This window comes from Drosophila subobscura, chromosome O (assembly GCF_008121235.1).
Source record: "Drosophila subobscura isolate 14011-0131.10 chromosome O, UCBerk_Dsub_1.0, whole genome shotgun sequence".
Classification (NCBI taxonomy): Eukaryota; Metazoa; Arthropoda; class Insecta; order Diptera; family Drosophilidae; genus Drosophila; species Drosophila subobscura.
Window position 1 is genome coordinate 7,285,196 of NC_048533.1, and position 139,474 is coordinate 7,424,669.

At 43.1% G+C, this 139,474-nt stretch overlaps 13 protein-coding genes across 27 annotated transcripts in view; 5 read left to right on the top strand and 8 right to left on the bottom strand.

The window, feature by feature from the left end:
• Positions 1-793: 793 nt before the first annotated feature.
• LOC117899430 (histone-lysine N-methyltransferase, H3 lysine-79 specific) lies at positions 794-48,588 on the bottom strand. 3 transcript variants are annotated; one of them, XM_034809429.1, is made up of 9 exons: positions 48,326-48,588; positions 47,333-47,866; positions 11,125-12,311; positions 10,465-11,048; positions 10,223-10,401; positions 5,716-9,612; positions 5,382-5,651; positions 4,774-5,304; positions 794-2,606 (listed from the first exon to the last, which is right to left on the bottom strand). In XM_034809429.1, the coding sequence occupies exons 3-9, from the start codon at positions 11,401-11,403 to the stop codon at positions 1,480-1,482; spliced, it is 6,867 nt and encodes a 2,288-aa protein (XP_034665320.1). In that variant the 5' UTR covers positions 11,404-12,311; positions 47,333-47,866; positions 48,326-48,588; the 3' UTR covers positions 794-1,479. The 3 variants fall into 3 exon arrangements, with proteins under 3 accessions (XP_034665320.1, XP_034665321.1, XP_034665323.1); XM_034809430.1 differs by having other exon boundaries at positions 48,482-48,586; XM_034809432.1 differs by lacking the exon at positions 794-2,606 and adding an exon at positions 3,220-3,469.
• A 3,622-nt stretch (positions 48,589-52,210) lies between these two features.
• Positions 52,211-74,328, top strand: LOC117897422 (transmembrane and coiled-coil domains protein 2). Of its 2 annotated transcripts, XM_034806257.1 has the most exons (10): positions 52,211-52,734; positions 69,131-69,327; positions 71,610-72,278; positions 72,344-72,408; positions 72,466-72,980; positions 73,042-73,162; positions 73,237-73,341; positions 73,428-73,541; positions 73,622-73,797; positions 73,865-74,328. In XM_034806257.1, exons 2-10 carry the CDS (start codon positions 69,183-69,185, stop codon positions 73,989-73,991), a joined length of 2,037 nt encoding a protein of 678 aa, XP_034662148.1. In that variant the 5' UTR covers positions 52,211-52,734; positions 69,131-69,182; the 3' UTR covers positions 73,992-74,328. The 2 variants fall into 2 exon arrangements, with proteins under 2 accessions (XP_034662148.1, XP_034662149.1); XM_034806258.1 differs by lacking the exon at positions 52,211-52,734 and having other exon boundaries at positions 69,189-69,327; positions 71,317-72,278.
• A 1,268-nt stretch (positions 74,329-75,596) lies between these two features.
• LOC117897425 (E3 ubiquitin-protein ligase RNF13) lies at positions 75,597-80,751 on the bottom strand. 2 transcript variants are annotated; one of them, XM_034806262.1, is made up of 8 exons: positions 80,424-80,751; positions 78,393-78,735; positions 78,062-78,329; positions 77,810-78,003; positions 77,548-77,743; positions 77,120-77,482; positions 76,910-77,060; positions 75,597-76,844 (listed from the first exon to the last, which is right to left on the bottom strand). In XM_034806262.1, exons 2-8 carry the CDS (start codon positions 78,504-78,506, stop codon positions 76,496-76,498), a joined length of 1,635 nt encoding a protein of 544 aa, XP_034662153.1. In that variant the 5' UTR covers positions 78,507-78,735; positions 80,424-80,751; the 3' UTR covers positions 75,597-76,495. The 2 variants fall into 2 exon arrangements, with proteins under 2 accessions (XP_034662153.1, XP_034662154.1); XM_034806263.1 differs by having other exon boundaries at positions 80,405-80,751.
• A 442-nt stretch (positions 80,752-81,193) lies between these two features.
• On the bottom strand, positions 81,194-83,362 carry LOC117897424 (general transcription factor IIF subunit 1). Its single transcript, XM_034806261.1, has 4 exons — positions 83,197-83,362; positions 82,212-83,131; positions 81,546-82,136; positions 81,194-81,482 (listed from the first exon to the last, which is right to left on the bottom strand). The coding sequence occupies exons 1-4, from the start codon at positions 83,218-83,220 to the stop codon at positions 81,281-81,283; spliced, it is 1,737 nt and encodes a 578-aa protein (XP_034662152.1). The 5' UTR covers positions 83,221-83,362; the 3' UTR covers positions 81,194-81,280.
• Positions 83,363-83,405: 43 nt separating this feature from the next.
• LOC117897426 lies at positions 83,406-85,134 on the top strand. Its single transcript, XM_034806264.1, has 2 exons — positions 83,406-83,601; positions 83,657-85,134. Exons 1-2 carry the CDS (start codon positions 83,467-83,469, stop codon positions 85,097-85,099), a joined length of 1,578 nt encoding a protein of 525 aa, XP_034662155.1. The 5' UTR covers positions 83,406-83,466; the 3' UTR covers positions 85,100-85,134.
• A 22-nt stretch (positions 85,135-85,156) lies between these two features.
• Positions 85,157-88,298, bottom strand: LOC117897419 (collagen alpha-2(I) chain). 3 transcript variants are annotated; one of them, XM_034806253.1, is made up of 4 exons: positions 88,123-88,298; positions 87,655-88,049; positions 87,153-87,586; positions 85,157-86,975 (listed from the first exon to the last, which is right to left on the bottom strand). In XM_034806253.1, exons 1-4 carry the CDS (start codon positions 88,294-88,296, stop codon positions 85,246-85,248), a joined length of 2,733 nt encoding a protein of 910 aa, XP_034662144.1. In that variant the 5' UTR covers positions 88,297-88,298; the 3' UTR covers positions 85,157-85,245. The 3 variants fall into 3 exon arrangements, with proteins under 3 accessions (XP_034662144.1, XP_034662143.1, XP_034662142.1); XM_034806252.1 differs by having other exon boundaries at positions 85,157-86,686; positions 86,795-87,586; XM_034806251.1 differs by having other exon boundaries at positions 85,157-87,586.
• A 65-nt stretch (positions 88,299-88,363) lies between these two features.
• On the bottom strand, positions 88,364-90,335 carry LOC117897423 (HEAT repeat-containing protein 3). Its single transcript, XM_034806260.1, has one exon. The coding sequence runs from the start codon at positions 90,262-90,264 to the stop codon at positions 88,381-88,383; it is 1,884 nt and encodes a 627-aa protein (XP_034662151.1). The 5' UTR covers positions 90,265-90,335; the 3' UTR covers positions 88,364-88,380.
• Positions 90,336-90,600: 265 nt separating this feature from the next.
• On the top strand, positions 90,601-96,530 carry LOC117897418 (transcription elongation regulator 1). Of its 5 annotated transcripts, none has more exons than XM_034806246.1 (8): positions 90,605-90,894; positions 90,965-92,511; positions 92,574-92,907; positions 92,973-93,123; positions 94,937-95,341; positions 95,410-95,774; positions 95,826-96,155; positions 96,214-96,530. In XM_034806246.1, exons 1-8 carry the CDS (start codon positions 90,710-90,712, stop codon positions 96,338-96,340), a joined length of 3,444 nt encoding a protein of 1,147 aa, XP_034662137.1. In that variant the 5' UTR covers positions 90,605-90,709; the 3' UTR covers positions 96,341-96,530. The 5 variants fall into 5 exon arrangements, with proteins under 5 accessions (XP_034662141.1, XP_034662140.1, XP_034662139.1 ...); XM_034806247.1 differs by having other exon boundaries at positions 90,965-92,502; XM_034806249.1 differs by lacking the exons at positions 94,937-95,341; positions 95,410-95,774; positions 95,826-96,155; positions 96,214-96,530 and adding exons at positions 93,461-93,642; positions 93,739-94,114 and having other exon boundaries at positions 90,602-90,894.
• Positions 96,531-98,573: 2,043 nt separating this feature from the next.
• On the bottom strand, positions 98,574-107,174 carry LOC117897420 (serine/threonine-protein kinase PAK 1). 3 transcript variants are annotated; one of them, XM_034806256.1, is made up of 8 exons: positions 107,119-107,174; positions 103,266-103,552; positions 103,032-103,186; positions 101,935-102,100; positions 101,258-101,872; positions 99,596-100,350; positions 99,311-99,529; positions 98,574-99,249 (listed from the first exon to the last, which is right to left on the bottom strand). In XM_034806256.1, exons 2-8 carry the CDS (start codon positions 103,423-103,425, stop codon positions 99,166-99,168), a joined length of 2,154 nt encoding a protein of 717 aa, XP_034662147.1. In that variant the 5' UTR covers positions 103,426-103,552; positions 107,119-107,174; the 3' UTR covers positions 98,574-99,165. The 3 variants fall into 3 exon arrangements, with proteins under 3 accessions (XP_034662147.1, XP_034662145.1, XP_034662146.1); XM_034806254.1 differs by lacking the exon at positions 107,119-107,174 and adding an exon at positions 106,747-107,077; XM_034806255.1 differs by lacking the exon at positions 107,119-107,174 and adding an exon at positions 104,026-104,146.
• An 870-nt stretch (positions 107,175-108,044) lies between these two features.
• Positions 108,045-108,938, top strand: LOC117897594 (nuclear receptor subfamily 2 group E member 1). Its single transcript, XM_034806549.1, has 2 exons — positions 108,045-108,669; positions 108,727-108,938. The coding sequence occupies exons 1-2, from the start codon at positions 108,045-108,047 to the stop codon at positions 108,936-108,938; spliced, it is 837 nt and encodes a 278-aa protein (XP_034662440.1).
• A 162-nt stretch (positions 108,939-109,100) lies between these two features.
• Positions 109,101-111,504, top strand: LOC117896478 (pre-mRNA 3'-end-processing factor FIP1). The gene is made up of 3 exons (XM_034804818.1): positions 109,101-110,559; positions 110,625-110,851; positions 110,912-111,504. The coding sequence occupies exons 1-3, from the start codon at positions 109,218-109,220 to the stop codon at positions 111,416-111,418; spliced, it is 2,076 nt and encodes a 691-aa protein (XP_034660709.1). The 5' UTR covers positions 109,101-109,217; the 3' UTR covers positions 111,419-111,504.
• A 637-nt stretch (positions 111,505-112,141) lies between these two features.
• Positions 112,142-139,474, bottom strand: part of LOC117896477 — a 57,711-nt gene continuing 30,378 nt past the window's right edge. Inside the window, exons 5-16 of one of the 3 annotated variants that reach the window (XM_034804817.1) lie at positions 133,985-134,084; positions 124,697-124,807; positions 123,723-124,590; positions 116,914-117,004; positions 115,845-116,857; positions 115,611-115,787; positions 115,354-115,546; positions 115,030-115,294; positions 114,794-114,971; positions 114,703-114,714; positions 114,345-114,631; positions 112,142-114,272 (exon numbers count right to left, since the gene is read on the bottom strand). In XM_034804817.1, coding sequence (XP_034660708.1) covers positions 113,518-114,272; positions 114,345-114,631; positions 114,703-114,714; positions 114,794-114,971; positions 115,030-115,294; positions 115,354-115,546; positions 115,611-115,787; positions 115,845-116,857; positions 116,914-117,004; positions 123,723-124,590; positions 124,697-124,807; positions 133,985-134,084 — 4,050 coding nt within the window. In that variant the 3' untranslated portion in view covers positions 112,142-113,517. Of the gene's footprint in view, positions 114,632-114,702; positions 114,715-114,793; positions 114,972-115,029; positions 115,295-115,353; positions 115,547-115,610; positions 115,788-115,844; positions 116,858-116,913; positions 117,005-123,722; positions 124,591-124,696; positions 124,808-133,984; positions 134,085-139,474 lie in introns of all 3 variants that reach the window. The other 2 variants (XM_034804815.1, XM_034804816.1) reach the window with 2 other exon arrangements.
• Positions 125,175-127,064, bottom strand: LOC117896479 (trichohyalin). The gene has a single exon (XM_034804819.1). The coding sequence runs from the start codon at positions 126,971-126,973 to the stop codon at positions 125,372-125,374; it is 1,602 nt and encodes a 533-aa protein (XP_034660710.1). The 5' UTR covers positions 126,974-127,064; the 3' UTR covers positions 125,175-125,371.

Consider the following 139,474-nt stretch of genomic DNA (forward strand, 5'->3'; position numbering starts at 1 on the left):
AATGCTTTTTGTAAATCATTTTTTAATTATTGGTTTCCTGATATTTTTTGTTGAGTTTCTTCTCCGATTTCTATATTTTATATTTATAATATATGTATGTATATATGTTGTATATGCCTGCTATAATATATATATATATAAAATTGTTGTTATCTCGCTGAGGTGGAAAATTCATTAATTAATAAGGTTACTTGTTGTTCTGTTTGCTGCTGTTGCTGTTGCTGCTGTGGCTGCTGCTACTGCATATTGCATGTTGCTTGTATACATTATCTAATTTCCTCTACCGTTCAGTTTTGTTTAGATTTATTGTTTTTGCGATTAATCATCTGTTAAAGTACACATCATTCTTGTTGCGGCTGTCTGTTTTTATTTTTTGAGCACTCCTATAGCACCCCGTATTTCCCATATTTCTATTTCCATATTTGCATTATTAAAAAAACCTTAGAAAATAAAAGAAATATATGAAAAGGTACCAAAAGAATGTGAAATTGTCTTGTGCCATATAAATATGTATATTATATATCGTTACAAAGTGCTGCTCAATTATTGAAATATTATTGCTGCCCAAGTCTCTTAATGCAAAGAAAAACCTCTTGCTACTTTTATTTTTTACCCTTTAAATATCATATTTCTCATATTTCGTTTTCGATTTGGTTGGAAGCAACGTTCATTTGGGTCAAAACGGGTTAGGGATTCAAATTTTCTTTGGAGGGTTGGTCCCAATTCATCTTTCGGTTGAATAACAAACCATAAAAAGAAACCATAAGAACAGAAGAGAAACAAAGTTCTTTAATTAGTTGACAATTTGTTTTATTTCAAAATTAATAATAAAGGCAAAAACTTTCAACTTAGGGACAAAAAACGTAATTAAACAATAAAAGAGACAAATAATTAAATACATAATAGTAATAATTGGTAATCGGTAATATAGAAAGTCAGTAACATTGTTCAATCAGCAAAGTGTGTGGGGTTCTCATTCTCGGGGGGCTCATTGTCATCCTCAAACTCTTCTCTTACAAAACTAATACGAAAAAACGCGTCTAGCCTAATTTAAAATGTTTGCAATTTTCAAATAAAAACACTCTAGTTTTAGTTGTAGTAGTAGTAATAGTAGTAGCAGTAGGGGGCGGGGCAGGACAATAACTATATATAATAGAAAGGGCCGGGCTGGGCAGAACTGAAAAACAAATGTGAGGTTGGGTTGGGGGTCTATACAAAAAGGTAACCCTGCGGATAAAACACAATTCATTTAGTTAAAATTATAAAAAACTCTCCTTTTTTTAATTACATACAACATGTTCCACCATATCATGTGTGCACTGTACAACTCCTCTCCACTCTGTTCATAAAATAATCTGGCTAAAAAGAGCATGAAGCATTGCATACTTTTGTGGCGCATGGGGGGATTGATTTTTCATGGGTTTTTGGATTTCATTTCCTTTTTCCATTCAGCAAATTGAACTAAATTAGTTTACTAAATTAATTACTCGTTGTGGTGGTGGTGTTATTATTATTATTGTTGTTCGCTCCATTCGGGGGGCATGTGGGTGGCAGCAGCCCATCGCCGGTCTGACTGCGGCTGTCCAGAGACCAGTCCCAGTCCTTGCCCTTCGGCCGGAACTTGGATGATTTGTGATGGTATCCCGCATTATGGTTGGCACTGTGATGTGGCGATGATTTTTCTTTTGGGGATTTTCCCGATTTACCACCCATCATGTTGGCGACAACTCCTCCAACTACGCTCGGCGTTTCCAGCAGTGCGGGCGGTCCATTGCCAGCCGCATCGGCTGCTGTGGGCGGCGCACTGGAATTGGAGTAGGCCAACAGCTCGTCGCAGTCGTACTCCCAATTCCGCTCGCAGAACTTCTTCTTGTAGTGCTTCTCCGAACCGCTCTTTGACTTGCGCTGGTACTTCAGTGGGATTCCCATCTCGTTGCCCAGCCCCAGCGGAGCATTTGCCAGCGGAGGGGTCGCCACACTGGCGGCACTCGGACTCGGGGTCCTTGGCAGGCCCACATCCGACAAGGGCGGAGAGTCAATGGCACTGGGATCCACCGGAGAGACGGTCTTCAGGGAGCTACCAGCCGTGGACTTCATGCTGCTGTCGCTCAGATGATCTGTCATTTGATGATGATGATGCTGCTGCTGGTGCTGGTGCTGCTGTGACTGCAACTGCTGCAGCGGCTGCTGTTGTTGTTGGTGATGATGCACCATGTTGTTGGCACTGCTGTTGCTGCCGCCACTGCTGCTGCTGCCACTACCGCTGGAGTTGTGCTGCTGCAAGTTATTGCTCAGATTGTGCACCTGGCTGCTGCCGTACAGACTATGGCTGCTGCTGCCGCTGCCACCGCTACCAATCGGCAGCTCCAACTGCGAGGAGCTGGACGACGTAGACAGAAACGTGCGCACTGCATCCGAATTGCTGCTGCTGTGCGTGATCCCTGAATCCGGTGATGTGTTGCAACTGATGGAAGCCGGCACTGTGTCTCCATCAATGCTGCGCCGAGTCTTGTCCAATTCGGTGCTGGCAAAGGCCACCAATCGATCGAAACCAGAGCTCACGCGATGCTGCCAATGGGACTCATCATCTGCGGCAATGACATCATCTGTGGAATATGAAAAAATTAGTTTTAGAAATTGTGTACATCTTGTATTCTTAGCAGATCTTTCAGATCTTGGATTGTGAGGTGATTTTGGGTTCATTTTTGTTTAGGATTCGTCGTGTGTGTGTGTGTGGTGGTGCGTGGCCCTAAGCATTGTGTTTATTTGTGGTACAGTTGCGTTGCGTTTTGCGTGCAGCGGGGGAAATGTTTTTTGGGTGTGTGTGAGTGGTTGGACATGGGGGATTTCTGTGGTGTGTGGTGTGTGTGAGTGGGTTAATGATTAAACGAAAGAGAGTGTTACAAAAAATGATAATTGAAATAAATTAAAAGAAAATCATAAGTAAAATCATAATCATTAAAAAGGAAAACCAATTAGCGGCAACAGAACTTACCTCATGCTCGTTAAAATTTTTATAAAAATTTTGGTTTTATAAATAACGGATTTTTTTTGTTTTTCTGATTTTTTGGCATATAAATTCTGTACTTTTCGATTTTGTTTTTTAGTAGGTAAATTATTAAACGCAAAAATTAAATATTTGTTTGTCTTTTTTTCTGTAGGTATTTTCTTTTCGAATTTTTCGTGTTATTTGGGTTTATCATTTTCCAACAACAAACATGTTTTTATATTTTTGGAGGTTGTTCGAATTTCGAAATTCAATCGGTTCGATTCAATGGTTATTTGGGGGATATACTGTGGGAGCAACTACTACTACTATCGGCCAGGACATATCCATTCAAGTTCTGATTGTAATTCTGATTACTACTCGTATATGAAGCCGATAGTCTGGTTGCGCCCGACAGAGTCGTGCGAAGGCGACGTCTGGGATCGTAATTAGTTATAGTACGTTGCGTTGCCAAATCGTTAACTGTATGGAGTAGAGCATAATAGAATAGGGATCATAAGGAGGGCTGGATAAGATGGTTTAGGGTTTATTTTTGTTCTTCGGTATAACCAATTAACTTTGTATTTTTGTTTTGTTCGTTTAGTATAATTGAAAATTAATTATGCATATTATTCGTAATAACATTCCAGAAGAATTTTAGTTTGTTTTTTCCTTTTTTTTTTTGGTGTTAATTTTGAAATGTGTGATTGGTTTTTTTTACAAAAATGTTTTGTGTTTGTGTGTAGATTGAGGTGTGTGTTGGGGTGTATATGGCTCTCGGATAACATGTTATATATGCAAATATATAGATGATTGATTTGGCATGACGCTTAGGATAAGAAGGGAGGAGGCGTAGGTGGATTATAGTACTTTCCAAAGATTATAGAACACACTCTATAGGGCAGTAAAAAGTTCATTTTCTCTTCAATGTGTTCTATGTGTTCTATAATCTTTTGGATAGTACATTTTAGCATGTTCAGATGTTGTTGGCTTTTGGTTATATTTGTTTCTTGTCGGTTTTTTTTATATGATACAAAAAATGTCGGATTTTGTTTGGATATTTTGATGTGTGTGGAAATAGTATGACAAACCCGTTTAATAATCGTATAATTTATTCGAAATGCTTATTATTGATGCTAACTATTAACTAACAAGAATAAAGTGAGGAAAATTATAAATTTGGAATCATTTTTGACTTTAGTTTCAACTTGTACAGATTTTCTGCTCTCAGCTCTGTTACAAAGCATTAATAAATCAAAAGAAGGCTATATAAAATAATAATAATAATAGTAAAAAAAGCCACTCCCAAAATAAAAATCATAAAAAATGCAATCAAAAATACAGTGTTCTACGAATAAATGGGGGGACCAAGCTACTAAACAATACACGCAACATTTAAAATTTGTCATTTTTTTTTCATTTTAATTTGTATATTTACACATAAAAAAGTAAGATTTGTATAATTTTGAGTGCATAAAAATGTGTGGTGTGTTGGTGGGTGGAGTTCAAAAATCAAGATGAATCAGATTTGGAGTCGGAACTCGAGGAGGAACTCGAAGAGGCCTCATCCGAGACCGACTCCTTTTCCGGTTCGACCTTCTTAATGGTTAAATCTTCTGCCACCCGCTGGGCGGAGGAGAATCGTGTGGAATATTGGTGCTGATGGTAGAGGCGATTGTGTAATTTTTTTTGCGCTTTGTTATTGAATACTTGTGCAAGCGGTGGTCGTGGCTGATATTGATGTGCTTTTGGCCCTATCTTTTGGGATTGGCCCACATATAGCTTACCATCATCGGCGGCATTATTGGCATTGGCATTGCGTTGCATGACCCCCAATGTGGGGGTGGTGCTGTGGCTGTGGCTGTGACTATGACTGTGACCGTGGCCATGGCCGTGGCTGGGGTTGTGGCCATGACTGTGGCCATGGGAATGCCCCAAATGTGCAGCGACTCTCAGGTGATGCTGCTGCTGCTGCTGGTGGTGGTGCTGCTGCATCAGATGATGTGGATTCGTGGACAGCTGCAGCGGTCGCTCATCGCCCATCAGGGAATTGATCTCCGGACTCATCAGCAGCGGTGGCTCCACATGCATTTTCCCATTGTTATTGTTGCTGCGTCGACCACACGACGAGGACGAGGATGAAGGCGTTGGCGAGGGCGTCGTGGCATCGTGTGCCGGTGGCGGTGGCAACACCTGTCCCCCATTGGCATACAAATGTGAATGGGCATGGACATGCGGCGGCTGCTCATAGTGTGGTATCTTTGGGGGACGTGGCGGCTGTTGATGCGGCGCCAAAGGTGACGTTCGCTTGACCCCAACTATAAAGAAGGTACAAAAAGATCACAGATGAGTATCGGTTTCTAATGTAGATTGTGGCAATGATTCGACAGCTTACGCTCCACTTTGTGCGGTGTACTGCCGCTGCTGCTGCTGTTGTTGCTGCCATTCAAATTCGTAGCTCCATGATGGATCGGATGATGCAGATAGCTATGGGCTGGTGGTGCCTGTCCATAATGCTGCTGCAGATCTGCAACTACAGCCGAAGGTGTCGCTGTGGAGGAGGATGACGTGGAAGAGGCAGCTGCTGCTGCACGTCGCTGTCGCTCTTCTGTTTCCTCTTTGTATTTCCTGGCACGCACATGATCCTGGAGCGAGGCAGCGAGACCTAAAAAAAGGAACAAGAGTTTAGTGAAAAGTGATCTCTGTAAAGCATTCTATGGAACACTTACCCTCCAATGGTGGATTGGCGCCATTCAAGCGGGGTCCTCTCAATGCCGCCGCTCCTCCTGCCGCTGCTCCTGCACCTCCCCCTCCCACATTCTTTGTCTTTTGCTCCTCATGGAAGTACGCCTCAATGCAGCCCTTCATCTCTGCTCGTGGCAGCGCCACCGTTTGATACGAATCCCTGCCAGAACGTGCGGGCGTGGGTGTGGCTGGTGCCGCCGTTCGACCGCCACTCTGCGGTGCGCTCTTCTGAACATACGCCACATGTGCGAGTGTCGCAAGATTGCTGTTGTTGCTGCCCTGTCCAGCAGCTGCTGCTTGTGCTGCTGCTGCCCCACCGCTGGACACATAATTTGTGGGATGCGCCTCTTGGGACTCCTCCGACAGGGGTCTCACATGCACTCGCTCTGGCCGCTGGGCGTTCAGATTGATGAGCAGCCGTTCATTGGATGTAGCCCGCTCGTTGAAGGCTCTCTCCATGAATTGTGTTCCACTGGTGCTCATGTTGACGGCCGCATTGATGATCGTCTGATGGGAGATCTCCAGCGTGCGTTCGATCTCTCCATTCACCAGATCCCCAATGGTCTTGCCCGTGGGTGGCGGCTGGGGCAACGGACCCTGCGGTGGCGGTGTCGGCTGTGGCGTCACATGTTGATTGAGTTTCTCCTGCGACAAATGGCGACGCAGCGCCATCTTGGCTGGCGACACTTGCGTGTAGTCCGGCTGCGAGGAGTTCGAGCTCGGTCGGCTGGGCGGCCGCACGCGGTATGCCCCGTAGTCCGAGTTGGCAGAACTTGCTCTTGGCAGCAACTCCATGTGCTGCTGCTGCTGGGGCGGTTCCACCAACTGATCGCGACTGCTAGAACGCTGCAGCAGATTGTCCGATGGTGGGGCCTTGAACTCTTGCGGATGCGAATGCGAATGCGGATGATGTTGATGGTGATGATGATGCAGATGCTGCTGCTGCTGCTGCTGTTGCTGTTGGTGTTGCTGCTGCTGCTGTTGCAATCGATGTTGCTGCTGCTGCTGTTGCTGGTGATGCTCCTCAACTCTCTGTCGCTGTGCCACATGTGCGGCAGCGGCCAGCATCAGTGCATGCTGCTGTTGCTGCTGCTGCTGTTGCACAATGAAATGCTCATAGCTGCTGGCACTCATCGAACTGCGTCGTCGCTGGTAGCCCAAGTCCGCCGGAGTCGGTGCCGTAGGCTGTCCGGCCGCATACAGCGCTGCCATGTGGGAGGAGACCGGCACCTGTGGCGGTGGCGGCGGCGGCACTGAGGCAGCACCCGAGGATGGTGTATGCTGCCTGGCAGGGGAGTACTTGTTGAACTGCTCCTTTGATGCCTGATATTTGCCCGAGGGCGTGCTCTTGCCGCCATATGCACCGTAGGGCAGATTTGGCGGCGGTGGTGGTGCCGTCGAGGCCGTCGCACCCGCTCCGGGTCCGGGCAGAGGTGGCGTAATGGGGGAAATGGTTGTATTCGCATTCAGATGCATCAATCCCTGGGTGGACACCGTAATAATGTTGTGTAGATTCGAAGGCGGCAGCTGCTGCTGCTGCTGTTGCTGGTGATGCTGCTTGCTTCGCTTCGTTACGGGACTCTGCAGCGGCGATGGAGATGGCTGTGGCGGCATTTCGGCTGGTATGGCCTTGCTCCTTTGCTCTTGATCCTCGTTCAGCGCGGTCGTAATGATGCTCTTCAAACGATCCTCAAAGTTGGCCACCTTCGGGGATTCCTGCTTGCGGCATGCCGCCGAAATGGCAGCGGAGGAGAGTCCGCCCATGCCCAAGCCCAAACCCATTCCCATTCCCATGCCAGGAAGTTCGCATTTGGGCAGCATCGAAGGTGCCACCTGCAACTGCTGCACTTGCAATTGCTGTTGCTGCTGCTGCTGTTGCTGTTGCTTTGGTGCTGGCATCAAAGTGCTATCCTTGTAATGATGTCCAACTGCTGCTCCTCCTGGTGCGGATTTAGTGCTCGCCGAAGCGGCACCAACTGGCATTTGCGGCATTTGTGGCTCCTTATTTTTGCCATTCAATTGATACGGCGGCAAGCTAGTCTTTGCCTGGAAGGTTCCTGCCTCGATCTGCCGGCAAGTTTCGACAATTTTCAGAGCCAAAACTTCCGGATTTTCCTCCTGGATCTTCCCTACTTCGGGCACCTCGGGCCACTCCTGCGACCGCACGCGATGTTCGCGACTGCGTCGGGAACTCTTCACGCTGTTGGCTTTGGGTGGGGTAGGATTCAATGCAGAACTAGCGGCGGTTGAAGACGCTGAAACAGCGGAACTGCCGTTGCTGCTGCTGCTGCTGCTGGTGGCCAAACTAATATTAGTGCCTTGGGCCAGCAGTGAGGCCGCTGTGCTCCTGTCCTCGGCGCTCTTCTGCAGCACGGTCGTCTCCTGCTCAATGGTGGACACTTGAGCGTACAGTTTCTTCCTTTGGCTTAAGGTATTTGCGATTTCCTTGAGGACCAACTCATGCGCTGTCGTCTCCGAGAACTCAGATGGCAGTTCCAGCTTCACTTTGCCATTGATGGGACCATTGGCGCACATTTTCTGATACTCCGGCAGGTTCTTCAGCTGTTTGCTCAGCAACATCTTCTGTTCGCCCTCGTAAAAGGTGACTTCATTGCGCATTTTGCTCACCGTGTGCTGCAGATCCTTGTGCCTGCCCACAATCTCCTTGGCCTGGGCAATCAAATCGTTGGGCGAATTCACATTGATGCCCAGCTCGTTCATTCGCACTTTGAGCAGCGCCACACTGTCATCAATGAGGACTTTGATCTGTTTATCCAGCTGACTCGCTCGGTTCTTCAGCCGCGACATGCGCTCCTGCTCCTGGGCAATGTTCTTTTGGATTTGCGGCAGATAGGCGCTCGATTTCATCACATCCATGAAGGACATGTACTGCGAACGCAGGCACTCGAGCAGGATCTGCAGGCCGTAGGGTGTGTCCTGCGGTGCCGCTGGTATGTCCAGCTCTCGATGGGACATTGTCTCTGTCAGCAGCGATGTCAACTGCTGATCGACGGTGCCCGGTGCCGCTGGCAACTTCTTGGCCGCGGTGTCCTGTGTCGTGCTCAGAACCGTCTGCTTGTGGAGTGCATCCAAGCCCACTATCTTCAGCGACTTCCTGCCTCTGCCACCGGCTCCCTTCTTCATGCGTCCCTTGCGTCCGGGCCCTACGCTTGCGGCACGTGGCGCATCCTCCTTGGAGGACGACTCCTTGCTGGCCAAAGCCGCAGCAGCTGCGGCCTCCGCTTCCCTCTGGGCAGCCGCCGCGGACTTGCTGGCAATGGCCGCCTTTCGGGTGAGCTTTTTCCGCTTTTTCTGCGTTGCAGCACGCGCCTGCCGCAAACCCGTGACACTTGTGTTGCCCCCATTGCTGTTGCTGTTGTTGTTCTCTTCATCATCGGACTGCGAGCTCTTTCCTTTCGAGCTGGAAAAGTCATACCACGGGCGTCGAGTCATCGGTCCACTGCTGCCACCGCCGCCACCATTCGAGACGGATGTGGCCGTTGTGGCAGTGGTGGTGTTGCCACCATTACCATTCGTTGCCTCGCCATCGCTTTCCGTGCTGCTCTCCATGTCGAGACTCCTCTGCTGCTGTTGCTGCTGCTGTTGTTGCTGCTGCAACTGCTGGCGTGTCTTGGAGGCAGCTGCTGTGGCAGCTGCTCCTCCTCCTACTCCGCCGCCGCTAACATTCGCTGGGGATTGCGATTGATGGCGCTGATTGTTGCTCGCTCCGGTCGGTCCGTTCGACTGCTCTCTTTCCCGCTGTTGATTGTTGTTGTTGTTTTGGTTGTTGTTGTGATTATTATTATGATGATGATGATTGTTGTGCTGCTGTCCAATGTTTGCCTCACGCTTGGCTCGATCACGTGTGGTGCGAACGGTACCTGAAGACAGAAAGAGATCAAGAGGTTAGTACATCATGATTGAACGTTAAAATTTGGTTTCTAATAAAAGCGAAATAAATGATTTTTAATTGATTGTGAAAGGATTTATCTAGGATTTACACACATTTCCATGATTGATCTTAACAAACATTAAAATTTAGAGTGTTTGAACAAATAGACAATTAAAACGATTTTTGTGATTGAAGCTTTTGATTGATTGATTATGATTGAATCCAAACTGAAACGTTGAACTGGATTGATTGAAATAAAAAACTGATCCGTGATTGAGAAATGACTACAATGTTAATTTGTTTGATTGATTGATAGCCAGACCTATGCAACATTCACGCTTCTTCGTGAATAACTGAAAACCCTAAGCGATTGATACGATTTTTGTGCTAAAAAATAATTTGATAAAAGTACGTGATTGATAGATTGACACGATTTTGATTGTGATTGATTGGTTGAACAAAATAAAAAACAACTAAACAAAACTCAAAATACTGTGATTGTGATTGTTTTGGTGGTTAATCGACTCTGATTCTAAATTGTTGTGTGTTTCCGCAATCCTTTGTTAATCCTTCTGCACCCGCTCCTTCTGTCAACTTACCAACATGCTCGTGATGATCATTACCGCCTTTGGTTTTCAGCCGCTGAAAGTATCGCTCCAATATGGTGCGATCAATCACATGCAAATAATACGAAACGGGCTTGCAGGTCCATGAAACAGAACCCTTCAGTGGCGGTATTTCGCTCACATGCATTATGGTGCCAATATCCGAAAGGTTTCTACAAAAGAAAAACAGATACAAATTAGTATAAAGGTACATTGAGCCCAGGTGAATTACTCACCTATCGGTGATCCGAAAATTCAAAGGACAAAACGATTTGGAGGACACAACCCTGGCACCATCGCGCAGATCCGCAAAGCGCTCCTTCAGCTGATGATCGACCGTCGGGCCAAAGGCAAAATTATTCACAAAAACCAGCGTCGAAGAGGTGATATTCTCGCGATGTTCATCCACCAGGAAGTCCCCCTTGATCAGCTTGTACTCGCAATAGCGTTTGCCGAACCAACCCATATGCTGGCGAAAGAACAAATCCATTCGCTCGGCATAGCGTGCGGGTGTATCGGCCTTTTCGATGCCAATGCATGTCTTCAGTGGGAAGGATCCGGCCATTTGGAGTACGACTTGTCCCACACCGGAACCGAGATCAATGAACGTATCCTCCCTGCCGACGGTGACATGCTTGAGCATCTGTTGTACCAGCTCGTATGATGTCTCGCCATAGACCTCCGGGGAGAAGGGCTCGTACTGGTTGAGTTTATCCGGGTCGAGAACGGCAGCATTGTAAACTAATTGCAAAATGTGTCTTAGAAGGCTAGGGTGAGCGAACTTATTCAATCGCTCGGCGGGCAGTGACGTTCCTTTTTCCTATAGAAAAGAACGGGAAGGAAAACCATATAATAGGGATCTTAAGCACAGCTATATCCACGGGATGGATACTTACCAATGCAACAATACTGTCGACAGCCTTGTTAAAGCGATCGACAAGATTTGTCATAGTCTTATAGCAGGCAGTGTCAATTTGATTGAGATTGATCTCCTCGAAGGCCGATTGTATCGATGGCAGATCATCGCAAACGAACTTAATGGTATCAATGATATCGATGCCATTGTCATGCTTGTCCTGTCCATGGCCAATCTGCAACGGCCAGGCATAGGCAATCGTTTCCGAGGAGCCAGAGGGCGAACGCAACACCAAGTCCTTGACTTGCGGTGTTGCCATATTCTTCGTTTGCGTCGCCTCCCTTGTTTGCCACAGCCGTTTTGTGGCAAGGGAGGTTTGATGATCGCAGGTGTGGTGGGCGGTAGTGTTGGTAAACACTAGTCAGTGTTGTATTCTTGATGATTAATGATTTTTGATGATGATCAAAAAATTGGCGTAGGATTTAGATAGGATTCTGGTGTCGAGTGTCGTGTGTGGAGGCGTTTGCGTTTACTTTTACGTTTACGTTTATGGGTTACGTTTAAGGACTACGGCTACGTTTTATGGTTTATGTTTCTTCTGGTTTTTTGTGGTTGGTTTTTTTGTTTGTCTTAGGAACAGTGGCAGCGTTGGGTTTATTAATGTATATATTGGGCTAATAATAGTTATTATTTATACTCTTCTCTCCGTTTATCTTCCTCGTCACGTAAAGTTACGTTGCGTTACGTTTATTGTTACGTTATGTATCTGCTTTTAAGATGCTGCTTCTCCTGCTGCTGTTTCCTTCCAGCTCTTCTTGCTCCTTCTGCTATCCTTCCTCTTCGACTTCCTCTTCCCGTTCTCTTCTTCGTTCCTCCTCCTCCAGCAGCAGTGGCAGCCAGTGTTGGTAATGCCCCAAAATACAAAAGTAACTGATGATAGTTGCGTAATTTAATATTTTGCTGAATGCTAAGAAAACGATGCATTTTCCTCAATGTTCAGCAACATTTTCATCAATAGGTTTTCTTGGGGAAATTCCTCCACCTTATTCGCATTTACAAATCGCTGCTGGCATTCCAACTGTTCCTAGATTTTATTCCACTGCGTTCCAGAGCACGCATGGTTTGAAATTTACCGTTGTTAGGCATGTTGCAAAAGCGCCTTCGTCTTTAGTGTTGGTAAACTTTTGTTGTTTTATTTTGTATGTACAGTATGTATTATTCTCGAGTCTATACATAAGAGAAAAATGGAAGAAAAGACAGAGAATAATGGTAAATAATAAGTAAAGAAGGTTCGGTGATAATCAAAAATTAATAAATAAAACTATAAAATGGAGTTGACATTTTATGGATGGTATGAGAAATGTTACAAAAATACTAGAGAAAATGTATCCTACATATCTAGAAATGGATTTACTCAGATGATATTATTTTCTATTTAAACGAGTACATGGTATATAAATATATGATGTGTAGAGCGATCATAAGTAAGGATATATCAATATGGTATATTTTTTAATGATAAATCATTTTGCGAGAGCTTATAAGTTTTTGAAGCAATATTGAAAATTAAAGAACGAGCTTAAATTATAGTACTGATTGGTTTATTTCTCCAACAAAGACAATTTCGTTGTTTATCACATAATCCCAATGATGTATAATTCTAAACAAGACTAGATCCATGACTAGAAGAATTCCCTCGCTGGATACGCTATTCAATAACTCTCTGAGTATTCCCTCAACGCAGACAGTTATTCAACACTAGCAAGGCTTTCAATTCATTTTCTTAAACATTTTTACTGAGAAACGTATCTTGAAAGTATTCCCACACTCTCGAGATTTTGCTACCCGAGACATATTCCTACTACATTAATATGCAACACCTCTTCTATCCCTCTATATTTTTTTCAACAGGAGGGTGACTTTCATGATGCTTTTTAATATTTTTAGCCGTTTAATATGCTAATTAGTCATTCGAGGCACGTTTCAGCGCATTGCCTTTGCCTTCTTCTTTTAAATATTTATTTATTTTTTTCGTACTGTATTTCAATGTGATTCCATTATTTTCCAGGCTACATTTTTTTTGGTGGGCGTGTAGACGACGGCGACGACACCGACGACACACAATGTGACTTCATTAGCATAAAACAACGTTGACGACAGCTTTCATTCATTTGAAACCCTCTATGAGGCGGTTAGGGAATAGAGGGTGGCGGCAAGTCACAGAAAAATCAATATCCACCCCTGCTGGTTGCGTTAACATTAAAGAAATTTCAATGGGAAATGAGACGCAGGCCATTTTCTAATTAAAGCTTATTGAAAAATAGGACTTAAAATGGAAAGAGCTTTAAAGCTTCAATAAATATTGAGGGTAGCAATGTGTATTGAGTGCGAGTGAGAGCTAAGTCTAGCATTACAATTTTTGGCTAGACACAGGCGCCGCATTAAATTCAATGGGTTTTCAACACACAAAACCCCAATTCAGTCCGCTCTCGCTTCCTTCCTCTCTATCACGGTCTCTCTTCCTTTCATCTGAATGTTGTCTGGCAACACTACAACAAAACTGCAGTGGCAGTAGCCTAGCATGCACATAATATGCTTTAAAGCACATGCTCTTCCACACTCTCCTCTCCCACTCCATCTCCATATTCCTCTTCTCTTGCTCTCGCTCCCCTCTCTCACATGTACAGTACACATGACGCATATTGGTGTATGTACCGTTATGTGCCCTATCATTCTTGTTTATGCATGCACGTGCGCGCATCAAATCTCCCCCGAACTTCGTCTGTCCTGTGTCGTGTGTCTGCCTGTGTCCTCTCTCTCTCTTACACTTTGACGCAACCCACTCTCGACATTTGGATATCTGTATCCTGTGTGTGTGTGTGTATCCTGTCCTATGTAAAGCGTTATGACAGCAGACAAAAGCTATGCATGTACATATACCCCACCAGGAGGTTGTCATAGCTGCTGCTGCCACACCACCATTACATACATATGTATGCATGTATTTATGTACAGTATACATACATATGTATGTACTTACATAGGACGCATATGTAAACACATTTCGCCGGTCAACGGGACCACAAGCACAACATCATCCACATCCACACAACATTTATTGTTAATCAATATTCCGGGCAATGAATGAATTTTATTTTAAGCATTTAAGAACGACGCATGTTCTTGGTCATTTCGCAATTTAAGAGTTATGCTCGTACATGCGTCGTGTGGCACTGAAAGGGGAGGCAATGTGTCTGTCTGGGGCATAGAATATGTGGAAGGATTTTACAGTACAGGGAAAGTGATTAAAGCCAAAGGTTTTCCCAGAGGCAAGACAAAGTTGTATTGAATGTAGGAGGTTCTTCAAGAGGTGGAAACATTTCAAATGCTTCTGAGATTGTAATAAATAAAAACAAAGTTTTCTCAAATGAAGTTTACAGCAGTTTTGCAGCGCCGTTCCTCGGCCTTTTAATATTTACACTTAATCCTTGTGTTCTTATGCTTTTATATTCCTGTGGAGACCCATTACTTAAAAACCTAAATGTTACCCTCCACTCGAAGGCCCACAAGGCCTCCCGAATGCGAATATTGTCCCTCCCACTTCTATAAAACATCCTGTGAGCCATGTACAATGTGTCATGGCTAATTGGCGGCAGCCAGACATCGCCTCTGGGCATACCGTACACATTCGACAACACCACATTCCATAAAGGGCCAGAGGCCAGGGCCATGGCCAAACCCATTTATCAGACATTGAACCCCACAACAGCGGCAACAACATTAGTCGACGAATATTTTGGCAATAATTTGTGGTCATAACCGTAAATTGTCGAGTGCTCGTAACGAGCCGAAAATCAAAAAGTCAAAGTCATGTTCCATTAAGGCACAGAACCCCCAGACAACAGACGACAAAGGTCCTGCGTCGTCCTGGCGCTCATTCTATTCCCAAAAATATATCCTTTTGGCATCAGGCTGCTGTCTAGCCAGAGGGGGGATCCCATACCAATTTCCTGCCATTTGTGTGTGTGTGTCTATCTCTCGAATATTTCTAACGAAAAATCCATTGAAAATCATCAGGCAGCGGCGGAGGCAGCTCCACACACAAAACATGTCTACGACAACAAACGACTTTTGTTGTGTCTGTACTTGGTAGAAATTACGCATACGCAGGAAAAGGGAATGGGATACAGGAGATGGATAAAGATGAGAGATGGGATAGGAGTTGGCAGAGATAGAGATAGGCCATGCCCAGCTAATATAAGCAATAAATCAGTGTTTTGAGGATGTTGAAATCAATTATAATTTTAAATTTTGCATGAGATGTGGATGCCCCTATCTATCATTCAGCTGTGATCACTCAACGTTTACGCGTGACTGGCAACAGTCAGTGGAAAATGCAACAACCATTGCAAATTGTGGCAGTAAAATGTTTGCACCAATAAATAATCAAATGAGGACAAATTCGTCATGCAATAGGATTGCTAGTGATGAGTTTCATTAAACCAATCAAAGTATCGACTTTCAATATCCTTTTCCGTTATCTCTTCTACATCCAACACCATAAGGGGGATTCTTCTATCATTTTAAAACAGCTTACTAATTAGACAAACGCTTTGCTCCACTTTTATCTATTCGGTATCATTTCGATATTGTTTTCTCGATATTGTTTTCCCCTTGGAGGCTTGACACACATTTCACCCTCTCTCATTGTCTCTACCTCACCCTCTTTTACACACACTTGCACCAGAGTTGCCATCAAGTGACACAATTATGGCGGAGCAGTGGGGTGAGGGCGCAATGGCAGAGGAAGATGCGAGCGAGGGATGCATTGCCATCGGCAGAATGCGATTTTAATCAACTTAAAAAGGCCTACACACACATGTCGTGGCTGCTCTGCTCTCCTCTCTTGTCATTCCGCAGCCTTCCTCATTTCCTTTTGCTTTGCTCTCCTCGTTCTCGTCTCCTCCTTCTCCACCCCTTCCTTATATCACCTACACGCGACTCTAGGCAGTGAGAAGGCAACGCCCACGCAAAACCGCTATTTATTTGTGCTATTCTTTTGGAATACCCTTTGCAGAAAGGGTATGACAGTTTGAGAAAGGCCCATGCAGAGTAGTATCCCGAATTCAGTTTCTCTATATGTATGCTAGATTTATGATCAGCGTCAACAAATTTATTTCTGTGTATTTATTATCCAAACCTTTATCCAAGTCGTTTGACAGGTATATCTTGAAGCCGCCTCAGACACATTAGATCTGCTAGGGTATTAGAATCTTCGACCCATAAAGGTTATTTTCTATATTGTTCTTTTGTTTTTTGTTTTCCTTTTTATTTTTATGACTGTTGCCTGTGCCACGCTGTCTGCCTCGGTTTTGCTGCTGCTGCTCGCTCACTCTCTTTCTCTTTATTTTGATATCCACAAAACTGAAATAATAAAAATAAATTGCCCATAAAAATGCGAGCATAACCGTTCTAAATGTACACATACTCAGATGATGGGGCAGTGTGGGAGTGGTAGAATGAGAGAGAACTAGTTTTAATATTATTTTGATATGTTTTTATTTGCAGCTCTCTCATCTACTCTACGTTCTCTCTCTCTTTTCACTGATGTGCTTTTTGCATAGTGTGTCAAGGTCAGCAAATTGTGACGGCAATTAAGAAATTAGTCAATTATGCGGTTTAACAGGGAACCCGTCCACTGCTCTCTCTCTGCAATACTCTCTCTGTTAGCTAACGGCAGCCCTCTACCCGTCTCTCTACCACTGTGTTTGCTCTGGTTCGCTCCCTTACGCCGCCCATTACCTAGTTTTTCTCTTTCATAATCTGTTTAATGTTATTCGAATTTTTTCCCTCTCGTTCCCTCGCACTAACTTTTAAAATTATTTCTATATTTAACTTCAAATTCATTTACTTGGCATTTTATTTGTTTTTCATTTGTTTTTTTTTCCTTTGCTTTTGCATTTGCATTTAGTACAATATTTTCTCTGCTTTCAGGGTCACGTGTGAACGTGTCATTGTTTTTGTTAGCTTTTTGTTGTTGCTTTTGTTTGATATTGTTGTTGCCTGACCGAAGGTTACTTTAGTTTACGCTTTGATTTCTCGTTAATTATTATCGTTGTGAGTGCTAGATTGCTCAATGAATTTTCGAAACGCTACAGTGATCGTTCGGAGTGATTTCAGTACTTTAGCGTTTTCGATATTGGAGATACTTAATAGCTGTTTTTTTTTCTAGTTCAAAGTTTTCTAACATTTTTTTTCCGAGATCCCACTGTATTTGAAATTCTGTTTATTTTGCAATTTGGCGCGAAGGTTTTTCCACCCCTTCCTAAAATTTATGTTCTAAAATTCAACAATCATCGTGTTTATTTCCGGGTGTGAAAATATCTATACAGTTTCATGTAAACTGTGTGATCGCAACAGTTTTTGGAGAATATCGACAGTTGGGAAGCCCCTGCTTATTCATAAAAATACAGTTTAAACAGCTGCCTGTGTGGAATTTCTAGATATTTTTGTGCAAAAATGTCTGGGAATATGTACCCCATAAATATTTCTGAAATATTTTATCCACATAATTAAGTGTTTAAATAAAATTAGTCCTTTTTTATATTATTATGCAGCTGTTAAATGCGGAATGGAGACTTTAAAATAATTGTAGTCCTTCAAAATCAACCATACAAGGCATTTATTCAACCTTTCCTCCAATAAAATCAACTTTAAGCAAGCGCTTTCATTTCAAAGGTTTCACATTTTCGACAAACGTTCCAAAAACACACAGAAATACGAGCTACACCCATGGAGTGCGAGTTGTATTATCGATGTGCTGCGATGCCTCTGCTCTCTAGCATTCAGGGGTCAAAGTTTTCTTCTATTTCTATGGCGTTGTTGTTGTTGTTCTGATGTGTCTCCTCATTAAGCATTGAGGTCAGTGATTATCAATTTATATAAACACATACATATGTACATACATATATACATATGTACATATGTATGCATACATGCAGGCTAGTATACCGAGTATTTCAAATGAAACATTCTGATGCTATATTTTTCATAAAAACACGACCACATACATAAATCGTTTGAATGCGAAGCTTTGATTGGATTTTTCACTTCAAGCAGATAAGGGTGGGGTTCTCTCTTTTTCTCCCGCTCTATCTCTCTAGACTTTATACACACATATGTGTAAATACATACATACATATGTATGTATGCATGAACATACATATACATATAGCGCCACCTGTGTGGCGTTGTCATTAAATGTTTGCTCCACAAAAGCCAAATGCAAACACAACACAAAAATCACACCGATAAGATAGGAATAAACATTTGACCTACTTACAAATGAATTCTTTTTTGTTCACCAGTAGAGCCAAACATGTGACATTCAGAAACCACAAATTCAGGAAAGACTTTTCTGTATAGTTCTTCGATCAAACAGGCGGCGGCTGCAAGTCAAACACCTGCCATGCCACAACAGGAAGGAGAGTCCAGTTCACAAAAAGAAAGACAAAGAACAAGAGTATATGCTCCCTTGGTGTCTGTATTGTGGTACGTGCCACTGATCAAGCTACGAAGAAGCTCCCCTTTCTGGGGATCCCGTGAACGAACGGAAGGTCATCCATCAATCGTCCTGCGGTTTTGTGAAGAAACAGCTGCTGCCAGCTGAAAGACGGAGCCCGGGATCCGCCGATGAGGGATGTTGTGTTTTGAGTATGTACAAAAAACATGTGCAAGACATTTGCCTCATGCCACATGCCTCTGTGGCAGACCAAAACATTGTAATTAAATTCATAAGACATTAAGATAAAAAGCCATCGATGATTTTTATGTCATGTAGGTGAAGTTGTTGAAATTGAACTGATGGCTTGGGCACTTTATAGAGAGTAATAAAGGAGTGCACCGAATGACACTCGAGGTTCCGTCACGCTATCGATTGCTCTTTATAGAAATTTTACTTACATTTAGTTTGGGCAAGAATTTAAGACAAAGCTAAAGCAGAGAGAGATAAGCTTAAAGGAAATATGTATGTACATACTCAATGCAATTAAATATCATTCAAATCGTAAGGAATATTTGACCAAAAGAATCGACTGCTAAGACAATTTAAAGACTGCTTTTTAAGAGGAAATTTATTTCTTATTTAATTTAAACAAAATAAACTTCAGGAAACCATAACCTTTCATTGCATTGTTGCCAAAATTCACCACAAACACACAGACACAAAACACTTTTCACGCATTTAAAGGCACACATTGCCACACCCAAACAAAAACCCTACAAATTTAAAATGTAAAAAACAATCAGCAGATAAAGCTCCACAAAGAAGTTTCCCAAAAAAAGAAATCCTCACAAAAAGGAGCTTCTGTTGAAGAAGGTCCCAACCCCAAAGAAAAGTTTGTTTGCCGAAAAGGTGAAGTAAAACCCAAAAGTTCAAAAGAAAAGCACAAATTAGAGGAGAAATCCAGGAGCCAGAGAGATGCCAAAAAAAACGTGTAATCGATTTTAAATTATCGCAAAAGAACGATAAAAAAGACTTTTCACTTCAAAGCAGGGCACAGAAAAAGCAGTTGAGAAAAATGCTTTAAAGGTTAAACGTTTTTAAAGCTTAAAAACAGGAAGTGTGGGAGGATGTGTGCTACCTCTGCCTCTGTCAGCAATTGGAACGACAGCTCAGTCGGTGGCTGTTTCTGCCTCTGCTGCCACGTCAAGGAAAGTCACTTTGAGGAGAGTTTTTCCTTTGTTTAACATGGGAGGCATCTGCAGGAGTGTGTACATGCATACAATCCCCCTTAATGCGAACGTTTGGAGAAATGTGCAGAAAATGGCAAATCAAAGACAGTGAACGAATAAATAGGCAGAAACAGAGGCTGCAGAAGCACAGAAGAGAAGCAGAATCCGAAAAGCCTCCACTTATAAAGCAGTCCACAAGCAGTGCACAAGCAGTGCAAGCATAGAAGAACTGAGAAGAGAGTAAAACAGTATAAGAGCTAAAACAGTAAAAACAGAAGCAGGAGGTGCCAAAGCAGTAGCAGAGCAGCACCGCCAGATGATGATGATGATGATGACGAATTATAACTATGTAAAAAGCAAAAACTATGTTGGAAGGCAGAGCAAAGGGAGGAGGGAAAGTGGTGGTGGCACTGCCAGAGGACACTGACTGTGGCGGCCGAAGGGAAAGTAATGGCTGTGGGGGGCTGCCACATAAACTGCGACGCAGAGACCAACGACAGGCCTGGTGCAAAAGTGGGGTCTCCGTATGAGCGACGCCTGTGGCCTGCCTCACCCCACTCTACAAAAACTTATCAAATATACAGTAATGTGGGCGGAACCCGTTAAAAAAGGGGGTTCTGCGGGCGGTCGGGCGAAGCCTCTGTTGGGGCCTGAAATATGCAAAAAGTTGTTGAAAAGTTGGCAAAAGGCATAAAAACGGGGAGACGTTGACAGAGACGTTGACGCCGGCTGCGACGCGAGCTGCTCTGCTGCTGCGAAGGTGGCGTAGTGGGAGGTGGAAAGATGATGTTGATGATTGCTTTTAGGGGGGGAATCGGGTAGGTAGGAAGGCATGTAGGGGCAAAGAGGGGAGGTACGTAGAGGGTGTGGTGTTTGGGTCTGGTGCCAGGTTTTTGACTGACTTTTGTTGCGCACATGCACACACACATGTGTAGAGTAGGGAGGAAGTTGTATTATACAGGAGCGAGTAGAAATTGCTGGCTATTTCTTTTTGAAACGCCATCTCTATATCTTCCTTTCTGTACACCTCTTCTTTACCCGTTTTTACATTATTAAGTTTCCTATGCACGCGTCGTGCAACAGCGTCCCACAGTTGGTAAGCTGCGTTTCCCCTTTAATTTAAATAGCAAAGAACGCTAAAATATTACTTCGAACGCTAGCTGTTTCCTTGAAAGAGCTTTCACTGTAGTTGCCTCTTCCTTTTGACCTTTTGCTTTTCATTTGGCCCCACATCAGCCCCCCATTTTTGGTAGCCAGAAGCTTGAAGTTTGAATAATTCCACAACACAGAAAAGAGCGACAGAGAGTGGAGAGACGGTGGAGGGGGATTGAGAAAACTTCCGACAGTTCAGGGATTTTGTTGTTAAATAACGGCATCCGCCTAATCAATATTCTTCTGACAGGACGACAGCAAACAACAAAAGGGAATGCAAGATAAGCTTCGAGTATCTTCGAGGATATTTTCGTTTATAAATATTTTCAGCTTCCTTTAGGAAAAGGACAGCAAAGGAATTTACGCCTGGAGGCGGCCTCTGGCAGATATTCGGGAATGAGGGTTTGTTGTGTTGGGTTTTGTTGCCAAAAACTTTTGGAAATATTTTCCAATAATAGTTGAGAGAAAAGTCGAAAAATATATGCAAATATTTCGTATTTTGTGGTGCCCAAAGTGAGCTTAAAGGATCTGCCTTAGTCAGAAGATAATGAAATTTCTTGAGCTTAAAATATGGATAGATGTAAGAGGTTGGGAAATCTCTCGAGCCTAAACAAGAAAAACAGAAAACTCATGAGAACTGAAAGTAATCTAAGGAGTCTCAAAAGTTGAAGAATTTCCACCGCATTTCAAAAGCGAATGTCTAACAAGCTCTACATTAAATCTTAAATCATCAATTCATAAAACTTCCAATTAAATTAATAAATGTTCCCATTTAAATCATAAATTACCCCATTTTCCATAAAGATTTTCCCTAATAAATTTTCATAATTAATTTAACATAAATTGAAATTTGTTCGCGTCTGTTTCTGAATGCGGTTCTGCCCCTCAATCGAAGAGTGGAAGTGCCAGTGGCATGCCATGCGCCAAGAAAAAAAGTCAAGTGAAAAAATGAATTAAAATATATTAAAGTCAAGCGCAGACATGCGCTCCGATTTCTCCCTCTCTCTCTCTCTCTCTCCAAATTAAAGCTCTTCGCTCTTTAATGGTACGCAGGAGGAATAAATATGCCGCATAGCAACACGAGGGTTGCAATAACAATAAGAACAGGCAATAGAAGCAGCAGAAGAAGCAGTAACCAAAAGCAATAAAAACACGAGAGACCAAAGTAATAAAACACACTGGGAAAAAATATTCACAAATATTCCTATTGAGCGAGGCTTTAAATACCCTTGGAGGTCGATGATTTACTTTGAAAACTGCGGGATGAACGAGTTTGTTGAGGCACAAATACATATACTGCTTTACCGATCTACTGCTTGCTTTCAGTTTACATAGCGTGCAACCAATCTGATTCATGATTTCAGTTTATCTTGCTACTGACTTATGCTTGCTTTTATTTTAGCTAGCTTCACTTTATTAGTGCTTAGAATCACATAAAATACTCTGTATAGGATAACCTGTCCATCTTTCTTTGATTAGCAAACTTCCAGTCAAAATTAAAGCACCCTTTCTCTCTTCAAGGGTAAGGGTATAGAAAAAAACCCAACAGAGACGTTGAGTTTGTGTGTGTGTGTGTGTGTGTACCCAAGTGGCGGGTGTCGGGTGGGTTTTTTTTTTGCTTGCTGCGAACAGCCTCGCCTTTCTCTGTGGGTGGGGTGGAGCAGGAGGTTGAGCGGGTGGTTCTACTGCTACTTGTGCTGCTGCTGCTGCTCTGCTTCTGCTGTTGATGAGAATGTTTGTCGGTGGTGGTTGGGTTGGGGGGGAGATTTCAACACAGACGACTAGTCGTTGCCGCTTCTGTTTCTGCTTCTGTTTCTTCGTCATCAACAACGTCATCATCTTGTTTATTTTTATACACATATTCCACAGGGTTGCTGTTTCCACTTCTCCTCCTGCTGGTCGGGGGTGGTGGTGCCTGCCACTCTTTTTTTGCATTAATTGCTTTATCGATTTTTTCCAAGCATTTCCAAGCCTTCAAGCACTCATCATTCTGCCCCGCACCCACCCCTTTTGATTGTTGTTGTTTTTAGCACAAGGACGTGGAAAAAGGCAACATGAAAAATGTGGAAACAAAAACTAGAGAACAAATAATGCCGCCCCCTTCTGTTGCCCCTTCTTTTTCTGTCTACCTTTTGTTAGTGTGAATGAAATGCTGAGATGAAAGCAGCAAAAATGGAAAAATAATGCTTCAAAGGAAGAGCGTATCGAATCTCAAGCAAGCACTTACGGTAGACAGAGAATTCTAACATGTAGAAGTGCAGAAGTGTAGAAAGAAAAGCCATGGGCAGAAGAATGCTATTGAAAGACACAGGAGACGGGACAGAAAATAGGAATAAATACGCAGAAGGCACACGACAGAAGAAATCTACAAAACAAGAGAATAAACAAGACTCCCTCGCTTCAAATGGGAATCCAGAGAGAAAGTGCTGAATGAATGGAAATGAGTGGCAGGTGGGGGCTGGTTGGAGCCTGTCAAGAAAATGCATTTACTGAATGACGGCTGTTATTTTTGCCTCTCTCTCGCTTTCTGTCTCTCTCTCTCTCTCTTTGTGAAATGCAATGGGTGGAAAATAGCAATGAAAAGTGCTTTTCCACCTGCCGCAATTTTGCACAAAAGGCGAAAAACAAAACAAAATAAAAGCCGGTGAAAGAGAGAGACCAAGAGAGTGCGACTGCAAGGGAAAACCGAAAGTAGGGCAACCCATGTCCCGCCCACTTGCCAAACCAAAACAGCGACAGAGTTGCCAGGCCACAGAAAAAAATCATAATAAAAGCCAACAGAATGCATGCATGCAAAATGAGTGCAGCAGAGGAGTGGCAAGCAGGGGAGAGGCACAATAACACAGCTACAGCTACAGACCGACAGGCGGCGCCTCAACCGCACCTCTCTCACCTCTATCCCTCTCTCTTTATGTATCCCGTTAATGCAGAAGAGTGAGAGAATAAATGTATCGATCTTGTTGATACCCATGAAGATACATAATTTATATGACAACTGTGGGTATTGCCTTAGTCTTATATTTTGACTTAAAAACATCCAGTAGGATACCAAACATTCCATCTGGGTAAACATTCTTCATTCGCACAAACGTAATACCCTCTCTTTCGAGGGGTATATAAAAAAAAAACAAAACAAAAATTACAGTAAATGTGTGTGCACAGTCCCCCCATTTTCCCCCGTTTCACCGTTTTCAACCACCCCACCACTTTCCACCCAACAAAAAACGAGGTCAACTATTTTCTGTGAGAGAGGGAGAGATGCAAAAGAGAAAAAGAGAGAGGCAGGTCGCCGCCTGCTGCCTTGCATTTTAGTTTCAATTGCGTGCGTTCGTTAGTTAGTAGGTTATGTTTCTGTAAATTTGCATAATTACAAGCACTAACGCGAAACATATAACACACATACATATTAATGCTGATATATACATAAATATGTAAGTATGTATAACGCATGGAAAGATCCAACTTTTACATATATATTTTTTGTGTTTCCCTTTACATTGACTGCAATTTAAGTGCACTGTTTGCACTTTAATATTAAATCCTGCAGTGAAATGCGGCAACAGTGCAATTTCTTTGTGTGTGTAAAGTGCGGCAACAGTGCGAAAGCTTTGTGTGGACTCCAAGGGGAAGTGAAAGAGTGGCATAGTGAAAAATGGGTCAGTAATTAAAACTCCAACGCCCTGAAGGCTTCGAATTGTTAGAAATTGTGGGGTGCAGACAGCTCTAGCTATAAAACAAGATGTTCAATTAAAAAGTGTAGGGGAGACACAAGTCATGGCGGGGAAGCAGGAAGATATTGTTGGAAATACAGAAAGATGGTTGTGGCACATCGAATGAAAAGAGAAGTAACGTAAAGAATGATGCGTCTGCTAATTGAAAAATCATCTACTAAATTGCTTCAGGGTGTTTGAAGAGGGGGGATTGAGAAATTAGTTGAGATACTTATAGATATTTAAATATGTATTTTCTAGTGGATTTTCTTAACTAATTCAATCCAATATTTGTTTCCATATCTGTTTCCATTTTAATTCCACTCATCCACCAATCATCCTTCTTTTCTCTGATTGCACTCTCGGACTCTCTCACTCTCAATCCCTAATTCAATCTTCTCTTTCTCGACAGCTCATTCGATATTCTTTTTGTTACCCTGGTTTCACTGTATATTACGTGCCAATGGTCACGTAACACACAGAGCACAAAACACAAAGCGAATACAACACAATCAGCCAAAAACCAATCCCCAGAGCGAAACCCAACGACCGACCATTGGACCCCACAAATAACATTACTAAAACATGTTGAAAATACAAAGAGTTTCTTTTCTCCCTCCGACAATAGCTCAAAGGAAATGGCGAAAAGAATGCCTTAAATAAATAAAAGAAAAGCTTGGCCTGTGCTAAATTACAGACTTAAAAGAAAAATAATAATGTAGAACGAAGCGAACCTACGCCAAAATGAAAACAAAGACTGAAAAAGACGGAAAACAAATCAAAAAGAACAGCGACAACAGCACAACAGTACCAAAAAGGAAACGAATTGGAGGAGGAATGAACCATACAGAACATCCCAATACTGCGCTGCGATGTTGCCAATTTTCATCCAATCAAAAGGCAGGGTTGCTCTGTCACTTGCACAGAGGAACAAAAAGCAGGACGGAGAAAAACTTGGAATGGAGTACAAAAGCAAAAAAACCAAATAGAAATTGAAACATCCTCTCCTTCGGCACAGGTTGAGGGGAAGAATAAAACTATAGATGGAAGGACGATTGAGGTTTAGTTTTACCCGAGTGGGCGAGAGTGAGAAAGAGAGAGGGTGAAAATGCAACAAGACGAACCTGCCACAAGGGTTGCCAGCCAGCGCACACTAGACTCTTGCTCTAGAGCTTCCCCAGGGGGATGGATGGTAAAGGTGCATGCTCTCTTTCTCTGGTATGTGTGGCATGGCTGGGGTGGAAAGGGTGGGTGGGTGTTGTAGCAAACATTTCCGGGTAAGTAGCAATCCTGCTGTAATAAAATCTGTCTAACTTTATTGGAAGGCGGCATCCAGAAGGGGGTTACGGGTGAGTCGTCCTTACGGGGTTCTGGGTTCCGGGTACTTGGCTTCTGGGATTCGGATTTGGGGTTTGAGTTTCGATGGTTTGTCGCGCGTTGGACTGGAAAGCAAGAGGCGTCGCGCACTTGAAACATGTAACCAAATCTATTGTTACAAAAAAATCCATAAAAGAAATATAGAAAAAATTATACGGGGGTTAAAGCGGAGGCTGGAGAGTTCAGCCTTTTGGGATGCTAAAGAGAGGTTCTTGTGTAGTTAGAGAGAGAGAAAGAGAGACAGAGAGAGAGAGATGGCTTTGCCTCCTTTTGGCTGCAAAGAAGGAATGCCAGATGAAATATGGTAAAAAATTTAAATTGAAAAACAATTTTTGTTTTGTGGCAAAAGAAATTTATGTTGCAATTGAGGACAGGGAGGCGGTGGCACAGCCACCGAGCCATAAACTAAAACTAAAAGAAGAAAACTTGAGCGAAAAAAATATATAGAGAAAAAGATATGGTAGTAAAGTAAAGTAAAGAAAAAACGAAACGACAAAAAGAAGAGCTACAAAGTAAGTTGAGAAAAGCGATTAAATTTCATGAATTATGGGGCTAAAACGGAGATAGATTCCGGGGGGGTTTTAGGGGGTTTTCCATGTTACCAAGGGAAGCTGCTGTAATCCAAGATGAGTTACGATAGATAGAGGATAGAAAAGCAGAGAGTGGAGTCGGGCAAAAAACAAACAAAAAGAGCTTAAAGTAAGTGAAAACTGCACAATATATTTACAGTTATGGCGCGAAGTTTAGCAACGTTTGGGCAAGTAAACCTGAAATATGACAACATTGTGACATTAATCATTCCCAAAGACATTCACTTGAGGTCTGCTTTCCACAATTAAAGGAAAGTCTAAGAATATTTAACATGGTGTTGGTTTTAAGTTGGCAACGGAGCATCACAAATAATAAACAGACTTTGGAAAGATGAATTCGAAGAACAGTTTTGATTTTGGTTTACATTATGTGAAGTTTGAACACGCTGCAATTTCTTTAAAGAGTTTAAAGCCCACAATGCACTGGCCATGTGAAATTTGGCAACACGGCTCACAGAAACCAATCAATTTTTGGCTGAACAAATGTCAACATTTCAATATGAATCATGCAAATGCCATGCATTTTTACCCAGAAATTAAATTTGTCAACCTCTCATCCACCTCTGCCTCTGATTCACATGTTTCTAGCCCCAGAAATACGAATAAATCCAATTGCATATTTAATATTTATATCACAACAAAAAAGAACAAAGAAAAACTTTATTTATAAATTTATAATTTATAAATACATTTTTTGAGTGCATTTTTGACCACTGAGAGCGCGTAGGGGGAATACTAAAACAGTAAAAACAAACAGAAAAAGATAATATGGAAATAAGCCACATGCGAATGCGCCAGAGAGAGAGAAAGAGAGCCTCGTGTGTTGACAGTTTCAGGTTCATTGAACTGAAATTAATTAAAAATCAAGTTGAAGGTCATTCCATTTCCCCCTTCAACAAAATTATACGCGCAAAAACAGTAAAATATGCCGAAAAAACCATGTGTATTAAATCTGAATAAACAACCTACTTGTACTGGTACCGGTACTGGTAAAAAGTACAAAAATTAAAACAAAAAACTGGTATTTTCAGCAAAGGTCAGTGAACATTTTTAACAATTAAAGAAAGAAGAAAAAACAGAGACAGACAAGTGGAAACAACAAAGGAAATACGAGAAGATAGAAAAGAAGGAAGGGAGGGAGATTGGAGGAAGAGGGGGGACGACGAGCTGGCTGGATATCATTACGATCATGAGCATTTCTTAGCCATGTCTCTCTTCTACCTCCCTCTTTCTCACTCTCTCAACAAAGAAAACCTGTTTAATTGAAGCTCTGTATTTCGGCGGCTGCTGCGTGAAATATGGCAACAGCGCGCTCGCACCGCACGCACAGGCAATACAAGAGAAACCGAAAAAACAGTTGGCAGCACCACATTGCCTTGTCGCCCTCTCTCTCTCTGTCTCGCACGCTCACTCTCCACATTCCCAATCAGAATTTAAAACATTTTAATACCAGAAACGTGACGCAGCATTAGAAGTTGAAGAAAGAGAGAGACGGGATTAACAGGGAGGGGGGCAGACAGAGGAACAATTGGTTACTGAAACAGCAACAACAGAGAACCGCCGCAGCAGCTGCGGCTGATGGCCGCTGGCTAATGGCTTGGAGTGTAAGCGAGACACCTATATAGAGGCTGATGATGCGTTGATAGCTAGCGGCGTTAGAGCGAGTTTTACAGGGTATATACCCTGTAAAATGTAAAGTAAGAGAGCATATGCCAGAAGAGTCGCTCAAAGTAACAACAGAGAGATATTGCATATAAAATGTTTCATACCAATACAATTTTATTGTTTGAATTATTTTGAAAGTTTTTCTTGTGATAATTCTAAATTGTATTTCACACGAATGAGTTGCATAACAGGTATTCTTATTATCGCAACTCCAAATATTCCTACTAGTTGTGTTTGTCAGCTCTCAAGAGAGTGAGAGAGAGATTGGAATGTGTGTGTATGTGTGACAGGTGTTCGTTAGTGCGTGTCTGTGTGTGTTTGCTGATGTGTCTGCTTGGTGAGTGCATAGACGACGTAATAGCAGCATAACTGCATCGAGTGCCAGAGTCACGTACGCCACACAACAAAACTACAGCTACAGCTACAGTGGGACCCGAATAAAAAGCAGACCAAACGCAACACACAACACAAACACAACGCAGGTGTTCATTTTTCATTGAGTTGAAAGAAAGAGATAGAGAGAGAGGGCGATAGGGGGGGAGGGCAGGGTGTGTTTCTTCTCAATTTCAATGCAACGCCAACAAGTGTCACATTAAATAAGGAAATAAGCAACGAGTTCTACTTGTCTCTAGATGTCGCACTACCGACGACAGTATTATGCAATGCAATTTCGCCTTTTTTGTGTTGCTTTCGCAAAACCCTCCTCCCTCCCCATAAATCTTGAGATTATGAGTAACATTTACAGGTACAGAAAAGGTCAATGATTGTGGAACAAGCACGTACACGACGCAAAATTAACATATTTGAAGGCATCATTAATTTTTGCTTTGAACTTTATTCGTGTTCGTATTCGTTTGTGCCCTAAAGCATGGCTTAACTTTAGCTTTGAACTTGCAACTAATTTTAGACCTCGCAATTTGGTTATTAACTTCGGCTCGTTAGAAGTTTTTTTTGCGCTTGAATTAGGTAATCATCAGAGTTCGGACAGACAGACAGTAGTGTGGCCCTGGGAAACCTGACAACTAGTTATTTTTGAAGGTCTGAAATCAATTCTATTGTCTAATTTAAGCTCCCAAATGTTCTGTCATTTATGGAACTTGTGTGTTTATAGCCTACAGATAAGTTTGAGTGATAATTGGGTATCAAGGGTGCTCCAATTAGATAAAGTAGGGGCCGCCAAATGATGATATAAGTGGAAATAGATATGATAGAACACGTGTTAGTTGTTTAAGGTAAAATGTGATACAATTTCCAGGAATTCCTTCAGTTTTCATAGGAATTTCAGCCATTTTAAGGACTTAAAATGTTCACCTTTCAAACAGGAACACTATTTTACCTTAGGATCTCTTAATCTGTATATATATTTTATCCATATTCAATTTGAGCTCGTTTCTTTAAGGCTATTCTTCGCTTTATCGTCACCCTTTGGGCTCATTCAAGCCCGTGCCCATCCTTTTATCAGCAGACTTTTATGAGCTTTACCCTGGTAATGGCCCGCCTCTCATATTTTCTTCGTTTTTAAAGCCCACTAACTTGTCACTGACACTGCAGGGGCCCTTCCCTCCTCTACTGTCAAACACACAGACACATGCGGCCTTAAAGGTATGGCCACCACACACCCACACACAAAGCTAACTCTTTCTCTGCCTCTCTCTCTCTTCTACTCTGTGCCTCTGTATGTTTGTGGGTTTGTTGGTGCTCTTTGTCTATTCTGAGTTGCGACTATGGTGCGGTGTACAGAACGTGTTTTTCAGTTGACGGCAACGGCCTAAACATAGCCCCAAAGAACCAGGCATAGCAAAGCCAACAAAAGCAAAAGGAACAACAGAGGCATCAGAGAAACATCAGCAATGGAGAATGCCAAAGCTATTGATACCCTGTAGATCTAAGCTTAGTAAAAATACGTATTATTCGAACGTTATTTTCATTGGAAGATCGATCTGAAAAAATAGGCGTATTTCAATGAGGTCGAGCAATCAAAATAAATTACAATTTAGATTATATACACAGCCTTGCCAAGAATTGTTTCAAAACCATCATACTTTTCAGCAAAAGGGGGTATCAGAAACCTGCAATACATTTCATGCCCTTAGGCTAAATACGTCGCCGTGTTGCTCATCTCTGCCTCTCTGTCCCTCCATTTATGCTCTGCTATGCTCACTCTTCTGACTACAATGTTGTTGCTGCTGTTGTCGCGCGACTTCAACGTCGGCCGCATGGCCAACGACCTTTATCATGAACACACACACAGCCAAACACGCGCGCACATGCACGCTCAACCACATTCACATGGTGGCGGCTGCTCTGCTGCTGCTGGTGGCTCCCTCTGGCTCCTCTTCCCATTATTCCCCACCGTGCTTCTCCGGCAAAAGTGAACTCTCAGACGTCAGACGATTTTAGCATTTTATCTGCCCGCGCTCTCTCTCGCGTTGTTTGCTTTGCTCTTCATTCGTTTATGCGTGACTCGCGCTATCCTACTCCCTCCACCCTCTTTCAGACTCGACCCACTCCTCTACCCTACTCTTCTTCCCCACTACACTACAGCAATTTAATAATTTCGAGTTTCCAGTCTCTCTTTTACTTCGCTTGCATACATACACACTCTCGCAAAACACAACAACCTGTCTGGCACACTCACGGTACGGGACTGTGAGTGTTGTTGTTGCTTCTATTTACCCTATACCATTGCCTAAAGGGTATGTCTTTTCATGTCTTTTCATCAATTTCAAATCCTCCTCTTTCACTAGGATTGTAGCAGATTGCAGGGTATCAGCCTTTCGCTTCCACGATCTCAGCAGCGATGCCTCTCTGCATGATTTTCAATTAAAGTGCAAGCAGCAGACGGCAGGCCACAATTTTAAGCTTCCTCTATGGCCATCTCTTTTCCACTCACATATTTACATACTATGTACATACATATGTGTGTAGTAATGTTTGTGTATGTCTGTGTTGTAATCGACGCTTTAAGTTTTACCGTTATGGGGGCCCGGTGTAATAATCAACAACAGTTGTGTGTTTTGATCTCCCTCTGCCCCTTCCTCTCTTATTATGCGTTTCGTTTGTCAAGAACATTCGTTTCGTGCGGGGATTCTTATCGCATTTGACACGCACACAACAGCAAACACTCACAACTACATATAGAATGAACAGGTGGCGCCATCTATAGCCTCCAAATGCAATTTTAATGCACTTTTGATACCCTGTACAGGTTGGTTTGCAAGAGCATGTTGGTGCCAAGAGGTAGGTGAGGCCGAAGTCTTCCAAAAAACAAAGAATAAAAGAACGGTGACATCTAGATCTTGACAAATATTGGAGTCAAGGCTGGTAGTGGTTCCATCTCAATTTTTTAGTTCCCAAATCTTTCTTTAGTTTGTTTATTCCTTAACCAACATATCAACAGTATATTCTAGTCTAATTCCTCCACCTGTACCTATGTATAATACTTGCTTTCATGTAGATTTTAATGTACTTTTTGCTCTTTTTTTGTTTATTTGTCAGCCTGAACTTGGTACCGCTTTCCGTGAATCACGCATTGAGCTGAAAAGCAGGTCATCTGGTGGTCTCTTCTCTCCTCCACTGCTCTGTCCCCAACTTTTATGCCAAGCCGAATGAGAATTCGCGCCATAAACATGCAAAGTTTATTTGACACAGATTTTTATTTATACATGCCAAAATATATGTATGTAAATATTTATTGTGTACGTTTGTTTTATGTTGTTGTGGAAACAATGTGTGGGCTGGTCTGTGGATTTTGTTGTCTCCATTTATGGTTCAATTTTGCATGATTATCATAATTGTTCTACATTTTCTAGGTGAGTGGGTTGTGTACTTACTTCTTTATTTATTTTTGTTTTCTTTCTCTTTTGTGTTATTTGCTCTTTCCTATTCGCTATCAATTGCATAGTCGCCGATAAGAAACGCTTGGCACTCAATTAGGTGCAAGTCAATTAAGAATTGCAAAGATTAGCGATTGCGGAAGTAATTTTCAAGCGAATTCTTAGAAATGAAGAGTATAGACCGCGTTTAGCAGTCACAAACCATTTCGTGTCATCTTCCTGCTGTAGAAAATCTGATTCTAACTCTGAATATATAAATACCTACGCCAAAACCACATTTCAAATACAATTTCACATCAAAACCCTTAATTTATTCAAAGTACGAATAAATACAAATTCCACCATAAATTTCTCCCACCTGAGTCACATCAGGCGTAACAAATGATGTACACAAATAGCACACAAGAAATTCCTAGAAATCTAGAAAAATTCCATATAATTTACGTCACTCCACGCGTCCACGCTTTGGATACACTATCCATTCGAATGGTATCGATTGCAATAATTTTTCTGTGTGTTTTTACTCAAGCGAAAGGCAAACAAACACAAGAAAACGTAATTGCGGGAAACAGCGTCGAGAGAAAAAAGGTTTCACAGTTGTTAGGTTTTCAGTTGCAATTTCAAATAAAATGGCAAATGGGGAAAAAGTAAGCAATTGAGTCGCTATAATAATAATATATCCCAAAGCCCACAGCGAAGGGAATATCAGGCTGATTCATCGCCTGAGTAATTCACAAAACGATGGGGAATTTGCCCATCTGCCTGCTTCTTGGTAATTATAGTGAAAATCAGATCAGAGACAGCCTTGATGAACAAATTTCATATGCAAATGGAGGGAAAAACAAGTCCTGAAAGGGTTTGAAAGCTTTTGAATATCCTTGTGGCAATATTACAAACAGGAAAAGTTGATTAAATCTATAATTAATACACAAAATGGATGGAACAACAGTTAAATAATTGATTTGTTTGTGTATTAAATAATGGCCAGGTTTGTTGCATAGGCAAAAACTATCTTTTAGGAGAGGGAGGGTTTTGTGAGTGATTTTCCCTTGACCTAATCGATTTATACCGCATGCCATTCAAGAATGATTTATTCATTCATTTGGTTCAGCGTTTTTAGATTTAATTAATTTCTTCGCGATTTATGGAAAAAATTCTATACCATGTCACGACTTGAAACTTCAGTGTAATTCATTTGCGATTTGTTCATTGAGAGATATTTAATTCATTATTCCTGACCTACGATATCTATTTCTCTCTCTCTCGATCTCTTCCTTTATTCCTCTTTTCTCCTTCTCTTTTGATCATATAAATCTCTTCTTTCTTTTGCATTTCCTTCAGCGGATATTATGCAACATATGCAAAATGGCAAACGAAACAAACAACAGAAGATAGGGAGAATGAGGGAGAGAGAGAGAGAGAGAGAGAGAGAGAGAGAGAGAGAGGAAGAGACACACATCACAGTCACAGCTAATAAATAATGCAAATGCAAAAGGGGTTCGTGGAGCGGTTGGAGACGGAGGTCATTCGACCAGGGGAACGGAACGAAACGGGTTTATGACCATCGAGCAGGAGACCAGCATGACGATGCAGGTCGTATGGAGGTTGGAGGCAAGGCAATTGAACTTTTGGTGCAACTTTCTCAAGTCGAAAACAGCTGTTGCTGAAAAATGAGCGGCAAGAGAGAGAGAGAGGGAGAGAGAGAGTGCAATAACTTTAACGCCTGTTGCCCAGCCTTATTTATTATCGCTTTATTTTTATCACACAAATACAAACAACAAAACAAAAGGCATGAAAAAGGGCTGGTCCGCAGCAATAACAAGAAAGAGTGACCCAAGGGGAACGAATGGGAAATTTATATTAGTGGAATATGAAACGAGTGGAATGGCAAACAATGGCAATAGGTTTTCAATTAGAGATCAGAGCGAGGCACGTGACAGGAAACGAGAGCACTCACTCACGAAAAGGAAAGAATTATGGGGCTGTCTGGCATAAATCACATCAAGCATAAAACAAACACTCACGTAATAAATATCCCACTGCCAGCACTAGTTTGAGAGTAAAACAAAACCATTGGAAGAGTAAAGAAATAACATTGCAGGGAGAACATTAAAATAACACCCAGGAACGGGCGAGAGAGAGAGACAGACAGGCCCTTAAAGTCAGTGTCAGAAGTTTAAGGACATGTTCTGCGTCATGTTTACATTTCATTTCAAGTGCTTTTCTGTTCTCCGTTTCAGCACTTTAAAAACTTTTTACCTTGCGACTGCACCCATAGAATGGATGAATGGGAGGGGATTTGTTGCGATGGGATGGAGTCTATGGTGCGAGGTCAGGGGCGTCGTCTCGCAGCGGGGGGCTAACTAGCGTCTTCCTGTGAGTTTTATATTTATGATGTCTAAGCACGCGACTCGTATTTTATTACACTTTTGCTGCGTTTTGTTGTTCCAAGGGGTTAAGAAACGGTAGAGGGCCACAGCCACACCCTCGTTGCTTATAGAGCAGACCCGACCCTACCCTACCCTACGCCTCTGTTTACACTGGGTCTTCTCTTTACCGTTTAATGGTGTTAATAGCCTTTATGACAAAAAATGGGCGTGTGTTGCAGCAGACAGCAGACGGTTTTTGTTGCTGTTGTTGTTTTGCAGTTTCTGCTTTTTGCAGGCAGATCTTCCAGCAAAAGGGGAAGATAAGGCAAACGATTGGCAGGAGAAGGAAATTGTGGGTATGAGGAATCATCAGAACACAAAGAAACTGTAAAGAGAACCAGAAACCGTGCAGAAATTATGGGCTCGGGGAACTTTATTATGGAAATGGAAGAAAAACACCAAATAAATGCCCATCCATTTCTCAGTTCAATGTAAAAAATCAATACAACTCCCCTTTAAATTCCGTATGAAAACGAATTCAGTATCAACCTTTTTTTATTTAATTCTTAAGCCATAAATTATTAAATAAATAACATATCTAAAAAAAGAGAGTAAAGAGAAAAGCTCGAACCCAAAATAAACATCCATTTCCATAAATTTACCCTTTTTCCAAATAAAGATTTATAGAAGGACCCAAAAGGGTTTTCCTAATGCTGTGAGTAAACAAAGGAAAAGCCCCCCATTCTGCTCTTAAAATGTAATGTATGTACAGAACAAGACCCCAAAAGCCATAAAAAAATGGTATATAAAAAAGAGAAGAGAAGAGTAGAGGACGGAGACATAAAAGATTCTAAGCGAATGATATACTGAAGAGTGGAAGCTCACATTACGTTTTGATTCTTTTTTCTGTGGGTGGTTTGGCTTTATAGGGTGTGTTTCGGGGACCATAATTATGGGAGACACTCAGTGCAAGTTGGAAAAATACATTAGAAAGAGAAGTTTACACTGTATTATAATCGGTGTTGCTGAGCCTTTAAATGTCAGTGATATATTCCGTGATACTATGAAGAAAAGTACTATGGAATCTTTAAAAGATCGTCGGTGATCTTGTGTTGGTTTCATTAACTGGACGCTGTTTAACAGAGGTTTTAGCTAGCTGTAAAGGCATAATTCAGCATGAAAGCCTTCTAGCTAATGTTATTGGATTTTTAATTTTCTAACAAGTTTTCAAGTTGTAGAGCGGCAAATCAAAATTTGTCCCTTTAGACGATATTCCATGAAATCCATTAAAAAGATGATTCATTAATTTCATTTGTAACTTTAACTTAAGAAGCTTTCTTTCATTATATCGACTATTTCTTACATAAACATGAAACGAACAGCAAAATTCCAGGGCTACAGATGTTTATAGCCATTCTGCTTTAACCCCTTTAAGCTTTATACTTATTTTCCCAGCTTTAGGCTATGAATAGTAACAAAATTAGCGTTGGCCAAAAATAGAAACAAATTCCACCTAGAAACACCCATTAACGTACACACACACAGTCAGTGTAGAGTTAACGGTAAATAAAACACAAGCAAGCAGTACCACATTTGCCGGACCTCGCACAACATTCGCTTGAGTGCGAACCAAAACAGTTACGAGTGAAAGAGATAGCGGAGGGCGTTGGTTCCGCATTAAACGAAAATTTAAGAACTTAAATGCACCAAAAACAAAAAATGGCCACCCAATAATGATAGCGATAACGGTACAACAGACAGAACATTTAAATGCTGCAAAATATTTGTTGGCAAAAGATTAAAGCGCACAGGAAAGCAAACACCAGCAGCAAGGGAGGGAGAGAGAGAGAGAGAGAGAGAGTAAGCGAAAGAGTGAAAGAGCAAGAGTGCATATACAATACATATCCATATGTACATACATATGTATATAAAGCAATTTGGAAGAGTGCCGGCAGTGGGTGGATGGGTGGCTACCCCACTCCATTCATGTGGGGTTAAATGCCATAAATAACGAAACAGTCGGCAGTCAGCACATAATGTACATACAGACCACAGAGAGAGAAAGGTAGAGGGGAGGAAGACTGGCAGAGAGCAGGAGCCGGCCGGGGCATACATATAAAAGCTAAGCTGCTGGGTGTGAGAGAGAGAGAGCGAGGGAGAAGAAGAACGTTTGCTGTGACGCCTGACGCCAACGTCGCTGCCAGCAGCCCCAAATGTGAGAGCGCAAATCGATAAAATCAAGGGCAGACAATGCTGTCGCTGTCGCTACTGATGCTGCCATCGCTGCTTCTACTGTTGTGTTTTTGCTGCTGCTTGCTGTCGCTGCTTCTAACTTGAGTTAGTGGAAAAGCAGCGCAGTTAGCAGCGCACGTGAGGCTGCTTTTGCTGTTCCTCTCCTTCTTCTGCTGCTCCTCTTTCTCCTTCTATCCTACTTGATTTGTGGGTGGACAGCGGCGCTGTTGGCTTCACAGCCACCCCCCCAAGGCAGCAGCAGAGGCAGCGGCAGTGGCATTATTGTGAAAGTTTTTGCTCTTTCGATGCGAGTGTGTGTGTGTGTGTGCGAAAAGGCAGTAAAACGAAATGAGAAAGCATGAAAAATAATCATTTTGTGGAGCGTTACTCCCTGGATACATCTACTTCCCCCCACCCACACCCACCAGCACGGAGAAAAACTTATTCTTCGTAAAGAAACTTTTTTGATACCCTGCTCCAATGGTGGAACATATTGATTTTAAGTGGCTGCTTGCTAATGTATGGTTTAAGGGTATACAAAAGACTCGAGGCCACATCTATTTGCTTTCCGTTTTTTGTGTGGGGCGGTGCCCTGGCAGAATATTCCCAAAAAGTAGGAGTCCTTCCCAGGGGCAGTTTCTCTCACTCTCTCTCTTCGCATTCTACTCTGCCTCTCTCTGTTTCTCTCTATCTCTCTCTGTGTGTCTTAGTTCTGGTATTTTTGGGCGCTGTCAGCGACAGGCGAAAGAAGTAATGAAGAAAAAGCAGCACAAGGGAGAAGGAGGAGAGCAAAGACAAAAAAGGAGCAGCAGGCAAGCGAAAAGAAGAAGCTTACGTTTCCCAGGATTTTTTGGTATATTAAGTTCTGTGGGTAGAGAGCCTTTTCTTTTGAGGTTCTGCTTTGGGGGTGTGGCTCCTCTGCTGCCTGCTGCTGTCAGAATATTGTTTTTCTTTTCTTTTCCATCAAATTTAATGTGGGGCTCTAATAGAAAATGGCGTCTGCATTTAAATTTCCACCACCACCCGTTCGTACCCAAGGCAAGGACGTCAGAACGAGTCTCTTTTTCCTTTCCTCTTTCCATTCTTGTATTATTTTTGCCTTAAATTAATATGAAAATGTCAAATTTTGATGGAAAAATGCAGCGTGTGGGGGAGGGCAGGTTTAAGGATTGCCATTTTGGCTTTTCCTTCTTTTTTTAGGGCGGGGGTATCACATTTCCCACCACACCCATCCACACTGAGGGCGTGGCATATTGTGATTTCTGTGCTGCTATGAGCCACTTTCCCGGTTATTTTCGTCCCGGTTTTTTGGCAGAAAATTAAATTTGTGAGGTTAAGCTTTAAGAAAGCTTCTCGGCTTGGGGTAGAAATAACTGTTCCAGCGAAAGCTATTCAAGTGTTAAAGGAAGCAAAAGTTAATCTTTTGAGCCAATTCAGGTCATTAATTAATGGAATTATATAGTAAATTTGTTTTAAAGGGAGGGGTTTTAAATTAAATGTTTATGAGGGGATGAATTTTCCGTTCCAGTTTAAAGGTGGAAGAGCTTGCTTTACAACAATTAGAGCAAACATCTTTAAACAAGTCCTCAATCTCTCTTCTTTCCATTTTAAAGGCCCAATCTCTCTCTCGCTCCTTCTAAGCCTTAAGCCCAAAAGCTTTTCATTTCATTTCAAATCCGCTGCTTGTCTTCGATCTGAAAACTGTCTCATTTTTCATGCTGTTTGTTGTTTTCCTTTTCATTTCACTGCTTTTATCATTTGCAAATGATCGCAAAAAACACATAAAGATGCGAATGAAAGTCTCCAAACATTTGATTTGTCCTTTGGGCTTTAAATATCTCTCTAGAAAATGTCTGAGATTGGAGATGGTTTGAGAAGACAACAAATAATGGGAAAAGTTTTTGTGTGTGCTCCTTAGAAAATGTAATTACGCCAAAAAGATACACAGGAGATGGGATTCCACAAAAGTTTCTACGAAGTTAAAGTTAATTCAATTTCAACGAAAATCTGAAGGCCATTAAGGGTTAAGATAATGTCCATAAGCAATTTATATAAAAGTTAAGTCATTTATTTTAAAGATGATAATCGATTTGACCTATCTTCGGATGGAAAGCAGTTCCCCATTTGCAAATACTCGAGCAGTATTCAAGCAGTGGGATTCTAGCACTAGCTTCATCTCCCTCTAGTACATACCATTTTTACCATGAGAGTTGCCATCATCTGCATTCCCTTGATGACTGAATTGTTCACATAAATATCGATTTTTCAGCATTAAAGCAATTGAAATTCTGTAAAAATTGTTTTACCATTAAAAAGTCATAGAAAAGAGCCCTAATAACAAATTCCATACAATTTAAAATTGAAGAAATTTAAAATCTAGCAAATATCTAAGGAAAACTCCTCCATTTAGGGGGACAAACCGTCCAGAGGATTAAAGCGACTGTGAGCCACAGAGGGAAGTGAGGACCCACACAATCCATCTTCATTTTCAATGAATGAAAGCCAAAGCGAGATGGCTATAGAGCGCCCCAAAAAACCGTTACCGTTTCCAGCGCACTGCTTGAAGCTTCAAGTGAAATGCGGCAACAGCGCGCCACCGAAGCGGCAACATCGGCGGCGGGGCAGGGCACAAAGAATGCCACCAAAGTAAAAGAAGAAAAACGAAAAATGGGCGCAAAAACTAGTTACACACACAAACACACACACACATGTGTCTCTCTCCCTCTGTGTGTTGGTATTGGGCAGACAAGATGCCAGTATCCCCAACCCACCCGTAACGCCACCCACTGACCTGGCACGTTCCTATGGCCCACATCCCCAAACCCCCACTTCGAGACCCAAACCCACACTCCCTCCCCTCAGGCCAGAGTGCCCTCTCCTTTGCCACACACAAGGCAGCTCTCTTCCCCTCTCTGCTCTGCTGCCACACACACAAGACCCTCCTGCTCCTTCTCCTCACTCTTTTCCAACCCCCATTAAGCCATGCCCCTTCGCCCTAGTTGCAACTCTTGGGGCGTTGTTGCCGCATTATTTTTATCAAAAATGTTATCAAAATGTGCGTTGTGCCCCAGCTGCGGCTCCGGGGAGCGCCTCATAAGTATAGGGGGGCGGTGGATGGGTGGGGGGTTGGCTGGCTGATGATTGTGAGAATGAGGTCGAATGGTGGGTGGTGCTCTGGCTGATGGCTTACAAGGCAGAAGCAGCAGCAGAAATAGGAGAAAAAAGTTTGAAAATGAAAATAATGACAGCGATGACTGAAAGAAGGAGAGGGGACAGGAGAAGTGGGAGAGAGAGAAAGGGAGAAGAGCAGAGAAACAGAAGGTCTCTGACAATGGGTCGAAGAGTTTTGATACCCTTTCCAGAGAGGCGATAGAGAGAGAGAGAGATGCACTGCCTTGCCAGCATATTCTGCCTATATTCTGGATGAAAGCAGTGCAGGTCGCGGTAGATAATAACTGCAGTTAGAAAGCAATACGATAGAGTGGATTCATCATCAGAAGCAGTGGCTCAACGGATTCAAAGCAGTCCTAATCAGGAGCTTAAGCTGCGAAGCAGTGGAAATCTCTGCCAAATCGTCATACCCGAGTCGGGTGCTCTCCTTCAAAAAGGGTACACAAACAGAAGCAGAATTTGAAGCAGAATCACAATCAGAGGGCAGTGGCAGAGGCACCAAGTGAAGGCCAGGGCGTCTGTGGGGGTGGCTGCTGCTGTGGGGTAGCTAAAAGTGTAGGCACCGCGCATTTCCATTGGGTTTTTTTTTTTTTTTGGGTGTTAGTGGTGGCGCCTCCCTTTGACGTTATTTGCGTTTTGTTTTGTTTTGTCTACCGAGAAAAATGTTGCACAGTCTCTGGGTCTCTCTTCTCTTCCTTCTGCCTCTCTGCTCCCTCTCTCTATATACTTTGTATCTATATCTGTGTCTCTGTTGATGTCGCTGTTGGTGTTAGTGAGTGTTGACTGTGGAATTTTGCGCATGTACAACGAAAATACATAATACATAAGCAATATCTGGCATGGAGGCAGGGGGGCATAGAGGGAGGGACGCACACACACAATGTAAATTGTTATCGATTTTCCTTGGCTGTTGCCATGTAAGACGAGGGGCAGGAAAGTCCCCCAAGAACAGGGACAGCGAGAGAGAGAGAGAGAGTCCGGAAAAGCCAGGGACAGGGACTAAGGGGGAAGCGGCGGAGACGACGTGTGTGTGCCTTGTTTATGTTTATGGCTTTTTAGCATAAAGGACGTGAGGACGGCCCCAAAGTAAAACCCATCCATGGAAAAACTTGGGCAAGAGACAGGAGGGAACAGAGTGGGAACGGAAACAGGAGGCTGCTTCTCTGAAGGCATGAGGATGATGAAGCTTCTGCTGGAGGGATAGAGAATGGAGAAGGATAAAGCAGTCTGGTGGGCAGGAAAGGGAAGAAGGATAAAACCATCTGTCGTAGAGGAATGAAAAAGGAGCGGGCAGGGACTGAAAGGTATCTCTGAAAACATACAAAGATACACACCACACACACATGTGAGGCATGCATGATGTGCCTTGGGGGCTTCTATCTCTCTCTCTTTTAGGATCTCTTTGGATATCTGCACAAAAACTTAGAGTCTTAGGTTAGAGGGTAGGTGGTTGAGGCTGTGTGTGCTGCTTTTTATAGGAGTATTAAAGAAGAAAGAAATTTCTTATAAGAGAAAGAACAGAGAAAGAGTAAAGGAGGACGGAATGATGGTATTTATTATATTTCCTTTCGTATTAAAATGTTCCTTTTTGTTTATCAATTCCTTTTATTTGTATTCCATTTCTAATCAAAACAATTCCACAAAACCTGCTCTTAAAATCACATTTAAAGCTATCGAAAAAATCACAACTATATTTCGAACGTTTTCTCCACTCTTGAAAAGGGAAATTGGCTGACATCCTTCACTGAAATTCTGCCAAAATACAAAAGGAGTCCGTCCGCATGGCAAACTTCTTGATAAATCCAGTCAATCAGTGAATCACGCCATTTGATCAAAGATTATTTGGGGGAAAAGGGTCACGAACTGAAGCCTTTTTTTGGAACCTCATTTTGCTACGTGTCTTAGGCAAAAGGAAAATGGGGAAAATGCCAAGAAAATTCTATGTATTTTGCAGTAAATTTTGCCCAATTTCTACGTGCGTGTTGGGCATCGATGGTTGGTGGAATTTGAGCTATGGAAATAGCAGCGAAGTCAGAAAATAGAAGAATAAATTCCATGTTAAATCATTTTATTAGTTTTCCTTGGATTTTCCCTCACCCTCGTGTCACCCTTTGGGTCTCTGTTTTTCTCTTTCGTTTTGACAAGCGACGCCACCATGTCTTTTGGCTAACTGCAGTGCACATGCTTTTCCCGCTTTTCCGCTTTGGCAGCAGCAGCAGCAGAAAATTCAACAACAAATGAAACGAAAAATCAACGAAAAGTGCCAGAAAAAACAACAAGAAAATTCCACTGGAAAAACTAGAGCAAAACAACAAAGAAAACGAAATACATTTTGCAGTTTAAACGAAAAAAAAATGCCATCCTCTATCGATTTTTGGTATTCCGAGGAAAAACTTAAAGCTTAAATGGGCACAGCGCACGCGGGAAAATGCAAGCGCCCAAAAAATCCATTTATTGTAAGCCCAAAAAGGGACGAGGTCGAGGAGAGGACAGTGGCCTCTGCACAGTGGGGTCTGTCTGTGGGGCGTCACTCGATGGTTGATTCGATTTTAAGCGAAGCGAAGCCCCATATTAAATGACGAGTCGGCAAAGAAAACGCAACAAAATGGATGGAAAGAGAAACGAGAGATACAGAGAAAAGAGTGGGTTAAAAAAATGTTGAATGAGGGACGGGGCTGTTGTGGAGGGTTAACCTCAGTTTGTAACATTGATTGGAGGCTGATTGGAATGAATGAATGACGGAATAAATGACTAAAAGAACGGAATGCCAAAGGGAAGGTTAATAAAATAAATATTCCATGACACTTACTTATGATTTTGATCCTTAAGGAAGTTGCATACCCTCATGGACTTTGTATAAGCATAAAGCAGCAGATAAAAGCAGAAGCTGAAGCGAAGCAACGAAAAGAGACAACGAAAAACGTTTCGATTCGATTCATTTTTATTTATTTTCTATACACGTCCATGAGCTTCGATCTCGCTCTTTCTCCCTCTCTCTGTTTATCTATCACTCCCTCTCTGTGCACTCTCTTTTCACCTTTCATGTGTGTGGTTTTTGACAGTTGAATGAACCCCACGCTACAAACATTTATTATAAAAAAAAACCAAACAAAAAACTAAATAAAAGCTATAAGCGAAAGAAAGAGATAGCGATAGAGAAGGCACACAGCAGACAGAGAGAGTGAGACAGGCAGGAGATAAACGAAGAGCAAACCACACACACACACGCAAACAACAAAAACACACGTCGATAGAGGGAATGGCAGGCGGGAGAGGAAGAGTAGACCTCACCAGTCAAGCCACAAAAAGTAATTTTGTATTGTAGCTAGAAATACAGAAAAAAACACACAGAAGAAGAGGAGGAAGAAGCAGCAGAAAAACAACAGCAGAAACAGAAACTGCGTGCAGCAGCACCAGCCAACACAACAGTGTGTGAGATAAAGTGAGAGAGGGATAGCACAGATAAGGGGAGCAGTGGAACGGTAGACGCGGCAGGCAGACCAGACAGTAAATGAAGTTTACGTGAAGTTGGCAGGCAGCGACCCTCTTCCCCCACCCAATTCCTCTTCCATTGGGCCATGTTCCGCTTACCAACACTGTGCCTTTCCCCTCTCTCTCTCTGCCCAACCATTGCAGCAGAGTCAACATTGATTGTTGTTGCTTTTATTGCTTTCCTCTTCCACTGTGTTTTGTGTTTTTTCCTTGAGCTTTTATTTATTTTTTGTATCATTCAAAAGATACGAAACAAATGCAACTTTGCATGCGATGCGGAACATTAGATACAGATAAATATTGGAAATTGAAGAAAGAGAACGAACTCCTAGAACCAGCATCTTCTCTTTCTCTTCCAAAGAGCCGCCCTCTCTTCAGTGCCCTAAAATCTCTTTTGTTGTGTGTTTTGTCGTGCGATGTTGCCAGTTTTCAGTCTTCATTCTTTGCCCTGCATTTTCCACTCTCCTTTTTTCGAGTTCGTTCCATTCTGTGGGTTCTTTGTAGATTAGAGATCTATGAGAACAAAAATTCGAGTTTTTCGACATCTATTTGGTTTCAGTGTTCGCTGCATTTGAACTTTTATCTTATCCCATTGCACTCCCCCCATCACTTTTTCTCCCTGAACATATCTAAATTTAAGTTTAAATTCTCTAAACATTCGAATAACATTTTACAGCAGGTCGGCCCCATACATCCCACAGCACAGCACCGCACCACACACCTCCCCCACATAGAATCCCTCTCCCATCATCATTATCTTTTTGTGTAAGTTTCTACTTGTTCTTTTTCCACCAATTTATTCATCTATTTCTGTGTCTCTCTTTTCTGTATATATGTATGTAGCTTGTATTTATGGCATTGTTTCGCTTTCGAGTTTCCGCCAGCTGAAAAAGTGCATCAGCAGCAACAGCGGACCTCCAAAATCCAACTATTTTCGTATCTCACAGATATGTACACAGATACACAAAGGCAATTGCTGTATAGCTTCGATGGATATGGCATCTATGGATGCGACGATGGGGCAGGCAGCGTGGCAGTGATGGTATGCACATTTCTATATGCTGTTGAGTGATGCAAAGAAAACTAGAAATTTTCCTCAATATTTTTTCCATGATCACAGAGTAAACATTAAAATGAGGAAAGACTTTTGTTGAAAGAAAAACTTAATAGAAAGTCCTTTAAAGTGTTTCCCTCAACCTCAAGGGAAATGTCCAACCCGTTAGATTTTCTTTCCTAGTAAATTTTCGTTCTGTTCTCCCATTGATAACATTTAATTTCACTGTAAATGTTGCAAATGGGAATTAAAGTAGGAAAAAAAGGGACGAAATTAAAATTAAACAGCTTCCAACAGAAAGATGAATGAGAAAAAAAAGGATGCATAAAAGGTATTAGCACAACAGACAAGAAAAACTTTAATAATTCAATAAACATGGCAAGGCAACGGTATTTCTACAAGTTTTCATATCTAAATATTAGGAGGTACATGTACATATGCAGATGTGCACACACACATGCATACAATCAAAAGCTGCCACAGGGAAGGAAAAGATGAAGCAACCGCTAAGGCAGAGGCACTGCTGTAGAGATGGAAGCAGCACCAAAGGACGGTAGAAGGCGCTGAGCGAAAGGCTAAATTTTGGGTACAGAGGCGTTGCCTACCCTTAAATGGCATTTAACATAAAGCTAAAGTTTGTGGAGTTTGAATGAAATCTGTCCACCGATCGTTTCAGCGTGAAAACGAAGGACACAAAATAGTAACCATTTACGATCAAAGACGAAATATGCTCAAAATCATCATTCCATCTCTGACAAAAGGGTATCCAAAAGGCGAAATAAAGTGGGAAGCAAAAGCTGCGGCGCTCAATGTGGTCTGCCTGTACGGCTCTCCATGCCGCTTTAGTGCATGCATGTTGACTGCGCTGCCTAAAGCGGCCGTTGTCTGCTGCAGATTTTTTTTCTTTTAATTTTACTGTGTCGGAGTGTGAGTGTGTCTGTTGTGTATCCAATGCAGCAGCAGTGCCGCAACAACAAACAGAAAAAACTTATTTTTGTTTAGTTTGCCCACGTTTTTTCCCTGAGTCTCTTTCTCTCTCTCTCTCTGTACACCCACTTAATTTTCCGTCTTCTTTTGTGTGGATTTCTCTTTCGGCAATTACTTCTTTTTTCCAACTGAAAGCAGTCGAAAAGGAAAAGAGAAATTAATTCTGGAGACGAATTCAAACCTCTCTTTCCACTATGCAAAAAGCATAAAAGAAAAAACAATTGCAACTGTTAATTGACAGTTCCACTGTGCATGTGTTCCTGTGCCAATGGTCTGTGTGTGTGGATGGTGGATTGTGTGTGGACTGTGGTCAGGTCGGGGGCTAAATGGGCAAATGGCACGCATTAGGGATGTGAGTGGTTTAGATACCAGCTCGAAAAGGCACGAGCACATGAAAAGATATTCAAATACACTATAGGAATTCAAATGGAACACTTCACTATGATATTCAGTAATTTGCAATTACTGGTTTAGCTTTTGGCACTATTTTCGTCTCATATTAAGAGGATATGTGGCTTTGGGAAGCTATAGAAGACCGCATTATTTTTCACCCATCTCTAGTCCTATATCCATCTCCCTCTTCCACTCCCACTGCTCCCATATAGATATCTTGCCATGGATGTGTTAGTCTCTCTGTGTGTGTGTGTGTATGTTTGTTGGCGATCTTGGCATCAAGTCTAACTAGTTGGCCATAATTGGTTTTTGGTCTTTGGCTTGTAATAAAAAAAAAACAAAGAAATAAAAGACCGGGCTCTAACTTTGGTATTTTTGCTGCACGAGTGTCCAAGTTTGTTTGTGTGTGTGTGTGTGTGTGCGTACAACTTTTTGGTTCTTTTAATTGGATTTTATAGACTGCCACCGACAGACAGCATACATTACTTTTGATGGCAGGCAACAACGACATAGCGACAGGCAACAAGCGACAGCAAAAACAGAGAAAAACACACATTGTCGACAGTAGAAGGGAAATTGCATGTAAATGTTTTAGATTCTTAGTGGATTTGCCGCCGAAAGGCTAATGGAGGAAAATGTCGCCAACTAAATTAAGAGATTAAATTTCCTCTCCTTCGAACAAAAGGATTTTGTTATATGACAGAAAATGCCTTCAGCTCCGAAGTTTCGAAGGTAATTGAGTTAGAAAAAGGACATAAAAGAAAATGGCTAAATGCTCATAAGTATGAATAAGACAATAAGAAAATCAGAACATAAAAAGTCTTTAAAAACATCCAGAAATCGTTTAAAAATTCGGAATGTATTTTCTATTCATTAACATCTTGTTTGCAGTAAGGAAACTCCTATTATGTAGATTTCAAGTTATAGAAAACGGGTTGATTGCCATTTTCTACATTTTAATAAACAGTTTCATGCAATTAAAGAAGTTCCACACGGGCTTAAATGACATAAAAGAGTTGTTACACATTTCCACCCTAGTCAATGGCCACTGTAATCCAGCACACGCGCTCATTGCTCTTTAACCACAAACAAATGTTGTGCAATTAAAGTGGCCCAAATCCCACAAATTTCCGGCCTTTGAGCAAAGCGATAAGTAAATAAAGAAAATGCACAGACACATATACATTTGTACATTTCCGCTCTTATCAAAAAGCATAATGGAAGGGTGGGGGTAAGGAGTGTAGTGGGGCTCTCCCATCATCATTGTAACCGCAACCCATTTCCGGACCAGGCCGAGCCGCACACACACACACTCTCTCACAGAGTTGCTCAATAAATTTAAGAATTGAAGAGGAAAAATGTAATCAGAAACGGTAGTATGGAATGCAAAGAAGAGCAAAACGAATAATTACAAACACAAGAAAAGGGCGCGCACTGCACTGCCTCTTCTCTTCTCTGTTTGTTGTTGCTGTTGGATTTGTACTCACATTTTTTGCGCAGTCAGCGCTCTGCCGGCTGCTGCTACTTCTGTCCCTTTTTTGCTGTTATTTCTCTGCCGGCGGCTCAGCTGCTGCTCCTCTGCACAGCTCTGTTCTCAACTTCCCTTTTCGCTGCTGTTTCTTTGCCGGCTCCGAAATGCTATTCCTCTGCTATGGCTTTGGCTGCTGCTTATCTGCCTTTGCCTGCCTTCTCACTTCTTCCTATTGCTGCTGCTGTTTTTTTTTTATATATTTTCTTATGGCTGCTTCTTTGACTGTTGGCCGACGCCTCTCAAACTCTTCGTTCAATCTTTTAAAAGTTGTTGGATCCTATTCCATTCGTTGTATTTTGTGGATTCCGTTAATACACTTTTTATTTTTGGCGGCACGCAAGTTGTAAAAACATGCCACATGCAAAATTAGAGGGGGTAGTAGTGGGGGGAGGAGTAGTATTGTTTTGCTGAAACCGCCAGTTCACTTTTTAGACACTATAATTAACTTTATTATTTATGAACTATGTATATTTTTTCGTTGTTTTAAGCGCTGTAATAAATGCGAAATAATTGATTAAATTCTGTAATATAATGCTCTTCTTTTATCTTTAAATTTGATTTAATTTCAGCTGCTGCTTCTTCTCAGACAGACACGAACACACACTCAAATGCACTCTCTGCTGCTGCTTCTCACACACACACACAAATATCAACTCTTAACGACAGTGGCGGCGGCGGCTTCTTCTTCTTGCACTTCTTCTCTCTCTTCTCTTTCTGCTTTGCTTAGCTCTTCTTTTTTACATATATATATATACTTTTTTTCTTTGTTGCAATTTAAGCATTTGTTTCACACACACACAGAAGCAGGCAAAGCACTTTTTATATAAATATGTATCGCGCACATAAATATATATATATAAGCACGGATATATGTGTGGGCACTGATTTGCCGACTCTTTCTAGCCGACTGGCGCGCGTGCACACACCAACACCTCAGCAACACACTCACGTAATTATTTCGCTTATTCTAATATATATTTTGTAGTTATCAAACTGTATGCACTCGCATTCGCGTTTGCAGTTTGCTGCCTTTATTTTTACGAATTTATTGTATAAGTATAGAAACGAAGCGTTTGACTCTCGCCCCGAACAAAATGGTACACACCAACACACGCGAACGACGACGAGCGGCGAACACTTTTCTGAATTCAGAAAAATATTATTTCTATTTATTTTCCGCGGCGTCCACACTCACAGCAGAGTGTGACTGTGTGAGTGTGAATTATCGATAAAATATACAGTGTGACCCTCACACGAGGCAGAAAACGAACGTAGCCCACTTAAGCCCCCTATACTTAAATAGGTGAACAACTTGAGTAAGCGGCGAAAAATTATACTGTTTTTAAATGTATTGTGCAGATTGAACTATTATTTTTTTATTAGAAAATTATTTCACCATTCGATTTTTCACATGAAATGCATAAAAGATTTTTCAAGCTTGTAAATAATCATGCCCAAATTGAAGTACCCACTTTTCGACAATGGGTTAATCTCTCTCTCCATGTCCGGAAATCATATTCCTCGATTTTGATATTCTGTTTCATATTACTATCAAGCTCAGACTCTAAGTCTTGCAACTATATTTTTATCCAATTGATGAACGAATTGCTCACAAGATTGGCTAGTTTTCAGAATTTCCTTCTATTGGATTAATTAAAAAAAAGGTAACAAAAAAATTAAGCCATACAACGTAAGTGGGAATGAAATATAATATCCTTTCCATGTACCTAAATGTATACAAATTTATGTACATATATCTCGAAGTCGATGCGTTCTTGGTATAAACGTCAATAATACGTTGCCTGCTAGGCTGGGAACAAAATGTTTTGGGTGGGACAATGTGTGAGAACGCAAAGCCGTACTCAGCTAAATTTGCTGTCGACAGAAAGTTCGTTCGGTGGCCAGTGTGACCACTGTATGACAATGTACAATGCACAACGTACAATGTACATGTACAATGCATGGAGAAAGTACCGCATTATCGGATAATTGATCTGAGAGCTCAACTGAGAAAAGCTGGCACAAAAGACATGTCTACCGAAAATTTGGCTCATATGAGTACTGGGCTTAAAAAGTAAAAATGTAATTATCGATATCGATGTATAAATTTTATTATTAATGTAGTTATCAATGTAAAAACGTAAGACGATAAAACACATATTTTTCATGAATAATATTTTGTTTTAATTAAAGTGCTGTTAAAATAAAAACAGATAAAAATGTAAAGGCGTAATTAAGTTGTGTTGCTGTTATTCACGTACTGTTCGTAATAAGAGCAAAATTTTCAAAATATTTGAAAGAGAGAAGAGAGTACTTGAAACTGGGGTTAACTTGGCTACGTTTTTTAAACTCATTCACGATTTATTATATCGTTTTGTTGAAGTTAAGAGCGCAATTTGGTTAAGATTGTCTTTGTATTTTTGAAAAATAGGTTAGACCTTTAATACACATAAATACCTATATATACCAAAAATACCTCAAATACACATACATAAAAAGTATGCATATGGTCACATAAACACCAGGGCTGACACTCAATAAGCGCTCAATTCGAACTCAAATTATATTTAGAAGGAATCTATTATTATATATGTATATTTAGAATATTACCTAAATTCCAAAGAATTTTGCAGTTTAGCGTGTTCTGTCGGGCATGTACCAAGAATATGAATAGGAATCGAGATATATTTACATATGTTTATGAAGAAATCTAATTAGATGCTTGAATAGAAACAAAAGTGATTAAGTCTTAGGTTTCAAAGCCCCTTGCATAACATAATTTTAACTTGAATATAAAGAAAGGGTAAGCAATATGTCCATGCACTCCACAAACAAGTCGGCTTGATGTAGAAATTGTGTATAAACTGTGTATTTGACCCCATTAGGTGGACATTTTTGCATAAGCTCTGTTTATAAGCCATCGGCTTAATATGAGTCCTTAACATTAGCCAGTCTTGTAGAAAATGGATTCATCAATCGTATAAGGTTATGGTGAGAGTCCTAAGTAACTTGTAATATTAAAAATAATATCACAATTGAGGAATACGACTTTCCTCGGTAGGAATTTTGAAAATGCGATGGTATATTGATCTTTGCAAGTCAGTAATATCACATAGAACATCAAATTCGAGAAAAATGGGCTAAGATTTACGTTATATGTAAGTGTGCACGTATATTTTTTTTGGTATATTTCTGTGGGATTTCCGTGCTCGTATTGAGACGAAAAAAAGAGGACAGAGAAGAGAGGATCTGCTTACCTAATCCTCTCTTTGGCATGTGACCGCAAGGTATGGCAAGCAGGTAAAAAAGGACGAACTTTTCGAAACTCCCACCTTTTTCGCACCTGTTGAAACGATCCCTAATAGTGCTTGCGAGAGCTTCTGGCAGGACAGAATTTCCCTGTCCGTTTAGACACAGAAGAGGATTTCGCTGGAGAATTTCCTTCACGTAGGATTAAAATCGACGGTGTAATTTACCTAGCGCCACTGGAATTTTTGCTACGTATTTACCTGTTGTCGACACCTTAGTTTTTAGTACAAATTTCGCAGCATGAAAGCTCCCTTGCTTTGTTAAGTTTTGAAAGCTCTCTTCTTTTGCGAAGGTGGTGTTTGAACAACTAATGAGAACAACTAAATTTAAAATAAAACATTTTGAGGTCATCGGTCATCGGTAAGGTAATCATTGCATAAAACCTGGAAAGAAGGTTCATGCTGGGCGTACACCTGCATATGGGTAATAGATAAGGCCGTGCCGAGCCCTGGTCTGGAGGGAACTGTTAAATCGATCTGTCCAAGATCGGTTTGGTGGTAAGAGTCTATCAGAGTCTCAGTTCAATAAGATTCAATAAGAATTTGTTGCTCCTTGTATTGTGGACTCCACACACAAGAACAATACTCCAATATACAGTGTTTTAGTTATGTATGTATGTACATATATGCGGATCGTAAAACTCTTTTGACCAACGCTTAAAAAACGCTAAGACTCCGTTAGCTTTGTTAACCGTTGAAGCAAAATGGAAATGAATTGCTTGTGTACAAAAAGGACTCCTAAGTCATTTGATGTGGTGATTCGATCCAGAACATGGTGTTCTAGAGAATAGGAGACCAAATGTGGAACACGGCTGTGAAAGGTCATAATTCAGGTCACATCATTATCTGGTGTTCCTTAGCAAAGAAAGGATTAATTACAATGTATAAACCGGAGTCTAGCCCCAATTATATTGTAAAGATAGGAGGACTGCCCCCAAACCACTCCGAGCTTATTATAATACTTACTTATGATCCCTTTCCCCTTCAGGAAACAATAGAATATCTTTATCTCTTTTGTCGTGCGCGCAATTTTTCAAATTTTTCAATTTTATCCGTTAATATACATACATGTCTCTTTTAATAATTTACATACATTTACATACTGTAGACAAAGCTCCCTTGCTTCCAAAAGGGCGACTTAAATGAAAAATTTAAATACAAATTTGTAGAATATAAGGTCGTAAGGTATTCAATCCAATAAAAATTAGTATTTAAAATACGTCAAATTGATTCTTCAATCGGATTAAATTACTGTTTCAGTGTTAAAAGTCTTTGAAAGTCAGTGATATCAAATAGAACATAAAAATCGAGGAATATGATTTAAGATTACGGTACATTTCGAAATATTTTAAGATGCAAACGGCATATCTTGGTATATTTTTAAGGGTTGGTCGGCCACACTGAACGCTATAATTATAAACTATAAAAGTAGGTCGGTAGGTATTTTGAAAATGCGATGGTATATTTCGGTATATTTCCGAAGGTCAGACGGTATGTTCCTTCGAAAGATCCGCGGTCACTCTGCGTTTGGCAGTAAAAACGTAAATATGTTTTAAATTTAGTTGTGGCCCACTGTTCGTTCCGTTTCGCGCATAAATAATAGTCGTCTAAGAAAAAGTAAAGTGCAAGCAACTAAATGAATTAATGATTTAAGAGCAAGAACCGCGAGAGTCGCGCAAACGAGAAGAGGAAAACCAGTTTTACCACCGTGCAATGCGCAGAGCCACAGCTAAAGAGAAACGGGCCCAAAGGAGGTGCTAAAGCAGGAAAAAATCTAGTGAAAAAAAGTTAAATTGTTGTTAACGCACACCAATACAGATCTCTCGCGGCATCTGTGGGTGTGCTTGTGTGCTCGTGTCAGTGTGCATTTGTTATTGTTAGTGCAGAGAGGAGGAAGAGTGAAAAGAGGCATAAAAAAAAGGGCGTCGCAGTTTGCAGCAGCAGCCAAAAACTATACTCGAAAGAGGTGTAGAGGAGAGGAAGAAAAAGAGAGAGAGAGAGAGTGGAAAAAGCGGTAAAGCGTGGGGTAGCTGCAACGGGCGGTTCAAAGGTGAGTGCGTGCCGAATATTGTTTATAGTTTCTTATTTAAGAGCGTTATGTGCATGCATATGTAGCCTCATAAGTATATGTATGTATATATGGGGCCCAAACCATAAAGCAAGAACAACTAAAAACACACCCACACATACTACCATTGTCCGAACAGTGAAAACACACGGACGTACCTGCAACCCACATATGCACGGGTGTGTGTGTGTTATGGTTGACCAGGAGCGGGTTTCGGTCCAAGGGTAAAAGCACGTTTTTGAGTGCCCTGCCCCCCTATGGAGAGAGGAAAAGCAGAATAAAACAATCAATCATTAGCATTTCCGTTCCTGGACGTGTTTCTCCAGAGGCGAATTTGGATTTGGGCCATGGTCCATGCCGCGAATGGCTTCCAGCACGTTTTGAAAGATCGCTTCATCTTCCCCCTATTCATGAACTACAACGCTCCTGGATATCGAATGATCGACAGGGGCCTTGCCCAGGGGCGGTTTCTTCCATTCAGGTAGAACGAAAATATTGGTCCCCTATAAGAAAGAAGAGAGACTCAAACGTATAATCAATCAGCAATGTGATGGGAACAGAGGGTAGCGGCACCCATACAGAGAGTTGAATCGATGCTAATTGATGAAACATACGTTTTTATTCCCCCTACCCTCATCTCACTGTGTCCGCTCCTGGCAATTGACACGGATGGCAAAGCTTTCGCCACTGCTGCTGTTGCTGCTGCAGCGGGTCGACTGCACTTTGATTGCTATTTGTATGTTACTCTCCCCTCTCTGCATTCCATTGTGATATACCGCTCCCCACACCATCAACATAGCACAATTAAAGTTAATAACAACTTCAATTCAATTCATAATAATAATAGAGAGAAAATGCGTTTTGTGGCATGTTAACAGCAACAATAACAAATCAGAGAAGAGAGCCGCCTATGGAAACGCAAACACCACTCTCTTTCTCTCTCTCTATTCCGCTTGCAATCTCTCTATCTCTATTCCTCTTGCAATCTCTTTCTCCACTCTCTCGGTTGAGCAAGTGCAGTTCCTCTTGAAGCCAAGTTGTCTTTTCTTGTGATTGCTGCTTCTTCCTGTTTCGTTGTCGTACCCTGTTGCAGAGATTCAATAATCATACCCCTGATAGTGAACACTTCGAATACTCTAACACCCAAACAGATAGTAAACTCGAAAATTTTAAAATGATATTTGCTGTACATTTCTAAAGAATCATAACTATTAAAATGTTACCATAGCCGCTTTGGGATGTCAACAGGGTATCCCATTGTCGACAGGCACTCAACTATTGAGCATTATCTCCCTCTTTTTGTTGTTGGATATTCGGCGACAGGCACGGTTGAATCTGCAGCAACAACAATTGCAATTGAATTAAATTTAACAGAAATGATAACTGTATGAATGAGTGAATGAAATGAATTGTCATATTTCTCTCTTCTTTTTTTCTGTTCGCCTTTCCCACTCGCACTAATGCCCATGGTAGGTAGGGGCTATGGCTATTTTTGGGGAGGAATCTCTGTGTTTAAATTATTTATTTAATTTCGTGTGCAGATCCCCCAAGCCTCCCTCCGCTCTCACTAATCTCTTGGTCTCTGACAACTGATGATTTTATTTATGAAGGGGATTGGGATATAACACAGCCATACAAATGTATACTTATCGTATACATACGTATGTATGTATTTACATACATATGTATAACCCAAAAAGCTATAAGCACATTGTATATTTTCATTGAAAAATGCTTGCTCTCTTATGCTAAAATTTTTGTTTAATTTGATTTTTGAAATTTGTGCCTCGTGCATTGAATAGCCTTCGGCTCTTTTCGTCTCTCACTCCAGTCTATACTGTCTCCCTTCCTCTCACCGAAAGTTTGTTGCCAACGGCGCCAAAAGCACTTACACACACGCAAACCCCACGCACACATTAGCGTACCTTACGAATTTTTGGAGAGGGCGAAGACCTAGGCGTCAGGCAGGCAGCAGATGACGTCAAAAGAGCGGCGGCTGCTAGAGTGTGGGGAGAGAGATGGATTATGGCAAGTAAAGAGCGTGAGATTAGCAATTGTTATGGCTAGCGGTGTGGGGTGGTGTGGTGGCTAGAAAAATAAGAGTCATTCAATTAATCAACATCTAGCAAATTTTTTTAAAACGGCAAAAAAGAAGAGCAAGAGGAATAGCTGCCCCGTATGATCTGTAGACAAGATTGGCAGATTTTAAAACTTTAACCAGCAACCCTTGAAGAATGTTCTTCCACAAAATGTTTACTTAAACAAAGAAATAAATTATATATCTTCTATTTGCCAATACAATTGCTCATATTTTCCATACTTACCAAGATATAAATTCATTATCACACATTTTCAATAAAGTATGAGGCATACAGTCTGCAGAATTCAATTAAGTCATTGACTCACAGGGCTTCGTCCCCGACATGCGGGCTGACTGTGCTGTCAATCAGTAAATCAGTAAATGATCAATATCATATTCAATCAATAATTTTCCTTGATCTTGCACCTCTTCCTCGCCTGTCTCCTCAAAACTGTTTCCATAAATTACCATTTTGTCATGTGGCCCACTTCCAGTCCCTCTTAACGGTCTCAATTTCATTTTCTGTTTCTCTTTTTGCTTCCGCTTTACTCTCGAGTCTCAAGTTCCAATTCCCATTAATCCCTCACAATACACCGTGCACCGTAAGCCGTATCATGCATTATGCAATATAATCAGAGCATAAAATACACGCAAATTATTTGCATATTTAATTAAAACGAAACGACCAAAAAAAATCGTGATTTTCGTTTGCGTTTTATTTTGTTCTTGAACTTCTCGAACCTCTCGTTTCGGCATTACGTTTTGTTTTAGTTTTTCCCCAATTTCCCCGTGAATGTTGTTTTGGGCGTGTGCCCAAAAGAGAACGAGAGAATAAGAGAGGAGTGAGCAGCACACGTGCTCCTCTTAGCAACAAGAGACCCGAAACTGACGCAACCCAACAATGCAAAATATTTCATTAACATTTTTCTGCCATTCAGCGTGTTTTTTTATGGCTTTAGTTGTGGTTGTTTTTGCCTACCAACAGGGTCCTTTTTTGGCAATAATACTAATTAAATTTTGCGGAATTTGGATGAAGGAAACCCTTTATTAGTACCCTCTTTGCGGGACACGGCAATCGCATTTAAGGATCAATAAACCGCAGCCCATTCTCTATCGCCTTTTAGATTACATTTTCGCATAGGAATCCTCTCTGTTTTCTTTGGGGGAAGAACCTCTCTGGTCTCTGGAATCTAGCCGTTAAGAATTTGATCATCCTAATTCGATTGATTAGCTAAATTAGCTATTAGATTAGCTTCTTTTGGTCGTATTTCTTTATTTAAAACACTGAAGAAAGTGCATGCCATTCAATGATGATTTTTATTGTATTTTAGGTACGTACACGCCTTATAAAGGTGCTTTTTCTTGGTATTTTAGAGGAAATACTCAGAAGTCTTATTATAAAGTGGAATTTCCCTCAGATTAGAGTTCATTAGCACGTATAAAATGTGGAATTTTTTGAGTGGAATTAGAATTGCAAATGATGTCAGAGCTTATAGGAGATTAATTCGGGATGAATGCAAAAATGAATCGATTCCAGGCATAAAGATTTTCGGGGGGTTAAGTTCTTGATACATTTCTCACCTACTAAAATTAGTGCCGCTTCCAGTGGCTCCTCCTCCACATCCAGAGGCCCCTGGTCCACTTCCAAGTAAAATGTCCCCTAGAATTGCCTTTGTTTTGATTACATTACCTTCCATTTCTTTCTACATGTCTGCCGCTGTCTCCCTGTCTCTATCTCCTCTCTCTCTTTATTTCCAGTCTTGGGGCTTTCTGCCCTCTCCCTCCTTCTCTCCCATATGATGATGTCTACATATCAAATATTAAATTATTGATTGACAGGCGACAGTCAGGTCCGTTCCTATGCCTGTGTTTCTACCCCTTTGTCTCCGATCTTCCCTGCCTGCCAGCAAGCGAAAGGTGAAAGTGAAAACTTTTGTCTCCTCCACTCTCTTTGTTTTTTGTGCAAAAAATAAAAACAATTTAACAATTTATGTGTAAATTTGTGCACAAACGGAAGTTGTTGAAAACTTTTGTACAACGAATGAATGAACGCAGGGGGGGATTGGATTCCATCCAATCATCAGAGAGTAACAACAGAACAACAGTCACAACATCATCCAGCAATCCAACAATCAACTTTAGTGTTTTGCTGTTAGTTAACTTTTTAAGGTCAGTGTCAAATACGTACATGGTACGTATTTGGTCATCTCATCTATCTCATGGGGGGAGCACTGCTCTGGATCCCCAATTTGCTACAATATGAGTCACATTCGCGCTCGTAGTGCCGGCAACAGGGGGAAACTTTCCTAAAAACAATTTGTAGGAAGAACAAATAAAGAGCGATTCTAATTTTAATGGGTTTTAAGTGTTTAGAGGGGTTGAATCACTTTGAGGGAAGAGTCATTCTCTGGAAAGAGTATAGATCTAGATTTGAGATGATTTTACATAAATGATCCAACATAATGAGGGTGCTTCTAAGGAGATATTTTCTCAAGTTAAAGATAAACCCACACACTAAGTTATTGTTAAGATCAAAGGCCAACACCATCTTTAGGTTCCAAAATGGAATTTCTTTTCACTGCCGCACCAGAAGTTGTTTTCAGTACTTATTTTTTTGGTGCTTCAGTTTTTTTCTTGGGAGCTGCCGTCCGCCCACCAGAGTTTATTTTAATTGCCGGATTTTTTGTTGAGTGTCATGAATATGTTGGCCACATCCATATTTACATATTTGTACTTTTCATGCTAATCAAAAGTCAACTTACCTTTTCCTGCTCTTTGTTTTGATTCTTAGTGTGTAAATTATGTGAGTATTGAGAATAATTTAAATTCATCATGCGAATACACTCATGAACAGTGAATCATTCTGAAAAGGTAGAATAAGGGGGGAAAGAGGTGTGAGAGGGTGAAGAGGTGACTGCGAAATGAGAGGAGGTGTGTCCGGCAGCAAGCAAGTCGCCTCATGCCTCATGTGCCACACTTCCTTCTCAAAACATATCGCGTATTCTCGTATGTTGTTTTATCTATTTCCATCGCTTTCTGGCTTTGTATCTTTTTCTCTTTCTGGCTCTATCTACAATGTACATTGGTATCTCTAACTCCTTCTGGCTCTTTAGAAATCTGTGAGCTTCTATAAACACGTTTTGGTTACCCAGTAAGAGAGAGGGTGTTATGGATTTAATTAGACGGGTGCACAGGGTGCATAAAAACTAAGTATTAAGTATTATTAGTATGATAAAGAATTAAAGCTTAAGAAGTACAGATATCAAAGCATCTCATTGGATTTAAAAGTTCCTAGAGACCTTCCAGTACATAGAGCAATGTAAATCCTAGGATATCCGCAGCTTCCATCATTTGTAGGAGCCATTTTTCCTTTCCGGTTTTGTGATTTTTCTTTGTTTACGGCACAAAAAAGTCATACCAAAATGACCATAAAATGCGAGTACAAAAAGTAGATGTGTCTCTATTTGTTATTGTTTATTTGATTTAATGCCAAGTTTGCGTTTGGTTTTTGGTTTTTGACTTTTGGGTTATTGTTTTGCTGTTTTTCCTTTGTTTTTCGCTTTGTTTTTCTATGTTTTCCGGTTCTCATCGGCTTTCGGGAGGGGCATTTGATCCGATTCGCGAACACACTTCTCAGACGCGTTTCAGCGTCTCAGCATTTCATTTGTTGATGTTTATTTGTATTTGTATTTGTTTTGTATTTTATTTATTCATTTTGTTGTGTTTGTTGTTTCTTGGTATTTGCATTTTAGTCATGCGAGCGATGGGGCGTCTGTGTTTGCCGTATTTCGTGAGTTTTTTTTGCCTTTTTTTCCTGCTGACAATTCATTGAATAACATTCGTTGTAAAAATGTTAAACAGGTTGATTGTATTGTTGATCGCTGTCTTTTCTTCCGATGATTCAATGATTCACTGAATAGTATTCATCAACAGCTGAAACAGAAAACTGTATAAAAAGCATAACAGAACACAAATTGTCAACAGAAAAGTTGCATAAAATGCGGATAAATGATTGAAAAAGTGATCAAGAGATATCTCTATCTTTATTATGGTTTTAGGTAGAAACAATTTAAATGATTTGCATGTTTATTTTTGTAGAAATTATTCAAAAGAAGGGAAAATGTGTTCGAGGAAATGTCATGTAGGAATGAGAACCGAATATGACAAATACAAGATTTTTACAATGAAAAATGAGACTGCATTAAAATAGATCAAATAATTCCTACAGTAAAGATAATAATATTTAACAATAATTAAAATAATATTAAATAGATTTCTTGATTTCCCACACATTTCCTTCATTCTTAACTATTAGAAAAATATTTCTTAATATTAATATTAAGTATTCCTTATCGAAGATCATCGTTTTCCATCATTAATTTCATTTCATTTGGGTTTTATTCATTGCGAAACATTTAACCAAAATAATTGCCAAACAAAAAGATGATTGTTTGCACATTATGACGCGTATAATTGCTCAAAATGATTGCAGGGGCTGGGTGGTTTAAATGATTGAATACAATTATGCATACAATTATTTCCAATACAATGAATGCCACGCCCTTAAGCGTCGCGTCTCCATTTCGTCATATTTCATTTTTGGGGGCTGGCAGACGACCGAACTGGCGGCTTAATTGACTCTTGGGCTTTGCGGGTCAATAACATTTTCTGCTTCAGTGACAGAGATGGGGAAGAGGCAGCGAGGGCCACCAGCGAACGGGAGATGGGGGCACAAAGGTGGGGATCGGAGAGGGCTTTAGGCTGGAGTTGGTGATCGAAAGAGAGACCCAGAGCTGAGGCAGGGAATCGGAGAGTGCTTTAAGATCATAAAGATACAGAGTTTGAGTGTTTTATGGTGTCATGGGCTGTCATTTGTCATTTGAGGAAGCCGCTGAAGTTGAAGTTTAAGTCATTAAAGGGTTATACCTCGTGCCTCGTGCTTCAATTAAGCCGCGAAAGCATCTTATGATGTTTGAGAGAGAGTCAGCACTTAATGATTCTTGGAGAACTTTCTTTTGGGGAGAAAAGAGGGGGAAAATGTGTAGAAACTCAAACACAACTTTGGAGGTCAGAGAGAAAGTGCGAGTGTAAGAAGCTATTTGTTTCGGGGTTCCTTAATTTTTTAGATCCTCCCACAAAGTTCCTCTTATATTTAGGTATAAACAAAAGTTGAAGAACATAAACCGCACATTAGTCATTAGTCAGCAGCAACATCAAAAGCAGAGGCAGCAGCCAGCAGCCTTCAACTGAGGCCAGAGGTCAAGGCTGCAGTTCGATAATCTCTTGATTTAATATAAACAAAAAGTGAAAAAGTGGAGTGGGAAAAGCAGCAGCAGCAGCAGCAAAACCCACGAACCACGGAACCACATGTCCAAAAAGAGCAGAGGCAGGCCCAGGCAGCTAGCTACTTTAGCGATGAAATAGTTTTAAATCTGTCATGAATTATGGCCCCAACAAAAAAACACGAAAAAGCACGAACCACAACAGCCACAGACAGGCAAAGACAGTCGCATTTCATGTGCAGACAGATACATATGTGGAAACAAGCATCTTCTGTGGCAGAGTATCTCTGGAAAGTAGCACAAAGCAATTGCTTTAATAGTTGGAAGAGCGGAAGAGAGAGAAAATACTGGACAAAAAGCATTAGATAACTGTCACAAAGGTAATTACTTGACTGCAAGTGGGATGTTCGACTGGAAAAGCTCTTTCTAAGCCTAAGCTTTTCTTGGAATAGAATTGGCCAGCAAAAGAGTGCCTGAAGATTGGGAAAGGTTCACGCTTTTTGTTGCCTTTCCTTATCTAGTGTCCAAGTTACAGAGAACCCCACGCGCACACAACATTTTATAGACTCGACAGAAACCCACACATCAGACACACACCTGACATTAATCAGCAATCAGTGGAGTCCTCAGGTGTTGGCTAAACCCACAACAAAAACAGAACGTTGGACAAACAGTCGATTCCCTTTTGCTGGGTGACACAATAGACACTCACTCTCACTTCAATGTACAAATATTCGCTCAAAATTGAATCACCTTTGAATCATCAGAAAACACGGCGCAAAAAAAAACGAGAGAAAATAAAGAAAAGAATGAAAGGAAATCTGATATTATGGTTTATTGCAAAACTCTGATATAAAAAACTCTGCTGATTCATGGACTCACATGCATGAAGGTTCTGCCAATCGAATCGTAACTCAAAGTGTCGCACTTTATTGAGGCCATGAAATTAATAACCATGCACACAAATATGTATGTTTATGAGTATGGAGATTTGTGGAGATCGGGAAGGAAAATTGTAGAGTTGGAGGGAGATCTTTCAGGGATCATGTTAATACAAATCTCAGGGAGATAATGCGCAATATTCTACTTATGTCTCCGCCTATCTTGTGTCCACACTTTATATTTTACTGCCTTTTTTGGTACAGCAAATAAATGCAGTTCTTGGGACTATAATGCAATTCTTGGGATCATCAAGTAGGTGGTATTAGGGATAGCATTTAAAGAGGTGTGTAATAGATTTATATTTAAAGAAGCCTGGAAAAATAGGAAATTTAATTACGTCGAAAGTAGCAAAACAGAAACTTTAACTAACAAAATAATGTACATATATTTAATAATCCCCTTTTCACTCTCCTTCGCTTTTCTCTTATTTTTCTCCTTTGCATTCCTTCTCTTTCACATCTGTAAAGAGATATTATATGGTGGGCCATAAAAACTGATCATTAGGCGCCTCATTATCTGGCGCTACCTGAGGGACAATTCAAATCGCAAAATCGCGTAAATCTCCCTGGAAACAACTTCTGTGTGTTTACTAACGGTTTATGGTACGCCGCTCTCTCCCGGAGAGTACTTTTTTTTTTGGGAAAACTCCAATTCATTTGTTTAGGCGGTAATTAAAGAAGGAAAGAAATGGATAGAGCACGGGAGAGAGACGAAATGGATCATAAATCAAATTTTTATCTTTGTGTGTTTATGGTTTGCTGATTCATTTGGAAAGATTCGTTTCTTACCTTACGCTGCGGAGAGTGGAGACTTGAAATTTCTGCCTACTCATGTTGAGTCTTAGAAACATTACTGTTTGTCGAAAGAACATGTCTATAAAATTTATAGTATAAATCTTGATTCATTTGGAGACATATTTAGTGAGAAAATGTTATGTCTAAAAAACAAGTTCCTTTCCTTTTCACCGCTGGCTTCTCTATCAACTCATCTTTCCATGTTTGGGCACATTTTGTGCTGTGGGACAAGCACAGTTGAGCTTGTAGGCCTTAGCTTGGGAACAGGCATAGAAGAATTGGGAACAGGCCTAGAAGTATAGGGAATATATTGTAAAGTTTTAAGTTCATGTTGGAACATGCACAGAAGCAGCTGTACCTGTGTGTACATATTATGTACATAAGTGGAGCTGTTTACATTTATAAGTCTTATGCGCACTTTCCTAGAGTTTTTATCTGTCTTGGGAGGATGTTCAAAAACAATATTAACATTGGCAGCATGAAAATTCTCATAAACAGAAGCGTTTGCCCTTTTTTTTAAATTGTATCTTATCTAGAGTTTACTTTCAATTTACCCACGTGTAACCTGTGCAACCCACTAATTATGATAGATAACGAATGAAAGAACGACACCAAAGAAATGCCCTCATTTGCACTCGGAATTTCTACATCGATATTCGTATCTTGTCTACCACATTCCTAGGGATACTTATACAACACCTGTGACTGATTGATTGATAACTGTGATATGTTTGTAATTAAAATACAATTGCAGAATGTGGATATCTTTGGGATTGATACGGAGCAAAAACAGATCTGATTGGTGGGGTAACGTACATAAAAGTACTTTGAATATCGATCAACAGATTAGATTACAAATCAGGAAATGAGGAATCAGTTTAACAATGCAGTACTTTTTATTATTTATTTAATAATTATTAATTTTGTCTACTATTCTAGCGCTGCAGCTACAAAGTTTATATTTAATTAAGAATTATCTAATAAGGAAAGTAAAAATGTTCTTCTTAAATATTAAATGGGAAGACGGGCTTACAAATTTATCGATTGAAGGATTCATATTTATTGGGACAATTACACTCAATCATTTTAAATAATATTCCAATGGAATGGGTAGTTATAGTCCCTATAGTTCCCTACTATTTCTCTTAGCATTTTCCAATTTGTTTTTTTTTTTGCCATATAATACCAGTACCTTTTTCTGGGTTATAATATCGTTTTTCCTTGGTTTTTCTTTAGCCTTTTTTGTGTGGTTTGTGCTGCTGCTGTTGCTTGTCATTTTGTTGCGGTTTGCTGTTGGCTCTGTAGTCGATTATGACAGCTTTTCGCTGCTCTTCGAGTGCTTAGTGCTTATCTGTGAACTCTGAAAACAAAAAACGAAACAAACGAAATGTTGCGCAACTTTTTTGTGTGTCGTAGTCGCAGTCGCAGTCGCAGTCGTTTCGCGTTTTTGTTTTGTTTCGCGGTTAGGCATGAATCACGATGAACGATGATTATTTTTCCCTCCGCACTTGACACCAGGTGCACTACCTCCCTCTCTTTGCCTATCTCTGTTTGTCTCTCCTTCTGGTTTCCACATCTATGCCTCCCCCTGCTTGCGTACTCTTTTTGCCTTCTTGTCTTCCCCCTCTCTTTCGCACTTGACAAATGAGAACAAAGTTGTCAGAGAGACCCCAATAAAGTGCTGCCTGTCGTCGCTGCCCCTCTCGCGGCGACATTTGGCAGTCGGCTATCACGCCTCCCCCTCCTCCTTAACCTTTTCGTTACAACAAAAAAACACTGCCTGTTTTTAACAACAATTTAAACACCTGCAACAATAAAACACAAGGCAGGAACTAACGCAGAAATAAAAGCTACAGCAACAGAAACAACAATTTTTAACAAGAAACTTTGACTGTTAACTTTTTGGTAGCCGAAGCATCAGATACCGTTTAAGATCGCTTGAGAGATCTTTAAATGCTGGAAACACTCCAAAAATACTTTTAATAAAAGAGTTCTTGAAAGAAAAATAAGCTTTGAATAATCTTCGTGTGGAAACCATGAAAAAACTCTCCAAGTACTCAAAGATTCATCTTGAAACAAAAAAAGCTATTTAATACAGCCCGAATATATTTTTTAAGAAAATTTGATTGGAATTTAAAAATTACCCTTTAAAGTGGGGAATGGCAGAAAGGTAAAGAAATATAGTTACCCTTTGAGATTTTGATGTGGAAGCAAATAAGTTAGATGCGGTTACCTTTTAATCGTCTCGTAATACCCTCTATTTAAGGGGACGTTCAAGAGCTTTCCAAAAACATGGCCCACATCATTCGCCGGTTGTTAAAATGTTGAGGTAATACTCGTAACGAATAATGATAATGGCCCCTTTAAAAACATTCAAAAAGTTTTCTCCTCTGCTTTTGTCTTCTTTTTGCTTTTTTCTGACTTGGCTGCTTTTATTGTTGTTTCGTTAAGTAAACTTTGCAAATTTGTCTTTTTCCCCCCCAAAACACAAGTTCATTGAATGTTCCAACGCAAGCCAAGCCAAGCCCTGACCTGGCCAACAGTTATGCTGTTGGCTGGTTCGTGTTTTATCTTTGAGGTATTTCTTATATAAGCCATCAGTGAAAGACGGGGCGCAAAATGGAAAATAGAAAAGGTGTGAGCAGAGGAAAAGGGAATGAATATCACTTGGTATAGATGAATAGATTTTTTTTTAATAAATAAATATTTATGTAGACAAAAAAAAACCAAAATTCAATTTAATTCCTTTTAATCCCTTACATGCCTTATAAACTAAATATAAACCCATTAATTCTTATCGATTTGCAACGATAAGTAGTGAAATATTTGTGTGCCTCAGCGAAGGTGACATCCCATTAATTCAGCCTTGAAGTAATTCTAGGTACTTTTTCGCACATGACATGATTTCTAAATGTAATTTGTAAATGTATGATAATTATTCCTAAAGATCTCCAAGTTAGCAACGTCTGGAATGCCAGAGCTAAGATCATTTTGAATTCTTGAGTTAAAAACTCGAGTCTTGAACTCAATTAAAACTGTGAGAGAGAGACGCAGACGAGACGGTGCTCATGAGATCATTCGAAATTCAAATGCAAATCGACTCCAGAGACATTTGTTGTGTGTTGTAGATTTGTGGAACCCATTTGTCGTCTATAAAAAGCATTTCCACACACAACATTATTATTGCTAATGATGGAATTACGACTTGTAGGAGCGGATGGAAGAAGCAGGCGTACAGAAGAAGGAATGAGTGTGGGAGGAAAGGCAGTGGATGTGGGGGGAGGACATATAATGGGCACCCAATGGAAATGCAAAACGAGACAGTAATTATTTTCTGACTGAACGACTGCCGCTTGTTGGCTGTCTATCGTCTGTTGTCTGGCTGACTGGCTGTCTATCTGCCACTGTCTGCTCAGACTTATAATTTAATGCGGTTCTTTATATTTATAATCCAAGCGTGGTGACCTTCACAAATGATAACTAGCTGCGAGAGGGTGGCAAGAAGGTAGAAAGGTAATGGGAGAAACGGATGGGAGTCGCAGATGGATGGAAAAAACGTTGAGCTGCAGTACAATGGGAGATTTCCATGAAATGTGAGAGGAAGAGCTGAAAAGGTACAGATGGTGGGAGGCATCAGAGCTGCAGTCGAAGAGTCTCCGATGGGAGCAGGCTACAGATGATGGTTCGGTGAATGAAATGTTGGCAGTGTGCTGAAAGGTGTAAGGTGACAGGGAGGCATGGGCTGTTGCATCCACATGTTGCACGTTACCCGTAGATGTTCTATCCATCTGATGTCGTGGTCGTGCCGGGCAGCGTTGCCGCATTTCATTCACTGAGTCAATCGCATAAATTATTGTCTTTTGTGCATAATTAAGGTCGGGGTCTGTGGGTTCTGTTCTATCTTTTGATAAATTATCTCTCTGGACTTTGAGCACCCACTCCACCCCACACAGGGGCCAACTGCTCGTATGAACAATGCGGAAGTACTGCTTCCCATTGATGGGTTTCAGATTGTACTTGCACTTGCCATTGAGGATCGTAGGTTGGGGAATAGACTAGTGATAACAGACACCCATTGATACTGATAGTATGCATATTCGTAGAGGGTGCTGTGTGGCACTCATCAGCTGAAGGCGAGTGACTTTTTCCGAGCTGCTTTTCACGAGATTTTTGCGACTTGAAAGCTGATAACTAAAGCGAAACACGAACCCAAAACAGAGATATGATGACAAAGAGAGTGAGTGAGAGAGAGAGGAACAAAGACAGCAACACAGGTTTAGCTCGTGCCCAAGTCAATGACCCTGAAAACAGCTTTTTGTTAAAATGCAATGCACACTGCACCAGAATTATTTCTGTGGATGCCCTCTTAATTAAATGAAAAGGGTGGATTAGACTTTAAAATAATTAAATATGGAACTTATGTATTTATTTGTTAGACTCGTAAGCCGCTTTTGTAGCAATATTCTGCTGAGATATGCGTTTTAATGCACTTTCTTTAGACTAGTCTTTCAATTATAGTTTGCTTTAAATTTTCCTTTTTTTTCTGCAGACTAAATTTCCTACAAAATGGTATTCAATTCATCGTTATACCTTTTCTGCAAAATGTATTAAATGCGTTTTGTTTTGTTATTATTATTATGGTTTTTGTTTCTGTTAAAACATCATTCCATAAAGTAGAAGGAGTAGGCGAAAGTACTAGCTAAGAAAGCGATTGAGACGCGTGTATAACAAAAACAAAGTACACCAAAACAAAACAAAAACAAAAGAAGGTTACAAATAAACGTTGATTAAAATTCCGAAACAAACAAAAAACTGAAACCGAAACGAAAGCAATAAGAAAGGGGCACAAAGAAAAATGATTATGCTCGAGAGAAAGAGTAAGAGAAGAAAAGCGTAGTAGATGAGCCCCTCTTCTCCTTCTCCATCACACTCTGCTTCTGCTTATATCCCCCCCCCCCTATCCCCATTCACTGCCTCTCTCTTATCACTCATCTCCTTCCCCTTCCTTTACTCTTCCTCCGTCTCTTCTCTCCTGTGTGCTGTGGCGCAGTCAAGTGCAGATGAGCATTTGGGTTGAAAGCGCAATGGACTGGGGAAGCAGAGCGGTGCGCGAGGCAAAGTCCATCTTTATTAGAGATGGGAGCGTGACAATCAGAGGATTGTGAACAGAGAGAAGAATGAAGCTGCAGAGTTCTCCAGTACACTAAGTGCAAGATTTATCATAATGTTAGGAACCTAGATCTGTTTTTATAATCCATTTTGGTACCGCGTTACCCCCCTTGCTGCTAATAAAACACGAGTCAATCACGATATGAATTTCACGGGCACGAGTGTACAAAACACGCACGCCCCTTGCTTCCATCTCTAAGCATTATCTCTTGCTCTTGGAATGAGCTTACAATGCAAAAATATTACAGTACTGTAAAAGTCTCTCCCTATCTCTGCTCTGTGTATGCGTATGCTTATGCGTTTATGCGCGTGTGTGTGTGTGTGTCTGTCGGAGCTTAAAGGGATTTACCAAACGGAAAATTACCCGAAAAATGTAAACGAAAGTGAAGTGAGAAAAATGAAGGAGGAGGAGGAGGAGGCAGAAGTGAGCGTGTGCATGTGGATGTTCCTGTCTCAACTGAAGTTACAATGGGGTAGGTCTTCGGTCTTTTAGGTATTCAAATGAGTCTGAAAGTGAAAGATATACTGGCATTTAAGCTGATTATCATATCGGAATGGGAGTGAAGCATGAAGCGTTCTTCAGCAGCGTAAGAGCACGAGTAATACTTCAACAAAGGCATCATCAGATTAATAGAGATTAACTTTTGAAAAGGGCTTAACTTTAATGGAATCTGAGACATTTTCTGGTGAAATATTAGCTGTGTATTTCTGTGGAGCTGCTTAGGATTATTTCTTAAGGAATAGAGAATGCCTTACTCTTTAGATTCCTAAAAAAATTTACTACATAAAACATAAAATTTATAGTCTTCTGACAATTATTACAATCGTTTTATTATTTGTAGCAAGATCGAAGAGATCGAAATTCTCTCTTGACTTTCAAACAACTCCCACTTGCGCTCTTGAAATTCCCCTGCAAACATTCAAAATTTCCTCACGCATTTCCTTGTGAGAACTTTAAGAACCGGAACATGTGCTACCCATCGGTACAGCTCTTTAATTACTGCCTCCCCACTCTAGAAACGCAGAGGTGTTACATCGCTGAAGGAAGTCTTATTTATGTTTTAATAACACAATTGTGTGTGTGTGTCTGTTGTCTGCTGTCTGCTGGCAACAAGTATAACGAATGTTTGTATAAATGTTTTTAATCGGGTAAACAATTGTTATCATTGTGTGCCACAGCCCTGATGATGATGTGTCCTCCACCTCTGACTGCTTCTACCCTGAATACTTCTCCCCTGACTGTACCTCTGACAGCACCTCTGACTCTCATCCTCCAAATATAAAACATCCATTGGCATGCCGCTCAGGGCACTTGAGTTCTACACTACGTGCACATACAGTATACAATCCACCAGACGGAGGAGGCCACATAATCGATCTATATAAGGTCTTCTCCCCTTCTGATATTACGGTGGCTACTGGCGGCACCGGCTATACAAAGAGAGTGAGAGAGAGAGAGAGAGAGATTGTGTGTGTACAATGTAGGTGCCATTATCTTCAACAAATTGCCACCATATCAGGTCTATAAAAACATATACAAACATGCACTGGACGAAAGAAAAGTGATAACTTAAAGGAATTTTGAAAGAGGATGGTATCTAAAAAAAAGAGTGAATGCATTGAACAAACTGTTCTTTTGATTTTGTATTTATTATCCCTTTCATAGAGTGTAGATCTGTTCCATAAATGATATAAAGAGCGCCTGAATTGTTTAACTTTTTCTCTATTGCTTCAGTGTGTAGCCAACATTCCTACAGATGGAATCTGAAAACACTTTTACGTGGCTTGTTATATTTACAAGAATATTTGGAATATTTTATAATATATAATCAGATGGTTTTCATCTCGCAACACTCTCAAAAAATCTCTTGCAAAACAATGCCAAGAATTTATAGAATTTTTGTATAATTAAATCTGCTCCAGTTTTCTTATTATTCGTATTATATTTATAGCCGTGATTGTGTGTGATCGGGGGGATTGGATTATCAGTTGAATGGTTATGAGAGTTGATTCACCTTTGGACTTTGTATACCGCAGCCTAGAAATAATATAAATGATTAAAATTTTATATATTTAATATATTTTATTGGTTTCTTCTCTTTTCTTTGTAGAGTGTGACAGAATCTGTGATCAGAACCCATTGAATGGCAACAATATGCAATAATGGACGCAACGCCTAATGCGGTGCATACGCCTACGAATCCAAGTCGGGATCTCTTAACATTACATCCACTGCGTCCATCACGCGGCTCCAGTACGAATCTTCGCGCCAGTCGCAGTCCATCTGCAAGTCGCAGCACCGAACAAAGTAATTATTGTTTAAGGATTGCCCTGATCTATCTATCTTAAGAGAGCAGTTACCTTTCTTTCTCCCTGTGTTATTAAGCCTCATAATTGCTTTGATTGGCGCGTGTGTTAATGCTGTAGCTTCCGCTTTTCTATCATCTTATCATCAGTGTCTCTGGTTAATGGTTTTCATGATTATGTCTGGCGGTTTCAATCTTGTTTCTAACTAGGAAATAATGCTGTTATCAGTAGGTTGGGATGCTGCTGCTGATTCAATTAGCATTTCCGGCTATTAAGTCTGCAGCACACGAGCAGCAGGAATGAAATGTGAGCTTAAGAAGAGGCAAATAATGTAGAAAATTTAATGCTGAATGAAATGTAGGTTTAAAGAAGAGAATATAATGGGACTCTAAATAAGTTGAGAGCTTAAAGAAGATATAAGTAAGTATGGGAATTGCGTATTGCTTTAATGGTTCAAGAAAAGATTAGTTAAATAAAGCTTACGCTCACTGCAATGTGACAGAAACTGTAGAATTGTATAGAAACTCCCCATTAGATCTTAGTCCCTAAGGACATTGCATAGATCAAAAATATCTAAACAACAATTATAGCAAACAACTTTTAGTCAGAGAAAAAAACAGAACAAAGCTGAGAAAAACAAAACTGTTTGTGCCACAAAAGAATTGTGGGTTTTTTGGAGCATATGATGCTCTCAATTTATGCTCCAGACACGAATGATGACTCATCTTCAAAGCAACCCCCCGCCAGCACCCTAACTGCCTTACAGCCACCCTTAGAAAGCCCACACATGGCCACACTTACAGCACCCCAAATCATGTGTAGTTTGCTTATACGAGTATTGACCGCAATCAGTTTGTCACACAGCCATAGAAATCCACAGAGCAAAGCCACCAAAATGATAGCCTGCTTTTGTGTGTTTTGTTTTTATTGCAATTATTGATTGTTGAATGAGTGCCGATTGTTTAGTGCTTTGAATATACATATACACACATTATTTGTTATTATTCTATTAGCCATTTTTATGAATTGTTCCCTAACCATTGTTTTCTTGTTTCCTTTTCACACTCTTATATTTATTTTCTTTTGTTTTATTTCTCTTTCTTTGTTTTCCCTCTCTTCAGCTTTTGTAACCGTTTGAATGTTGAATGTGTTGTAGCCTCTCGTACTACATTGCATACCACACACGATCCACAACAAAATAGAAACTCGAATTTCAACCAAAACACAAATAATTCATTGATAAATGTAGGTATCTAAATTCATTTCAGATATAGTATTAGCTTTATGTTAACACCAAAATATGCACTGAAAAATCACTCATTAATCCCACATATAGACATAAATAAAGTATAAGCTGAAATACGCAATAAACAACAAAATTTAATCAGTAAGTCATATTTTAGTAACGCAAATCAGACCCAAATCCATCAGAAAAAGTAGGTTTTATTAGCATTTCTTTGAATTTTTATTTCGCTGTATCTTATTATTTGGTGTCCACTGTACCTATTTGTTGTTGCTGATGTTTTTGTTGCATTCTTTTTGTTTTCACCTAAAACTGTGGCACACGCAACTAAAAAAGCTATTTTAACGTTTGTTGCTGTTCTCACCCACCTCTCTCTGTCTTTTTTTCTTCCTTCTTGCTTGTGCTCTTCCTCTCTCTCTCTCTCTATCTCTCTTTCGCGCTGCACAGGCTGTCGGGTCTAACTGTCAATCATTCACGTATGTGAAGACACATAACTCACTCAAGAAGCACACACACACTAGTGCAACAAAAGCTATCAAAAGTCGCCCACACAGCCCCAGCCATCAACACTCTCCGCTCTGTCATCACTCTCACTCGCTCTCTTGCCTGACACAACCATCACTCACACTATCACCTCCGTCACCCCCGCGCTCTCTTTCCAAACTGTTTCTCACATGCACTCACCAAATAACGTTTCTTTCTCACAAACTGACACTGTTTCTCATACTCTCTTTCTCTCGCACACAGCATTCACCATCAGCTACAGCAACAGCACTTGTACACTCTCTCTCCCTTCCGCCATCCGCTCACTCATTCACACACAAATGCACAGCGGATGACACTGCTTTCATTTTAAGCCGGCGCCTATGTGCATGCATACACTTTTCCCTGCTGCTTGTGCTGCGGCGAGACCCACGCGCTCTTATCATTCACATCTGAAGAACGAAACTAAAACCAAAAGAAAATAAAGAAAACACAGAAATAGAAATAGCAATAACCCATCACACGTACCGTTTTTTCTATGCGCCATAATTTACCAGTGTCCAGGGAGCGGGCCAGCGAGGCAGCGGCAGCCACACAAACAGCAGCGGCAGCAGCAGGCGGTGCATCAGCAGGAGGAGCATCATCGTCTGGTGGGACAGCATCAGCAGCCACAGCAACAACGACCACGACAGCAGCCACAGCAAACACTTCCGGTCCCGCTTCGGGGAACACCAATAGCAATTCTTCGGCCTCCTCCAGCACAGTGGCAGCTGCACAGGCGGCTGTCTACAGCGGCGGCAACACGGTGACCGGCAGTCTGGGCAGCGGTGGGGTGGTGGCTCGTGGCTTTCGCAGCCACAGCCCCACCCACCGGCGTAGGAGTCGCGAGAGGCAGCGGCGGACCCATGGCTCGGATCAGGGCGGCCTGTTGGCCTACAGCGGCCTTGTAGGTGTCAACGATATGAACGATTTTGGCGGTGTGGTGGGAGGAGGTACCCAGGGTGGCGGTGGAGGAAGTGCTGGCACAGGCAGTGGCCTGGAGGATTCACGATTGTCCGGCAACGAGGACTACTATTCATCATTCGTTTCGGATGAGTTTGACAGCAGCAAAAGGCCCCGGAGATGCACCCACGAGAGAAGCTCCAGTGTCCAGGCCATTGATCGTTTGAATACGAAAATTCAATGCACCAAGGAGTCCATACGACAAGAGCAAACTGCCAGAGATGGTAAGAGAATCATGAAAGGAAGAATATGTGAGACAGAATGTATCAATGGTTTAATCTACTTTCAGATAATGTCAACGAATATCTAAAGTTAGCAGCCAGCGCCGATAAACAGCAGCTGCAGCGCATCAAGGTACGAGTCCTGAAGAGTCCTCCTCTTCATTCGTTAATTTGCATTCCCTCTTTGCAGGCTGTCTTCGAAAAGAAGAACCAAAAGAGCGCACACAGCATCTCGCAGCTGCAGAAAAAGCTCGATAACTATACGAAACGAGCCAAGGATCTGCAGAGTCATCAATTTCAGAACAAGAGCCAGCACCGACAGCCGCGCGAGGTTCTGCGCGATGTGGGGCAGGGTCTAAGGAATGTGGGTGGCAACATACGCGACGGCATCACCGGATTCTCGGGCTCTGTGATGTCCAAGCCGCGTGAGTTTGCCCATCTCATCAAGAATAAGTTTGGCAGCGCCGACAACATCAATCAGATGAGCGATGCCGAGCTGCAGGGCATGCAGGCGGCCAATGCCGCCGATGTGCTGGCGGCCAACGAAAGACTGCAGCAGCAGGTGCCAGGTGCAGGTACCTCCACAGGATCTGGTGGGGGTGGAGGACATAATAATAATACGGGAACGGGCAGTGGCACAGGGAAATTCAATAGTGACAATGGCAGTGAATGCAGCAGCGTGACGAGTGAGAGTATACCAGCAGGGTAAGAATATGGCAAGGGGATCTCTTACGCATTCCTACTAACTTTTCTTCTTGCTTCGCAGCTCTGGCAAGAGTCAATCTGGTGCCAGCCAATATCACATAGTCCTCAAGACACTCCTCACAGAGCTGGCCGAGCGCAAGGCAGAGAATGAGAAGCTCAAGGAGCGCATGGAAAGGCTGGAGGTAGGGGGAGCATCCTCTCTTCCCGCTTTGGGAACGCACATTAAAATTGTTCTCTTTGCTATCTGATTTTATAGACAAGCCAAAAGGAATTTAATAACCTGACAGCCACACTTGAAAGTGAACGATATCGTGCCGAGGGACTCGAAGAGCAAATCAATGACTTGACGGAATTACATCAGGTTTGTAGGACACGATATGATGCCGAGCCGATGCCTTTCCCCTTTGGCATAGTTCCAAATAAATATTCTTTTGTTTTGTTTTGCAGAATGAAATTGAGAATCTAAAGCAAACGATTGCTGACATGGAGGAGAAAGTACAATACCAAAGCGATGAAAGACTACGTGATGTCAACGAAGTACTTGAGAATTGTCAAACGAGGGTAAGCAGCAGCCAAGTAGCCAACCAGCCCATAAAGGAAAAAGAGAACAGTGTCTAATAGATATATAATCCCTCTCGTAGATATCCAAAATGGAGCACATGTCACAGCAACAATATGTCACTGTTGAGGGCATAGATAATTCAAATGCCAGGGCCTTGGTTGTGAAACTCATCAATGTGGTATTAACGATATTACAGGTGGTACTCCTACTAGTGGCCACAGCAGCCGGCATTATAATGCCATTTCTTAAAACAAGGTACGGCTCTTCGACTCGTCATTCAATGGATTCATCTAATAAAACTCTTTTGCCACTTCTCCTATAGGGTACGCGTTTTAACCACATTTCTATCAATATGTTTTGTCATCTTTGTGATACGACAATGGCCGGATGTACAGGATATTGGTTCCGGTCTGGTGCGGCATCTCAAGCAATCGCTTGTGGTCAAGTGAAGTGGGACGCCCATGCACACCCCCCATAGTTCATACAACATTATGTTTCTTTAGTTATTAAGTTCTTAAAAGTGCTGCATATTCTGTTTTTTTTGTATATAGCTTTGTCGACATTTTTAAAACTGAAAATTGTATCAATTATCCCCTAAAAAACAAAAACACTCATTCATTCACACATGAAATCTGTACAAATCATAAATTATATATCCTTCCATATATATCATCCGACACACATCCCCTAAACACACTCTCTCTAGCAAAATTGTAATATCTTCTAAAAAGTGCTGATTACTCGACTAAAATCTGAATGGAAAATTATACATGCTGTTTAAATGTATACTCCTACGATATATGTGTTGATATATAAGTATATATATACATACATATATGCTATCGTATAAAATAACTCTTATATTATATAAAGTGAAACAAAAACGTTTGTATAAATCCCGAGAATTACTTTGTATTTATTTATCCACATTCAAATAATGTACGTAAATGGTGGCCTAAACACTCGCATCTATATATAGCATAGATATATTAATTACCCATATATAGATACCATAACCCATACGTACATTCGGGACAGCAGCTGCGGTGTTTCGCAGGCTCTTGGATTGAATCAACATCAACACAAACACACAAAGTATAATGAGTCCTTCTTCTACAAAAAAGGCCGACTATAATTAAAGTTGAAAGAACCACAAATAAATATACAGATATGTAGATATACGAGTTTGTATATGTATACATATGCACATACTATGTATACGTATAACATGCGTAAGAATCCAAAATGAGTTGTCTTTTACTACCGTTCGCGTGTGGTGTTGTGGGAAAACAATCGTTTAATTATGTATGTCTATTTATGGATGTTTAATAGAGGGATCAAAGTACTGGTGTAAGTATGAAGCAGGGCTTGTGAATGTCTTAAAGGACTTTACTAATTGCTGCCTGGGATTTGTCAGTGAGAAGTTTCGGACTGGGGCCATATCCTCGCATATCTCAAATATAGACACCACAAGTGAGTTAAGCTTGATGTGAGCTAAAGTAATGGCTAATCAGGGCATCATGGCAATTTGAAATAATCGCAAATGGAGGACGAATCACAATAATTGTGGAACACATGAACTCCAATCTTTTAAACATCCTCCCACAGGGTGCTTTACTATGTATTACATGTAACAAAAGTGTTAAGAAGTACTATCCTGGCCCATGAGCTTTCTGAGCGATGAATTCCCTTTTTCTATTAGTTCCATAGATGGAATAAGTGCTGCTCCCAAAAGCTTAGCCAGAAGTCTCAAAAAGCAGATGTTGCTTCGTTTAAGCAGCTGCTTAAAAACAGTTGAAATACCAGATATTGCTCTGCCTTCTGTTAGAGCTCTCTCGTAGCAGTGCTGAAGTCCAATTATTTCTTTACATCCCTCATTTGGTAAGTAAAACAGTTCCCCAGACATGTATTTTTTATATCCATTACGTTTATTTTTTCTTTGAATGTAAATTAAATTTAAATTACACTGCCACAGCATTTCTAAATATACTTTATATATTGTTTTTTTTTTTTTTTTTCAAACGCATCTATGCCCTAATTGAATTTCGTTTTTGCTTCCTTTGCACGTTAAAGGGTTTTTGTTTTTTGGGTTAAAATAATCACAAACTAGTTTTATGCTCTACTTTCAGTGGATTTTGTGGCAACTTGAAATATAATTTGATCATATTTGTAAAAAGAAGAAACATAGCGTACATTCATACATTTTATTGTGTGTTTCACTCCTCTGCCGCGCGCGCTCCTCTTCTAACTGGAAAATCATTTGCAACATTTTGGAGGTGTTTTAGTTTAATTATTGTTGTTTTTTTTTATAGTAAACTTAAAATTAGTTAAATCGAGAATAATATACAATGTACAGGCCCATATAATGCCACATCAATCGTTCATTAAACAAATTGTTTTAAGCTTTAATTTCATTTTTTGTGTGTGTTTGTTTCAAATTAAAATTATAAACTAATTCCATGAATCACTCTGTTGCACTCGTGTGTTTGTGTGTGTGTATGAGGAAGTTTGTTCGACTAAAAAAATCAAATCTTAGCTGTGGTATCTTTTGCGTTTTTTTTGTTTTTGGTAAATTTTGTAGGCGGGTTCTGTGGTGTGTGCCAATCGTGGGATAAGGTTTGTAAAATGTATATAAAATAAATCACAATTTGTATACGCATATATGTATATATATGTACGTGTGTGTGTGTGTTTTGTGTGTCTGTGTATTTTGTGGGCGTGACGGACTCACAGGCCAACACAAGATCTGGGGGGTAGGACCTACATATTTATTAATATTTAATAATAAACATTTATTTATTGTTTAAAACAAAGCAGCTGGCAGCCACACAGCTCTCTCTCTTTCTCTCTTGAAAGCGAACCAAATCGAAAATTGTTCTTGATTAAAAACAAAAAGGTTGTTCTTTGGGGATCGACAACGACTAAGTGTACGGGGGACCTCCACTCCTTGCGCTCATATGAGAAACTGGCGGTCGGCAGCACTGTGTGGCAATGCGGCCACGCCTATGCCGCCCTGCGTGGGCGTTTGCAGGAACGCTGAATCGTTGGCCGCTGGCGTATTGATTGCTATGGGTTCGTAGATGGACCGATGCGGTGGCATATCCTCAGCATCCTTGAAGGAGCCGCTTAAATTCGGATTAAGGATGTTATTCGATGCGGGCGAGGCAATGGCAATTACCCCCGTTGTAGTCGTTGCAGTCGTCGCGGGCAGCCCCATCGTGGCACTAGTACCAGACTCAACGTGCTCCAGATATGGCGGTGCTGCCACACTAATTGAAATCGCCGGACGACGAAACAGGAAGCTGCCAAAATAAATTCAGAATTAGCTTCAAGCCACACGAAAAACTCAATGAGAAATAGGCATTACCCAAAATTAATGCGCGACCAAATCGAGGGACGTTCTTCGTTCAACTGTCGAGCGAGATGTTCGGGCAAATTTGGTGCACGATCAAAGGGATTCATGCGCTCACGAGTGGGCGACGTTGAGGTGTCTGGAAGAGAGGCATAGTCCAGCAGGGCTGTCACCAAAACAAAGAGAATTAAATGACTAATCAATAAAAGAGCAAAAATTACGCACCATCCTCATCATCCGAGCTTTGAGTCTCCTGCGCTTCAAATGGATTCCGGCCAGCGTCAGCACGTCGAAAGGTGCCATGTCGTGTGGTGCCTGGAGCAGCAGCTGTTGCCACACTGGAGCTACTACCGGCCGCTGCTGCACTGGCAGCGGATGAGGCGGATCCCTGACCACCCTGCCTGCCACCATTTGGCTGCTGTTGCAGCAGCGGCGTTGTATCATCATCCGTGTCGGTGACACTATCCAAAGAAGGCTGTCGATTCCGACTTGCGCGTTCTTCGCCTTTCGTAAAAACCTTGCGCTTGCAGATAGGACAAACGCGACGATTTTCAGTCAACCAGGGATCAATACAGTGTGTGTGATAGGCTGCAAGATAAATTTGTTGATTATCAATCGATTATCTACTGGAATAAAGGGGGACTCCCGCTTACGATGGAAGCATGGCAGCACACGCAGCTTGTCATCCTCAACGAATTCATCCAGACAGATCACACAGGTATCATATTTATTGTTCGTATTGTTCTTTGTGTAGCGCAGCACAGGCAACTTCTTCAGCATGCTCTTGGGCAGTCGATGGCGACGCAGACGACGCTGTTCGCGTATGCATTTGTATATCATATAGATTACCTAAAGAACACAACAAAACCATCCGTGAAAATAGGGATAACTATATCAAAGATTAGAGGCGCTTACCATGATGAGAAAGCAGAGGCCAATCAGTATGGAGAAGGGCAATATCAGTTGTGTGTTGATATTGAAGGGCAGCTCATCGTTGATGATTAGCACCACCTCGGGCGTGAAATATGTGGCCAGAGCCTTGCCCGTTGTATGGCCAACGAAGACGGAGGGTATGTGTATGCCCGACTGATTATCGGCGGACATTTGCTCTGCAAATTAGTAAGAATCAACAGGGTGTCCAGATGATTAACTGATGGATTCGCTTACCCAAATCATCTCCTTCGTTATTGTAGACAATCACAGCAGAGTAGCTTGCATTCTGTGCCATGCGCACCTTTATCTCAAAGGTGCAGCCACCGCCGCGTGATATCAGTGCCACAAACTTGGCCGCTGATGGGTAAATCAAATGCGGTGGCCTGCTCAGCGAATCACAACCATAGGCTTGGGGCATGGCAGGCACCACGTACACCTTGAGACCATTTGGCGGCAGTAGAGGACCAAATTGAGCTGGCAGAGCATTGAATTCCTCAATTAACTGTAAAACAAGATGAACAAATGAGTATTGATTGTTCTGTCATACAAAATATAAAATACTTGCCTGATTTGAGATGCGTCTATAGACAAGCACATGTCCACTGACCAAAGCCGCCTCATGGCAGACCAGACACAGACCCAGCAGGGCCAGTACCTGGCAGCTCTTTCTTGTGGTCATGCTGCTGCTGCTGCTGCTGCTGCTCCTGTTGCTGCCTGCAACTTGTGGTTCTTCTTCGAACAATTATTCCTTTTACACTGATGTTATTGCTGTTGCTCTTTGATGATTCCACTGCTGTTGCTCCTGCTGCTGCTGCTGCTTTGTGCTGTTACCATTCGCACTATTCGCATCTCTCATCTGTGTGCCACAGCCTGCTGCTATTTTTTTTGGGTAGAGACTGGAACTGGTGCTACAGTTGTAAAAGAAACAGAGTTTATAAATGAGTCGAGGGATAATGCCAGCTCAAGTCAAAGGCAAATAAACAGCTCAGCTGATAAGATAAACGGCTTGTGATCGTTATTTTTATATTTTTGTGCATGCGTATGCGTGTTCTGTTGATTATTCCACAAACATAACAAAAAATGCTTACTTTTTTGCCTTTACAGCTGTTCCCCGAAAGTGTCTGGTGGCAGCGGACACCGAGACACCCATGAAAATGCATTTTAAAACTTATGTAAGACAATCATTGCATTTCGCTGACGTCGGAACTGTCTGTGGCTTTGCTTTGCACCGTGATTGAGCTCAATTTGCCATCAATTGAAGTCTTGCGGCATAGTTTTTCGAAACTTCTTTGATAAGTAGCTCTTCAGATCTGTGTCAGCCGGCTTGGGCCCACAGAATGATGAATGACCGCTGCCCAAAAGTTCATAGACTTCAAGAATGCAATCCCACAAAAAATGTGGAAATTTTTCAACGAAAAATTGTCAAAAGCTGTTCTGTTAACATGTGCCGAAAATATGCATTAAATGTATAATTAAATAAAGGAAAACGTCACAGGCATTAGCACGTCGTCGTATAGAAATGTCGCTACAAAAGAGGACAGAAAATTGATAGACAAACGACGTAGCAGAAGTAGCAGCAAAAACATTAATGAGAACGTGACTTTTATTGTATGAACAAATATTAAATAAATAAATAGTCGTATGGACATAGGCAGAGAGGGGTTCTGAGAGAGTTTTGTAATTGAAACGGAGAGACGCGTGTGTGCGATAAGAATTCAAACGGGAGATGATTCATTTCTAATTGCAACAGGGGGGGTGTTGTGTTGACGGCTGGGTAATTGAATCTGCTTGAGTTTGGATTTTTGCCGAACAGCTGTGTTGCCTGAAAACAGCTGATACTTGACTATAAGCAAACATTTCTTGCTTATAGCTAATTTCCATTTAAGATAAGCAAAGAACAGATGGCTGTCATAAAGTTATTCCTATTATTCCAGCAGGGATTCCATTTTCCATTTCATTAATTTCCAACTCAATTCCTAAAATACCCTTATCGACATTGTTTCCCTCCCAAGCACACACACACCACACAAGAAGCCCCACACGATCGATTATCCTTGCAACGATAGGCATATCGATAAGCTAACGTTACTTATCGGGCAATGCTTTTGCGTTACAGCTTTTTTTCGTTAATCCACTTCTCACGAAGGCCGACACACACGCGTAACCCACCCCACCTACACACACACACACGCATGGGTGGGAATACCTTGAACTTTACAAGGCGCACATCGCACGAACCAACGCGAATTCAAGGTTTTGCTTTACATACCAATACATATAAATAAATCTGTCTATGTACCTGTAGTGGCAATGCGACAACAGGTGAAAAGGGTTGGGAGCACCAACAAAAGGAATAACCGATTCAAACGCTCAATTATTAACAACAAATAATTGCACTGGCTTTTGTTTGTGTTTTTTTTTGTCAGGCGTATCTCTCTCTCCCTATATCTGCATGTGTGGGTGGATGTGTTTGCGCGTGTGTGCGTGTGTTTAGCTGCTTAATTAACACCATACCACAACAAAGCAGCTGAGCTGATTTCCTGTCTTATTTCGCCCTTTATTCACGTATGTATGTACACTCGCATCGAGAACTCACTCGGTTATTGTTTATTTCAGGAATTCTGTTGATTTTGGCTGCCACTGTTTTGCTGCTTCGGGGTTTATTTCTGCAACCGATTTGTTTCTCTCTCAGCACTCGCTCGCCTTCTTGTCGCTAGCACTCGTCGCCATCGCAAAACAATTGCGTTTTATTTTGCTGCTGTTCTAGCACACTGCACAGGATCTATTCGTTAGTAATATTCAACAAGGACACAGGCGCTGATAGTTGTTCAGCATGGCAATCGAAAAATCAGGATACAAAACTTCTGCACTTTTTAATTATTGGATATTTATTTTTATTCCATTCCCACACACCAGTGTGACCGGCGATTAAAATATAAAGATACTGTCTGACTCACACAAACATACCAAAATATAACTTCTCATTTTCAAAATATACCGCAAAAATACGGATGAAAAACACATTCCCTGATTTTTATGTTCTGTTTAAAATTGTTAGCAAGCGAAGACTCTCAACCTTTAAACTATAGTTTCATCCGTTTGATGTATCAATTGTCTGTGGGCTTTCTGGTAGTTTTAAAAAGAGTATTCCTCAACGGGTAATTAGAAGCGTATGTAAACAAGTGGATAACTGCCGCTTCCACTAGTGGTCAGGTGTCGCTGTTGATAATTACATACATATGTTGTTTATTTGTAGGAAATGTGTAGTTCCTGTGTAGTTACCATGTAAAAACATGTACTGAAGAGTGCATTTTTATTTAGATGATCATTTATAGATTTATTTAAAAGAACAAAAACTAAATTCAGTTCATGCTGGGCCACATTTGAGGGCAATTTAATCTTAAGTCTAATGTACTTGAAATGCACAAATCTTGCAATCACATGATCTACAGCCTATTTAATCCACAAATACATCTTTCCTTGGATGGTGTGCTTCACGGGATTGATCTTCTTCAATATTTTCGTCATGGTCTCCACAAGGCGATCGCTCGAGACGCCAGTCTTTTTGTTCTTAAACTTGGTCAGCAGCTCGGTGGCAGTCAAGGGCTTGCGCTTGAGATACCGACGCACTGCCTCCTCGGTTATGCCATAGTCCCTATGGGAGAACATAAAAAATTAAGCCACAATTCTTTCGGGGGTATTCATGGGTTGCACTTACTCCACTTTGCTGCTAGAGAAGGAGGTGGGCAGAGAGGTCTGGATCTCGTTTTTAGTCCGTTTGGCTGGAGTGCTGGTGGGACTGTTGCTGGTGTCCGATCCGGTCAGATCGCTGGGTAGGCTGTTCATCTTGCGTTTGCTGGCATCGTTGTTCGCTGGCGTGGGAGTGGAGGATCGCGATTTGTTGGCATTGCTGCTGGTCGATGGCTTGCTGCTGGCGGCACTCTCCTTATCCTTTTCCTTCTCCTTTTCTTTCTCCTTGGTGGCAACCTTCTTCTTGGGCGGCCCATTGCTGAGATCATCCTCAGAGTCTGTGCTGTCCGTGCTAAAGTCCGTGGATGAGTCGCCACCGCTGCCGTTTGCCTTCGACTTTTTGTCATCCTTCGATGGCTTCTTCTTCTTCTTGTCCTTGGATGCTTCGTCTTTGTTCTTTTCCTTCTTCTTTTTCTCGCCATCCGCCTCATCCTTGTCCGACTCATCCGACTTCTTCTCATCCTCATCTTCCTCGTCCGAGGTGAGCAGCTTCCGTAGAGCATCCTCCTCGGCTACGCCCTTCATGTCCTTGTCCAGCTTGGATTCCGGATCTGGTTCACTGTGGGGAGGGAGGAAGCAACAGGTGTGTCAACAAGTGGTCATCATATAAAAGATAATGACACCAAAAACATACTCTTCACTGGACTCGGTGTCGTAGTCCCTTTCCCGGCCCTCTTCGTCGCCATCGTCCGACTCCTCGAACGCCTCATCGTCCACATCGCGTTTTTTCTTCTTTTTGTCGGCACCCTTTTTGCCCTTTCCTCCTTTGCCCTTGCTGCCATCGTCGCTGTCCTCCTGCTCCTTTTTCTTCTTCTCCTCCTCGTCTTCCGAGTCGGATTCATCCTCCGAGTCGATCCACTCATCCATGTCGGTGATTTTAAGTTCTTTGGACTTTTTGGTCGCTGCCTTAAGTAGTTTTGCCTCCTCCGGATCCTGCTCCTCCTCCTCGTCGCCACGCAACCTTTTGCGCAACATAAGCGAGAAGTAGTTCATGACCTTCTTCCGACGGCCGAACTCCTGCTCAGCCTCCTCCGCCGAGAGGGACTTGTACCGCTGAATGGGTTGGAAATTGTACCACTCATTCAGGGGATACGCCTCGATGGCACCATCCGGTGCATGGGTGAACACATAGAAGGCTGCATTCTCACCTACGCCGCCCTCCCGAATGCCCTTGAACTTTTTACCCATCTTGCCGCCGACCTTCAATATCCAGGGCTGTGCCTCCGGCCTGTACTTGCGCGCTATGATGCCGAACTTCTTGCGACGTGCCTCCTCGCGTTGATCACGATTGTACTCGGAGCCGGCACCAAACTTTGGCTGATCCTCGTCCATGCCTCGGAACTCCTTCATGTTGTTCTCCCTCTCCAGTTTGACATTTCGCCATTGGGCGAAATCCACATTCAGTGTGGCATTGAAGCGCATCACATGGTGCTTCTTTCGCATCTTTGGCACCCTAATTTTAAACTCCTGGACATTTGAGGATGCTGAGGCAGCCGCTGCAGACGTGGAGCTACTGCTGCTGCTGCTACTGCCACTGGCAGTGGTGCTGCTTGGCTGCTCATGAAATGGTAGTGGGTGTAGTGGAAGAATCAGCCAAAACGAAGGGATGTTTTGCTTACTGTGGACTTGGATACACTTGTCATGATAATTTTGATATTACGTGATTTTACTACTACTACTTTATGCTTAAAAATTAAATATTTGTGTGTGTTTTACTTAAAATTTATGAATTCATTGCAGAACTAGCGATGGGCAGATTGCCTGCAGAAATAGTGATGCATTTCGATAGGCACGGACTGCTATCGACATCGGAGTATCACCATACATTTGATGTCAACTTTGTGTTTTCAATTTTGTATTGATTGAATTTCAAGGAATTTAATTGAAAAATGTCGCGAAATGTGATGCTGACGGATGAACAGAGCAAATTGAATGCCCGCCTGGAGGCGCACATGGTGTACATATGCCCCGAGTGCGGAAAAGCCTTCCGGACACAGGCCGAGTGGCGTCAGCATTTGAATACAGTGAGTTCCGTCCATCCTGGTGCCATGGTCCCATTCTAATGTGATTCCTTTGCAGAAACATGACTATCTGAAGAAGACCTATACGGACTTTAACTTTATACAAATCGATGAGCGCTACCATGAGTGCCAGATCTGCTTCAAGTGGGTGGAGAATGCCCACAAGACAATCGCCCTGCTGCAGTACCATTATTTCATGCACTTGGAGCACAGCGAGACATATCGCTGTGTGCACTGCCGCATGGCATACACCCGGAGACGGGCCCTCAATGGCCACTTGCTGGACACGCACATGCGCGAGATTGAGAAGTACGAGACGAAGCTGCGACAAATGAAGAGAACTCAGAACCACAAGGCGACGGCGACGGCGTTACAGCCAGCGTCCGGCCGAGTGACACCGAAACGTCGCGGCCGTCCGCCAGGCACGGGTCGCAAGCGCAACGATCTGCTGCAAAAGGCCCTAATGGACATTGATCTGCAGGCAGAGGAGGAGAAATCCTCCCAGCCCAAGCCGAATGTTAGCGAGGTGAACCTCGACAGATGCCTGACGGCGTACGAGGATATTGTGCGCAAGGAGGAGGAACAGAAGCCCAAGTATGAGGCCGATTTGGATGCACTTTGCCAGGAGTTTTTCGATGATCCCGAAGCCGCTCAAGCCGAAGAGAAAGATGAGGAGAACCAAGAGATGGTCATCATTGAGATCGATGCTCTGGGCAAGGATGAGGTGGCGCAGCTAAAGAAGGAAATGCACACAGACCCGGAAACTTCATTCGGTGCAAGCAACGTCAAACGGCGACGAATGTCCACCAGCCCCACCAGGGATTCCGATACGGAGATCTCCACCAATGGCCTGATGAAACTCTTGTCCTTTTTGTGTCCCAAGTGCGGCAAAGAGGTCCATTCCATGGATGTGTGGCGCGAGCATGTGTTCGAGAAGCACGACTTTGAGCACTTCATTGAGAATAGCTTCAAGATCCTGGAGCCTGGACGCAAAAGCAAGTGCCTGCAGTGCCACGAGATCCAGCCCAGCACCAAGAGATCCGAGCTGCAGAAGCATTTCTTCAAGCATATGCCCTACCGCTCGTACCTAAAGTGCACCATTTGCCATCGCACGAAGACAAGTATGTCCAAAATGTTCAATCACATACGCTACAATCACCACGCGGAGCTGCAGCGCAAGAACAAGACGCAGCTGCTCATCAAGAAAGAGCCCAAAAGTCAAAGCCCCAGCCACAATCGTTATTCGGTCAAGAGAGATAAGCAAGAAGACGAAGAAGCCTCCGACGATGGCGAGGCTCTCCACTGCGATCACTGCCAGAAGTCATACAAGAGCCAAAGGCGCTACCAGCGCCATCTGGCCATGTGCACCAGAGGCGGAAGTGTCACAATGCGCTCTGCCACACCCATACAAGCGGGCGTCGATGCCCTAATGAATCATTTGCGTGAGGGACGAATGCGCATGCATGACATATGGAAAACGATGCAGTTGCAAAAGTTGTAGAAAATATAATAATAATTCCAAGAAAATAATAATTTATCCCAAAACAAAGTTGCAATATTTTATGCAGTGGAGCGTACACCATTTCCCTTTACTTTAACTTCGGATTCATTCATGAAAATGGAGGCTCTGGAACAACTGCAACGCGTTCAGCCCACAACATTCCAGCGTGCATCGCCTTTGGCTCTGGTTTTGGCATGCTGACGACGAAGGCGACGACTACGTGGCTGGTTTTTCCTGGGTTGGTTTTGGTAGCTACGTCTCATGGCTCTCTTGCCGCGATGTCGCCTGCTGCGGCTTCTACGCATACGACGGGCTCTGTCGACTGCTCGCGTTCGTTTTTGCAGACGTCTGGCGGCTCTCCTTCTAGCCGATCGTTCTTGCACCTTCCTGCTGTTGTACTCCACCTCATGGTTTGTGGTCACGATCATTACCTTGCCACGCTTATTGAGCACCTTTGCCTTCCGTACCATGGCCAAAAATCGTGCGAATTTTCTTTGAATTGCGGCTCTATCCTCTATCGCCTGCCCATCGTTGGCCTTTTCCTTTTCCATTTTCTCTTCTGCTTTAACTTCATCTTCCATTTCCTCCAAAGCATAGGAATCGTCAATGTTATCCTTTTCAGTTACAGCAGTAGGTTTCTTTACATTTTCTGGTGGAGGTTGTCCGCCAGGGAGCGGAGGAATCTGCTGCTGTACATTCGCCAAATCAGGTAACGGCGTTGATGCTCCTTGAGCTCCTCCTACTGTGGCTACTCCTCCACCTACGGTGGTTACTCCGAGTACGGTGGAAAGTCCTCCTACACCTGGAGTGATTGCTCCAGCTACAGTGATAAGTTCACCTCCTCCTAAAGTGGTTGCTCCTCCTGGTACAGTGGCAGCTCCTGCTACAGTGGTGGCTCCTGCTACAGGTGCGTCTCCTGCTACAGTGGTGGCTCCTGCTACAGTGGTGGCTCCTCCTGAAGAGGTTACTCCTTCGACGGTGGTAAGTTCTACTCCACCCACGGTAGTTGCTCCTCCTACAGTGCCTGCTCCAGCCACAGTAGTAAGTTCTCCTCCTGCTGCATTGGTTTCTGCTGCTACAGTGGTTGCTCCTTCACCCACAGCAGTTGCTCCTTCCACAGCAGTAGGTTCTCCTCCAGCTACAGTGGTTGCTCCTGCCCCAGATGTAGGTTCTCCAGCTGCAGTTGTTACTCCTCCTACTTCTCCTCCTGCTGCAGTGGTTCCTCCTCCTTCAGTGTTAGCTTCTCCTCCTGCTGCAGTGGTTGCTCCACCATCGGCTGCTCCTGCTTCTCCAACTGGTGTAGCGCCCTCAGCTGCTACAGTGGTTTCCCCATCCCCGTCCCTCCGTTGGATTTTGCTTCTTCGTCGTTTGACGGTACGAGTTTTAGGTCCACTTGTATGTCCTTTATTGGTTCGTGCCTTTGCTTTTTTTGGTTGAACTTTGGTTCTCTGACGGAGTGGAGGGCTTCGCCTCTTGACAGATCTGCGTCGTGCTGCTGGTGCTTCTGTTTCTCCACCAGCGGCGGCTGCAGTTGTCTCTTTCCCTCCTTCAGTTGTCTCTGCGCCTTCTGCTGCTGCAGCAGTTGTCTCTTTTCCACCTGCTGCTGCAGTTGTCTCTGCCCCTCCTTCGGCAACAGTTGTCTGTTCTCCTCCTGCTGCTGCAGTTGTCTCTTGCCCTCCTGCAGCTGCAGTTGTCATTTCTCCTCCTGCTGCAGTTGTGATTCCTCCTGGCGATTCTGTTGAGACTCCTCCTGCTGCTGCAGTTATCTCTTTCCCTCCTGGAGCTGCAGTTGTCTCTTTCCCTGCTGCTACAGTTGTCTCTTTTCCGCCTGCAGCTACAGTTGTGTGTGCTCCTCCTGCTCCTACAGTTGTCTCTTTCCCTGCTGCTGCCGTTGTCTCTTTCCCTCCAGCAGCTAAAGTTATCTTTTCTCCACCTGCTGCTGCTGCTGCTGCTGTTGTGATTCCTCCTGGCGCAGCAGTTGTAACTTCTTTTGGCGTTGCAGTTGTCTTGTCAATTCCTCCCCATGGATTTAAGTTTAATCCCCACTGCTTTTGGCCTTTTGGTCTTCTCTTATATTTTGGCTGTTTCAATGGCTCAAAGTCATGGGGTCCTGGGTGGAAAGGCTCCATTTCAGATTCATCATAGGAGGAGGACTCTGAGTCAGGTTCCGTTTCTTCAGCTGCTGGAGGCTCTCCGCCAGGCAGGAGACGCATCAGCTGCTGTGCATCGACTGGCGGTGGTATTACATTCCTCACGTAAACTTCACTGACGGAGCAGAGATTCTTGAAGGTGGGATTGTGGCCAGACTGACATTCTGCGCCAGGAACCTTGCTGCTGTTGTAAATGGGTTGACCCAACTGAGGGGCGAAGGCATAGTTGCAGGTCAGATAGGTCTGGAGCCAGCCGTTCTTGCTCTGTTGGACAACGGCACAGCCCACACGATTGCAATTGTCGACGACCATTTGTACAAAGTTCTCTCTGGGCTTGCTGCGGTGTGTGGGAGGGGGGAAGTGAGCGAGTGGTTAAACCTTCAGCAATGGTGAGAATTCTCTTACCCAAAATGCGGTCCAATGTAATTCAAAATGTCATCCATGGTGGTGACTTCGTGCTCACGAAACCACAAGCCAATGGCATTGTCGAGGATCTCCGGCATCCCACGATGCTTCGACAGGAGGCCACGATAGGCCACCGACTGGCCGACGTTCGCATATTGCAGGGTATTCCGGCACTCATCGAAATGGGGCGAACAGTCCTGCACATTGAAGCCAGCCAGGTAGGCCAGCTCCGGGTCCCAAGACATGGTGGCCATTTTAGCAGCCGCTGTCAGGCCACTGAAACCGCCACGTGCCACCTTATCCCTCATCTCATTGATGCGATTCACCAAGATATCCTGTTGCTTGCCATCAATTGGCATTATTTCAGCATCCAGCGAGCATTTCTTTCCCAGTCTCTGATGGATCACGACGATATAATGAGTGCCTACGTGGCACATTCTTTTTGTTTTGTGGGGGGGAAATACTCACGTTCTCCGTTGCTTTGCATGCCACATGTTTCCCTCCATTGGGGCAGAGTTTTGGATCGCAGTAATTAAGGTATATGAAATCAATGCCTACAGGAGATGCCAGTGGCAGTTCCAGGCAGAGGAGAAGGAACACCAGCACCTGTGCCAGCGGCAACATTTTCCAACCAGAAATCATTGCGAATTGACAGGTTTTCTGGCTTACAGTTTAATCCCTTAAATGATCCATGTAATTGGCAATTTCTTTGGTCCAAAATGAATTTTATTGTTTACAATTTTTGTTTAAATAATATACAAAACGTGAAAAATTCGATTTAACCGTGTAAATGGTGGGTCGTCGCTCCTTAAGGTCACGTCGCTGTTGTCTGAACTTTGATTTGAACTGCTCCTCGAGGGTTTGGATGCGTTCGCACATATTCAAATCGGCAATGATCTGCGGCCAATCGTCGTCAGCAAAGATGTCCATCAAGGCATCGAGTCCCTCGGACAGGGCCCACAGATCTTCCTCCTGTGCACAGGAATTCAGCAGGAACTGGACAATGCCCTTGACGAGCGCCTCCGACAAGAGGCAGCCCAGTGTGCCGAGCATGCGGTTCCAATTGACTCGAATGTCCATAATGGTGGCCTTTTGGGCGCTCTCAATGATCATGTTTAAATCATTTTCGGTTATTTGACTGAAGAGATCCTTGCGCGTCTTCAGCAGCGTCAAGGCGGAGCGCATTAGCGAGGTGATCGCCTCCATTATCGTGGCATCCTCTGTGCCCTTGAAGGCCTGCTGTCCGAGATGGAACCACATGTTGTAGATGTCATTGTGGCCACCCAGATCATGCACGGACAGCACGTTGCACAGATTTTGCAGGCAAATTAGATAGGAAACGCGCATCTTCGAGACCTTCTCGCGAATGTTCTCCTGCTGCGAGAGCATCTTCTCCAGTGCGAGGTCCAGGGGTTGGGCTTTCTGCCACAGTTTCTGCACCACATTGTTCTGTAGGATGGTTTCCACGAAATTCAGCGGCAGGGCACCCGCATCATTGTCCGCCGACTGCTCGTTCATATCGAAATCTACGACACTTTCGGTCTCCGACTGATCCGAGTCCGAGCCCCAACCCGATTGATCGTCGCTCGATCCGAGGTTGGTGATGATTTCTGCCACCAGACGTTGGGCATCCAACAGATACTCCAGATTCTTGACCACAGAATCCGCTTCACTTTGTGGTTTTGGCTGATTTTGGCTCTGTGCTTCGGACATTTCCTCCGTCTCCATGGAGATCTCCAGCACGGGCGCTTCGTTTTTGCTCTTCAGGTCTTTGATTTCATTCTTGCAGGTCATCAGCTGCGCCTGCGTGTCGATCGTTAGGAGTTTGTCCAGGCTGCTGAGGATCTCCCGCGTGTAGGCCGATGAGCAGGCGGGCACATTGCACAGAATTCCGGCCGCCAGAGCGCTCAGGTACAACAAACTGTGGCTTCCCTCAGTCACTTTGAGTAGTTCTGTCAGAATTGTGGCATTTGCTAGGAGGTTCCATGAGCTGGAGTTGTTTTCGGACACCACCAGCACCAGCTGAGCCACGGAAATGGCTATCTCCAGGCCAAACTTCTGGTAGTCCAGGCAGAGCAGCAGATTCTTCAGGAAGTTCGACTGATTGAAGGCTTCTGTGGCTGTGGGGGAGCTCTCGCAGAGGTTTCGTAGCAGGTGTGAGGCCTGCAGAAAGATGTCGGCATGCAGCTCCGACTCGAAGCACACTGGTTTCGTCAGATCGTAGCCCGCCACCAGCGACAGCAGGGCAGTCAATATATCATTGTCCACGAGAAAATCGCAGACCTCTGAGCCGAAAACGGAAAGGTTCCTCAGCGCTCCGGCGGCAGCGTCGCGAATGGCCATGTCCTTGTCGCACAGCATGGGTGCGGCAATGCGGACCAAGTCACTTTGGCAGATTTCCTGCACCTTTTCCTTGCGCAGGGCCAGCACCGCGAACGAATGCAGTCCATTCAGCTTTTCTTCGACATCCGGCCGTTGGAGGTGCACACTGATCGCTTCAATGGGTCCGCAGCTCTCCTCCTCGCTGTCAATGTCCTGGCCATTCATCAGGGAGGCGTCCAGCCCAACTCCGGCGGGGTTGTGTGTCTTTATTTTCCGTATTTTCCCCATTGCAAACAAAATCCGCGAGTGCACGTGTTGGAAAAACAAATCGGTTTTGAATGTGTGAGGGGTGGGGCCGTGCTGCTACACGGCGCTCTGCGATAGTTGCACGAACCTGGAACTGCTCACAAGAATTTGTTATTTATTAGCCAGAGCGTAACCATAGATTTTGCCTATGCGTTTTGGTTAATTTAGCACAGTTTGATTTCTCTAGGATTATCAATTAAAGTCTTTTTGCTCATATTAGCTAACTTCAGATATTTAGACCAACGGATCGCACTCATCTCTAGGAACGTAGCCGCTTTCCAGCACTGTCGGTCTGGACCAATCGATTGCACTTATCGAAAGCACACCTGCTTGTATTTACATCCCTAGCGGCAGAAAAGTGCAGAAAAAAGTGTGAAAATTTTTAAATGCAAAGCGAAAAAAGTGCAAAACTAGTAATTTGTGTGCAATGGAAACGAGTTTAGACGAGAGCATGGACAGTGATCGGGTCAGCTCGCCGGTCAACTTTCAGGAGGCGAATCAATCTCCGCCAGCAGTCGCGTTAAATATCAACGGCAATGGCAGTGGCAGTATCAGTCAAGAGGGGCCGAACGGCGTTGCTATAGCGAAGGAAAAACCGACCGAAGTCACTTGGTGAGTATCTGATGCCGACTATTCCACCCGATGGCGATATAGAAGCATACTAATTATGGTCTTATTCAAGGAGTAAACCCTTTAATGCATTTAGTGGCCGCCCCATCGGCGAACACTCGGCTCAGCAGCAGACGCTGCAGCAGCAAGCGCTCCAGCAGCAGCAGCAGCAACAACAGCCGCCGACACATCACCAACAGCTGCCTCCCCCTGGGGCCAATGGTGTAGCGGCTGCCACACCAGAGATTTGGGTGGAGACCAAGGCGGAGGATGGCCGCTCGTACTATTACCATGCAGTGACGCGGGAAACCACCTGGACACGTCCGGATGGGCCCACTGTCAAGATAATGACCCAAACCGAGGTCGAGGAGATGGCCAAGAGGCCGCCCAATGCGGCCATTAAGCCGGAACTGAAAACTGGGGAGCCATCGATGGGCTCTGAGATGTCAGCAGTGCCGCATCTGACATCCCAGCCACCGCCTCATCTGATGAGCCAACCCCCACCGAATGCAGCCGGTCCGCTGTTGTCGCAGCCTCCGCCCAATGTGCGTCAACAGCCGCCGCCCATGTTTCAGCCACCCGGTATGCAGCCGCCTCCTGGCTTTGGCCAGCCACCCTTCTGCATGCCCCCGCCAGCTTATGGTTTTCCGGGTGGTGCTGCTCCCGGTGGACCCTGGGGCGTGGGTGTGCCACCATGGCAGCAGCAGCAACAACAACAACAGCAGCACATGCACGCTCCGCCCGGTGGCCAGGATAAGCCCGCCAAGACGCTGATCATCAAGCCAGGCGTCATAGATCCAGCGGTGATTGCCCGTGCAGCAGAATGGTCAGAGCACCGTGCTCCGGACGGCAGACCGTATTATTACCACGCTGCCCGCGGGGAGAGCGTTTGGGAGAAGCCGCAGGCTCTGAGGGACATGGAGGCGGCCCGCATGGCAGCTCACTCTGGTGTGGCCCCTGCAGTGGGTCCTCCAGGCGGAATTCCCCATTTGCTGCCCAATCCGATGATGCACATGCCTCCGGGCACAGCGCCACCGGGATTTGATCCGCAAATGGCCTACGCGGCAGCTGCCGCCGCCATGAAAGCGAACACCGAGAGCGCCAAGGCATCGCAGGCAGCCGCCTTAGAGAAGGAGGCGAAGAAGGCCGCCGAAGAGAAGCGCAAGAAGGAGGAGGAGCAGAAGAAGCAAGCGGCGGCCACGGCCAAGCAGACGGACAAGTCGCGTCCCGTGACGAGCACCCCCATTGCGGGCACGCCCTGGTGTGTGGTCTGGACTGGCGATGCTCGTGTCTTCTTCTACAATCCCTCGACGCGTACTTCGGTGTGGGATCGTCCGGAGGATCTAATGAATCGCGAGGATGTGGACAAGGCCGTCAACGATAGACCCGAGCAGCTGAAAACGGAGGAGGAAAAGTCCGCGGAAGCAGCAGAACAGAAGACCAGCGAGGAGGCAAGAGAAGAGGCAGCCGCAGCTTTGGCTCTGTCGCAGGCACAGCAGCCGGATGTGCAGCACGTGGAGCCAGAGGAGGAGGATGACGAGGAGGTCATAAAGATTGGCACTGAATCCGAGTCCAGTGTCGAGGAAGTCCCCACCAAGCGCGTGCGGATGGGTAAGAAAAGTATTGAGCGACCATAATTACCATTAGTGGCTTCCCCATTAATCAGTGATCTTCCATTTAAGTGACAAAATCGAAGCGAGCCGAGGATGCTGCATTGGAGGCCGAGCAGAGGGCGGCCAAGGAGCGAGCCCTCATACCCCTGGAGATGCGCGTCACGCAGTTCAAGGAGATGCTGCGGGAGAAGGATGTGTCGGCGTTCAGTACGTGGGAGAAGGAGCTCCACAAGATTGTCTTTGATCCGCGGTATCTGCTGCTCACATCCAAGGAACGCAAACAGGTATTTGAAAAGTATGTCAAGGATCGGGCCGAAGAGGAGCGTAAAGAGAAGCGCAACAAGATGCGACAGAAGCGCGATGATTTCCGTAGCCTAATGGAGGAGGCCAGGCTGCATGGCAAGTAAGTATTGAGCGGAGTCTGATGGATTAATTCAATGGTTTGCTCACTCCCATTTGTTTTCACAGATCCTCCTTCTCAGAGTTTAGCCAGAAGAATGCCAAGGAGGAGCGATATCGGGCCATCGAGAAGGTGCGCGAGCGCGAGAGCCTCTTCAACGAGTACATTGTGGAGGTGCGACGACGCGAGAAGGAGGACAAGCAGCTAAAAAAAGAACAGGTAGGCTTATGGCAGGTTATACGATGCTGTTCAACTTTCTTACGTATGCAAATGAATCGATGTATCTATGCCAATTATATACCAAACAAAATATTCTATAAACATTATCTATTTTAATCTTAATCTGTATACAAAGCGTATTTACATAATATGATTGATTTTTTGTTAACTTTTAAACATAAAACAACGTGTGTGAACCCAACCAAATCTGAAACTGAAACTGATACTGAAACCCTGAAACGCATTGCATTTGCCCTTTGACCGACGACGACCATGTTGTGTTCCGTTGTGTCCACACAAAAATGCATTGCCTGTGGCCACGGTTTACCACTGTTAGCCACTAGCTACTACAACTAGCTACAGATTACAGCACAAATGCACCACCACCACAACCACCACTCAAATAGACACCAACAAAAACCACACAAAACGACAGCAACAACAACAACAGCCATCTTCAACAACAACGTCGTCATCGCACCATCGAACACCACGCACACCACGCTTGCAAACTGTGTGGTGAGTTTTCTCAATCAAACCAAAACCAAAAGAATTCCATTTAAAAATTTGTTTTTCTGCAAAAAAAAAAACAAAACAAATTTGGAAAACAAAAAGACATTTTAAATGGACAACAATGGAAAGGTTCTGTTCTGCCAATATACTGCAAAGTATTGTGAATAATTGTTGGTGTGATTTCCACTTCCCGCCCCATGCCCCACGTCGCCCCCGAAATTGTAGGATGTGATGTGAGGATGTGATAAAAATGGATAATTGAATGGAGCAGAAATGGATAAATGGCATTGGAGTTATTGGCATTTTGTAAACATATATCACATGATGAGATCATGTTGGTACAGAGAGAGAGAGAGAGAGGGAGAGTGAAAGAAGAACCCTTCAGGCGGTAATAGGAGGAAGGAGGAGCTGCAGCAGCAAGAGGAGCGAACGGAGGAGAGCCACAGCTTGCAGGGTGTCTTCGGCGCGCTGAGCAAACAGTATGAATAATACGTAATTTAATTAACCCAATATTTTCCGTTTATGTTTTACAATAATAAAGACACCCATCCCCACGCCCCGCCTCAAGAGTTCTGTGTGGCCCCCTAATGGAGCGCAAAGAGATCCGATGTCCCCATGTCCATGGAGATCTTTGCACTTGCAGGCGCCCCCCCAAACCTCACATATAACTTTATTGTATACTATTATATGTATTTATTGTAGCTCTATAAAACACTGTACGCTTCGGCCATGGCCTGAAGTCTATTTATGTAAAAACTTTTAAAGGCCCTGCTTTAAGCACGTATTCACAGAGAGAGAGAGAGAGAGAGAGAGCGGAAGTTAGCCAAATGTGGTCTGATTATTGCTTGGTAACCATAAATGCACTTGCCTTTCCATTCCCGTTGATTGCATTCTTCTTTTGTATTTTTCCCGCACCCTAAACATTACTTTCACACATTTTATTTCTCTTTTCTGTGGTCTGAAAGTCCTTTCGTGCTTCTACATGTAGATCTAACGCTCTCTCTCTTCACGCAGCTAGGGCCTAAAACTAATCAAAGAACTTCTCTTTCAGTTACGTCTTTGAAAAACTAATCCAAAATCAACCTCTCTTGCAGGGCAAACAGAAGCGTGTAACTATGTTTTGTTAGCCATAAGAAATTACTAGAAACTAAGCCCTAAGTTTGTTCTTTAAGCCAATAGATGGTTAAGTGAAGAATCGCATCAATGCCAGATCTCTAATTCGAGCTCTTTGTTTCTTTTCTCTTCCGCATGGCTGTCATGTCAAATGTCATTCTCCTCCTTTTACAAACACACTCTCTAGATACGCAAGGACTTTCTCGATATGCTGCGAGAGCGGCACGACATTGAGCGGCATACGCGTTGGTATGACATTAAGAAGAAGCTGGAGTCGGATCCGCGGTACAGGATAGTGGACTCGATGTATCGGGAGGAGTACTTCGAGGATTATCTGCACGTAATGAAAGAGGAAAAGCGCAAGGAGCGCGAGCAGCGGGAACAGCGGGAGAGAGAGCGGCATCGGGAACGTAAATCTGATCGCAAGGACAAGGATAAGGATAAGGAGAAGGACAAGGACAAGGAGAAGAGTCGCAAGGATCGTGGCCGTAGTCGCTCCAAGGACAAGGATCGTGAGCGTAAATCCTCCAAGGACAAAGACAAGGAGAAGGACAAGAGCAAGTCAGAGAAGAGCAAAAAACGAGACACACCCGTAAGTTGTTTCTTTCTTTGAGAGAATTGAGTGATCCTTTACCAAACGAATTTTTGATATTATTGCAGGAGGAGGGCGAACACCATGACGACTCGGAGCGCGAGGAGCGTGCAGGCAGCGATGACAGTGAAGTGGCTCGCCAGCGTGTGAGCGAAGCCGAGCAGAAGCAAAAGGAACGCGAAAAGAAGCTCCGTGCTGAGCAGAGTATTCGCGAAAGAGAGAAGGAGGTGCAACGAACCCTGGCCGGTCATCTGCGTGATCGGGACAAGGAGCGTGAGCATCACAAGCGGGACGAGAGCATTGGACACTTTACGGCCCTGCTGACGGATCTCGTGCGGACTGCAGACTTCACCTGGAAAGAGGTGAAGCGGCAGCTGCGCAAGGATCATCGATGGGAGCTGATCGAGCCACTTGATCGGGATGATCGCGAGAGGTAGGCAACGAAATCAAACAATCAATTCCATACTTAGTTTTCTTTTTGAAGAATCTTCAATGTTCACATTGACAATCTGATGAAGAAGAAGCGCGAGAGATTCCGCGAAATGCTCGACGAGATTGGCACCCTACAGCTGACGAGCACTTGGAAGGAGATCAAGAAAATGGTTAAAGAAGATCCGCGATATCTCAAATACAATTCGGAGAAGGGGGAGCGTGAGTTCAGGGATTACATCAAGGACAAAACGCTGCACGCGAAGACGGCGCTGCGTGAGCTCTTGCAGGAGTGCAAGTTCATTACCCACAAGAGCAGCGATCTCATCAAGGAAAATGCCAATCATCTCAAGGAAATACAAGATATACTCAAGAACGATAAGCGGTAAGTTGGAGCATAGCATCTCTGCCGAATCTCATCTCTAATATCTCCTTAATTTTAGCTACTTGGTGCTCGATCACTTGGAGGAGGAGAGGAACGTCATTGTGCTGGGTTTCGTGGAGGAGCTGAACAAACGCGGACCACCGCCACCACCCACAGCATCCGAATCGACGCGTCGCAACAAATAGTGGCACTATGGCCCTCCCACGAAGCCCATCAGCCCCTTACCCCCAACGCCCTAAAAACAACGCCTAAACGCTAAACACTAAACGCTATATTCAATTTAATCTAATAAATTAAATTATTTTATGTCCTGTGTAGCTTCTAATATTTTAATTATTTACAATGAATAAAATACACCATATACACAACAAATAATTTCTGACACTTGTCAAGATTTTCAATCATATACTCGTATATATATATATATATTTATTGATCATTTATGTAATATATATAAGATTTGCTTTTGTCACCTATACATACATATATATCGATCTTTTGTTTGCAATTTCATAATTCTATCTCTAAACGTACTTCTTATACACCATTTAATTTCTCTTCCATCGCATCGTTCATCGTTTCCTTACGCGGTTCATTGCTACCCATTTATTGTTTCATACACATTCGTTCGTTCTGTTCGGTTTTTGCAGTTTTTTTTACCAATCTATAAATACGAATACCATAAATTATACACTACACAAATACAATTCAATAATCTCCATAATTTTAGTTGCATATATTTTCATATTTCGTTTTCCAATGCCAGTCGTCAGACTTCGTTTTCCTTTTTATCATCATCCTTCAGCATCTTTGCTTTTGGCTCTTCTATCATTCAATCAACTCTCCTCTTCGTCGAAAAGATCTTCCAGTTTCTACATGTTTTGTGTTTTTGTTTTTTGTTTAGGAACTAATAGCGAAAATAATGCGCTGTGTTTTTGTAAAAAATTCTTTTTCCTCTCATTTATCATAAAGTTTCATTTGGTTTGTTTCCTGGTTGTTAACGAATGTTCCACTAGCCAAATACTCTGCTACTTGGACGAGGGACGATACACACACTATTTTGTAGGGTATCTGCTGATCGAAATATCGCATCTAGTAAATAAATAATTCATAATGAATGATCAGCTGCGACCTAATGTCCCATAATGTTATTCATGTCTAACTCAGTATGATTTTGGAAGTTGGAATTTGAGCGATAAAGATCGCAGTCAGGGAAACGATCTGTACTAATGAAATGTGAATGACCCAAAGCTAAAAATTTAATTCTTACTGAACGCAAAGTAACTATTTGTAGTAATTAAACCTGAATGATCATAAGCTCTCACTGATCCCCAATCTATTATTAATGAACACCATCTCCCCATTTACGTATACACGCCCCCTACACCCCTTCAACACATTCACACACTCCACTCTCTATCGCTGTTAGCTGGTGTTTTAGTTTAGACTGACTATTCTATAATTTGTTTCATTACTATATAGTACGGCTAGATCATCTGTTAGTTTCTACCATACATATACTCGTATGTATGTACTATTTACTTGGTGTTTTGCTCTTATTTAATGCATTATTACGGTTTCGGTTAGGCACAAAGTAACTGGTTTTCCTTTCAATCCGTCATCGTCTGTGGGGGTTTTGGGTTCTGGTTTTGTCTCCATGGTTCAGTATCGAATTTTACATGCTAATTGTTTATTCTCTAGTTATACTCGTACTCGTATATTTAGTTGCTACTATCAATGCAATGTTAGTGTGTTGTTTTTCTTCGTTTCTTCATATATATCATTCTCTCTATATAATATTGCTACAGGTTTGATTTTGTTGGTGTTTTTGTTGTTGTTTCTATAATAAACCACATTGCATTTGTTTGTAAATTCAACAATACAGGTGTGTGTGTGTGTGTGTCGTGTATTCTATGTATCTCTAAATATAATTAGTAAATTCTATTACAATTAGATTTTCTCGTTTGTTTTTGATTTACAGACATACAAAATCTGGAGAGTGAAGAGGGTGTAATTGTGGGGATCTATTCAAAAAATCTCAGACAAAAAAAGCATACAACAAAAGAGAGTAGCAAATAAAAAACATGAACTTGAAATCATATATAAAAAATATATATATATATTTATTACATAAAGCAGTTTAGGTAACTAAACTAAAATCAGCATTAATACTCCTAGTCATTAGATTAGTTAGCAATCCAAAGCAGTTCCTCCTTCTCCTCTCTTACGCTTTCTTGTAGAAATTGAATGGAAAAATAAATTTTTAAAAATCAAAAGTAGTGCTTTATACATGGTACATGTATCGTATCGTATATATGTATATATATTTTGTTTTGTTTTTTTAAATGCAAAAGTTACCAATTGTAATGTTTTATAATGTAAATCTGGACAACTATAAAGTAAATGTTTTTTTTTTTGTTTTTCTTAAATGATTAAATGATTCTTTTTAAGTGTACAAATTTCAAAAGCATTCAAAATGCTTGATTTGATGCTAATTTTTCGCTTCTCTATACAAAATACAAATGTAAATTTAAGTTTTGGTATATAACAAAAATCTTTGTTTGGGAAACATGTTTTTCGTTGGTGTGTGGTGTGTGTGTGTGGCCAAAAGTAGGGTCTGTATTTGTTCTGAAAACCAAATTGTTGTGTAAATTGAACTACGCGTGTGTTGTCTCCTCATCATCATCATCATTTCCTCTACTCTGTTGCAGTGTCTCTTAGCGGTTTGTTGTTACGAGTAGAATATATAATAGAATATAATATAATATAATATGTATGTATGTATGTATATAATACGTTTATATAAATAATTAATAATAGTAATCATAATAATCATAATCGTTAATCCATCATAATCATTAATAATCCATAATCATTTGCGATTTGTAATTATTGTTGCTATTGTTGCTTGCTATTGTGGTTCTTGCTGTTGCTGAAGAAGTTCTTGCTGCTTTTTGCAATAGTAATTCATTAGTAATGGTTAAATAAGCTTTTTCTTCTTGGTTGACAATCAGTTGCCCTTTGTGGCCTCTTTGGCGGCCATAATCAAAGGCGTCAAACTGGCCAATGGACGTGCCAGCTTCAGGAAGGGATGCTATAAAGAGATTCATATGAGAAATAGCTTTCAGATCTTTTATAACCTCTAATAGTCTTACCTTTAGCAAATCCATTGCACTGGCTCTGCGCTCCACTTCCACTTCCAGACACTGATCGAGAAAATCTTGAAATGCTTCGGACAGCTTGTCTTTTTCTTTAATCTCTGGCTTGCCATTGGTGGCAATGAGGTACAAGGCTTTCAGCGGATTCTCATTCAAATATGGCGGTTCGCCCTCCACCATTTCAATGGCCATGATACCCAAAGACCATAAGTCCACCTATTGCATAAAGAAGAAATCAATTAAAATTTTTAGGTAATAGAAGGATTATAGTTGTATCCATACCTTGGGACCATACTGCTTTCGTGTGACCACCTCGGGCGCCATCCAGTATGGGGTACCCACCATCGTTGTGCGTTTGGATTGCTCGGGCGAGATTTGCGCACAGAAACCGAAATCAGTCAACTTGACCGAACCATCCAGGCCAAGCAATATATTATCACTTTTGATGTCGCGATGGATCACTTGATTGGCGTGCAGGAACTCCAGTGCCTGCAGCACCTCCCGACAGACGGCCGCAATCTGTCCCTCGTCCATGCAGGTCTCAGTGACGACATCCGTCAGCGAGCCACCCGGCAGATACTCCATCACTACCCACAGCTCTTCGGACACCAAATAGCTGTCCAAATAATTCACCACATTCGGATGCTTGTTCTCTCGCATCACGAGGATCTCATTGATGATAAGCTCCTTCTTCGGCTGCTGCGAGAGGTTCATTTGTTTGATGGCCACCTCCATGCCCGTCGAGGATTCGATGGCCGTGTACACAGTGCCCGAGGCGCCCTGCCCGATCTTCTCCATTTTCGTGTACTTGCGATTGGGATCTCCAACGGAGACGATGGTGCGCAGTTTCTCTAGGATTTCCTCATCGGACATCTTCTTCTTTTTGGCATTGGCCGCCCGCGTGTTGGGAGTGACGGCCGCTGCTGCCTGTGGCACGGCAATTTGATTGCCAGCGGCCGCTGGTGGAGCTCCTGCCGCTGCCACTGCAGTTGCATTCAGATTGTTGCCAATCGCCACTGAGGGATCGTTGTACAGGTCTGTGTGCAGGCAGGTGGCATCGTCGGCAACGGCGTCCGCGACAGGTGTGGGTGAGGCAGGTGTTATGGTAGTAGGAGGCGGCGGCATGGGGTGCACCGACGAGTTCCGAGCGGAAGATATGGATAGCATCGATGTTGGCGTTGGACAATGGATCGATGGCAAGGCGTGGTTGGTTGTGGTTGTTGTTGCATCATCGTCGTGGAATGATGGAAATGATGAAAAGGAGGAAGCAGAAGAATGGTGATTAGTCGTTGGTGCATTTGTTGCTATTGTTGTTGTTGCTGCTGCTGCTGCTGACTCTGCTGCAAACTGCTCTTGCAATATCGTAGTAGTAGTAGTAGCACAAGTAGTAGTAGTAGTAGTAGTAGAAGTAGTAGTAGGACTGGTAGTACAACTAGGATTAGTAGCAGACAAAATGGTAGCACTTGTTGTTGTTGTTGTTGCATCAGTGCCTTCTGTTTCTGCTGTTGTCGATGCTGATGCTGTTGCTGGCGTCGAGCTGCCCCCTGACGCTGTTTCGTTTGTTTGTTTGTTTGGTTGTTGTCGCAGTTGGTTTTAAATAGTGTATTTTGTTTTTAGCAGCAATTAGAAGCAGTAGTGTTTTTTCAAAAACAGAACAGAACACAGAGGCGATACAAATAACAATAATAGAACATACATTAAATCTTCATTTAGAAGAAAAATAGTTGATTAGTTTTCAACACAACAAAACAGAAGACAGAATCCCCATCGTCCGATGGGTGGACCTCCTGCCTGCCAGCAATTGGGTTTACTTCTAAATTCTCTACAGAAAACTCGCAAACAACAATTGCTGCCAGGTGGCGAATTGGCCTTGTTTAAAGGTTCGATCAAAACTGTAACTAAAACTAAAAGCAGGATAGCTGCTAGTCCTGGCACAACACTTACTTGCATTGTTCTTATTCTTGTCCAGCGTCGTCGTCACATTATTGTGATGCAGCGGCGATGGTGCCGTCATCACCTTATGGTTCTGCAGTGGAGTTGTGGGCGTTGTGGCCGGTGCTGCTGGCATTATGAGGGGCGAGGGCGCTGGCTGCAGTTCCTCAATGGGTCGCGTGTAAATGGATTTCGTGCGCTCGGGTCGCGATGCCACTGGCGGAGGTGGCGGCTGGTGTGACGCCAGCTGCTGCGGTGATCCGAGCATATCGTCCTCATTGGCAGATGAATGTTGCGATGTGGATGAGGAGGCCGTATGGCCGCCAAAATTATACGAATGCGATTGACTGATGCCAATGTGATGCTGCTGCTGATGTTGATGCTGCTGCTGATGCTGGCTATGCTGGTGCAATTGTTGATGCTGATGTTGGATAATATGCTGCTGCTGCTGTTGGTAGTGATTGCTCAGCATTTGTCCTGCCACGGCCACGTTGTTGGCATTGGGTCCCAGTGTCATGCTGCCCAGCTGCACGCCAATCAGATTGCCGCCACTGTTGGAGCCATGCAGTTCCGAGTCCGTGGGCGTGCTGCTGGGACTGCTGCTGCTCACGCGACTTAGGGAAGAGCCTGCAACAAGAAATGATTACATTATATTGAGAAAACGGAATAGGAATTTTAGAAATCCTCACCTGAATGCGTCGTTATGGCATTTGTCATGTATTTGGAACTTGGCCTCTGTTTGGTGGTGTTGTCAAACCACTTGAGCACATCGAGCACCGCCTGGGGATTATTCTTCTGCTCCTGCTTGCTGATGTTCGAGTTCATCAGCAGACGCGCCCATGCCTCCGGCATACCCTGTAAAAGGCAACACACACATCGTTTCAATATAAGAGATCTTCCACATAAAAGCTAAGCGAACGAGAGAGCGCATATACATTGCATGTATGGAAGGCGTAGGGGTAAGGATTCATAATTTTTGGGATATTTTGGATACATCAATGCTGGGGCCCAATCATTCCTATAGAAGGGGAACATCGACTAAAAGCATTTTCACTACGAAATTGCAGCCATAATGTTGTCTGTGTTGAGTAGTGTAAGTGTAATGGGAACTAATGATGGATAAAGATCGAAAAACATCGAATGAAATGAATAATGTAATAGAATAGACAAAAGGAAATTAATGAGACACCGATCTATCTTGATTCAAACATCGAATGGTGGGGAACATCGAATGGAATGGTTTGATATTCAGACGAAAGAAAGGAACACAACACAATCAATGGTTAGTTTTGTTGCTTTTTTCTTGGGAAGAGAAACTAAATGAAGAGCTAGCAAGATTTCCATTGCGTTAGACGTGGAGTTTACTTACTTTCATGGGCAGCTTGAAATAATAATGAATAATAGAAAGTCGGTAAAGAGCACATATCGGCGATAAACAACATAATGTATGTATTGGGTATAGGGTATGTAGTATGTTTATGGCAGAGTACATTTTATATAATGGCAAAGCAAAATTAATGCAAAATTTCATAGGATATGAAAAGATTTTTAAAAACTCTTTTAGTTAAAAATCATCACAATCAATTCTTGTTAGCATGTGAAAGTGTTCTCTTTCGTTTTGCATTATTTTCATTAAAAGCTTATCAAATTGTAGGTTTTAAGCAAATGAAAACATGAGATTTCCCTCAGCTATTTTTAGCAAAATGAAAATTTACGGCGAGGCACATGGAATAATAATAAATATGTACCCAAGGTAAACCGATCCAATAAAAGCCATTAAACTCACCGTAAATTCTCCGGTTAAGGCATCGAAACCCACATGCACCGTATGCTCAAAGTTTGTCGGATACGAAATGTTTGGTTTGGAGTCTGTGTGCGAGGGTTTCGAGCCTTTGATCTTGTTCTTCAGCGTCTTCTTCTTGCGGTCGCCATCGTCGGGCTCTTTGGTGGGGAAAAAAGAGAAGCACATTGTACCACTGGTGGCCACATACTAATCACAGTTGCCATGGCACACACTCACCCTTGGGCAATGGTCGCATATCAACAGGCGGCGCATCACCACAGCCCCCAGCACCGCCACCACCGCCGCCCATGAGGGGTACTCGCTCAATGCCAGCGCCACCGCGATTGCTGGTGAGGCGTACGGGCGGCGCCGGTGGTTTATCTTCCTCGCTGGACATGCCTTCTGTGGGTGGTGGTTTCTTTCCTTTCCTCACTTCCTTCTCTTTTCACTGAGTCTTCTTCCTCCTCCTCGTCGTCGTCTTCTACAGCTTCTTTATGCACAGCTGTTCTGATGCCCGAAAACAGCTGTAAATGGAAGGGGGGAGAAAGCGAAAGGAGATTGTTTTATTCAAGACAACAAGAAATGATTTCATTCTTGGTGAGCTCCCACAGATTTTCCGCATTTTCTTATCTATAAACGAAGCTTATCTTCTCTTTTGATTGTTGTTTTATCAATTTATTTTTTTTTTGCTTCAGTTGCAGTCGCGTACTAGTCATAAAAGTTTTGCGAAAACTTAAAATTTGTCATACATTTATATGTATATTCATAGATATATCACTACTACTTATACGCAGCTATATAGCATATGTCTGTCTGCTTGCTTATATATTTCACAGAATTCTGCACAGAATTATACAATTTTTGCCCACTTTATTATTTTTTTATGTGATTATCTTGAAGATCACGTCAAATTCGTGTTGTGTTGCTCTCATTTATTTTTGCATGCGAAAAACACACATAAAAATGTTCAAAATGGTTAAAACACCCACACACACACCAAGTGTTGCAGGAGGAACAAGAACAAGAACAATAAATTTATCAATATGGGTCGTCCGACGAACTGAATCCGACTATATTCTATTGGGGGTATTGGGGCCCTCGCTCTTCCTCTGTCGCCGCAGTGTTGAGTGTCACTGCCACTAGAACAGCCGGCAAGGCAACACCGCCAGCTTTTCTCTCGCTCTCTCTCTCTCGATCATATACCCACTGAGAGCGAACAAACACAACAACTCATGCACGGAGAGAGGGTGCGAGAGTGGGTGTAGCAGCCGCCATAAAGAGCGCCTCGCACAGTGTTCGAGAAGCAGCTAACAAATGCTTCCTCCCATATGCCATGCATTGAGTTTCTTCCAATCTCAGTGGAGCCCACTGTGCGTTCTCTCTCGCCTACGCTGGCGATCGACCCCCCCTCAAAAACAACAACGTTATGCGATAACAAGAGTGACTTCGATTAGCTCACGAAACAAAAACAATGCAGCTCACGCATTCGGAATTACAGTAAAAGAAACAAGAGAAAACGACTAGAGGGCACCGACTATTTGATACCCTTGATTAATTATTGCTAATATACCTGTATATACAGGTGTGTATGACGCTTCTATCAGGTGTTTAGAATTATGAAGTCTCAGTGCTAGTTTATAGCTGATGTAGTGATTTATACTGCTTTCTTCAATGCGTTGCAAACCCTTTATCTAATTTTAATACCTGTTCCATGGGTAGCAAAACAGAGCAGAAATTACAGTAACAACATTGCTACCCTGGGGCACCATAACCACCATTAATATGTAATGTGGGCGGCAGCGCAGCCAAAACATATGATGGGCGAGCCAGAGAGAGAGAGTCAATCGCTTGGCGCCTGTCTGCCTTTTTGCCGGTGACGGCGACGTCGACTGCGCAGCTTTTATGATTCATTTATCAACGTCAGGGCGTTAAGAGTCAATGCAGTCAGTTCAGAGAGAGGGAAACAGAGCATATGTATGTATGTATGTACATATGTATGTATGAGGTGGCTTGGGAGGAGGGAGGCGCTGAGTGTGAAAACACTAACAATTTGTATGTGTTTTTGTAGGTTTGTTGGCTTTATGCCCGAAGAGACCGTTTCCCGATTCGCGTCTATAGGTAAATGTTGTTTTTAGATCAAGAAACAAACTTCTCTGGGGAGCGCCAGCGACGGCGGCGGCGAAGAGCGTGTGGGCGGCGTCCCAGAATTGGGTTAACCGTGTATCGTTCGTTGTATCGAATTTGTTTCTTTTTTATTGAAGTTCATGTAAAATCAATAAATACTGTACGTATGTATTGCGTGGTTTTGCGGTCTCTGAACTTTTTTCTTTTCTATTATATTTTTCTACGGGCCGGGCCTAATGCAAAATTATTCCCTAATGAGCAAAACACACACACAAGCACATGCGCACACACAGGAAGCTCGACAACACTTGCGGCATTTAAATTAGTGACAGAGGTGGGGAAGGATGGCTGGCAGGGGGAGGGAAGAGGAGCTGCCGGGCCAGGGTGGACTTGCCTCTCAAGTGGGGCAAGCATAGGTGCATGTTGCAATGGCAAACAGCAGAAGTAACAGCAGCAGCAGCAGCAACAACAACACGGGGCATGGCGTGTTGCAAGTGCATTGAGTGGCGCTGGGCTCCAAGTGCTGAAAGAAGCCACAAACATATACGGACTTCTTCACAATGTTTATGCGGTGGAAGATAACGTGATGTTGAACAGCGGCAAGAAATACTGCAGTATGATTTATTATGTTATACTCCATGGAGAACATGAGGTGTCCTACAGTGGGGATAAACGATCGAGTACCGCTTTGAACATCGCGGATTTGTCACGCATAATCGCTCGATGGAGAGGAGGCACTGCGACTGTGGCGGCGACGACGAGCGTAGCGTCGTTGTCTATTTTGGTTTTTGGACGCCAGCCGAAAGCAGAAAGCACCAGGCGGAAATGTTATGCCTTTTATATTTTTCTGCTTGTCTGTTTCCTCCCATCCCTCTATGTACGGTTCTCCGTTACAAGTTGGCTGTTCCGTTTTTACCTGGACTAAACACACACACAAACGAATGTATAGGCCCGAACACCATACATAAATAAAGCCCCGTTAGGACGCAGCTAACTGTTAAATGCCAAACAGTTGCAACACCAAATTGTAGTTTATGTAAATTTCGTTTTGCTGTTTTTGTGCTTTGTCACGTTTAGCTTGCCGCATTACACGTGCCCCATCGATGCGGGGGGAAATGCAGTAAGAGGATGAGGGGAAATCACCCTGTATATGCAAGCAGCTTGTTGACATTTTCACCCCACCTCACACCCCATACACTAAACACACACACACACATATATTTCCCCTTACACAATGCCAAATGTTATGGGGATATATATTTGTGTGCACGGAAAACTGGAACAAACAGCAATGTGTTAATCTTAAAACGAAAACCACTTGAATCGGTGTTTTCCGTGGCATTTTCCGGAGCATATCTCAAAGAAAACATAGATCCCATCCCGCACACGCACACACAAGTTGTCGAAGAGAGGGGGAGGCAGAATGTGTTGGAAAAATCAATGCACATGTGTGCGTATGTGTGCTTGTGGAACCTCCTTTCAGTGTGAGCCAGAAGCCAGACCAATTGGACTTGCAATGTACTCTTTTTTATGAATGAAACTCTCTCTCCTTCCCTACCCTCACACGACACTTTAAATGGGAATGGGGACTCACTGCAGGTATGTCTTCGGTAACACCCTGTATGCCGCTTCGCTTGCAGTGTACCCTGCAATCTGTCGCTTTGCGGTGCACTGCTGTGCTGCCAGCACTGCAGGCCTTCTTTTTTCGTGGATTTCTTGAAGTTTTCCTTAAGCACTCAACAACACTTCACTGCACACACACACATACACAGTGGGTATTGTTTTTCCCGTTTTCTTTAGCGTTGGTTGTCGTGTAATGTCCGACACGGGAGCAGCAGCAAGAAAACCATTTGATATTCCACTAATATCAGCGCTTAAGACCCAATGGAACGGTTGCGAATTGTTAACGACACGCGCGCTTTTCCGCTGCTATGTTTTGTTTTTTGTTTAAATATATATTATTTACATTTTCCGCTGTTTATAAAAAAAATTAGAAGACGGCAGCAACAGTGTGACCACGGATTTATCGAACAAATATACCGTGTGACCCTATTTAATATACCGAAATACACCTTCGCATCCATTAAATATATCGAGGAGCAATCTTGCAGTTAACCCTGTTCAGCCCCTATATTTTAGCATAATAACATCATTTTCGTGGGGAATTAGGAATATTCATTATAAACATACATATATATGTTACACATTATCTCGTGCTCTTATTAACGCTCTCAAGCAAACCACTAATTTTTGCGTACAATATAGAAAAAGATCCCAAAATACCAAAGCTAAAAAATATACCAAAAAGTGCTTATAACGCTTGTTTGAACATTTTGAAATTTGAATTTTAAATATCTACTGAAATTCTAAACTAATTGAAATTTTTCATTAAAAAAAGCGTATGGCTAACGTATAAATAAGTTATTAACGTTGAAAACCACTTTATTTGCAAACCTACCAAACAGTTAGAACCGAAACCCAACCCGACCATTGCCACCCACCCCCATACGGATGTCGCCCTTCAATGTTTACCCAAAATGTCAGCACAAAGGACCTCTGCTCGGACATTTCGAGTGGCCGACGCGCGACCAATCATAGAGCAAAACAATAATTGTTTACAAATTGTTAACACGCTGCGGAATGATTGTCACTTTTGACATGCCACGCCCACGCCAACGCCTCCGCCTCGGCATACGGCTTATCCCTGTCGAGTAAATAGCGAAAAAAACCTCAAATCATGTTGAAATACTACCACAATGCACTCGTCTTTGATTTGCATATCATTTGTGGGGGTATGTCGATGTCCTTTGGGTTCTGGGGGAGTTCCTCTGATGGTATAAAACCATCAATATCGAGGATGTTCCGCGTCAGTTGGATACCAGACGGCGCACCATGTCGATGTTCAGCTCCTGTGAAGTGTGTGGCGATCAGAGCTCGGGTAAGCACTACGGCGTCTCCTGCTGCGACGGATGCTCCTGCTTCTTCAAGCGCAGCGTGAGGAAGGGCAATAGCTATGCCTGCATTGCCATCAAGGGAAACTGCATCGTGGATAAGGCGCGCAGGAACTGGTGCCCCTTTTGCCGCTTCCAACGTTGTCTGGCGGTGGGCATGAATGTGGCTGCCGTGCAGGATGAGCGCGGGCCGAGAACCCAACAGTCGACGGCTGTCTACAGGTACAGCCGCAGAACCGCGCCACAAACGGTGGTGGCTGCCACTGGCAACGGTGCTCAGGCGTTGCACTTTCAGATTCTTGCCCAGATTCTGGTCACCTGCCTGCGACAGGCGATGGCGAATGAGCATTTCAGCAGCCTGGAGCGGCCGCAACAGGATGCCATCCTCCAGGTGGTGTGGAGCGAAATCTTTATACTGCGAGCCTCGCACTGGTCGCTGGACATTAGTGCCATGATCGATGCCTGTGGCGATGACCAGCTGAAACGACTTATCTACGAGGCCCAACAGCTCAGAGCCGATGTCTTGGAACTGAACTTTCTGGAGACGCTTATTCTGTGCAGGAAAGGTAAGCAATAATTTACTGAATGGTTGAAATTTATATAACATTCTCTGTCCCTTCCAGAACTAGCTCTGAGTGCGGACTATGCCATTATCCTGGCGACCCACTCGAATGGCGCTTTAATGTCCCTCGCGCGCTACACTTTGCATCAGTCGAACTATTTACGCTTTGGACAGCTGCTACTGGGGTTGCGACAGCTCTGTCTGCGCCGTTTCGATTGTGCTTTGTCCTGCATGTTTCGAACAGTGGTCAGGGATATATTAAAAACATTATAAATATATTTCAAAAACTGGCGCCTAAAAATGTAGCTTTATTTCTGGTATTTTTCTTTTTGACAGAGGCGGTAACACTTAATGTATCGTTATCGCTCATTTGCAATGTTGCCAGACAGTTGCGATGTGGCTTTGTTTATGTGCTGCCATAGAGGTGGGAAACATGTATCGTATTGTATGTGATATATATCGTGCTGATCGGCTTCAATTTTGTTTAAAGTGAAAATTTTGGTTTTTCGCATGGAATTTTAACAAGAACCCATCGAATTAACAAACAAAAGTATGGCTGATGATGCGAACGAGGATAGCTGGCTGTACGGCACCTCGAATCCGGACTCCACCACAAACGAGATTGGCAACGGCGACGATGCGCTGGCGGCCGAACACGAGGCTCAGGCCCTGGCCGCCGTGGTGGCTGGCGACAAGCCGGGCTCCAGTGCAGCCTCCCTGCTGCCCGGCTTCGCCAAGGAGGAGGTGCCCGAGTACAACGAATTCGATGATCCCGCCGAGGAGATGGAGGAGGACGAAGAGGCGCTGCCGGACACCACCGACCACCATACGAGAGGGCGAGACGAGGACAGGGAGGAGACGAGAACGCCGCCAGACCAGGATGAAGACGAGGAAATGGACGAGGCTCCGGCCAGGAAGGAGCGCAATGGTTCTGGCTCCGACGAGGACGATGACGATGACTCGGATGACGATATCAATGTGGTGATTGGCGACATCAAGCAGGCGCCGAGCACATTCAACATCAAACAGCGCCCCAACCTCTTGGCTGGGGGCACGGCAGCCGACAAGGCCAAGCCGGCTGGCCAGGCCGGAAAGTTCAGTATCGAGGACTTCGAGGGTGCCGGCACCATCAATGGCGTGGCCGTGCACGAGTTCAGCATCGATTCGCTGGAGGAGAAGCCGTGGCGGAAGCCGGGCGCGGACATCACGGACTACTTCAACTACGGCTTTAACGAGGAGACGTGGCGGGCCTACTGCGAGCGACAGAAGCGCTTCCGCGTGGCAGAAAGCGGCGTCGGCCTGGCCAGTCTCACCCAGAACGTGAGTCAGAACGCTCCGATTGGGATCCTGAATGACGGTGGCATGAATATGGGTCCCCCGGGGATGCACAACATGCCGCCCATGATGGGCATGAACGATGGTGGCATGCAGATGCCGCCGCCGGGAATGCCGCCACCCAACATGATGCAGCACCAGCCACGTCCGGGCATGGGCATGATGCAGCGACCGCCGCGACCCATTTCCACCACGGGCGGCGGTGTCAAGGAGAATGCCATCCAGGTGATGACGGCCGAGTGTCGGGAGTATTCGCGCGGCGGCCTGGGACCCATGGCGCCCAATTTCCCACCGCCCGGAGCCTCCGATGAACCCTTCTTCCACGAGCCAGAGCCCTTCGACTACGGCTACGAGCCCACGCAGGAATCGCAATGGGGCAACGACAATCCTGGCTGGGTGCCCACCGGCATTAAGGAGCTGACGCCCGGCCACGCTCACATCCATCAGCCGCCGCCCGGCATGCCACCTCAAATGAATGTGCCGCCTCCCCAGATGGGCGGACCACCGCCTCAGCTGCGCGGCATGATGCCGCCCAATATGCGAATGCCTCCAAACATGAGTAAGTTCTGAGCGCGGATCCAGTATGCCTTCCCCGATTACTTATGCCTTGATGTTTCATTTTAGGTATGGGTCCACCGCATGGAATGATGATGGGTCCCGGCAATGGACCGCCGCCTGGGATGAGAATGGGCATGGCGCCGCCACAGCGTATGCCCATGGGCGGTAACAACAATGGAAATATCAGCAACTTGGCCTCCTCATCCTCTGCCTCCTCCTCAGATCGCGGTGGCTACGACGATGAGCGCGAACGACGGCGGCGGGAAAAGGATAAGCAGATCAAGAAGGATGCGGTAGGTCACCTCCAGCCTCCATCCATCCTGCTGAATGTCTAAAGAAATTGTTTTTTGCAGCTGCGCAAGGACTTCATCGAGATGCTGCGGGAACGACACGACATCGAGAGGCACACGCGATGGTATGACATCAAGAAGAAGTTCGAAGCGGATCCCAGGTATCGTGCTTTGGATTCGTCCTATCGGGAGGAATACTTCGAGGACTATCTGCACATGCTGAAAGATGAGAAGCGCAAGGAGCGCGATGTGAAGGAACGCGATCGTCATCGCGACAAGGAGCGATCTCGGGACAAGGACAAGGAGAAGGAGAAAGATACCAAGGACAAAGACAAGGAGAAGGACAAGGACAAAGACAAGGAGAAAGAAGAAAAAAAGGAGAGCTCCCGTGTACGTTCCCGCTCGCGCGACAAGTCCAGTCGCCGCAAATCCAAATCCCGCGAAAAGGAGCGCAGCGAACGCAGCAGCAAAACGGCTCCTGGCAGCAGTTCAGGAGCGACCTCTGGTTCATCGTCCAGCCGTGGCGACAGGAAAAAGTCCCATCGCAAGGAAAAGGAAGAGGAGGAATAGCATTTGCTTAGATACTACATGGAAGACGAGGGCGAAGCAGCTACACCCTAAGCAGCTGCCGATCCACACACACACACACACACACATGCACACAATCCAAAATACACAAAACGAAACGAACATTTTTGAAAGAGAAAAAAACACTTCCAATAAATAAGAAAAAAACCAAGAAAATTTAGCCACCAAATGGGAGAACATTGGGGAATTCTCTTCAGCCAAGGACAAAGTTCGATTTAAGGTTGTAATTCACTTAGATATGTTTTCCCGATAATCTAAAAGTGTATTCATTCAGTCTGTATAATAATTTTATAAATTATTCCGCTGTAAGATGGTAATTTGATTTCTACTCAAATTAAACAAAAATCACACAAAAATCGGTGTGCATTTTCAGGAAGAAGTTTAAAAAAAATAGCAGAAAAATCTCTTACATATTTAAATACGCCGCAATGTCGCTGCCACAATGCAGACAACAAACAAAAAGAAAATTAATGAAAGGTTTACCATGAAAACATTTAATCCCCCCAGTCCATTCAAGAGGGCAAAGAGGATACTCGTATCATCCCGCACTTGAACGGCCTGGCCTGGCCTGTCCAATTGGTTTACGAGTATTTTCATTCGATGTTCAGTGGGTTTTTTGTAGCTTCTGGGTGACATTTAAATTAATAACAGCGTAGAGGATTTTTAAATAAGTTTATGCATTTATTTATTTGTATGCCTCTGTCTGCCAGTGTGCTGATTCAGGTGAGAGAGAAGTGAATGAAATTCAAATTTCACATAAAATAAATGAAAACCTGAACAAACAAATTGACAGCCGCAAAATTGTGGTCTTAATTAACACAAAATGAACGACACATGGGAAAATGATGATACCAATTCAGAGTTGTGTGTATATTTGATGGCTCTTTTGATTTTCCAGCTGGCTATAATGTTTCGTGCTTTTTCGGTATAATTGACATCGTAATTGTCACAAATTTGAGCATAATATTTTTGAGATGCAACCAAATGGAACAGGGGAAATAATAATTATGATAGTTTAGATGGATTTTACACTTAATTATATTTATGCTATCTTTTTTTGGGGGTTAGTTATAAAAGTTGTGTGTGGTTGTGTATGGGTTAGTTTTACTCGAGTTTTAGCTAGAGATCTATGTTGTATTAGAACTGATATTTAAGGTTGATTTCCTCAATGCGGGATAGATATACACACGCATGCACTGGATGATGAGAGTACGAGTAGTTTACAATCCGATTACACTAAGGAGCGGTTACAAAATATACTATATATAATGTTATATTATTATTATATCTGTATATCATTAGACAGTGAGACGACAAACGATTCTTTTCGGTTCTTATCCATTCTACTATTTAGTTTAGACTTTCTATATTTCATTTCATTTTAAAAGTAACAACGATTGTCTTTAGAAAACTAAATTCACGTACGCTCAATACTTATACGATAATCGTATATATGTACATACATATATACTATATAATGTATGGAGTATGTCCGCTATATACTAACTATTCTGTGACTGAATTCAATTTTTTAATTCTCGAAAAAGGAACATCATGTGTGTATATAATATCTGTATGTTTATTGTATATTCTATGTTTAGTTTTTGTAATTGAAAACCCATGCAAGTGGAACAAAGAAACAGCCCGAAAGTTCAGATCAGATCAGACATATGTATAATAACTATATTTGTGTGTGTTTTATTTTGATTACGAGAGACAGTCAGGAGAAGTTTCAGATGCATTTGATTATATTCAGATTTTGGTGTAGATTTTGGCACACTCATTGAGGAAGAGTACGAGTATATTGTAGGATTCATTCTATGGAACAATGGACAGTGATGGGGGTATTAATAATCCTCAACTAAATTGTACTTTCATTTCGCAGCTGCAACCAAGTTTTGCATGCATCCGAGGTACTTTGCTTTCCACATCACAACACGCGCCACAAACTCATTCACATTCACACTCTCTCTTTCGTATTCACACTCAGATTCATTCGATTAATCGGGTTTATTTTTTTGGCCTACTTGTGGGCCTAAAGCTTGGTTTGTTGGCCAGCTGTTTGGGCCTTAGATTGTGCCCTATCTGCTCAAGAGTTGCTCCACATTCAAGGTCAGCTCTGGGGCAGTATTGGGGCTACCATTGTTGTTGTTATTTGTGGGACTATGGGCATAGATGCCATTGAGGGTGCGGGATGGCGCCGGCGATGTGGGGGCCGACAGGAGGGGCGGACTCAGGGCCAGGGGCGGCAGCGGCGGTGACTGCGCCTCCAGTGTGGAGGGCGGACTACGATTGAGATTGCTGTCTAGGCTGCTGTGATGCTGCGACGATGCGGGCGACAGCGGAATCTCCTCGATCTTCTCCAGATCCTGGGTGATCGACGACGAGTTCTGTTTGTGGGCACGCGTCAGGGTGCCCTTGGGGCTGCGCGACTGCGTCTCATGGATGAGGGGAATGTCCAACATCGAGCTCTTGCTGGCACTCACCAAGGCCGCGTAGTTGGTGGCCTGCAGAGAGTGCTGATGCTGTTGCTCTCCCTTCGCCTGCCGGTCGTCACGATCGAGACTGAACTGGCGACGCAGCAGGCGACTGGAGCCAGGTTTGCTATCAAATTTCGCCGTACTGCCGCCCATCGAGCCGCCACCACCGCTGCCCGGGCCAATGGCCACGCCTGCCCCTACGCCGAGACAGGCCCCCGCATTGCCGTACAAATACTTGCCATCGTAGAACTTGGTCAGATTGCTCTCGCTGGGACTGAGACACTTGTAGTGGTTGTAGGGGGAGCTGAGGTCCATCATCTCCTCGATCTTCTTGTAAAGCCGCGAGCTGGAGCCGCCTGTGGAGTTGGGCAGCCGATTGAAGCTGTTCGGATTCAATAAATTGTCCGGCGTTAGTTCGGACAGCTTACGGGACTGTGGACTCGTGCTGCTGGGCGTCGCCTTGCCAGGAAACTCCGGACAGAGTGTGGCATTCGGGCTGATCGTATTGGTGGAATTGGAGTCCAGCGAGTACGAGTTGGGCAGATGTCCCACGGAGGCCATATCCGAATTGGCTGGCGGCGTAATCTCCACTTTCACCTCCACAGATTCCCCAGCCAGCGAGGAACTCTGCGATGATGAAGGATTCGTGCTCGTGCGGGATTTATTCGCCTGCGCTTTCAACGTGATGGAGTTCCTTATAAGCGATTCATCCAAGCTGTGGGGGAAGCAGTTGAATTTATTAACAAAGAAGTTATCGAAGAGGGTTTTCAGCCTTTAATGACCTACCCATGCGACTCCCTAGGGTAAGCAGGGTATAGTTTTGAGAAGAGTTAAAGTTTAAGGTTTAGAGAAGATTCTGCCATCGATTTATACTCACCCAATTGGCGGTGGTGCTGGCAATGGCTTATCAAAACCCTTCCGGCCCAGAAGCCAGAATGTGTTCATCATGCCCTTGCCTTTGATATCGATGAGTCCTCGAGGCTCTATGGCATAGCCACCACGCGCCTCCAGCCGATCGCGTGTCTCCTGTGACATGTGTATGCGCCAGGAGGAACCTTTGAGGGGAGACAAGGAATAAGGAATGTAAACAAAGTCAAGTACAAGTCCAAATACCTGTAGACTCCATTCTGGAGGCTGTGTTGACTGTATCGCCAAAAAGACAGTAGCGTGGCATAGTCAGACCCACCACGCCGGCGCAGCAGGGCCCAGTGTGCAGACCAATGCGCAGCTGGAGCGGCACACCAGGCAGATGCTTGACATTGAAGCGACCGCTCTGATGCAGCAGATCCAAGGCCATAGTGGCTATCTGTTCAGCATGATCGGGTATCTTGACGGGCAGGCCACTCACCACCATATAGGCATCGCCAATGGTCTCCACCTGAAGAGGGGGCAGAGGCAATTACTTGAGAGTTATAATTTATTTGGGATGTCACGCACCTTGTACACATTATACGCATTGATGGTGGCATCAAAGATCGTGTAGAGATCGTTTAGTAAGTCCACAACCTGCACGGGACTGCAGTGTGCGGCAATTGTTGTAAAACCAACAATATCGCTAAAGTATATGGTAACATCGGAGAACTCTTCAGGATCAACGCCCAAGCCCATTTTGAGTTTCTCAGCCACAGAACTAGGCATTGAAAACGAGTACGAATTAAGGATATATGTGGATTTATATCTAGATGAGAACCCACCTTGGCAACATGCGATTCAGCAGCTGTTCAGTCTTCTTTCTTTCAATATCCAATTGATCGGTGCGCTCTCGTATCAGCTCCTCCAGATTATTCGAGTACTTCTCCAGCATTTGGAACATTGTATCCACAAAGTTCACCTTTCGACCATGATTTAGCATCTTGAAGCGTTCATAAACGCTGCAAAAAAAGAGTATTTAAATAATAGAATAAATTCGAAAGGTTTTTGCAACTTACGAATTAAAATCTGGTCGCATATCTGGCTGCTCGGCCCAGCACTGACGCATGATATTGATGGCCTCCGGCGGTGCAGCACCCTTCGAAACGGAGGGACGTATCAGTGGCGGTGGCTTTTTAATCTTTGCAATAATATCCTCCGGCGAGAGGGAGAGCATGCAGTAGGGCTCTCCGCGCACCACCACCTCCTGCATGATGATGCCAAAGGAGTAGACATCCCCGAGCTGCGTGCCGAACTGGATGCGTCCGTGGTGCTGGTGGTGATGCAGGTGCTGCTGCTGATGGGTCTTCATGAGGCGCAGCAGCTCAGGGGCTGTCCAGAGCAACTCCTTGGCGCTGCGCGGCATCAGTGGCAGGCCCTGAGCCTCGTAGAAGGAATTGAGTCCATAGTCGGTGATTTTTAGCACCCAACGGGCATCCACCACACAATTACGAGAGGTGAGAGCTCCATGCACGCGCAGCGGAGAGGTGTGAAGGTAGCGCATGCCTCTGACTAGATCCGTGAGCAGGCTGAGGCGGAAGGACCAGTCCAGCTTGATCTCATCCATTATGAGGACATCCTGCAGGGATCCCCGAGAGCAATAGTCAAACACCATTGCCGTGCGGTTCGGATCAGAGAGCCAACCAATCAGCGGATTGATATTCTCGTGCCTCAGTCCATGAGCCATCACCAGCAGATCCATGGCCTTCGAACGCAGCTCTGCGGAACCATTCATGTGGATTTCCTTGAGCTGCACCAGATCCCCGTTGTAGCGCGCTCTCATGTCGAGGTGTGCGGGATTGTGCCTGGCCAGGCTGCCCGCGGCGGATGATCCTCGCTTTCCATTCACCGTGGTCGTGGTGGAACTACCCACGCCACCCGTGGAGGCTGCTGCTCCGGGTATCACAAAGCCCAGATTCTTAAGCGATCCAATGGAGCCCTTCAGCAGATCGGGCTTGTCCACCTCGGGACCACCGAACTCCTGGAGCTGCTGCAGCCAACAGCAGAGCATGGCCTCAATACCTTCATCCACCTGGAAAGACAAGAGAGAGTTTTACTCTCTGCTCTACTCGTCATGGTTCTACTTACCCTTCGTGAGTCCACTGGGAAGACAAAGTCACTGGCGGATAGGACTATCTTATTGGGACCCTTGGAGAGGCGCTGTCGCAGGAAATAGTTTCTGAAGGAACAAGTTTAAGAATTACCCAAGAAGAGCCATCCCAACTGACACCTGTACAAGTTGTTGTCTATTTAAATAGAGCTGAAGAACTACTTAGCAGCAGCGGAGGCTTCAATTAGCTCCAGCATCCAATCAAGCACACACTTTCCCCTCTACTGGCCCAGTTTCCACTCCCATCCCGTTGGCCAATGCAATCTGCATCCATTAACCCAACCGACCCACAGAACAACTCACAGACCTTTGGCTTCGTTGCGGTTGGGACTATAAAAACTTTTTACTACCACACTCTTAGTTACACCTAACAGTTCTGTAGCGTTTGTGTGTGGTCCACTTCCTGGATGGATGAAGCCAGCTGGAGGCAGGGTAAACCGCAAATTCATGCAGCAATTGTTATGCCAGAAGTTTTGTTTGGGCCACGTGGCCCAAAGTCAAGTCAAGTCCGGGTTAAGTGTATTAAGGGGCATTAATGGGCTACACCCTAAGTAGGGCAGCAGAAACTCTTTTCGGCCACACGTGTCCCGGTTGTTAACTAGATTTCCAATCCAAACACACCTCCCACCCAACCCAACCTTCTCAGCCAAAGAGACAAACGGAAGCTGGCATTAAATTTGGTTCTTTTTATACCCGGTACTCGAAGAGTAAATAGGGTATATTGTATTTGTGCACAAAGTGAATGTATGTAACGCACAGAAGGAAACGTTTCCGACCCCATAAAGTATATATATTCTTGATCAGCATCAATAGCCGAGTCGATTGAGCCATGTCTGTCTGTCCGTCCGTCCGTCTGTCCGTCTTGTTTGTCGGCTAGTTCTCAGAGACTATAAGAGCTAGAGCCACCAAATTTTGGCTCCAGACTGCTGTATGCTCACACTGAAACCAGTGTATTTCAAAAAATGAGCCACGCCCCCCTTCCGCCTCCGCAAAAGGGCGGAAACCTCCCAAATCGACAATTTTGAAGATAGCAGAAAACTAAAAACGCCATATCTATCAGATCACCAATTGGGATCCGATTGGACCATTATTATAGCCAGAATGATTAATTTGCAGTAGCTAAACCCAGCAGCGCATCTTCTTCATCACCCCCCTTTTTACTGACAATTCCAGAGACCGATAATCAAAGTGCTAGACACAATAAATGTACATCCGATTTGCAAGTAGGAGAGCGAGTCATAATCCACCAACACCAAGAATCCAATTGTCTTTCCTATTCACTCATATAAGGAAAGAAGAACGAGAGAGCTCAGTCTTGTGTTGTTTTACAGTTACTTTGCTATCTCACTCTCACACAAAACCAGAGAAAAGCAAAAAGAAGAAACGGCGCATTATGATGGTTTCTGTATAACAAATCTTAAATGTAACTCCCTTTACAATTTCCGAGTCAAAAGTAGGAGAGCGAGCCAAAAGCCACCAACACCAAGAATCCAATTGTCTTTCCTATTCACTCATACAAGGCAAGAAGAACGCCAGAGTTCAGTCTCGCATTGTTTCGCCGTTACTATGCTCTCTCGCTCTCACACGAAAACCAGAAACAACCAAAAAGAAGAAACGGCGCATTATGATGGCTTCTGTATAACAAATCTTAAATGTAACTCTATTCAAAATTTCCACATTTTTCTAAGCATTTTCCGAACGAGATCACGTGAAAGAAATCTTTTCCGGGACGATTTATTTCATTTTGATTCAAGCCTGCACTCCAGCAGCGCATCTTCTTCTTCTCTCCCCTTTTTACTGACAATTAGTCAAAAGCAAAAAAAAGTTTCGGCTTGCACCAAATTCCAGAAACGGAAGGTCAAACTGCTCTATACAATAAATGTGCATTCGATTTGCAAGTAGGAGAGCCAGTCAAAAGCCACCAACAACAAGAATCCAATTGTCTTTCCTATTCACTCACACAAAAAAAGAAGAACGAGAGAGCCCAGTCTTGTGTTGTTTTTACAGTTACTTTGCTATCTCACTCTCACACGAAAACCAGAGAAAACCAAAAAAGAAGAAACGGCGCATTATGATGGTTTCTGTATAACAAATCTTAAATGTAACTCCCTTTACAATTTCCGAGTCAAAAGTAGGAGAGCGACTCATAATCCACCAACACCAAGAATCCAAGTGTATCTCCTATTCACTCATACAAGGCAAAAAGAACGACAGCTCAGTCACGCAATCTTTCGCCGTTACTTTGCTCTCTCGCTCTCAATGTTTTCTTATTCTTTCTCCTCTTCACTTCCTCATTAGCTAAATGTTAAGAGAGCGCGTAGATTCACCCTACACTGATCTGGTCTGGTCGGCTAGCTCAAAAACCCAGAGAGCAGTAGGCCCAAGTGCACGTCACAATGTATGTGCATTAGATTTGAGAGTAGGGGAGCGCGACCCAAGCCACCAACACCTACGCAGTTTACTTTTTTTGCAGCTTCCTCATCCCCACTCAGTAGTTAAAAATTTGTCAGCGCGTTCGGTCCGGTACGGATTCGGTCCGCGAAAAATCGAAAAAATCGGGTAAAATCGGGAAATTAAGGGAAAATTCGGGAAACTAAACGGGAAAAAGTATCGTGCAGTTTGTGCAGTGTACAACAACAAGTGTGTGTTAGTGAAATCAATAAAAATCAAGATCATTTGCGGAGGAGCACAGCAGCGAGGCTAGAAGCAGATCGTCGATGGAAATATGCGGCAATATGTGAAAGTGAAGTGTGTGTTAGTGAAGTGAAATAAAATGTGGTGCAATGGTTGAACATTTTGTGGACAAAAAATGCGAGATCATATGCGAAATCTACGACAATATGTGAAAGTGAAGTGTGTGTTAGTGAAGTGCAGTGAAATATGGTGAAATGTTTGAACATTTTGTGGACAAAAATGCGAGATCAATTGTGAAATATGTGAAAGTGAAGTGTGTGTTAGTGAAATATGGTGAAATGGTTGAGCATTTAATGGGCAAAAAATGCGAGATCAATTGCGGAGGAGCACAACAAGGCTAAAAGCAGATCGGCGTTGGAAATATGCGGCAATATGTGAAAGTGAAGTGTTAAATGTGTTTTTTTTTTCGTACAAATGTGTGTGTACATATGTACGTACATAGAGCTAAAATGTTCTAAATTTGCACCAAGGGCTTGCAATGTGTGTGTGTGAAAATGTGCCAAAAAAGGCGTGAAGTTGTCCCCTCCCTTTACCGTGCAGTCATATAAAAGCGCAAGAAAAAATAAGAGCCGCAAAAAGCAAAGAGAAGAGCGAGTGTCAGCGCTCTCATTTCAAGTGTCCCCTAATAGGGTGAGGCAACCCAATTCGTGCAAGTCTGACTCTCTCACGTTGAGTGTGTGCGTACGAACTTCCGTCCCAATGCCTCACCTTAAATTAATGTGCCCAATATCTGTGCTCATATTAGAATCTCTCGCTCGATCCCGTTTCATTTATTTCGTTTCGTTCGTTTCGTCGTATCGTCGCGCGGGTTACGTATGCATGTGTGTAAAGAGGACAATAAGTGCTTCACGGCACATGCGAAAAGAAGAAGCGCAATGAGGAAAAAAGAAGAATGTAAAAGGCAAGTGAAAATTGATGTTTTATGTTTGCTTTACAGTTTATACTTTGTTTTCGCAAATGCTCGTATATTTTTCTCAGTGACGATCATTTTTTTCCTTTACTTATTTTTGTTTTGTTTATTGCCGTACCCTATGGCTTTACGCTCTCGAAATTAACCAAAAACAATTCTCCTTACACTTGCACCTCTCGATAAGTGAGTGTGGGTGCACGCAAAGGCAGTTTTTCTCTCCTTGCATAATTTTTATACCCGGTACTCGAAGAGTGAATAGGGTATTTTGTATTTGTGCACAAAGTGGATATACATATGTAACGAAGGACACGTTTCCGATCCCATAAAGTATATATATTCTTGATCAGCATCAATAGCCGCGTCGATTTAACCATGTCTGTCTGTCCGTCCGTCCGTATTGTTGAGCGCCTTGATCTCAGAGACCATAAAAGCTAGAGCCACTAAATGTTGCATCCAGCCTTCTGTATGCTCACACTGTCATAAGTGTATTTCAAAAATGAGCCCCGCCTCCTTAACAAAAAACGCCATTCCGTAGGGAATGACCATATCTATCAGATCACCAAAATGGGATCCGATTGGATCATTATTATGGCCACAATGGAGAAATTAATTTTCAGTGGCCAAACCCACCCCGTCCCGCAGCATTCACACTCTGTTTCGCGCTGTTTATGGCCTCTGCCCCTGACACGTCTCTGCCTCTGCCTCTGCCGCGACTCTGCAGTGTCTATAGGGGAGGGTGGCGAGCTAAAGGAGCGTGTTGGCGTGAGCAGTGTTGTTGATGTAGATGACAGATGAAGAAAAAATGTAAAATTTGACAAATAACCGCTAAAGTGCAGATGTAGTACTGAGTGCCGGGTATAAAAGTTGTGACGCGTAAGAAGCGTCTCACACGTCCCTTCTCGTTTCCTTTCCATTTATGGCAGAACTTTTTGGGGCTTAACTAAGGGCAAAGTTGTGTGTGTGTGTTGACAATGATTCAGGGATTAATGCAGAAAGAGGTTAAGCAAGGTCATGGATCAATCAATAAAAGCAAAGTTGAGTATGTAAATATACGAGTACAAGGTACGTACATAGGTACCTACCATAATCCCTGGTTCTCTTTCCGTTTTAATACTTTCACCCTCTTAATTTTGTATATTTTTTTGCATTTTCCATGCCGCGGATTATAACAAACACTTTGTCAAATGGTAGACCCCGAGGGTATTTAAGCAACGTTGTTGCGGACTAACTTTTTTTGTATATTTCCCCCTTGCTGGTGTTTCTGGTACAGGTGTGACCACGGACGGCCTTGCTCTGGGATCTCTTTTTGTACCCTTTAAAAGGGTAAAACATGCCCTAGAAAATGTTGTATACTAGATTAACTGTGGAAACAGCTCGTTGGAACAGTCTTAGTGAGCTTTTACTTGCTTGTTCCACAAGATGATCCTTCGAAAAGCAAATTTTAATCAAAAAATGGAAACAATGGCTTTACAAGAGGGTATCCAATGCCTCATCCTAGGAGGCTAGCTAACCAGCCCTGCTTCCTGTTTGTGCTTTTTTGTTTCTGCTTCTCTCTTGCGCTAATTAAAACTTCATGAGTTGCATTTTAGAGTGCCTGGGAAAAAAGTATCTCTGATTGTTGTGGTTTAAAGTTGTGTACTAACTAGCTTAAAGCAAAACGCTTTTCAGTTAATGGACGAGAGCGTGAAGGTGAATGATCAGGGGTCAGGCAAAACAGGATGTGGTCTAGGACTGATACCTCGGGGGCGGCCACAACAGGAAATGTCGTTGGCATGTCGAATAGTCAATGATTTGTTTCAACCGCACTCGATGTGTTTGTTTCTTCTGCATAAACGTCAACTGTCAGGAATTCCAGTGGTACACGTGTGCGTGTGGCCACCTGTTCTACGCTTTGATGAATGTAATTAATTAATTAAATGCTTGTTTTAATGGTCCACCTTTTGGCAGAGTGAGAGGCGAGAGTGTGAGTGGGTGGATGGGCTGGTTGATTCGTGAGTGAGTGAAGTGTGCGGTTAACTATTGATTTTCACGTAGCTGACTTCAATCAGGCCACAGACCGACCACTTTGAATTTGACATTAACTGTTTCGATAAGTCATCAGTGATGCATGCAGACAGCCCTTGACTTTGGGCCTGCTTGCATAAATCATTTTCGAGTGTGGTTCACGATAATTAGCCGTATACCAAATACGTACATATCAAAATGTGGCTTAAAGGCAATCAAAAGTCAAGTTGGTATTGTCTTTGGATCAATTAAAGTGGGCTTGGGCATCTTTGGAGCACTTTAAATTGATTAGGAGTAAGTGGGTTTCTCTATAGATGTATCAAGATGGTAAGTAGTGGTATCTATAGGCCTATCCGGGGCTATCTATCAGTAAGCTCTTCGTTTGGTAATCTACAGACTTACCTGATTGCCTTTGGCACACCTAGGACGTCTTAGATATAACAAAATTCTTTTAGAGTAAGTGGCTCCCTCTATGGAAGTATAAAATTGTGTGTTTTCCAGAGGTCTAAAGAGTTCTGAGCTGAATATGTTAATGCGAAAGTTAGGAAAGACCAACCATAACCATATCTAGTTAATATTCCTTTAAACTTTGCTTGCCCTCAATAGCTCCCGAACATATACAAAATACACACAATATTTCAATCGATTCTAAACCCAAATGAAGGCCTTTGGAGAGCAGATGCATCAACGTGATTAATAAAATTGAAAGCGAAATTTAATTACAATTTATTCGCTCGAACAACACAAACTACAATTTTTTTCGAGTTGCGGCAAAAGCAATTAGCACCCAACCAATAGCATGGGAGGGGAATGGCAGGAAAAGCGAAACAGCGAGATGAAAATGAAAATTCTCCCGCTCGCAAAAATATATATTTTATGCCCAATCCAATGGATATTGGTGGGGCCGTTGCGTGGGTTAAGGATTGGATTTACAGAAAAGATGAACGAGTGGCTGGCCGCCTTTTGGGGCGTGCTAATTGATTATTTTTCAAGCGATGGAAAAGTTTGCTGCTGCCGGACCGAAAACCGAATCTTAATTACGCCCCAGAAGCCTCTGTTTCATCTTGTATTTGAAGAGCGTGTTCCGGCTTACGCATTCACACGAATTTGCACTTAAGATTTGTGTGCTTTAAAGATACTCTCCCCTTATGATGGCTAAAAATATAAATCAAGACTCACCTCAGGGCTATTCCGGCGGCCACACTGCCTGCCACAATGATCATCAGAAGGCCCACACAGATGGCCACGATGGTCCAGCAGATGGCACCGCAATGCCACAATTGGACGCTGCTCACCAGCAGCCATTCATCGTAGCCCGGTTGCACAGAGTGGGTGATGTAAGAGTCCTCGCTGCCCCCATCCGCGGCACCGTTCGCCATCCTCCTTCTGTCACTCCACTCCAGGATGAGCAGAGGCCGCCATTTGTAGCTGGTGGACACCATCTGAACGTTGGCATCCCGCACAATGTCCAGCACTATGAAATCATATTTGGGAATGGCTTCCGTTCGACTGGCATTCGCTTGGGCCGCCGCCGCGGCAATGTGCGTGACAATCAGATCGTACAGGGGAAAGAGCTTTATGTAAGGGTAAAGTTCATCCACACTGGCATTGCGATGGGCCCCGGACCCACCGGTGGTGGTTCCACCGGTCGAAGCGTCATCGCTGGTCTGCTCTCCCTGTGGTGGCATCCGAAAATTCTGCATTGTGGCCATCAGACCGGCGGCATTCAGAAAGTGTCGATGCTTATCGCTCAGCAGCGTCAGCACCAACAGATTGCTGGTTACCAGCCCCGAAACGGAGCTGGAGTTCCCGCCAGTGGCCTGATGCAGTGGCGGGGGATGGTGGCGTCGAAGGTGGGCCAGATATTTGTAGAACCGATGCTCGACATTCAATGAGCTGGCCACCATATCGATGAGAAGTATTTTCGTGTGCTGTTTGGTGGGAGGCGCTGCCTCAGCCGCCTCCTCCCCATCCGCCACTACCTTTTCCATGCTGTCCAGCAAACGGAGCGTACTGTCATCGTTCAGTGGGGCCGTGATAATAATTGCTGTAAGTCGAGACCCAAAATGCAATGAGCCCCTCAACAGTAGTAGCAGCACCCAGCAACAGCCAGGCGACCAGTGTGATTTTTGTGTTTCTTTTGCGATACTCACCTTTGCCTGGCTTATCCTGACCATGCAGGTCACGTACTGTCCTGCCAATTTCAATGCGATATGGTACATGCAAGTTGGCCGCTATGGCCAGTCCTAGGCCCCAATTGTCGTCTGCAAAATATTGACAGAGACAGAGATAGAGAGTGAGAGAGCGATAGAGATATGCTGTCGAAATTAAATTGCGTTTTTGTGGCACGTAAAGTGTTGGTGGTGTCATGTGTCTGTACTCTGTTTTCTGTTCTCTGTTCTGGTTTTGTTGCATGGCTCTCCAGTTCTGGTTGGTTCCCTTTTATTGGGTTTATAATTTGGCATGCCAGTGGTAGACCCCGTTTTAGGCTGAAGCTTGGGACTCGTTCTGGTTTCATAATGAGCTCTGTTTGAGGGGTTTTTGTCTGCGGTTTGCTTATGCAAATGTCAGCGCATAAAAGGTCAGCAACGGAGTTGATAAAACAACTTTTTCCGTGTAACAAAATCTGTGTGAGGTTTCAACTGAATTTATTTGCATAGATATCAATACGATATACATTTATGGGAAACTGTTTCCAACTGTAGCCCTGCATGCTGTGTGGTTTACAGGCAGAAACAATTATTTATAAATGTTTATCGTGTACATCATCAAATATTACAAATTTCCAACTAACTTTCAACACAATTTAAAGAGAAGAAAGAATGCAATTAATAGAACTTGCAGTGACAATTTCTGAAGCCCGGCCGCTGTGTCTTCTTTGGGGGTTGGGGGGCTGCTTTTTCGGTCTGCTGGCAGGGCATTTCGGGGGGCAAATCGCAACCTTTGAGAGCCATAAAGCTGCAATGTCTGCGTGCCGCCTCCGGACAGGGACACTTGTCCAGGCTGGCATTGTCGACCCGAGCCTTGTACTGCTGCTCAGTGATGGGGGCCCGGGGCACATATTTGTTGGGGTCACAGGCCATAACCCGCCAGTTGGGATGAGCGCGCAGGTAGTCGGTGCCATTCTCCAGGTACTCTTTGGCCAGTTTCTTGCATGCGATGGGATCATCGACAGCCTCCCGTAGCTGACTCTCGAAGTAGGCGTTCTCCTCCGCCTGTAGGCGTTTCATTTCAATGACCTGTGCATCCAGAGCGGCGCGATGGCGAAGCTGCTTGCAGAATTTCATGGCGTGGGTGACCTCCGGATGGACAAAGCGGTTCTCGGGCATCTTGTTCTCCCGCACTTCGGCCTCCAGGCGCAGACGTCGCTCGGCCTCCTCGCAGATCTGCAGCTTGAGGATCTCATGGCAGCGTGCCGCCTCCTCCCGCTTGAGGCGCGTCGTCTCCGCAATGTTGCTCTTGGTGCAGATGTCCACCTTGTAGAGATCGGCGGTGCGGTCGTCCATCATCTTCTCGATGCCCATCTCGAGGGCTTGCATGCGCCGCACATACGCCAGATACTCGAGGGTGGCACGATTGAAGTCCCGCTTGGACTGGGCAATCTTAGCCCTGGCCTCCGCCTCCAGGCGCTCCGTTTCGCGACAGAAGGCGGCATGCTCGGCCTTGTCGGACTCCCAGACGGCCAGCTTGTCGCACCTGCGCCGATGTATCTCCTTCAGAAGCTCGTCCCGGTATGCCAGATTCTTGGGTGGAGCAGGCTGATGATCCTTGTCGAATTGCTCCAGGCGTATTTGCTCGAGTATTTCGTTGAGGGCGCGTGCCTCTTCGCGCTTCTCTTCATCCTCACGTGCTAGCTTCGCGGCGTTGTCGAGCATTTGGATGCCCAGCACGTGCTTCACCTGCACCTTCATCTTCTCCCGTCGCTCGTTCTCGCTCTTCTGAGCGCAATCGTACTCCTCCCAGCGTCTGCGGTTCAGCTCCAGCCAGATCTTCTCCTGCTCGCACTCTCTGCGCTTCCTGCGCTGATTCTCGAGGATCTGCTCCTGTTGGATGATTTTCGTTTCGAGCAGATCCTGGTGCCGCAGCGCCTCGCGTATCTCGTAGCAGTTGAGCATCACCTGTTGGACGCGTTTGTCCTCTATGAATTTGTTTTGCTCTTTGATGTTATCCTCCTTGATGGCATGCAGATGTTCCTTGCGTTCCTTGATGTCGTGACCGATGCGGTTCTTCACCGTATTGGAGAACTCCTCCTCGTACAGCTTGTCCTCCGCCTCGAGAAGGTTCTTCAAGCGAAGACTTCGCTCGTTCAGCTCCTCCGCGGCGACTTCCATGGCCTTGTTGACCAACAACCCAATTTGGCAATGCAAACTCTTGCGATCCGTTCGCTGGATAAACTGAAAGTGCTCCTGGCCATGACCCGACTCTTGCATGGTGGCCCAATCGATTAATATATATACCAAAGTTTATAATAATGAAACAAAAACAATTGAAAGTATTCTGAATTTCTCAAGTTGTGTGTCTACGTTTTGTTCCGGAATGAGTTGAAGGAAAGGAAAGGCAAAGGGAAGCGGATTCAAAATCTATCATCTGCTAAGTTGTTCCCCTTTAAAATCTGCATGATTTATGCGCCACTCAGTGGTGGAATCCACCTCCATTGGACCCACGGGCTCCATTAAACTGTCTTATGGTCTCTGGCCCAAAGTGTTCCATAGATCATGAGAGCAAATGCAAGGCCCATAAACACCCGCCAATAGATTTTACTGCACTATCATGCTCAATGTGCAGATTTCTGAACATAATTTATGGAATCTCACACGCAAGGAGAATGCACTGTGATTTGGGGCTGGAAAATGGGATCGGTGCGGTATAAGTTTCTGAGGAAAGCTAATAGGACAATACGCATACGTAGCGCTGTCAAGCGTGTCATTTTGTGCAATTGTTTAGCCTTGTGTGAGAATGAAATTTAATTAGAACTGACACGAAGGGGTCGTTCCCTGTGGGAAAAGCAAGCAAAATGGAAAACTTTGTGGTAGTTGGGTGCTGCTTTAGGCAGTTTTCGTGTCACTTTTCGCTCGCTCTCTTGTGTCGCTCTATCAACTCAATTAGCAATGCAGCTGACAACACGCTAATTAACTGAGATGTGAGCTGGAAAAACTTGCCAAAACACTTGGCCAGCTGTTGGCGGCATCACCCACGTTAGCAGGAAGCGGGAAACAGGAAAAGAAACAGAAGCCTGCGAGTCTGAGAGCACCTAAGATCCTGCCTGCTGCGCTGGCCAAAAACTTTATGGCTGAGCTCCGCAGAGTGTGTGCCGGCTCGTTCGCCTCTGCGATTGGCATGGAAGTGCATGTTTGCCCAAGTGCAAAATTGTGCAATTACGCAGCTCTGCAGAGCAACACCAGCGAAGAGGACGACTTCCTGCGCTGCAGCCTTCGCCTTAGTCATACGTCGCATGGGAAGCTGGCTGGGTTTCTTTTCTTTTTTTTGTGTGTTCAGTTCTCTTGGCCTTGTCTTGCGATTCCATATTCAAGACAAAGTTTAAGGCTGCAGAAACATTTCAGGCGATTTGCATAGCCATCCCCCGCGAACGATAATAAAATGTAATAACTGCCAGGGCAGAGACAACCATTTCGTGCGAGTGAGTGCCTGATAAGCCATTCCAGCTGCTCCCGGCCTTCCGTTCTTCCGCTCTTCAGAGGCCTGAGGGCAGGATACTGTTTCTGATTAATGTAGAACTGCTCTTCACCATGATGGAATTTCCTACTTTATTATGGTTGGGCCATCTGTGGCTGGGATTCAGTCAACCATTCACTGTGGTTAATTCCTTGGCATTCTTTGGGCAAGGCCAAGGCTCATCTTACTCGGAGGTGGGACGCAGCAGAAGCTCATAGTTAACGCCAACTGTCTGTTGCAAACACAGCTACACATACGCAGATGCATTGGACTCACTCTTTTGCACACATGTGCTCTTTTCTCTCTCTGACATAATGCACACCCATACAGATGGCTGCTCCTCATGCTCATATTTGCATTTGTGCTTTTTATACCGAGCACTCTCAAAGGGTTAAAGGGTATATGCTATTCGTGGGGTAATTAAAATATACCCACTCGTTATTATTTGATGTTAGTAGAGATAAATGATTAAAATATTATATTATCGGTTTCACATTCTAAAATAGATATAAAAAAATGCCAAGTAATTATGCAACAATTTGTTTAAAAACGAAGCCAAGACAACGTTTTTAAAATTGTATTATATGTTTACGATAAGTTCCGATCACTTTACCTTTGACCTATGATGACATATATTTTTTCAGAATAATATCAATATTTATTGTTATTGTTTTCTTTCTCATCTTATGTCTAATCTCTGATTACGAAGACAGGCATTTCAGCTACTATCACAATTAGATAACTAAACCATAGTGCCTTACTCCCTACTGAGTATATTTTATTCGAATCATTTGTAGTTCATTTTTATGCATTTAAATATTCATGCGCTCGACTCAAAATTTAAATTGCGGCGCGTTCACTCGCAGCTGTGGCAGTGTGAGTGTCTGTGCCTGTGTCTGTGTGCCTACATACATACATATGTATGTGTACATATGATTATATCCATGTATGCATAGTGATTTTAAATCCACAGCATTTGCTTGTGCGAGTGTGTATGGGTTAGCCAGCGAGTCTGGTCAGCCAGGCGTTGTTATTTACAATCAACTTTCCCAGCACCCAGCACCCAACGCCCGGCAACCGACAATCCTCAAAAAAATCAGTAAGAAATATTATAATCAAAAGCCGAAGCTTTAAATACCCTTAAAGACCCATCGTACTTATGATTTCGGTGTAATAAAATTATTGATTTTTGATTTGATCTTGGGTTGCTGCGTGTCAAATTCTTTTTTCTTACAAAAATCAAATTATAATCATTCTACCCCCTTTAAGAGTATGAAAGGCGGGCACACACACAAACAAAAAGAGTGCTCAAAGAAAATAGGTAAAGAGAAAAAACTGCATTGAAAAATCCATAGTACAACAGAAACCACAGCCGCATACCCCCCACCTAGAGCACTCTCCAGCTCCTCCTCCTCTTCTGCCTTTTGCCACAGATCAAAATTTCCAGCGGGTAAACGAAATAAATGCGACGTGCTGCGCTTTTCCTCTCCGTTAGGGTTACATAGTTAGAAAGTTATTTCCTTTTTCCTTATTTTTTTTGGACACTGCGAAAATCGGAAAATGTAAGCAACAAAAAATTGGCTGAAAATATACAGAAGCACAAATAAATGGGCGGGCAGGTAAATAAATTGGCCAAAACCATAAAACAGAATGGCGCAGAGTTGGGCGGCGAGAGAAAGTCCTCAGAGGAATGGAATGGTTAGTTGCTGTGTGAAATTGAAGCAGATTGCGGGGCGCTGACTGGATCCGCATTCATTTATCTAAACGAAGCCACATGCAGTGCAGTGCTGCTGCTGCTGCTGCTGCTGCTGTGTTGCTCCTTTGCTCTGAAATGTAATCAACACATGTCACACGTGGCGTACACGTTATATCATTTGCATAGGCGTATGCCAAGAAAAGATGATGTCAACGCTGCTGTTGCTTGGCTTTAAATTTATGGGAAACAGATCGGCTTGTCCTTATATGTTTTACGAAGGGTTAGAAAATGAGGAGAGGTAGAAAGCCCTAAAGCTTCAACCATCTTTCTACCTTTATGGATACATAATATTATGTACATAAACATATATTTGTCTGTGAATTAAATAGTTGATATTGTAGGAGGCATTGAAGTGCATCCTTTTTGTGAAAGCTACTCCTGTCAAAGGCAAAATATTCATGAGTGCACTTAAGCAAGCGAACTGAATTCTGTTTAAAAATATCAAAGAAAAAGTTAGCCACACTCTGATGTTCGAAAGTTAAGCCACATGTTCCACACACTCCCCAATCTGACCGCTGACCATTAAATGCTCATAATAAACTTGTCCCCTCATCAAAAACCACTTGCACACATCACAGATGGCCTCTGCTTGTACATGTTGAAAGTTCCATTAAAGGATATGGCATTAAACTTAACACCGAAAGGCCTCAGCCGAAAAGTTGTGCGAACATTATTTAAAATTATTCGCACATTTCCATGCTTCCGAAGTGGGTGGGGGGTGGCATTAAAAATGAAGCCATAATTTACTCTGCCGCATAAGATGTGCCACACACTCTCCTTTTTTTTTAATTGCAACATTTTCGAGGTGGCAGACACCTTATCATGCCGGCGACAGGCAGCATAAAAACTTAAATATAATTAAGTTTATTTTATGGATCCATGTGTGACTGTGTGTGTGTGTCCGTGTCGCATGAGTGCGTGTGTGTTTAAAGGGAGAGAGTTGAAAACTTATAGCATACTTTGCAGCTGTACTCTTGACAGTTTTCCCGCATTGTTGCACGGTTGCTCGATTGTGGGAGGGATGGAATGGGATGGGATGGGCGGGCGGGCGGAAAAGTTGCTGCAGTCCATTGAAATGCAATTAAAGTTGCAAATTGCTTTTGCTATACATACAATTTACATAATGCAGAGATATAATCTTTGAGCAGAAACTTTTGCCCCATGGTTCAATTGATTGGATTGGCTGGCGGGAGAGGTCCCAACTTCGTCATCAGAAGCTTCTTGTTTCGCATTTTGCCAAAGAGTATAAAGATTTCCGATAAAGATTTTTGCAATTTCTGTCTCGGCTGTCCAGAGAAAGTCAAAGTGAAAGTCAAAGCAATCAGTGGAAACGGAAAAGCTCTGGCATATGGCCACCTTTTTATGGTCACCAACTCCATTAGCTGTCACTTAGTGTAAAACAAATCATAAATGCTGCTCGGACAGCAGCAGAACAGCAGAGCTTTCCCCTAATTATGCTGTCATAAAAAAGGAAGGCATTCCCATCAGCAATGTTAATGGGGCGTGGCTGTAAGTCCTGGGCCCAGTGCCCAGTGCCTAGGGCCCATCACGTTAATTGTTAAACACTTGAGATTAATGTTGGGCCTGGGCCATCAGCATCCGCTGGTTCTCTTGCCACCATTTTATGGCCAATTTATAGACAAAGATGTTGCAGCATTATTCATAAAAGTTAGGGTCTTCCGCCGCCTAACGCATCCCCCACAGGGTTCATGTGGGGCATAAATCAAAGGAGGTGTGCGTGTTGCCTCCTGTTTGCCCAACTAAGCGGCCATCAGGGGACTGCCTAGACTCTACTTCTGTTCGTCCTGTTCGTTGTTCGTTGCCACCCCTCCATTCTATGGCTGCTCGTCCGCAGATGTGTGAATCGGACTGGAGGTCACGTTCTATAGATGCTGACTGTGTTGCCAGTGTGTGTGTTTGTGTGTGTGTCTGGGGGGTGGCTTAAGGACTTTTCCTGGCGGAGTGATTCGGAAAACAAGCAATTGTTTATAGGGGTAGAGCAGAGATCTTTAATTGACAATGTTATTGCGTTGGTTCAAAGAACTCCAAATGTTAAACCAAACTAGCGCAAAACTTTTCTTTCTAGATCTTCTCTTATTCCTTGAGCAACCCTCTCGAGTGCGTCTAAAGTTTCCTTTTACTCTCCCTTGTTTTTGGCAACGTTTTTATGCTTTCTCTCCATAGAACTTTAACTGCCGTCTGACTGATTTTATTAGCTGGCATTTGATTTCCCATCCTCCTCCTAGATTTGCCATATCTCCATACCAGCATCAGGACATCTCAATTTTGGTTACGTTTTTTGTGTGTTTGCTTGGAACTCTGAATTTACATTTTTACATCTTGGGAGATTGTCGGGTGCCTGGATGGATGCTCTCTGGCTTTATTTTATAACTTTGTTTTTATGCCATTCCTCTAGTTGTTCAGCTGCTGTCACATAATTTGCACTTCTTTTGCCGTATTTGCTTTCTTTTGCCGAGGGGTCAACAAACTTTGCCACAGTTGAATAATGGCCAATAATTAAGCTGAGAGGGGGAGCCAAAGAGGGGCTGGCAAGGAAGAGTATCAATGCTGCTGGACTCCGAGGAAGAGCGGCTTCATTTATAGAGAGAGAGAATTATTTTATTGAAGACTTTACACCCAGAAAAAGAATAGTTTCTGAGTTATTTTTCATCTTCTGAATGGACTCCAAATTTCCCCGAGTGTAAATGTTTTATGTAATAAAAACTTTAACTGGAGCAACTTCTGTTTTCGATTAATCTTTAATTGATTGCCTGAGGGCGCGGCGCAGCTGCATTTGATTGGCAGTAAAATTAATTAGGCAGCATGCGGAATATTTAAGACCAGGCCAAAAGCCAGAGCCAGTCTATTTCTCTCTCTCTCTCTCTATCTGTCTGCACTGTTTGGCTGTTTCGGCTGATTAGCTTCAGTCACCTAATTAAATTTCAAATGCAGCGCAGTGCCAACTTAATGGTCCTCGGTTTCTGTTGACTCTCTGTCTGTCTCTCTCTCTCTGCTGCTGCTATCTTCTCTAGCTGTCAGCAAACACTCACACACACACAGAGGAAACGTTAATCATAATAATGTCACCACTAATTGCATTGCGTATACGCACACGTGTACTTAGAGTCGACTACAAGCAGCAGCTTCCTGCCTCAACTTGCTCTGTCCCTTTCTCTGCCCCACTCTCCCTTGGTGTTCTCTGTGTATTTCTCTCTTAATTCGCTGGCGACCCCATAATTTGGTATTACGTGGGCGCGACCGCCACCAATGCCACGCCCACTGCTGACTCCCTCCACCGAAGCTCGGGGAAATGTGTTTATTTAACATTTAAGCAAACAGCTTTTCCCGCTAACCATACAGGGGAATCGAGAATGCGTGGGATAACAATCGGATGGACGGGTTTTGGCTAATATGGGATGGTGGGCAATATCGGAGAATGAAATATAAGGATGGGTCTAAGGATTGTCAAGATTCGCTAGAATCTCTGGCCGTAGGTATAAACAGGAAATAAGGATGGAGTGGGAAGGAGTGTATCCAAGCAATTAATTAAAGAAAGAATTATGTGGGATGGTTGAAGACAATCTCAATAGATACGAAATAGTGATTAATTTTATAAAATATATTCCATTATAGAACAGCAACAGCTGCAGCTTCCTTTAGCAACTTTCCTTGTGAAGAGTATCTAAGCTTCCTTTTGATTTCCTGCTTTTAATTTGCAGAAAGAAATCTGCCGCTGGAACTAAATATTTACTCATTTGCATACCCCGTGCCACCACCACCATTTTCAAACAGATGCGCGCACCATTCTTGAGATTAAGTGTAAAATACCTAAGAAAAATAAAAACCATTTAAAAAGTTGAATCACCAACTTCAACTCTAGCCACCCGAAAATTTTCCATTACCATTTCAGCATTTAAGCAAAAAAGCAATTTCAATGCAAATGCCGAGTGATCAGAAAAGGAAACCCTCCAGGAAAATGGGTGGAAAGTGTGAAGGAGGAAGGAAAACTTACCGCCAACATAGATATCAACCTGCGACCAATTCAGTTTGCTGGCAATGCTCTGCACGGCCAGGGAAATTGCCTCGAATGATGGCAGAAAATTGCTTGAGATCTGCAACGAAAGATACGTACATTTATTGTTAGATGGAAAGCGGGAGGGAAAAGATGTTGTGCCGAGGTTACACCAAATGAAAGAACTTAAATGAAGCACTGAGACCTGGTCCCCAGACCCCATGGCAGCTTTATAAACATAACTCTACCGGTGCCCCCAACTCTGTCTATCTTTGTGGCATTTCATTGTGTTGTTCTGTTTATTCTGTTGTTGCCACCAGACTCCAGTTGTTGCCAGAACCCAGTTGTTGTCCCATTCTCAAATCCCAAGTGCTCTACCCCATGCTTCTTCTCCCCCATTCCCCATTCTCCATCCACAATCACCTTTTGTCTCTGTGGGCAGGCAAATGAAAATCTAAACACGAACTCTAGTGCCTTGTTTGTTAAAGTGAAACAAATTAAATGCTTAAGCAATTAAAGAACACAAACTGGAAAAGAGGGTGGATGGCATCTGTGATGTCTACTTGGCTGCCGACAATGGAAATCTGAGTGTGGGGTAATAGGACAACTTGTGGATTACAAAGTGGTAGAAATTAAACGACGAGAAATCCTGATTTAAATCAACACTTTGTTGCTTTCTGGCATTAGAAATTGATAGAAAGTAATTAAATCAATTTAAAACTTAATCTTCGCAGTAAGTACATTTTGTGAATGAAAAATTGAGGAATATGTGTGTTGAAATTAATTTTCAAGCTACCTTTGCGATGAAATTTATGTTCTGAATAAATGCTGATCTAGTAGTGTATTTTCAGCCGTTGGATCTGTTATGCCAGATGCTTTTCAGTTCTGTTTTTCTTAGAGATATTAAGGGTTGGTCGTATACGGCTGTTTCCTCTTTTTGGATTAAATAAATCAATTATTCCTGCTGTCCCATTGTCTAATTCCATGTAGAATTTATGCAACAGTTTCTTGTTTGTTCTCTTCTGTTCCAGGAAAAATTAACAGGCACACACTTCAGTTAACGAGAGACCCCGTCTTGCAGGGATTTTCCTTTTGCTTATTTACGAGGCTCGTCAGACAAATAAATCTGCAACAAGGCCATAGACAATTCAATCATGTTTAATCAAAGCATTAGACCCATTCCACAACGAACGAAACTTCAATCAATAATCGGGGACTGACTTTTAGTCCCCCTAGACCCTCATACATATATATTGCTCCCCCTATTATGCTCTCACTCAGAGTCTTCTCTTATATCTCCCGCTATTATGCTCCCTTCAGCATTTGCCCCCCATTATGCTCCCCTCCCTCATCATCATAATCATCGTCGTGCTCGAGCATAAAAAGGTCCTTGCTCGTTTGGGTGGCGGGAAAAAAATTCGATTTTCCATTGGCATTGATGTGGGGCCCAGCCCAAGCTCGGTACTGGGGGGTTGGCGGCACTGACAGCTTTAAGTTAGTTTTTGTACCTTTTTGACCTTTTTGTTCTGTTGTGTGCCTGTGTGTGTCGGCATGTGTTTTTTTCATTTTTTGTTTAGAATCATTTGTTGGCTTGATTCGAGCTGGCAATGGAGATGGAGTTTCTTTTTTTGGACTGCCAGGACAGCTGCCTGTCCAGGCTTAGCTTCATTATTTTGGCAGACGAAATAAATTGAAAAACGTTTTGCGAGGAAGAATACGTGTAGGCAGCCTGGACACATACAATTTTCTACAAAATTGAATTTGAAAAGCAGCAACAACTGTAACAATCAGAGCAACAGCAACACCGGAAGCAATCAATGAAGGAGGCCCTGAATATCGGGGAGGGTGGGATATTTTTTCCATTGAAATTGAAAGGTTTCTGATGTGATTAGGCTATGATTTTTCACAATTTCACTTTACTTGTTGTTCTGGTTTTTACTTATGCTTTATGACACACAAAAATTGGCCATTATCGGGAGTTAGTTTTTGGCTTAACAAGGCGTATACTTAATGGCAGAAAGTGGACTGACATATGTCAAGGATATGATGGAGCTGAAGGGAGAGAACTCAAATGGAATTGCTCTCCTTTTTGGGTAAACCATTCAATATAACTCTTATTGGCCGTATTAACCGTTTGGCAGTCTCAAAAGAATTATTTCGAAAACAGAACCCCAAAGGTCCCTCAAACAAAACAAATGAATGAACCCCTGAGATCTTGTGATTTACTCTGATTGCTCCACTCCCTATTATTACAGCTGACTGTTTGTGGCACTTTCCGTCCGCCCCTCCAATAAGCTGCTGCCAAAGTTCAGGAAAGTTTTTCGATTCAATACAAACTGCAAAGGAAGTGGGGTGCCAGAAAGTGGGGTGACAGGAAACAGGAAGTATGGTTGTATCCGTGGGTAGTGGGGTGTGAGGTAATGCAGCAAATTGTTAAAACAATTGCAACAATTTGGCATCGAAGTGCATTTGGGGTGCTCTCTATTGACACAACGTGACCAGCCATCGTACGCCGAGAATTTACTGGGTTTTCCAGTTTACTTCTCCCTGTTTTTCCTTTTTTCTACCAAGTTGACCCTTTTGGGGCATTGTATATTGGAGAGGCACCTCAGGCTTATTCATTTCATTTTTTATTGTTTGGACTTTGTTTTATGGTACGACAAATTGTTTAACGTTCAATCAATTTAATTAATTTGCCAAGCAGCTGGAGGTGGAAATATATATTATTTTTAACCAAGCAGCCGGAAAATGAGTTTTTCTTGCGCTTTTCCTTATTGAGTTTTCTGTTCACAGGTGAATTGCTCCTTGGCCCTCAGACGGAAAAGAAAAAAATTTTATGCAAAGGAGCATCGTGAGCACAGGGAAAAAAAAGAATCAACATTAATCACAGCTCAGCAAATATTTGACATTTGCCAGCCTCTTTGGCAGATTGTCAAACGGGTGGAATCGGAGGCGGAAGAGAAGCTCCTACTAACCTGAGGAGATGGGTAAGGGAGGGATGGGTCTGGCTTATCCCCGAATCCCGACTCAAGCATCATCTTTTGTTGCCATGTTTCATGTTTTTTTCGCAGCGCGTGTGTATTTGTGTATGTATTCTCTGAATGCTTTACATTTCGCTACACATAACAGCTCTGTAAACCTATTCACATGTTAATAATTCTGTTAGGAGGCACATACTATACGGCGGAGGAGCATCTAAACAAATTCGAAATTTCAATTGATCTTTTGTGGCGAATTCTATATCTCTATACTGGCATTTGGTGCAAATGGAAATATTTATGCGGGTTTATTAAATTGATTGGCCATGAAAATTGCATGGGGAATGGGATTTGTGTGGGTGTTTACGCTTGATAATTCTCTTATAGATTTGTCCCAAAAGGTTATGGGGACAGACACTCAATAGAGGAGACCATTCTGCATATTCGTATTAAAGAATCCAAATTTTAAAGTTCTCTGGAAGATATTTGATATATTCCTTTAATGTTTGTATTGCCAACAAACTTTGACCAATTTTGACAAAAAATGTGGTATCCATAAATATTATAAAGTTCCTTGAAGATATTATCAAAAGGCAAGTTACCAAAAAGATCGTAAAAAAGTGAATTTAATTTCAGGGAACTTTTCAATGACCAAGCTGAATTTGTGTCCTTATTTTTTTACAGCATCCTTTGCAGGTTTATTCCTATTCAATATGAAAGGACGAAGCCAACAGCTGGCGCTTGCAGATAAAAATTAATGCGAGAATACATTTTATTTGTTGTATTTTTTTTGGTGGGGAAGATGCCATCATTATTATCAATATACAATAAAAGAAAAGCATAAGGCAAAACTTTGGCCGATGGGGCACTTAATTTGCTGTCATTTAACTGTAGAATAAATGGCCAAGACATGCGGCTGCAACCGAACCCATTAAGATGCCGCAGAGCCAACACCAGGACAAGGCGGAAACGAAGGATGAAGTTTTGGCCTACATCGGACTTTTCCTCCTTCCTCTTTTCTTTTTTCAATTTAAGACTGAGACGGGCAGAGATAGTGTTAAACAGAGAGAGAGAGAGAGAGAGAGAGAGAGAGAGAGAGGTGCAGGCAGAGGAAAAGCATTTTTATTGTGTGGCAAAGTGGCAACAAACATTGAGGTGCTATAAAGTTACAGCAGCAGCAGCAGCAGGAACAGGAACATACCACAGCTGACTGAATGTCCAAAATGGCTGTCACACATATACATCTCTACCCGTATACAAATGCAAATCACACAAATGCGCACGTGCTGCCATTCCCCAATTGTTTTCACTTTCTCTTTCGCAAGCACATGGCAAATGTCTGCACTTTTTCCTCAGCTGTCTTGTACCCAAATTGAATACGATTTGAATTACGAAATGTTTGCTTGATGTTTTCTCTTTTTTTCTCTCTCTCTCTGCTTTACTGTACCCTTTTATTTGGCGGTATGATGGTTTTATAAAGAGCATTGCACCGGCACAGATGACACTCACACTTCACGGGTATCAAGAGTTTCAGCATTGCCATTTTGCTTGGCTGTAATTGCGGTTTTACGGTTTATTTGTTTCTGTCCGACAAATTGCTTTTTAATGCCATAGTTATGTCCTCTATTTTTTGTGCCATGTAATTTCCTGGACAAATTTTATTTGCTTTTTGGCTTGAAGAGTAATTGCTCTAAGTATCTCTTGCTGTAATTTGTAGTTTGTTGTCAGACCCTTGCGATAGGCTAATGGCTGAGTTTTGTTGGGTAATATGTATTTAGGGTATTTTGTCTGTATTTAAATTGAATTAAAGCTTGCGACAGTTTGAAAAAGTTTACGATTTACGGGGCCATAAAGATGGTGATGGATGGTCCCTAGCGGATATGAGCAGGAAAGTGATTTGACGGCTTGTTAAACGTTTACATTTTTAACGAAATGAAGCTCTAACCCTGCCCAAAGTCCTGTGCCCCTGACCATTAAGCGCTCTCGTCTTGCCACACGTATGTGCAGCACTTTTGTGGAGCCAACTTTATGAATAATTGAGCGGTGCCCTAAGTGGCAGTCAGGCAGGCAGGCAGTATGGCAGTAAGGCCGACAGGCAGCCTTTCTGAGCTGCCTTTTTTATGAGCAGCTCTCTCTCGCGCTTTCACTGTGTGAAATAAAGGACAGAAAATGAAGGAGAAAATGCGGAAAAAGGTTTCACTCTTCACAAAATAAGCATCATTGAATTTATTATGATTTTTATGCAAATTGCTGCTGCTGCTGCTGCCTGCATCCCCGAAGGGGCGTACGATGAATGCAATTAATGTGGCATGGCAGGCAGAGCAAAAAGGTTTTATGTCCCTGCCACTTAGCCTAACGAAGGGCTTTTCCACCCAGTCAGTCCCTCCAAGATTCTGTCGCAAAAGGTCACCATCCAGAGCATGTTTCTGTCCAGCTAATTGCCAGCTGTCTCCCGTTTGAAATCTGTTCGAAGAAAGTGCGAGAAAGTCGGGAAAGCCGGGAGAGGATTTAG

Bases quoted from the DNA above. Each gene is read 5' to 3' on its own strand.
- LOC117899430 (XM_034809429.1), bottom strand. From the start codon at position 11,403: ATGGCAACACCGCAAGTCAAGGACTTGGTGTTGCGTTCGCCCTCTGGC. The intron at 11,049-11,124 runs GTAAGTATCCAT...TCTTTTCTATAG, and splicing joins TCGACAGTATTGTTGCATTG to GAAAAAGGAACGTCACTGCC. The intron at 5,652-5,715 runs GTAAGTGTTCCA...TCCTTTTTTTAG, and splicing joins CGCCAATCCACCATTGGAGG to GTCTCGCTGCCTCGCTCCAG.
- LOC117897422 (XM_034806257.1), top strand. From the start codon at position 69,183: ATGGACGCAACGCCTAATGCGGTGCATACGCCTACGAATCCAAGTCGG. The intron at 72,409-72,465 runs GTACGAGTCCTG...CCCTCTTTGCAG, and splicing joins AGCAGCTGCAGCGCATCAAG to GCTGTCTTCGAAAAGAAGAA. The intron at 73,163-73,236 runs GTAGGGGGAGCA...CTGATTTTATAG, and splicing joins AGCGCATGGAAAGGCTGGAG to ACAAGCCAAAAGGAATTTAA.
- LOC117897425 (XM_034806262.1), bottom strand. From the start codon at position 78,506: ATGACCACAAGAAAGAGCTGCCAGGTACTGGCCCTGCTGGGTCTGTGT. The intron at 78,330-78,392 runs GCAAGTATTTTA...CTTGTTTTACAG, and splicing joins ATAGACGCATCTCAAATCAG to TTAATTGAGGAATTCAATGC. The intron at 77,483-77,547 runs GTAAGCGGGAGT...TTTATCTTGCAG, and splicing joins TGTGCTGCCATGCTTCCATC to CCTATCACACACACTGTATT.
- LOC117897424 (XM_034806261.1), bottom strand. From the start codon at position 83,220: ATGACAAGTGTATCCAAGTCCACA. The intron at 82,137-82,211 runs GTATGTTTTTGG...CCCTCCCCACAG, and splicing joins GACACCGAGTCCAGTGAAGA to TGAACCAGATCCGGAATCCA. The intron at 81,483-81,545 runs GTAAGTGCAACC...GTTCTCCCATAG, and splicing joins TTCTCTAGCAGCAAAGTGGA to GGACTATGGCATAACCGAGG.
- LOC117897426 (XM_034806264.1), top strand. From the start codon at position 83,467: ATGTCGCGAAATGTGATGCTGACGGATGAACAGAGCAAATTGAATGCC. The intron at 83,602-83,656 runs GTGAGTTCCGTC...ATTCCTTTGCAG, and splicing joins GGCGTCAGCATTTGAATACA to AAACATGACTATCTGAAGAA.
- LOC117897419 (XM_034806251.1), bottom strand. From the start codon at position 88,296: ATGATTTCTGGTTGGAAAATGTTGCCGCTGGCACAGGTGCTGGTGTTC. The intron at 88,050-88,122 runs GTGAGTATTTCC...GTGATCCATCAG, and splicing joins CATGCAAAGCAACGGAGAAC to AGACTGGGAAAGAAATGCTC. The intron at 87,587-87,654 runs GTAAGAGAATTC...CACACACCGCAG, and splicing joins TACATTGGACCGCATTTTGG to CAAGCCCAGAGAGAACTTTG.
- LOC117897423 (XM_034806260.1), bottom strand. From the start codon at position 90,264: ATGGGGAAAATACGGAAAATAAAGACACACAACCCCGCCGGAGTTGGG.
- LOC117897418 (XM_034806246.1), top strand. From the start codon at position 90,710: ATGGAAACGAGTTTAGACGAGAGCATGGACAGTGATCGGGTCAGCTCG. The intron at 92,908-92,972 runs GTAAGTATTGAG...TTGTTTTCACAG, and splicing joins GAGGCCAGGCTGCATGGCAA to ATCCTCCTTCTCAGAGTTTA. The intron at 96,156-96,213 runs GTAAGTTGGAGC...CCTTAATTTTAG, and splicing joins ATACTCAAGAACGATAAGCG to CTACTTGGTGCTCGATCACT.
- LOC117897420 (XM_034806256.1), bottom strand. From the start codon at position 103,425: ATGTCCAGCGAGGAAGATAAACCACCGGCGCCGCCCGTACGCCTCACC. The intron at 99,530-99,595 runs GTATGGATACAA...TTTATGCAATAG, and splicing joins GAAAGCAGTATGGTCCCAAG to GTGGACTTATGGTCTTTGGG. The intron at 99,250-99,310 runs GTAAGACTATTA...ATCTCTTTATAG, and splicing joins GTGCAATGGATTTGCTAAAG to CATCCCTTCCTGAAGCTGGC.
- LOC117897594 (XM_034806549.1), top strand. From the start codon at position 108,045: ATGTCGATGTTCAGCTCCTGTGAAGTGTGTGGCGATCAGAGCTCGGGT. The intron at 108,670-108,726 runs GTAAGCAATAAT...TGTCCCTTCCAG, and splicing joins GCTTATTCTGTGCAGGAAAG to AACTAGCTCTGAGTGCGGAC.
- LOC117896478 (XM_034804818.1), top strand. From the start codon at position 109,218: ATGGCTGATGATGCGAACGAGGATAGCTGGCTGTACGGCACCTCGAAT. The intron at 110,560-110,624 runs GTAAGTTCTGAG...GTTTCATTTTAG, and splicing joins GCGAATGCCTCCAAACATGA to GTATGGGTCCACCGCATGGA. The intron at 110,852-110,911 runs GTAGGTCACCTC...TGTTTTTTGCAG, and splicing joins AGCAGATCAAGAAGGATGCG to CTGCGCAAGGACTTCATCGA.
- LOC117896479 (XM_034804819.1), bottom strand. From the start codon at position 126,973: ATGCAAGAGTCGGGTCATGGCCAGGAGCACTTTCAGTTTATCCAGCGA.